This window comes from Stegostoma tigrinum, chromosome 7 (genome assembly GCF_030684315.1).
Source record: "Stegostoma tigrinum isolate sSteTig4 chromosome 7, sSteTig4.hap1, whole genome shotgun sequence".
Taxonomy (NCBI): Eukaryota; Metazoa; Chordata; class Chondrichthyes; order Orectolobiformes; family Stegostomatidae; genus Stegostoma; species Stegostoma tigrinum.
The window spans coordinates 14,381,885-14,512,520 of record NC_081360.1 but is presented as its reverse complement, the minus strand read 5'-3'; the positions used below and the strand labels follow the sequence as shown (position 1 = coordinate 14,512,520).

General features: G+C 41.4%; 1 protein-coding gene and 1 long non-coding RNA gene across 6 annotated transcripts; one reads left to right on the top strand and one right to left on the bottom strand.

Moving 5' to 3' along the window:
- Positions 1-18,123: 18,123 nt before the first annotated feature.
- creb1b (cAMP responsive element binding protein 1b) lies at positions 18,124-99,107 on the bottom strand. 4 transcript variants are annotated; one of them, XM_059647052.1, is made up of 9 exons: positions 98,929-99,107; positions 97,774-97,923; positions 63,309-63,425; positions 56,315-56,458; positions 44,856-44,956; positions 31,962-32,101; positions 22,737-22,919; positions 20,530-20,686; positions 18,124-19,557 (listed from the first exon to the last, which is right to left on the bottom strand). In XM_059647052.1, the coding sequence occupies exons 3-9, from the start codon at positions 63,411-63,413 to the stop codon at positions 19,413-19,415; spliced, it is 975 nt and encodes a 324-aa protein (XP_059503035.1). In that variant the 5' UTR covers positions 63,414-63,425; positions 97,774-97,923; positions 98,929-99,107; the 3' UTR covers positions 18,124-19,412. The 4 variants fall into 4 exon arrangements, with proteins under 4 accessions (XP_059503035.1, XP_048390138.1, XP_048390140.1 ...); XM_048534181.2 differs by lacking the exon at positions 97,774-97,923; XM_048534183.2 differs by lacking the exons at positions 97,774-97,923; positions 98,929-99,107 and adding an exon at positions 98,683-98,754.
- LOC125453979 (uncharacterized) lies at positions 98,837-115,704 on the top strand. Of its 2 annotated transcripts, XR_009445922.1 has the most exons (5): positions 98,837-98,920; positions 100,175-100,255; positions 104,948-105,207; positions 107,804-109,345; positions 112,125-115,704. It is a non-coding gene; the product is annotated as an uncharacterized LOC125453979 (long non-coding RNA). The 2 variants fall into 2 exon arrangements; XR_009445921.1 differs by lacking the exon at positions 112,125-115,704 and having other exon boundaries at positions 107,804-111,638.
- The last annotated feature ends 14,932 nt before the right edge of the window (positions 115,705-130,636 follow it).

Genomic DNA, 130,636 nt, shown 5'->3' with positions numbered 1-130,636 from the left:
GCCTGAAAGGCTGAATGGCCTACCCCTTGCTAATGTGTAGGTCTCTATTAACACGTGCACAATAACATGCACTTAGCTAGAAAACCTTAACTGATTGTCATCAAGATGTCAATGTTCCTATTTGGAAATGAGAAGCTCTCATGTACGGTCTGTAAAGGTAGGCAGATGTCAGCCGTGACTCCACTGGTGGCATTCCCACTTCTCATTCAGAACAATGCAGCTTCTAATCCAAATCAAAAGGCAAACAATTCTAGGCTGACATTCCAGTATGGCTCTGAAGGAATACTGCACTTTCAGATGCGCCATCTTTCTGGTGATGTGTTATATTGAGGTCTGTCAGCAAAACCAGTTTATAGCATTGCTGATTGGGAAGTCTCGGTGCACGAAAATTGGATACACTGTAACAGCAAATACATTCGAAGGGTACTTTATCCTTTCTTCGCTTTTGGGAGATCTGGACATTGTGAAAGGCACCACATTCAACCTATCACCAGGACCCATTTCTCAACGATAATGGGAACTGCAGATGCTGGAGATTCCAAGATAATAAAATGTGAGGCTGATGAAGGGTCTAGGCCCGAAACGTCAGCTTTTGTGCTCCTGAGATGCTGCTTGGCCTGCTGTGTTCATCCAGCCTCACATTTTATTACCCATTTCTCAACTGCCGTGTTGTCACGATTAACTTGCAAAATAGCACCATCTGGTGATATTAAAATGGTACTGCACAGTAAAATTCCTGTCTTTCCTCATCCTTCGCAAAGTGTGGGAGAAAATGTTTGCGTGTAATCAGGCCAAATATGACACCTAGGCACGGAAGGAGATATTCGTTTCGGTGACCAATGGCCATGCTAAAGAACTAGGCTTGACAAGAGTATCTCAGAGGAACCGGAAGTGGAGAGGCAGGGTTTAAGGAGGTTACAGAGCTTGAAGGCCTGTATGTCAGATAAATGTCAGGGTTACACAAAAAGCAATGCAGAGAAACACAGAACTAGGACAGGGTTGCAAGGCTGGAGAAAGTTACAGAGACAAATATGGAAGAGGCGATGGAATTCAGAAGTGAGTATTTTGAAATCGTAACTGAAACAGAAGGCTGGAGAGAACACTGATGGTTTTTCGCAGATGGAAAACCTTCAGTGAATGAAAGTAAATACTCTTTGTTAATGTTGTATCTGTGAATGCCTCAGTTCTCAGCCTTGGCTCAGTGGTAATACTACTGTCTTCAATTCCTGAGAGTCAGGGCTTTAATTCTGACTGCAGAGCTTTCAGCCTGTGATCCAGGCTGACGTTCCAGTCCAGTATTGAGGGAATGTTGAACTGTCAGAGGTGCTACCTTTCAGATAAAATGTTGTAAACCAAGGCTCCACCTGTCCACTTTGCCATTATTTTGAAGAAGTACAGTGGAGTCAAATTTATATCTTATTTAATATCACAATAAACTAATTATTCACCTGTTATTAAATTGCTGTTCATAGGAATTCGCGATGTGCAAATTGCCTGCTGCAGTTCCTAAATTATAACTGTGGCTACACTTTAAGCATACTTATCTGACTGTAAACTGCTTTGATATGTACCAAAAGAACTGCAGATGCTGTAAATCAGGAACAAAAACAAAGTTGCTGGAAAAGCTCAGCAGGTCTGACAGCATCTGTTAAGGTAAAAACAGGGTTAACGTTTCGGGTCTGGTCACCCTTCCTCTGAACTCCTGAGGAGAACACCAGACCTGAAATGTTAACTCTTATTTCCTTCACAGTTGCTGCCAGACCTGCTGAGCTTTTCCAGCAACTTTGTTTTCATTCTTGCTTTGAAATGTACGTTAGTTTAACAAATGCCAGTTTCTCTTTGGCTCGATTTTCATCTTGACGTTAGTTGTCATGGCATGGTGGCTTAGTGGCTAGACAGCATGGATGGCTCAGGGGTTAGCACTGCTGCCTCACAGTGCCAGGGACCTGGGTTCGATTCCACCCTCAGGCAACTGTCTGTGTAGAAGTTTGCACATTCTCCCTGCGTCTGCATGGCTTTCCTCTGGGTGCTGTGGTTTCCTCCTATAGTCCCAAGATGTGCACGTTAGATGGATTAGCCATGCTAAATTATCCACAGTGTTCAGAGATGGGTAGGCTATGTGCATTAGCTGTGGGAAATGCAGGGCTACAGAGATGGGATTGGGAAGGGGGTATGGGTCTGGATGGAATGCCCCTCGGAGAGTTGGTGTGGACTTGTTGGGCTGAATGACCTGTTTGCACACGGTAGGGTTTTATTGAAACATAATGATTATCAGCACCCTTAAGGCACTCCAAGTGCTTTATACCAGAAGCTTCACTCTTACTTCAAATATCAGCCCAGCTTGAGATTGGATGAGGTAGTGAGGGTAATGAAACTTCCCCTCCACTCACACTTGAAAAACCTCAAAAATATGTTAAAGTCCACAACAATAAATTGAAGCTGGTTAATATTAAACAAAAAAGGACCTTTCCTTTGAAGCAGACCATGCTCCACTTACAAAAGTATAGAACACACAAAATAGCTTATATCATTAGCCCTTCAAAACATTTTCTTTCCAAAACATCCGAGCTGAAGATATATTTTACCACACATGGCAATACTCCCTGATGGAATGGGATACAGCTACACCTCTAAGTGAATATGCCATAACAGGGAATGGGGTTTATGGAACAATGCAGTTTCATAGAATGAGGTAAGAGAGGAGCAGACCATTTGGTCCATCATGTCTACGCACGGAGGCTAGGGAAACAATTTGCCTTGTGCTTCCCAAATATTTTCCATTTTAACCAAAGAAATTCTTTGGTCCCTGCAACTTTAGAGGTCTGTGTGTTAACTAGTGGCACTTTCCCACCATTTGGATTTCTCCATTTTCTCAGAAAGCTGTTCAACCTGTAACCACAAACTATTGATTCCAGCCTCGCTCCATCACAGCTGGAGAGCAATGGAAGAAAGAACAGGCAGCCAAATGAATAACCTGATCTTGTGTTCAATTTTCAATTCATATCAGCTCGAATACAGACAGGTCATGCTGGATTTTTTTAATGCAGTATACATTACAACACAATGTGCATATAATCTAAATTCGCTTCATGGGATGCAGGCATCAGTGGCTGGGCCAACATTTATTACCAGTCCCCTGTTGACCTTGAGAAAGTGGCGATGAGCTGCCTTCTTGGACTGTTGCAATCCATGTGCCGTCCAGTCTCATCTCATTTCCTTTTGAGGCTCTGTAGGAATTGTTACAACTGACTAGCTTTCCCATTTCACAAAGCAGTTCAGAGTCAACCAATGCGTCAACCATGGAGTTACATGTAGGCATGACCAGGTAAGGACAACAGTTCACTTCCTTAAAGGACATTTGTGAACTGTTTGCGTGTTTCCTGACAATCAACAATGGTTTCATGGTCACCGATAGATTGTTAATCCCAGATTTTTATAGAATTCAGATTCTACTATCTGCCACATTGGTCTTTAAACCCATGTCACCAGAGCATTACCTGGGTCTCTGAATTACTTTTCTGGTGATAATACTAGGCTTCACCTCCCCAAAATTATATATATATATTTAGCCAGGGTGGCGTGTCATGCCAAAATGGCTTAAGACTGGGTTAAAAGGTTGTTTAAGACTCCCACCCATAATGTCTGCCAATTGGAAAGACACAGCCAAGAAGTGCTAGTGGGCACCACTGCCTCTTTCAAATCATGCACCTTCTTCACCTGGACATATACTATCTATTACTTCACTGGGTCAAAATCCTGGACGTTCCCACTCAACTGTACTGTGAGGCTTCAGAGGTTCAAAAAGACATTTCACGACCACCTTCCCAAGAGCAAAGTATGGGTGGGCAATAAACGATGGGCTTTTCAGAGGCTGCCACATCCCAAGCATAGATTTAAAAATATTGAATATGATGAAGAATTGGATGCACAAATACAGAGGGCTTGAATGGCCTTCTTTCTCCATTGCTATCTAATAACCTCTGTACTGAGGAAAATACACTTTCCCAGAAGAATCAAGCTTACTGGGTGGGTACAAGTTTTTTTTGCTTTCTTCTCTCGCATTTTCTTCCTTCTCTGCTATTTTGTTTTGCTTACTTCTTGTTGAAGAGCTTAGTCACGGTGACGGCATTAGTAGTGAGTAGGCCCGGCAACGCAGACATGTGGCGGAGGTATTGGAGAGAGTTTGGGTTCCTGGTGGCATTCGTGTCCAGCGCAGACTCATGGGAGCACCAGCGGAGAGGAGTTTGGGCCCGTGATGAGGCCCGGCAGTATCAGCAGCAGCTACATGGACGAGGCGTTGCCCGAAGTGGTCTCATGGCAGCGGCAGAGCCAGGCTTGGGCCATTTTGGTACCCGACAGCATCTGCATTGTCGAGGGTCAGTGAAGATGTTGGAGGAGGTGAGATGGCGCCAAAGAGTAGCAACTTTCATTCTAGTGTCAGCAGAGCGGAGAAGGGCCCACCAAGCCCATGACGGAACTCTGAGCAAGAAGAATTGTAAAATGTTTCTGCAAAGATCTGTATCTCGCATTGTAGGTGAGGTTGTTGACTTACTCACCGAGCTGGCTTGTTTTCATTCAGACGTTTCACCACTGTGGTAAGTCCTCCGCCCATAATGCAATCAACAAACATATAGGATTGGACCCCATATACAAACCCATACAGATCAAAACCAGAAATGACAATACTCACCGTAATGGACCGGACAGCGTAAATTCCAAATGGAGTAGAACAACATCGCTTCATCGGAGACCCCACTGATGATGTCACCTAGCATGGTGATGGAACGTCTGAACGAGAACAAGCCAGCTCGGCAAGCAAGTCAACAACCTCAAAAATTGTAAAGCTGCACATTTTCTTTATTTCTTCTTTTTTCCGCCTTTATAATCCGTGTTTTGGTTTATTTTTATATCTTTTAAAATGGCACCAGAGAGTCGCAACACCATACCATGCTTTTCACTGAAACTTGTAACAAGATGCTTGGACAATAAGTAAATCAAATCAAATCCGAAGTTCAGTCATATATTTTGATCTCAAGTGTCTCATGAAAATCCACAGCACTTAAAACTTGTAAAGGTTATTTACTTTCTTGTAATTGGATACAATATTTTCTCTCGGTGATAAACTTGGGCAGGAGATAACAAGGAAAGTATTCAGGCTTCATGCCATCTCCAAGGTTACTTCATGAAGAAGCTGATGAGTGGGGTTCTATTTGACTAATACTTGGCGTGGAATCTACACAGGGCCTGACATGGGGAGCAACAAGCCTTGCTTTCAAACTAAGTACTCTACATTAAAGCATGACTCTCTCAAGTGAGTATTTTTTTATTCCTTCACAGGAATGAGAGCATTGCTGGGTAGGCCAGCATTTCTTGCCCATCCCTAATTGCTCAGAGGGCAGTTCAGAGTCAACCAAATTGCTGTGGGTCTGGAGTCACATGTAGGCCAGACCAGATCAGGATGGTAATTTCCTTCCCTAAAGGGAACACATTATTGGACCAACACAGTATGAAACTGGATGAACACAGCAGGGCAAGCAGCAGAGGAGCAGGAAAGTTTGACGTTTCGGGTCGAGACCCTTCCTCCTTTGGCCTGCTGTGTTCATCCAGCTTCACACTGTGTTATCTCAGATTCTCCAGCATCGGCAGTCCTACTATTTCTGTAACAATATTGGACCAGATGGGTTTTTCCTGACAATCAGCAATGGATTCATGGTCATTATTAGATTCTTAATTCCAGATATTCGTTGAATTCAAATTCCACCATCTGCCGTGGTGGGATTCGAACACAGATCCCAGAACATTATCTGGGTCGCTGGATCAACAGTCCAGTGATAATACCACCGGGCCATTGCCTCCTCCAAAGTGCAGGATGGAGAGTTTTACTCATTATTACCCTCATTGATCTTGCGTCCTTAGTATGCAGTCTCTTGCCCACTGGACGGAAACAAGATGCCAAGAATTCCTGACATGGAAGTCTGAGTGGCTATATGATGGCCCTGACTCACCGCTTACTCCTTGGGATCTCTGTCTTGTTTACCCAGGACCAATCAATCAGGACACGCTGCATGGCTACACGCACCCCATGCCCACAGGCGCTGATGTCTGACAAGTGCCAGCCTCCCTGCACCATCAGGACACATCTCTGATCCACTTACAATAGACCTTGGCAATTTTGTGCTATACTTTGGAGCAGGCACGAGATTTGAAATGTTTGGCACACGGACAAGGTATTCGGCTTACGGATCAGACAAGAGTGCATTTCAGAGATACTGGCCTGCTTTCTCATTACGCTCACAACATCCCTGCTTTTCCTTTTAGTGATTTCCTCTTTCCACAGCCAGAGACAGTACTGTCTCCATGCACAGTTCAGACACAAAGCCAGGTGGCTTGTCCTGGCCATCAACAGTGATCAGCCAAGGAGACCAACATGTTGCTAAGTGGCATTTGGCCACATCTCAAAATCTAAAGAGGACGTGTCCTCAGTCACATCAAAGCAGAACCTGACTTGGAATGGTGTGGTAGCTCAGTGGTTGGTACTGCTGCCTCACAGGTCTAGTGGCCCAGGTACGATTCCAACCTCAGGCGAATGTCTGTGCAGAGTTTGCACATTCTCCCCGTGTCTGTGTGGGTTTCCTCCAGAAGGTGTACAGGTTAGGTGGATTGGCCATGGGGAAATGCAAGGTTGCAAGGATAGGGCAGGATCTGGAGTCTGGGTGGGATGCTGCATTTCAGAGGATGGGTGTTGGTTTGATGGACCAAATGGCCTGCTTCCACACTGCAGGGATTTTGTAACCTTCAGTCAGGGCTCCTGGCACAGCAGCCTCTGCTGACAGTCCAGGGGCTTGGGCTCCATCATTTGCCCCCTTGGTGGGGGGGGGAGTTACAGTTTTCTCCTCGAAGCAGGTACTTCACCAACCTCTCCCTCTTCTCACTTCACCAACCCGTCTTGGCTCTTTCTGTCCTTTCACTGAACGAGGGAAAGGGAGCAATTGAGTGAGGTGGAAGTGAGTGGCACAGCTGTTGATGCCAGTGCAGATGGAAAGGGGTATAACAGAATGTGGGGTGGGGTCCCAGGGTGAGAGTAGGCATGCAGGGTTAGTGGTGCGAGGGGATTGGGTGAGTGAGGGAAGACTATTCAGGCGATAGTGTGAGTCATTAGAGCATGAGCCTTAGCGGGAAGTGTGAGGGATCAGAGAGAAAATGGGGGCATTTTTAGCCACAGCGAGCGGGTTAAGTGGGCGTGCAGTGGGCAAAAAGGGTACTCTTACAGGTATCGCAGACAGTTGATGAGGTGAGCTTGGGATGATAGTGCGGGTGTTGTATACATTACGCCTGGTGGGAAGAAACCCTCCAGTAAACGTGGAGAAAATGACATTTCGCCTGGAGCTGGTAACATTCAGCCCACAGGGCAGATCGAGAAAGATTATTTTTTTCTGGTAGGAGCCAGAGGGTGCTGTTGTGATAGGGTTGTGGAGGGGGAGGGGGGGTTGGGGAAGGAGGAGGAGGAGAAGGTGGAATCCAGAACCTTAGATCTTACTGCTCAGGGCAGAAAGCAGTTTTCAAACATGGAATCTGCAGCTCCTTTATGCCTGAGGGAAGCTGCTCAGTCACAGTTGTGTGTGTGTGTGTGTGTGGGGGAAAGTCAGTTAGAAACTACCCTCATAATTCCACCATTTTAGGCTATTGTTGACTGATGCCTTCCCTTTTTGACTTCTCATTCCGGCTCTTGTCTCATCTCCTGCTACTTGCATCCACAACTCTCCTTCAGGCACCCACCTGTCACTTCTAACATCTTCTTGAACCTAAGTGTCGTTCCAACCCCCCCATATACGTAAATTCCGTTCTGCACTGACAACCACTCCCTAACCCCAAACGAGGAACTGCCTGAGGGCTCTCTGTTTCTTTCCCGAAAAGAAGTCCATCCCATTCCTAGAGATATCAAGACCTGCAGATGCTTGAGTCAGAGATAACAGAGCAAACCAACTTTCCTGCTCCTCTGATGCTGCCTGGCTCACTGTCTTCCTCCACCTCCACGCTGTGTTATCTCCATCACGTCCCCAACCACCACCGAATCCGATTGGCTGAATCCATTCTCGCATTAAACAAACACGTCGTTCGGATCCACCTACCTCCTCTGAAAAGGAAGGTTGTCGCCAAGAGGACTCACGAGGGTCCAAGTCAACGTAAAAGAAACAGAAAATGCAGGAATTATCAGCAGGCTTACAAGGAGAGAGAGAGGAGAAACAGTGATAATGTTTCGGTCAGAAAATCTTTAATCAGAAACATTAAGGGCTCTGATGAACGGACATCTATACTCAAAATGTTAGCTTCCTGCCTCTCCACGGATGCTGGCTGACCCACTGTGATGTCCAACATTTTTTCATTTTCCGTACAGATTCCAGCACCCGCGACAATTTGCTCCTCAATCATAAAGTTTTTTTTAATACGAGTAATGCACGTATCCCCCAGGTCTTTCTGCTCCTGCACCACCTTCAGACTGTACGATTCATTCTATTTTAATTACTTTATTCCTATGAAAAGAAGTCCACTTCACACCTTCGCATTAAATTTAATCTCCTTTTTGTCTTCATTCTGCCAATTCATATCCTTTTGATCTCTTCTACTAATTTTGAAATTGTGTCCTGTTATCCAAGGCTTGGGTCACATAAGCATCAGAAACATCAAGTGCTAAAACTGATCCTTGGGGAACCTGACCATAATCTTTGTCTCCCGGCTGTTGAGGCATCATCGACCATTTCATTGTTTCCTGCCATTCAGGCAGTTACGTCCCTGCTGTCTCTTTTATTTCATGTGCTACAATTTTGGTCAGAAGTTTGTTATGCAACACTTTCATCAAATGCCTGGTAGAAGTACATGTACACCGCATAAACATTACGTTTAGTGATTCTTTTACCACAGTTGAGCACAATTCCCCATTCAGGAAACTATGCTGGCTTTCCCTAAATGACCTGTCAAAGCGACTATTCATCTTGTCTCAAATGACCTATTTGTTGAAACATCCCCACCACTGAGGTTAACGTCTGGCCTCTAGTTTATGAGCTCATTTTTACACCTTTTTTGAACAAGAATGTAACAATTGTAATTTTCCCGTACTCTGGCACTACCGAGTCTAAGCAAGAGTGGAAAATGATCCATTATCTCAATTTACACACTTTCTTTTGTCTCTATCCATGAATGTATCTGATCTGGCTGTGGCTCCTGACCAACTTTAATTGCAAACAGCCCATCTAGGACGTCTTCCTTATCAATTTCAAACCTCTAGAATCTGAACCCTGCTCTTTCACCGTACCTACGCAATATTTACTTCCTGGGTAAAGAGAGAGTGGAAGTATACCTTTAGCCATAATCCCTCTCTCCACTCAATTTCCCTTTTTGTTGTTAAATCTGCCCCACTCCTCCTTTGCAACTCTTCCATTATGCGTATTTAAAATATTTTTGGATTGCCTTTATGCCAGCTGTTTTCTCATATTGTCTCTTTGCCTCTCATTTATTTCCAATTTCCCCCGAACCTTCTATATTCAGCCCAGTTCCCCACTGTGTTTACCCTCGTAACATCTGCCACAAGCACAAGTTTTCTCTTTCTTAAGTCGTAGCTTGATTGTCATCAAGGGATTTTCTGAATTTATTTGCCTTAGTTTTAACATACAAGGGAATAGGCCTAGACTGGACCTAAACCATCTGCTCTTTAAAGATAGCCACTTTTCACCCTTCATGTTGCCTGTCAACCTTTATTACAATTTAGCCATGTCAGATCCATTCTAACCTCATTAACTTGGTATAAGCCAACTAATCTTACTTATATTCTTAATCTTTTCCATAGGCAGCCCTACCTTAAGATGCAATGATCACTATTACCAAAATGATCCTCCATTTCACTTCATTTCCAAGAATCAGCAGTGTCTCCTTTCTCACCGGACTGGAAATATACTGTACAATTGTTTTTTTTTCCCTTGAACATATGCGATTATTTTTACACAACTACAATCCAATTCTATATTTGCAAAACTAAATACTCCCAATTGTAATTACTCCATACATCGTGCACCTCTATTAAAAACCAAAAGAACTGCAGATGCTGGAAATCAGGAACAAAAGCAAAGTTGCTGGAAAAGCTCAGCAGGTCTGGTAGCATTTGTGGAGGAGAAAACAGAGTTAATGTTTCGGTCCGGTTCTGAGGAAGGGTCACCGGACCGGACCGAAACTCTGTTTCCTCCTTCACAGATGCTGCCAGACCTGCTGAGCTTTTCCAGCAACTTTGTTTTTGTTCTTGCACCTCTAATTCCCTTGCTAATTTGCTCACCTACATCTTTCCCATTCGTTAATGGCGCATGGAATAAGCTCAGCAACTGCACCCTTTCTCCTCCTTCGTTTTAGCCAAATCTTGACTGCTGTGGTGCACCCTCTCTCTCCAGCACTGCTGTCTCCTCTTCACCTTATATTTTCCTTTCTTTCTCGAAAACCTTCTATCACAGAATATTTAATGTCCAATGTTCTACTTCTTTGAGCAAGTTCTTCGTTATTGTCACAGCATAATCTCTGGCTGCAGGTCACCAAACTTATTTGCCATACTCTGTGCATTCATATACATGGACAATATTGTCAATTTAGACTGCATTACACTCCCATTTACTTGGAACCCATTTAACCTCCCACTAGAATACTGCCAGTCTAGTGCCACGCATTTCTCCTAGTGGTGTGTGGACCTTGATACTCCTTACTAATCCCATCTCCTGGTTCTCTCACAGTTGCCCAGTTCATGCCAGCCCACACCAATACTACTAGCAAAGTGATCCCAGCATCCGCTTGGGTTCAACTCATTTATCTTGCAGAGCCCAACTTTCCCATAGATTTTTGTATTTATTCATAGAACATGGGTGTTGGCGCTGGCCAGCATTTATTGCCAGTCCCAAGTTGCCGTTGAGAAGATGGGAATGAGCTACCATCTTGAGCTGCTGCTGTCAAGGTGCGTAGGTAGACCTACAATGCTGTTAGAGAGGGAATTCAAGGATTTTGACAGTGACAGGGCAGAAATAGCAATACATTTGAGAGAAGTTCATGAGTTACTTGGAGGGGAACTTGCAGATGGTGTGTTCCCATGTATCTGCTGCCCTTGCCCCTCTAGATGGTAATCTCATAAATTTGGAAGATGCTATCTCAGGATCTTAGAAACCTCAGAATTTCTACAGTAGACCTTGTAGATTGTACACACTGCTGCTGAGTGTCAGTGACAGAGGGAATGGAAGTTTATGAATGAGCTGCCAATCAAGCAGGGTGCCTCGTCCTGACTGGTGTCAAGTTTCTTGAGTGATGTCGGTGCTGCATGCTTCCAAACAAATGAATACCCCACCACTTGCCTGGTTTGTGCATTGTAGATAACAGCCAGGCTTTAAGGAGTCAGGAGGTTAAGTGACTCACTGTGACATTCCCAGCTTCTGACTTTCTCTAGTGGCCATTATGTGATGCAGCAAGTCTCAAGGATATTGGTCATGAAGGGGGCAGGAATTCAGTGATAGTAACACCACTGGATGCCACAGACTGGTGACTAGGGTGTCTCTTATGGTAGATGGTCATGGGCTGGCCTTTTGTGTGGTGCAAATGTTACTTACAACCTGCCAGTGCAAGCCTGGATATTATCCAGATCTTGCTGTATTTGAACACACAGACTGTTTAAGTATCTGAGGAGTCATCGATGAACATCACCATTTTTGACCTTATGATGAAGCAAGTGAAGAACTCCTGGAACTCCAATTGCTATAAGTCTAAGGTGCCAGGTACCCTGATACCATACTCCGTCAAATGCAGCCTTGATGTCAAGGGCAGTCACTCTCACCTTACCTGATAGTAAACAACCAGCCTCATCACTGTATGCTGACACCTCTGGAATCTAAAGTTTTCCTTTCCTTCCAATCACACATTCATCTGGGATAACAAAGTGTGGAGCTGGATGAACACAGCAGGCCAAGCAGCATCTCAGGAGCACAAAAGCTGACGTTTCGGGCCTAGACCCTTCGTCAGAGAGGGGGATGGGGAGAGGATTCTGGAATAAATAGGGAGAGAGGGGGAGGCGGACCGAAGATGGAGAGAAAAGATGATAGGTGGAGAGGAGAGTATAGGTGGGGAGGTAGGGAGACAGACTGGGCTGGTTTTGGGATGCAGTGCGGGGAGGGGATGAGCTACTTGTCTCTGCCTCCCTAACCTGTTCTTCCCCTCACCCATCCCTTCCTCCCACCTCAAGCCGCACCTCCATTTCCTACCTACTAACCTCATCCCACCTCCTTGACCTGTCCGTCTTCCCTGGACTGGCCTATCCCCTCCCTAACTCCCCACCTATACTCTCCTCTCCACCTATCTTCTTTTCTTTCCATCTTCGGTCCACCTCCCCCTCTCTCCCTATTTATTCCAGAACCCTCTCCCCATCCCCCTCTCTGACGAAGGGTCTAGGCCCGAAACGTCAGCTTTTGTGCTCCTGAGATGCTGCTTGGCCTGCTGTGTTCATCCAGCTCCACATTTTGTTATCTTGGATTCTTCAGCATCTGCAGTTCCCATTATCTCTGACACATTCAGCTGGGTTTACATTATTTCAACATTCACTTGCACATGGCAAAGGGTGCACTCCAGAGATAACTACTCTTGGGGCCCTGCCTATCTCCCGAGATTCCAACCTTCCCTCTGCCTGTTTTTGATGGCAATGTAACACCTGTTTAGCACCTCCCTCAGGGTGCATCACAGTGATACTTTTGACCCTGATACCAGGGAAGCAATGCCATTGTAGATTTACCTCAAACCATACTGCCATGGTTCTGGTTGCAACCTCCGGATAATACATCACTTCCATCAGTCTACAAAACTAAAGACTAATTGGAAAATGCCATATACTTATGGAACGTCCTGACTACTGCCTGTTTCCACACTGCCAGGTGATTATTCATTTCCACTCTGCATATTTTTAAATTGGTGAAAACTACATATACAAATGTGCTATCTAGAATTCTCAATTTCAGATGCATTACCATGACACTGATCTCTGAAATCTGGAGCAATTGATTAGGCTACATACATGTGGTTATCAAAGAAACAACAGCATTCTGGAGTTATCACATTGAACATCTTGGATTATTGAGATCACAGAATCCCTACAGTGTGGAAACAGGCCCTTTGACCTAACAAGTCCACACCAATCATCCCACCCAGACCCAAACCCCTATCACCCATCTAATCTACACATCCCTGAACCAATACAGGCAATTTAGCATGGCCAATCCACCTAGCCTACACATCTTTGGACTGTGGGAGGAAACCGGGGCACCTGGAGGAAACCCACGCAGACATGGGAGAACGTGCAAACTTCCACACAGTCGCCCGAGGGTGGAATCGAACCCACGTTTCTGGTGCTGTGAGGCAGCAGTGTTAACCCCTGAGCCACTGTGCCCTGCCAGTCTTCTATCCATTACAAACATGCTGTTGCAAATTTATTTTCTTTTAAAAAAAAATCAGACAGTTCTGATTTTTTTTGACCTCCTCTGTTTTTTGTGTAGTTAAAATTTTAAACTGCCTAGGTGCTTAGCCTAACTTACTTCTGAGGAGAAACAAAGCAGCAATAGTCACCAGTCAAAACACTCACCCTTCCTGTGAAACAAAAACTAAGCAGTGACATCAAACTCGAATCCACCCTGAGGCGCTTGCTGCTGAAAAATTCTCCCCTCTGATCCTGAGTCTAGGTCTCAAATAAGCCTCTTGCCAGTCCACTCCAGCTGCTGATTCTCTTCATGGGTGCAATTTCTAAATTCAAATTGGGCCATTATTTTACATGGGTGGAGACAGTAAAGGCTAGAAAGTGCCAAATACTCAAACATTTTTCTTTTGCAACTAAGAACATTAATTTTAAAATGCATTCAATATACATACTGCAGACTGTGGAGTAGAGAGAGCACCACCTCTTAACATAGCAACTGTGCTGCTTCTTCAATGAACTATTTTCAAGGCCTTTCTAAGGAAAGCTGCCAAACTGTTGGACACTATGGGGACCCAAAACGTGTGAAATTTATTTCAGTCAGGATCAGTATGGTCCCATGAGGGAACTAGTGTCACCTCACCATGAAAACACTTGTTTCTTTCCAAGAACAATGTGAATGAAGAAACAACTTCAGAAAACTTGCATGGTTATAGTACATTTTTTTTATACCATCTTTGATTACTATAGAACCAATGGAAGTACTTCTGAAGTGCAGTCACTACTGTACTGTAGCCAACTAATTTATGTTAGGTACATTCCCACAAACAGCTATGAGATAATGAGCAAATAATTTTTATTCCTCAGCATTAGAGAAACACATTATCCAGAACGCTAGGGATTAATTCCTTGCTCCTTTTCAAAACAGTGTCTTGAGATTTTTTTTGAAATATGTATACGTAAAATATCTCATCCCAAAAACATGTGCAACATTCAATATTCTCTCACACTACACTATTTTTGTATGCATATCCATAAGCGGGATTTGATCCAACAAACATCTAACTTGGAGGAGAATGCTGAAGATTAAACTACGGCAGATACCTGAAAAAACTCAGAGTCCAAATGATTCTCAACACTTTCACTTCAGCTCTTTAAAAGTGAACTAACAAAGACTTTTGAAAAATAACTCTCTAGTGACCAAAGGGCTAATTTTTTTTGGGTGCCAATACAGCAAGATCAGAACTGATACATGAACTTGGGAGTTGGTATCGATTTTAGCATTCTCCAGGGAATTTGATTTACCAAAACAACTTTTAAAATTTTGCTCAGCTCAATGTAGAATCCCTAAACATAACTTTGAAACATTCAAACAAAATTATTACAAGGTACCTTCAGAACTGGATGCACAATTTCAAGTAAATACTTTGAGGAAACAAAGGTGCAGGAGAGGAACTTCATCTTAGTTATTGTGATGGAATCTAAACAGCTGATTGTGTATTTGAGCATAATTCCTGACTTGACATCGTTAAAAACAATCTTCATAGTAGTAAAACTTGAAATAAATTACTTTGTTTTATTTTAACCAATAATATAAAGCACCCTTGGATGTTTTGCAAAGTTTTTAAAAAATGAAAATAGGTTCATAATGTAAGGATCTGTCAGAAAAGGTGCCCAAAAGCTTAAGGAATATATGAGAAAGAACATATTTGGAAGGGAAACAAGTTTACTGAAGGGAACTTCCATTACAGCGTGATTAAAAAGTTCGAAAAATTCTTATCATTTTGAAAACCACTAACTAGTCTCAGAAAACTCCAATGTGTAACTTACGACATTAATGTTATACCTCTACATTACACTTGGTGCTGCTATTAAGTATCGGAATTTATACAGGGCTCTCCACGAAACTAGAGTTTACCACCTTACTAAACACAGCTATTCTGAAAGCTATCCCAAACGGCTAAGATTGTAAATTAAAAGAAAAATTCAGACATGTCATGATGCATGACTGGGCAGGTCAGACTTGATCCCAGGCCCTCTAGACCAGAAGTAGGGACATTAGCAGTGCATCAGGACAGTCCTCCATGGCTCAGATTTTTTGGGCAACAAATTGAAGTTTGATTGGTGCTGCATTAGCTAATATTAGTCAATCTAGTTTGTCGGATCATTATATTTATCTTGGGTTAGGGAAAGGGAATCAGGCAATATTAATATTCAGGATAAAACACAATAACTAACTCCTTTTGCATGCATGCATTCAGGTGCTTTACTGTGGTCAGATAGATTCACTAGAAGTTCTGTGTGGGGAAATAATGGATGGTGTTCAGGAACCCATGAACATTTTTCATTGGATTAATTAAGGTGCCACTGCCAAGCTACATAAAAAAATTCAAGGGAGCTAGCTAAAGAATCACAAGTGAGATGAATTGCACATACACCTGAAAAGGAAAAAAATTGCAGGATGGCAGGAAAAGAGCCGAAGATGCCCTTTAGACTGTATGATTCAATGAATGACTCTCTAATGCATGTGGAAAAATTGTATGTGACTGCTGGAAGAGAACCAGGGAAAACACTGTTACCCAAGTATAAAATGAATCCGGATTGTTTGGAAATTAGGCAAGAGGCGGAGCTATTGTCAAGATTTTCAAAACACCCCCCGCTATTGAGTCGTGAGGGAACATCCTGGAAATAGTTGATTTGTCACTCAACACCCCAAGACACAGACCATGAACCAAAAAACCTTAAGTATTTCCACCAATCACCAGTTATTTTTAAGCACCAGCTCCAAGCATGAATGATAAATAATCACTGAGAAGACAAACTCTCAGACAATAGCATCACACATCAGCGCAGGTGGTGGCTCCTTGGCCCATCGCACCAGTGCTGACGGTTTGAAAGAGCAATTCAATTAGTCTCACACCCCCACACTTTCCGCAAAGCACTGCAAATGCTTTCTTTCTGTATTTATTCAATTTCCTTTTTGCTATTACTGAATTTGCTTCTACCACCCTTCCACATCATAAGAATTTTTCAGTTTTGTTTTTTTTCCAATCTCTACGAAAATGAGTTCTCATGTGCCTGTATTGAATTTATCATGATCTTTCAAATAGTGAGGATTCTGAAAATTCCCCATCAAAAGACTCGTTTTAAACAAACACTTTATTTAAAAGTATGCATTCTTTTTAAAATCGGGAAAGCAAAGGGAATAAAATCATCTTCGGAAGTTTCCTACTGAAAGGTGTGAGGAAATTGTAAAGCTTTCTGGCTGCTGGAACTGAGAATCAGATGATAAGTTGATCTGAAAGGAAGTTGCTATTGAGTTAAATCAACTATAAATTCTACCAGAGACAGGCAGTCTCAAAATCGGGTCTCCAGGGCAGAACAGCTTTTGTGAAATCAGAAGCAATGGAAATTTTTTTAAAAAGGTCAACTTACATTGAACATCAAAGGAGACCTTTTATTTTGGCTTTTCAACTGCATTTTCTTTGCAAATTAGGTTATCAAATCATACAGTATAGAAGGCCATTCAGCCCAATGTACCTGCACTGATTCCTTAAAAAAGCTATTAATTCACAGAAAGCTGCTCTCCCATCACAGTTTTGCAAAATTTTACCTTTCAAGTATATAGGTAGTTCCTTTCTGAAAATTAAAATTGTTTCCAAAGCATGTTCACATTGAATTTCAGATTATAACTTGTCTTTCAAAAAAATAAACCACAACACTCTGCAGCTGCTATACTTCAGAAGGCCGTAACCATCCTTTCAGGGGGACACCAGGCATCCTTGGCATTATCAAAATGATGCCTAAGAAAACACTCTCATGCCTTGGACAATTCAAATTCTCAATCAACATCACAAAATAACCACTTAACATATTGCTGCAGGATCTTGCTATGTGCAAAATACTAATTCCCACATTAAAATATGGCTACGGTTTAAAGGTTTTCCCCAAATCACAGAACTGTTACAATGCTGAAGCTCATTCCATCCATCTTATTAGCACCAGCTCTCCACGTAAGCAATTCACTTTGCTGTATTTTCCTGTCCTTCTACCTGTAACCCTGCACTTAATGCAGCATTTACAGACAGAAAAAGAGTTGACGTTTTTAAGTCCAGTAATACTTCATGTGAACTGACAGTAGCTCGAAAAGGTGGCATTTACGCTGGTGACGGGATGGTGAGGGGCAAAGGAGTTGATAGTTGGAACACAGCCCAGAAAGACAGACAGAGGTTGATAGCAAACCAGGTCAGTAAAGGGATAATGGGGACAATGTGTGGGTGAAAATGGGTTGGCTGTGTTGAAAACAACACATGTCATAACAGGACTTGGCAGTGATGGAAATGCAAAGGGGTGTTCAGGTTCCTTAACTACTGAACTTGATTTTGACTTGAGCGCCAAATTTGCTTCTTGGTCAAGGTTACTCCTCGACAGAAAGTAGAATTGCTTAACTGGTATTTTTCAAACAACACAATGTATGGGGGAATCGTTGAATGATCATCGGGGGTGGGCATTATCTGCCCTCCAAATATTGAACTTTTCTAATTACTGGTGGGCAAAGTTCATTTTGTGATATCCTGTGTAGCACATCTCATTATTTTCTCTGTAGTACAACATCTTCAACATCAAACCAAACCAAAAAAATTAGATTGCACTTTTAAAATTTGCACTGGGCTAGTTTATTTTGCAGGATGGGGGGGGGAAATCAAGGTGCTGAGCCTCAAATTGATGGAACAGCAATGCTCTCTGCTGAGAGCGGTGAAGGGGTTATATCACAAACCCTTAGCCTTTTCTAGTTCTATATTTTCCTTGCAGAGTCACACTTCTTTTAGAAATATATATACAGTATAAAAATGTAAAGTGTTATTAATACAGTGCAAAGGCATCAAACAAGGTGACCAGTTTCACAACAATTCATCTGCCCCACCCAAAAAAAAAATCAGCACTTTACACCCACTTCGTTCAGGGTGCTGTTTTACAGCATTAATTGGTTTTCTGGTTCGATCCCTCACATACTTTTTCTGGTTGAATGATAAATACACAACTTAACATTCCTTCCAGCCTTATGCAGGGGTTCAGTCAGCTCAGTTTGATTGACAGAACAGTCTGGCTGGATCACAACACCGTTTAGAAAGAGAGGAAAATATATATATAATATATATGTATATAATGCAAACCAACACAACTTTTAAAATTCAAGCTCAGACTAAAAAACGTGATTAATTGAATGGCCAGTAAGCAAAGCAGTTTAGGTGCACAAGATCCACAACTTTCAGGATAAAAGGGATCTTCAGCCCCAACACAGGCCTCTGGAGCAACATTATATGGTTGGTTTTGAACTGTCGCTGGGCTGCAATTTGACGCATTCTACGAATGGCTTGGCGAGAAGACGACTGCATAGCCATCCGTGTTGCCTCACGGGTATGTGCCTTTAACCATGAAGGCCTGAATGTGCCACAAAAGCAAGGCTGAGGCGACACAACTCCTACCCCAAGGGGATGACCGCAGCAACATTGCACCCCACAGTAACAAGAAGAAAAAACAATGATGGGGTGGGGAAGGGAGGTGAAAAGACATTCTATAAACAAAAATGTTTGCTTGTAATCTTTCCTGGTCACACTAGACAAGAATTTTTTTGTACCGATAAGTTAGTTTTTATATAAAAACGTTCATGTGAAAAAAAATTGCCCAAACCAGGTTCCAGGCTATCTTGAGTTTGGAACAGAGAGAGATTTGACCAGGCTGGATCCCGCAATCCGATGCATGATCCCCTGGTGCATGAGCATGCAGCTGCCGGAACTGCATCCATGCAGTCTTTTTTTTTTAAATTTTTTTTTCCCATGGAGGAGAGAAATCATTAGAAAAGGTAGCAGAGTCGCCCAGCTCATGCCAATAGTCTTTTGGGGCAAGTCTGTTGATCATTTGCAGGAATGACAGTGGCGTGCTAGTCGGATTTATGGCAATACAGGTCTTTGAGTGCCTTCAGTTCCTCAATGAGAGTCTTGTTTTGATTTTCCAGAACAGCAACCCGATTCTCCAAGCATTTCACATACTCTTTCTTCTTGCGACGGCACTCTCGAGCTGCTTCCCTGAAAAGGAGGGAAAAGCAAGGAATTAGAACAAGCAGACATTACTCTCTGCCCCCTTTCCTTCATATCCCCAACTTAAAGCAGGGACTCAAGCCACAAACTCTACCAGCCTTAAGACTGCTATGCTCATCAAATCCTGACTTCTTGCTTCACTTCACCATTGGCAGCCCTGGCTTCAGGACTCCAGGTCTTAAATTCTGCAATGTCCTTTATAAACTTCTTCCTTTTCTGCTTTAAATAACTTTTTAAAAAAAAGAATGCTCTTGACAATTTAAATACGCATCATTTAAGAAATTTGGCACTACATTCGCCATAGAAGAGAAAGCCAAAAGGAAATTGTTATTATAGAAAATAAATTGATAGAGACAAATGGGAAAATCTTTTCTGGTTGGGATTTCAGCAAAAAGGAGTCAATTTAAAACAAAGAAGGTGTGAAGACACATTAACGTAATTTCTTTTTAAGAATTGTACATTTATTCGTGATTCTTAGTCACAGGGAATAGTTAAGTCAGAAACTATTAAATCTTCTAAGCAGGGACATATCACAGTGAGGGAGTTTCAACCTACTTTCCCTAAAAGCTGGCTAAAAAAATTCCTGCAGTGCCATGAGCTTGTACTGTCCCCTATGAAATAAATGTCAGACATCACAGTGAAATCTTATCTTTTTCTCATCTGATGTTAACCCACTGCCGTTGCCATAGGATTCATGGTTTAGCGATGAAGACCAGGAGCTTTAGCCGATGTCTCTCTATTACAAGGATGCTAAAACCAATTGCAGCAACTGTTGTCCCAGCGAAGATCAGTTCAGCTGGCACAGATCCGAAAGGAGGTTATACGAGGTGGTGCCTTGACCCATCAACAACCCCCATCCGCTTTCCACCTCTATCATGAATTTCTTTTAGCTCACTTGAAAGTTCTTTCAAACAAAGACAGAGCCATCAGTTTACATGGATCATAGGAAAGGAAAACTACCTGTTTTTCATGAGGCGGATTTCACGTTTACGAGTGGTTTCTTCAGCATTCTGGGGCTGGCTTTGCAGGACTGGTGAAGATGCCATCACCATTCCCTGGCCGGCAGTGGAGTTTGGAGTTGTACGAATCTGATAGGTTTGGACATCTCCAGCTGCACCTGGGGGGGGGGGGGGGGGGGGGGGGTGAGGAGGAGGAGAGAAGAGAAAATAGGGTGTACATCAGGAGACAACAGGCATACAGATGTTGACTCTGTCAACGTGCTAACGCTTTATTTGGGGTCAGTTAGCTGAATGGATTGGACAGCTGGTTTGCAATGCAGCAGCATTGGCTGACACTACCATTAAGTCTCACAGTCTCAACCTCACACGAGCTGTGGTGACCCGCAGGTTAAGCTCACCACCAGTCATTTCTATCTCATGACAGATCAGCCCTATGGTCCTACACTACTATGGTGACTTTTCCTTTGCATTGATACTACTGACAACTAGCTAGCACATCTCTGATCACTTTAATTACTTAAGGAACTCCATTTTCCACATCACAATTCTGCAATCACTTACTTCGGAATGTAGTATGTTAAACATAAGATGTTTTGTTCCAAGCCCCTGAGTATGTTGATTACCTAAGTGATATGTGACTTCATGTATGGCACTCAATATTAATCCAATTAATGTTACTACTTTCAGGAAAAGTCCTCAGTCATTCATTTTCATGGTATCAATAATACAAGGTTGAATAAAGTCCCATCCTAAACTCATTTTTTTTTGTGCCGAGTTATTCGATCCCAGCCATGCTGTGATGCCATGGGGCTAGCAAATTTAAGATAACCACCAGTCTTCATAGAATTCCTACTATGTGAAAACAGGCCATTTGGCCCGTCGAGTCTATACTGACCCTCTGAAGAGCATCCCACCCAGACCCGGCTCCTACCCTGTCCCTGTAACCTTCCATTCCCCATGGCTAATTCACCTAGCCTGCACACTCTGAACACTACGGACAACTTAGCAAGGCCAATCCACCTAATCTGTACATCTTTGGATTGCGGGGTAAAACTGAAGCACCTGGAAGAAACCCAGGCAGACACGGGGAGAATGTGCAAATTCCACACAGACAGTCACCCGAGGCTGGAATCAAAACCAGGTCCCTGGCACTGTGAGGCAGCAGTGCTAACCACAGAGCCACTGTGCGGCCCCCCCCCCGGCAGAGACTGCGCTTTACCGTAAATTCCCTCATCCAGTCCCAGCTAATTTCTTTCCTCCCTATTCAACTGCTGACTCTTAGTGGCTCTTCACAGCACCTCGCACTATAAATACCTTACCTGGCTGAGGCACCACTGTTATTTCACAATATTACCTAAACCAAACTATCTTTTTTAAAAAAAAAGTCTACTCTCAATCCTTCAACTTACCACCTTACACCTCTAGTTTCCTTTTTCTTGCAAGTCTTTGCCAACTACATACCCATGTTCCAGAATCCCTTCAGTCAACTTTTAAGGAAACAAAATGTAACAAAGTTTGAGAGCCAGTACAGCCACGCCTTTATGATCCATGGTTACCTCCATTTGTATTCAGCTGATCCATTTCAAAGAAACATTTAAATGAAGGGTTGGGAATATTGAAATGCTGTGATAGCTAATGAGAATATAATTCTTGATATTCATTTATTTGGCTCCCCCAAGCTTTATTCAAAATGCACCAACATTATTTAATCTTCTACTCTATTAACTGGCTTTTGCTTTAACTAATCTCACTGAGAAAAAGTACATTTTCAGCAATCATCTGATCCGTAACGAAAAATGCAGCTGCCTCTTTGCAAGCGCTTTATCACATGACAAAGTCAACACTTGAACCAAATTAGTTAAAATTCTATTGATACGTTGTGCCACAGAATCACACAATATATACATATGACTTGCAATACTTTTCATATCAGGTTCCTGCTCTCATTTGAGCATCATTGTGCTGCCGTACACACTTACTATTAAACATCAGGGCACTTTACTTAGCACCAACTTTTAAAACTAATTAAATGATTCAACAAGGCTCAGACAAATACCCACCACCTCCACAGAATAGCATCTGGCAATGGTGATCTCATAGACTAATTTTGCTATGGAACCAACAGGTTTAAAGAATTAGACTATCACAGGCACACTTTCCACAGTGCAGGAGAAACACTTGTAAATAGTGCCTGACAAAACAACTCACCTTGTACAAGCACTTGGCTGCCTGGTACAAAGATTTGCTGTCCGTCAGGACTCTGGGCATACTGTACGATGGCTGCTCCACCCTGGGCTGTTGCTGCGTTGGTCATTGTTAGCGTCTGGAGTCCTTGTACTCCATCTGTACCGTTGTTGGCCAGCTGAATTGCACCCCCCTGTGTGATAGCAACTGGCAAGAGCAAAGCACAGGGTCAATGTAAGCGTACAATCAAAAACAGGAACTCAAATTTACAAAGACTCAGCCAAGCCTCTATATTGCACTGCTGACTGTTAATTTTGATTTGAGCAGAGTTGGGAGAAAATTTGCTTTGAGCCCTCTTGAATGCGCAACTGAAGCCAGGCAACATTCTTACATGCATACATTTCTGCGGTGTTTCTATTATTTAAAGTTTCAGTAAGCAACAAGAAAACCTTGATTTCATGTAGTACATTTTAACATATTAAAAAATTCCGAGGTACTTCTCAGAAATGTTATTGGACTCTAAACCGTAAAAGGTAATATTAGGAAAAAGTGATTAAAAGCTTGATCAAAGGCAGCAAGGTCTCAAGGAATGCCTTAAAGGAGCAGAAAAAGGTTCAAGGTGGGAAGGTTTAGAAAGGGCATTCCAAAGTGTAGAATCAAGGCAGCTTATAGAACATAGAACAATACAGTGCAGAACAGGCCCTTTGGCCCTCGATGTTGTGCCGACCTGTGAATTAATCTAAGCCCCTTCCCCCTACACTATCCCATCATTATCCATATGCTTATCCAAGGACTGTTTAAATGCCCCTCATGTGGCTGAATTAACTACATTGGCAGGCAGGGCGTTCCACGCCCTTACCACTCTCTGAGTAAAGAATCTGCCTCTGGCATCTGTCTTAAATCTATCACCCTAAGCTTGAGTCACCAATACCAAAACAGTGAAAAATGGGAATGCACACAAAGGCAGAAGTGGGACATGGGTTTGTAATAATATTCTGGATTGTGAATACAAAAATCTATTGATTAGTTTCAATTCCAGGTTCGACATAAAAGCATTAAACGTTACATCAAATATTTAAAGAGGGCAGATTTCATTTAGTTTTTAAGGGCTGCTATGAGGAAGCAATACAAGCAAGGTGAAACCCCATCCTCAACTTTCAATCATGTCCCATTCCTGGTGCTTCCTGACAGTGAAGTGATCAGCCGTAAGTGTTCTGAACAGTGGACTACTCCACGCTCAGCAGGATCCAGAGCTGATTATCAATTATAATGTTTATCTGAACTCCCTCTCAAGCACAACTTGAGAAATCTAAGTCAGCTAGAAGTATGTTGGCAGGAGAGAATCGGATTGATTTAAATATAAGGTTGACAATGGTACCTCCAGACATTTGTGTCACTCCTTTTAAGAACATGATACAATAAGAATTCATATTGACCTTCCATTACAGAGGAACTGGGATTTTCCTCTTTAGAGCAGAAAGAATTAAAGGGACTTAAAAAAAAATGTACTCATGGGATGGGGGTGTCTCTGGCTAGGCCAGCACTTACTGTCCATCCCTAGTTGGCCAAAGGGCAGTTAAGAGTCAACATTTCTGTCAGTATGAAGTTACATGTAGGCCAGACCAGGAAAGGATGACAGATTTCCTACCTTAAGGATGTCAGCAAACCAGATGGGGTTTTACAACATGGTGGTGGGATTTAAACCTGGGTCCCCAGAACATTAGCTGGGTTTATGGATTAATAGTAGACTAGTGTTTATACCACAAGGCCATTTCCTCCCTATTTAATAGAGATGCTAAAAATTGTGAAGATTTGATTTTGGAAATCAGGATAAAAGTTTTTTTGTTGGCAGGAGGGTCTAAGCCACAAGTCACAAACTTAAGATAATTAATAAAAGCAAAAAAGAGGAGGAACTAGGAGACTTTTGTCATGAAGCAACCTGCAATCTGGAATGCACTAAAATCTGAAAAAGGTGCTGGAAGCAGTTTAACAATAACTGTCAATGGGAACACTTGCAGGGCTGATTGGACCTTTTAGAGGCATGACATGGGGATAATGGGCTGAAAGGCCTCTTTCAACGCTTGCAATCTTTTAACATTCATATTGAATTGGCCGCTGATTCCACAATAATAGTGGATTATGACCACGTGCTCAAATAATTATCCACCCTTTCAATACAATTATAGTATTAACAGTGCTTCACTTTCACAGCCCAGAATAATTTATTTATCAGATGAGCTGGCACAACTATCTTAACTTCCAAAGTTACCAGCTGATTCTAGTTTTTGTATCAAGAAACAGTGGCTGTGAAAATCTTGCCAAGTTCCTGTCTATATAGCTACATGCAATAAAATAAACTGAACATGGTGTTATAAATATCTTGTGTTAATTACATCTGAAGCAGAAACCACAACTGGGTGGGACAAATAGATTTTTGTAATTACAAAGACAAAGATTAAGGCCCACAAAAGGTAGAAAATAATGTTCGTTTATAATTAGAATACATGTATATGGTTTGTTATCTGGTTTCTCAGAAACACTCCAGTGTGGCTCACATTTAACAAACTGCTTTTTAGAAAACTGCTTGTTAAATACAGATGTATGAAAAATTAGTTAGGAAAAGACCCAGCAGTGTATTCATTAAAAACAAAGTACCATAGGTGCCAAAACCTGAAATAAAAACAGAAAATGCTGGACGAACTCAATAGGTCTGGTAACAACTGTGGAGAGAGTAACAAAGTTAATGTTTCAAGTCTGAGGACTCTTCTTTGGATCAAAATCTATTAAGCTGTGTCACTTGACAAATCACACAAATATTCCGGACATTTAGGTGGCAAGTGTAGCAACGATTCTGCACATATCAAAGGAGAACAAATAACAGCAAAATGTCTTTTTTCCTGGTGGTCCTTGTGACATCGTGACATCATGACAGGAGCAACAGAAAATGCCGGAATCACTCCAAGGATCTGAAACATCTGCAGAGAGAACAATGGACTTAACTTTTCAGGTTGATGACTTTTGCCACATGAGTTTTGATGTTTAGTAAATGTGCCATGCTATATGCAGGAAAATTGAGGTCAAATAATTAACAGTTCTTTTAATTAGATGTTGTGAATTAGAAATGCAACTAACCATATCTGTAGCCAATTAGTCATATGTGGTTAACAGTAAAACTGTGGACATCATAGATCTAACCCAACTCTCTTTGGTCCCTCTCTGCTCCTTGTCATTTCAAATAAGATACCCAACTGAGTTCATTCCCTTCATCATTGTGGAAACCATAATTCTGTACCTTTAGAATCAGACTGATGTTAACGTCAAATTACATAGAAGCTTCAATGGACAATAGGTAGAGTACTGTGCATTGTTCTTATCTCCATATGACAAAAAGGATTAATGCTGCAGTGTTAGAGATCATAAAGCACGGGAGCAGAAATAGACTATTCAGCCCATCAAGTCTGCCTTCCGTTCAACAATGGTTCATCTGATAACCTTTAACCCCACTTTGCTGACTTTTCTCCATAACCCTCGATTCCCTTCCTAATTACAAATATGCCTCACTCTGTCAAATATACTTATCAACCTAGCCTCCACATTAGAGAGTTCCACAGATTGATCACCTCAAGAAATTTATCCTAATTGTTGTCTTAAATGGACATGACTTATTCTGCGATTATGGCCTCTGGTACTAGACACTGCCATAAAGAGAAACAACTTTTCTGCATCTACCCTGTCAAGCCCAATAATCTTGCATGTTTCAATAAAGAAGAATTTGGGGGGGGGGGGGGCGCAACTAGATTCCAATCAGTACAGGCCCATCCTACTCAGCCATTCTCCATGATTCAGACCATACAGGGCACCACCCTAGCATATCTTCTCTGGACTGCCTCCAATGTCAGTCTATTTTTCCTTAAATAAGGGGCCAAAAACTGTTCACAGCATCCCAGCTGTGGTAGGACTAGAGCCTTGTATAACGTTTGTAAAACCTCTTACTTTTACACTCTCTTCGTTTTGAAAAAAGGGGCTAACAAATCCATTTGCCTTCCCTACTACTGCTGAACTTCATTGCTAATTCTTCTGATTCGTGCACAAGGATTCTCAACTTCTTCTGTGCTATAGCTTTCTATGAACATTTTTCAGTTAAATAGCATTCAATTGATCAGTTCTTCTTGCCAAAGTGTATAACATTACATTTTTCTACACTGTATTCCATCTGTCAACTTTTTATCCACTTTCTTAAGCTGCTCACATTCCCCTACAGACTCTATCATTCTCACCGCTTGCTTTCCCATCTACATTTCAGTAACCTGTAAACTTAGCCATAGTGCATTCTCTTGTCTCAACCATATTATTAATGAACATTGTGGCCCCTGCACTGATCCCTGTGGCACTCCACTATTTGCAGATTGCCATCTTGAAAACACACCTGCCCCATTTCCACCCCCTGCCATCCCAACTCTTTTCTATCAGTTAGGTGATTCTATCCATACTAACATGTTACAGCCAACACCATGGCCTCTTACCTTATCAAGCGCCTTCTGAAAACCCAAATACAAGACATTTACCCAGCTTGTCACCTTGTCAACAGAATTATAGTAAATTTACCAGGTATGATTTCCTCTTCCATCAAGCTATGCTGACTCTGCTTGATCAAGATATGTACTTCTAAAGGTTCCGCTATTACATCCTTTACAATAGGCTAGCATTTCCAAATAACAGATGTTAAGCTAACTGACCTATAGATACCAGAGATAATGGGAACTGCAGATGCTGGAGAATCAAAGACAACAAAGTGTGAAGCCGGATGAACGCAGCAGGCCAAGCAGCATCTCAGAAGCACAAAGGCTGACGTTTCCGACCTAGACCCTTCATTAGAGAGCTGAAGGGTCTAGGCCCGAAACGTCAGCTTTTATGCTCCTGAGATGCTGCTTGGCCTGCTGTGCTCATCCAGCTTCACACTTTGTTGTCTTGACCTATAGATACCCATTATTTTTGCCTCTTTCCCCTTTTAAATAAAGGTGTTACACTGGCAATTTCTAATCTTCTGGAATTTTTCAAGAATTTAAGTATCCTTGCAAGATTACTAACAGTGCATCCATTATCTCTGTTGCTGTTTCCTCTAATATTGTAGAATGTATCCCATCAGATCCAAGGGACTTATTGGTCTTTAGCTCCATTAGTTTCCCTAGCAATTTTTCTCTATGGACAGTTACTGTAGTTATTTCCACTGCTTCCTTTGTCCCTTAATTATATAGTAATTTTTGGAATGTTTTTAGCTTCTACTACTTCTAAAGTGAAAATTGATGCAAAGTGTTTATTCAACTCATCTGCCATTTCCTGGTTACCCATTACTATTTTCCCAGCAACATTCTTGAATGGACCAATGCTCACTTTGGCTTCTCTCTCTCTTTTTCAAAACTTTTTTTATATCTTATGCTTTTGCTGTCCGTCTTGATATTACTTGCAAGTTTATTCTTGAAGTTTACTTTTGCCCTTTCTTAGGCTCTTTTTGTAAAGAAAAGAGAACATTTCCCAATCCTCTGGCTTACCACTAATCTTTGCCACATTGTATGGTTTTTCTAAAAAAAACATTTCTTGGTTAACCATGGTTGGCTTATCCCATAACTGGGATATATCTTTGTTGCGAGTCGTGAACTACTTTCATCAATGTCTACCACTGGTCCTCAAATGTTTTTGCTACTAAAGTCTTCCCAGTCTACTCTAGCTAGCTCTACCCTTACTCCTTTGTAATTACCTTTATTTAAACTCAGCATAGTTCTTTTGACCCAAGTCCTTCCTCTCCAACTTAATGTTAATTTTCACCATGTTATGGTCACTGTTTCCTAGAGGATCTTTTACTCTGACATCATAAATGAAATGTGCCTCATTACAGATCACTAGATCTAAAATAACCTGATACCTTCCTTGTTGATCATCACTGGACTATTAATCCAGAGACACAGCTAATGTTCTAGGTTCAAATCCTGCCATGGCAGATAATGAAATTTCAATTAATTTGAGGGTGCATACATGAGTATCAATGGTCGGCACAACATTGTGGGCTGAAGGGCCTGTTCTGTGCTGTACTGTTCTATGTTCTATGTTCTAAATAAATTCTGGAATTAAGAGTCTAACGATGATCATGAATGCATTGTTGATTGTCAAAAAAACTCATCTGGGTCACTAATGTTCTTTAGGGAAGGAAACTGCCATCCTTTCTTGAACTGGCCTACATGTGATTCCAGACCCACAGCAATGTGTTTGACTCTTATGGGCAATTGAGGATGGACAATAAATACTGGTCTAGCTAGGGACACCCTCATCCTGTGAATGGATAAAGAAAATTAAAAAAAACACACTGAATTCTTACTGATGGCTACCTCTGTTAATCTGACTATCCCAATCTAGATGTTAAAGTCACCAACATTTAATGCACTGTCTTTGTTACTTGCCTTCATTGTCAATACTACTATCAGTGTCATCTTTCCTTTAAGTCTTAACTCTTTCAATGCAAGATCATTTCTTGCTATTATACTTATTCCATCCCATACCAACCCACCACCCTTTCCTTTCTGTCTGTCCTTGTGGAAAAAGTCACATACACCCTGAATATTTACTTTCCCGCATTGATCTCGCTGTAACCACGTCTCTTGTAATGGCTATAAGACGATAGCTATGAACATGTAAGTGTGCAGTTAATTCATTTATTTTGTTCTGAATGCCAATTAATTACACCGCACCATCTTCCCCACACCTACCCATCACCATACAATGCACCCACCTCTTTTGACCCTGGTTACTGCTGTTTTTCCAAGTTCGTACACCTTGTCCGTTCCTGTCCCACTCTCTAAAAGCTGCCACATCCTCCTACTTTGTAGGCCCATGTTTTCTCTTCTCTGAAGTCCTTTAACCCCTTCTAATCAGTACAATGCCTCTCCACAGCCCTAGGTATTTGATTTGCCAGGGTACTATTCCAGCACAGTTTAAGTGAAGCCTATCTTATCAGAACAGCTTCCATCTACCCTGGTACCGGTGACAGTGCCGCTGACATCTATTCCACCTGCACCAAGCTTTGAGCTATGCCAAGAGCTCCTTCAATTCATTCACCCTACGCCAATTTGCCCAGAGCTCAGGTAGTAATCCAGAGATTACTACCTTGGAGGTTCTACCTTTTAACTTAGCTCCCAGCTGTTCAAAATTTTTCCAGCAGTACTTGCTAGTCTGACTAATGTCGTCGATACCAATATGATGGCGGCAACTGGGTCCTTCCCCTCCCACTTCATTTTATTCTCCAGCTCCAAGGAGACATTCTTGACACTCTCACTGGGCATGCAACACAGGTTCAGGGACTCACACTCAAAGTGCAGAGAACAGTACCTTTTGCCCTGATTATATTATCCTCTATCAGAACCACTCTCTTACTGTTCCCCTCTCCCTCACTTGAATGATTCCCCGTACCATGATGCTGTGGTTAGTTTGGTTATCCTCCCTGCAATGCCCACTTCTTTTTTGCATGACTTGTGAGAATCTTGTAACTATTAGAAATATTGCAAGGGCCAAGACTCAATTGTAACCCCAGGTCCTCATACCTGCCTCATGAGCACGCGCCTGTTCTGTTAACAGACAAATTCTGAACAATTTAGCCTAAGTGATGTGACCGCTGTCCAGAGCAAAGTGCCCAAGTAAATCTCCCATTTTCTGATGTGGCACAATGTCTGCAACTCCGATTTCAACTCATCTCATATCCGAAGGTCCTCGAGCTGCAAGCATTAACTGCAGACATGTTCACTCTGGATCACATTGTGTTTAGCACCATTTACGTGTTCCAGCAGCTACACATCATTCATCCTGCAATCACTACTGTATTCAATTTAAATCAAATTATTTGAGATTCCAACTGTTTACTCTATCACGGTAATTTGTTTTTATGAACTAAAAAGAAACAAATCAGCAGTATCAATATAATAATTGAACAGTTCTTATAAGGGAGAAGAGAACACAGAAGGCTGAAGAAATAAATACAAGTCACTAAGATAAGGATTCTCCAAAACAATTTGGAAATGTCAGGGGAGTGGTCAAAAATCTGGCAAACGGAATATATGGGAAAATATGAAATTGTTCATTTTGGCAGGCAGAATTAAACAAAAACAGCATATCATCTAAATCTCTCTACTGAGTTTGCAGAGTTTGGAGATGTAAAGGGATCGGGTGACCTAATGCATGAATCTGAAAAAGGTTGGTATGCTGGTGATGAAACTTTGTATTATACTCGGTTCCAAAGCAAGGTTAAGTGGATTTTTGGTTAAAATCGTGCATAGGTGATTTTTATTAAAATGTGTCAAGGAATGTTTTTTTCAAATGGACAGTTCAAAACGGCTTTCCAATAAAACTTGGGACTTAAGTTAAATGATTAGATAGCTACCTGTGATGATAATTGGAAAAGTAAAAGGTTCACTCAGTAAGCACAAGATATAGAGACAGATGGCTGCAGCAACATGTCTGGCGGTTCAAGAGCTTCATTCCAGCTGAATGGCAATGTTAAAAAAACATCTTGTGTAATTTTTCAGGCCAGAGTTGAAAAGTAGTTTTAAGCTGTCTTGGACTCAGTGAGAAATGTCAGTTAGTTAGCCTGCACTTGTATATCTCAGATAGATACAGAAAAGAATCGCACCTGGTGAATATGCAGAATGTTGACAGTGCTAGCGACCCTCATCAATTGTGTAAGAAATTTTAAAGCGTTTATAACAATGATATTAATTCACTAGGGTGGAGAAGACCTTTAAAATTGCTTACTGTAAATAATTTTTTGGGTATGTTTCCATTAAAAAGGGGTGGGTGGTCCTTCAAAAGAGTGCACATGGAAATGATGCTGCCTTTTGGTGGTACAAGATGAAGAAAAAAGATAACTTCTTCCATAGATGGTTATGAGTCTTTGCAAGTTCACCCACAAAAGGTAATAGAAGCCAAATACTTTTAAGGCAATGATAGATTCTCAATAATCAAGTGGATGAAAAGATTACCAGGATTAGGGAGGAATGTGGAGTAACCAGATCAGCCACAATCTTAATGAATAGCGGAGGAGGCTCAAAGGGCTGACAGGCCTATTCCAGTTTCTCATATGCAAATCAAAAATGCAACCCAGCATTATTCATGTTTCTCTGCTGATATAAAATTCCTCACCACAACAATAATTAAGTGCAATGAACTGGTTATGTTTCTTTCAAGTTAGAATATGAAAAGTGCACATACTGTATTGCCCGCTGCTGGTCTGATAGATGGGTGTTGGCATTGTCATTGTAGTAACTGTTGAGGCAGACTCTTCTTCTGATTTCTCCTCATCGATTCTTGGCACACCAGGGGGATCAGAAGAGAGTTCATTCAGGATTTTCCTTAAAAGTGAATGAAGCAAGGTAATTTGTCAAGGAGAACAGAAGAAAAATCTCAAAGAACAGACTCAAGCTAAAACACAGATGCAGTAAACTATTTGCTGCTCAACTAAGCAAAACATTAAACGATGATTAACTTCTAATAGAAGACATTTCAAGACAAAACAAAACAAAGGCTCTGCATAAAATGGAATTCTGGGAATACTGAGAGCACTAAATAGCCCAAAAGCCATTTAAAAAAAAGTCGAGTAGCACCAAATTTCAGCTCAGTCATCCTCGTGCCCCCGATCTACATTGGGTCCTGTAAAGCTTCAAGTTTAAAATTCTCATCTCCTTTTCCACACTACTTTCCCAACTTTACCACTCCCCATCGCTAGTCCAGTACATAGCCTCATATGTACTCTAGGCCATCTAATTCTGGCCTTTTGGATTCTCCCACCTCTGACAGTCACTAATAGTAGGAGAATAACAGAGTCCTCCACTGGAATTCATTCCCGGCCTTCAAAATGCTCCAAACTCACCAAAGCCGTCAGGTGCATAAACAGAAATTGCCTGAATGACACAGCACCTATGAAGGACAATGCTGACATTTCAGCGAACTTGTGGTCACCTGTCCTAATTATCTCATCTTACAGTTGAGTGTCATATTCTGCCTGATAAGGCACTAATTAAGTGTTATGGGACATACAAAGGACACTGTCTCTGCACTCCACCTAGTGGTTAATTATAAAGCAGGATGGAAAGGCACTTCAGAGTTGATTGCTGGATATTAAGGAAGCAATGTCTGGTATTTGGTGGGGAATGCTTTTGTATAAATTGAATATTTAGACAAACATCTAATATCAAAGCAGCAAAGACAAATTTCGCTGGAGAAAGGTGATTCTACCAATTTACTCGAATTATTTACAAATCAACATTATTTGTGGGGTTTTTCCTTCATATTCTAGGCCTACTATGCGACCCATGAAATACTGGCAAAATCTAACTGACTTCATCTCGTTTGACACTGGTGCATTTTGAGATTGATATAAAGGATTATTACATTTTAATCAGATTTGGGTTCTTAAGTAAATGGGATTTTGGTTCTGTGACGGTGACTATTTTTTCTAAAAAATGGCAAACTCTTTAAAGCATTAAGTAAAAATCAGCCTTTCCAAGAAATAGCATGACTTAAAGACAAATGACTAGATATATTAGCTGATCAGATAACACAAGAGCGAAACAAACTTCTTCATAACTTACATAATAGAATTACACCTTATTTTGCCTCTCGCACAGTTCTGTCACGTTAAGAGCAACCAGCGCTGGCCCTGATTTTGAATCCTTTCCTAATCTGTCATGTTGTGGGACCAAGCTGTGAATAATTATAAATATATTCTCATCTGCACCCCTCATCAGGGACTTGGGTTGCGCGTAATCTGTTTAAAGTTGCCATTTTTGGAAATCCAGTAGTTAATGTCACACTAGCGGAAAGACGTAAAGGGTGCACAATAGATTCAGGGTAGTTGCATGGGATGAAAATTCTCAGTTATGGAGGAGAGACTGAATAGGCTGAGTTTATTTTCCTTGAAACAGAGCGAATGGAGGATCCTTTGCCCCATGGCAGACAGGTCTAAAACCAGAGAGAGGCTTAGTTTAAGATGAGCAGTAAGTGGTTTACAGGAGCTCTAAGAAAAGTTCCTTTTCTACCCAGTGGATGGTAGAAAAAAGGAGCCTGCTTCCTGAAGTGGGTTGTGGAGGCACTCAACAGTTAAAAAGCATCTAGATGAGTACTTAAAATTGCAGGCCATAGTGGGCTACGGACCAAGTGCACGTAAATGGGATTAAATATAGTTTTGTGTTCGACCAATAGACACAGGCATAGTGGGCTGAAGGGCCTGTTTCTATGCTGTATGTCTATGTGACTCTATAGTTGCTGGTGTCATATCAGTTGAGCATTTATGATTACAAATGGGAGGACAGAAGCAGGTTCAGTTCAGAAAAGAGCCATAGCAGAAAGAGCGCCATTTAGCAATCTCAAAATAGTCAGAGAAAAGTTTGTGACTTTGCTTAATTGACTGTCTCAGATGGAGACAAAGGGAATCACATCAGATCAGTGTGCAGAAAGTCACTAAAAGGAAGTGCGTGCAATCTCAGATGATTTAGAAACTGAAGTGTGAAGGTAGGAATGATACTTTGCTAAAATTGTGTGTCTGCGAAGAAAAATACGGGGGGGGGGGCGGGGCAAAAAAAGCGTTGAAATCATTTGAACTGAAGACAAGAAATTTTAGAAATTACAGCAGATGAAGCAGCATCCATGGAACGAGCAAGCTAATGTGAAGTCTAGATGACCCTTCAGAGCTGAGGTGAAGTTTGAAGGGGGCAGTATATATACAATAGTGTGGGGTGCAGTGCAGTGCTGGGGGAGACAGGGTGTTGATAGTGCAGATTAAGTGATCAGAATGTGAAAATGGTAGACAACAGTGTGTCCAACTGCCAAACTGGAAACAACAGATAGTCCTGTAGGATGTGGAGCAGGGAAGAGGGCATGGTGACAGAGCATGCCACATGTAAAGCCAAAAGAAAGGGAAGAAATAGGAGTGAGTTCACAATTCGAAAGCGTTGAACTCTAATACTACGTCCAGAAGGTTATGAAGTGTCGAGTCTGAAAATGAGATGTTGTTCCTCCTGTTTGCGCTGATTCGCCGGAGCACTTATAGCATGCTGAGGTCAGACAAGTTGGCTTGTGAGCAGGATGCTGTGTTAAAATGACTGGCTACAGGAAGGTCGGGGTCATGCTTGTGCATGGACTGAGACTTTCTGCAAAGCGGTCACCCATCTGTACTTGGTTTCTCCAAGATAGAGTAGGGCACACTGGGTGCAGCAACTACAATAAACTAGATTGGAGGTGGTACAGGCGAAATGCTGCTTCATCTGGAAAGACTGTGCTAGCCCTTGGAAGATGATCAGGGAAGAGGTGAAGGAGCAGGTGTTGCATTTTCTACGGTTATATAGGAAAGTACCTTGAGAAAGTTGGGGGGTGTGTCAGTGGTCATCAAGGAATGGACTAGGGTGCCCTGGAGGGAACGGTCAAAGTGAGGGGAAAATGGGTTTAGTGGTGACATTCTGCTCTAATTGTTTGTATGCAGAGGCTGGTGGGATGAAAAGGGAGGACAAGAGGGACCCGATCACGCAGTTGAGTGTGATGGGAAGGGGAAAGGGTGGAAGCTAGAGAATAGGTCAGGTGCAGTCAAGACTGTTTGCTGTTTATAACCTCCTGACTTCAATTTCTCTTTGTGTATTAAACTACTGTTGTTTTGTTGAAAGAACATGAACATCCTTGTGTGAGAATGTTCAGTAATTGATCACCATGATAAATAAATAGCAGAAAATAAAACGTTTGGTTCGGCAAATCAGGTTTCACTCTGGGATCTGCCTTGTCCAATACTGCCATCACTGGGATCATAAGGAACATTGTGTAAAGGCTGCCAACAAATGACCCCAACTCCACTGGGAGTGCTTGGACTCTCCTTGAAGATATGTCAATTTTACATAACTGCATCTTCATTTTTACCCCTCCACAGATGATTAATGATTTAGCTTATTAAGTGGCATTGCACAATACTGCAGCGTACTGAAGCCAGAGAAAATAATTGCAGCTTTCCAACAGTAAATTGTGAGATGGCAAACAATAACATTGAGACCTTGTGCTAAATGCAAGCAAGTAGATTATGTTGAATACAGACAAGTTCCTCTCCAAATATCCTGGCTGGTAATTAAAACTAAACATCATATTTTCAAGTTGAGTCATACAATGCATAGAAGAAATAGATGTTTATGACCGTCTGGGAGCCAGGTCAAACATGAATGATATTTAAAATGTGGCTAACGGAAAATGGGGAAGACAAGTTTCCAATGAGTCCTTTCAACGTCCTTATTTGCATTGAAACAGACAGAATGCTGGAGAAACTCAACAGGTCAGGCAGCATCTGTCCAGAGGGAATCTGAGTTAATGTTTTGAGCGCAGTATGACTCTTCTTCAGGACACTTTATTGGTGTTACCTAGACAGTTCTATAACCCTCCAAGAACTCTATATTCCGCAGATTCCAGTGTCTTCCCTCTCTGATTTCCTGTCCCATCATCTGTGGCTGTGCTTTCAATAGCCATGGCCTTAAGCTCTGAAATTTCCTCTCTTAAACCCCACAGTCTCTATCTTTTTCTTATTCTTTAAAACATTCCTTAAGCCCTCTTGGATTACGTGGCATGACTGCTTCCTTATGTAGTTCAGTGCCAAATTTTGTCTGATTACACTTGTGTGAATCACTCTGGATTTTTTATTACTATAAACACAAGTTGGTCATACATGAAGTCAATTATACTCAATTTCTTCAGGCCATTTTTCACTCCATGTTGAGATGAAGATTCTCTGAAAGGCACTATCGCCATATCTGGACCATTATAGAGACATCAGCTGCAATAGGCAGCTTCAACATAAACAGTAGAAGCAATGACTATAATATAAAAGAAAAACCACACTGAAACCAGACAACTTGTAAGCCACAGACTGATAAGAGCTCTGACGTGGATTTGATGGTATGTTTAGAGCCAAACTTGTCTCTTTTCAGCTCTAAACTCGCTCTAAACTCAGCCAGAAAGGCTTTTTTTTAAAAAAAAAGTCAATATGCCGGCAAGTAATTTAATAAAGCAACATTAGAGCAAAGCCAAGTCTTGATATCAAAGGGGAGACCTAGAAGATTTCCCCCCTCATTAATCTGCAAACAGAAAATGAGTTGGGGAAAACCTAACAGAGAAAATCCTTAATTTTATTTATTATGGATCCAATTGGTCAGGCTTAGTTGCTTTAATGGCTTGCATGTCATTCAGAATAACACCAATATGGGCTCAGTTCCCATCCTCGTTAGATTAGACTTCAGCCTTGCAATCTAGTCCTGTCCTTCAGGGTGGAAAGCAATGTCACATACCATTGAGAAAAAGTGCTAAACATATGACTCAGGCAAGCATTAGCAAAACGAGTCAAAGACCTGCTTTTGGGTACAGCACGCAAATAATGGCATAACTTCCAGACACACGTATACTTTATAGCTGTCTGCTGTTTAATGTGATGCTGACATTAAAAAAAACACTGCTGTAACTATTGTTTCATCACATCAGACAGTTAGTGACTTACTATCAGCAGGGAGTTGCTCAGGGAGCTTTCAGCATGATGTCTCATTGCATCAGGTCACACGTAGGGAAGGAAACCTGTCACATCCCCATCAGCTGATTAATCAGTTCTTTCCCATGATAAATACAGATTGAATGAAGCATTGGATGTAGCAAGTAAACGTAATATATACTAACAGCGACTTAGCAGCATCACGACTGACTGGTTGGCCAAGACCTAAAGGGCAGCATATCTGTTAGAATGGGCGACCAGCATATCTGTTAGAATGGGCGACCAGCATTTCAAAGAGGGATCAAGAGGAAAATATTTATTCGATGTCTGTCCGGATCAGAAGCACAACCATTTTCAACCACAATCAGACACCTCATGACCGGCATATCCCCTGCTTTACCATTACCAAACTGGCGATCACTCCTGGTTCAATGTAGACTGCAGGAGGGCATGCCAGAAGCAGCATCAGACGCATCTAAACATGAGGTGTCAACCTGGTAAAGCTACAAGTCACAATAAATGATTTCAGACAACCAAAACAGGAAGCACTGGCTCCACAAATACATGATCCTTGATTATAGGGAAACCCAGCACATCAGTGCAAAAGATAAGGCTGAAGCATGCGCAATTATCTTCGGCCGGAAGCGCCAAGTGGAATGCCCACCTTGCCCTCTTCATGACGAAAGTAGCACAGATGCATTGGTCTTGTGCCATTTTGATTCACTGTACCAGCGACCAAGAGCATGCTGAAGTACACCCAATATTAAAAAGGCAAAAGGGCCTGACAGCATTTCTGCAACGGTACTGATGTCTTTTGCTTAAAAATTAGCTGCTGTATAATACATTAGCAAGGCTGGTATTTATGTAACAAGAGGTAAATCATCCATGAATATCACATCTACCAAAAGCAGAGCAAAACCAACTGACAATAACTGCCTCACAAGTCTACTCTTGATCATCCTGATCATGAATCAAGTAATAAAAGGGGTTGCTAACAACATTATTTAATGTGGGTTTTACCAGAGCCACTCATCCCCTAACTGCAGTACAGTGTTATTCCAAAAGAGCTGACCTTCAGCGCCAAGCTAAGAATGACAGTCCTTAACATCAAGATAATATTTGACCAAAAATGGCATCAAGGAGCTCTGGCAAAACTGGAATCCATGGTAATCAGAGGAAACTCTCCAATAATTGAAGTCACACCAAGCACAAAGTGACGTGGCTGCAGGTGCAGGAAATCACTCATCTCATTCCAGGACATCACTGCAGGAGTTCCTCAGGAATGCTTCCTAGGCCCAACCATCATCCCTGCTTCATCAATGACCTTCTCTCCAGAATAAGGTCAGAAGTGGAGATGTCTGCTGATGATTGAGAAATGTTCAAACCATTTGCTGTTCCTCAGTTACTGAAGCAGTTTGTCAACACATAGCAAGACTTGGACAACTTCATCAGACTGGGCTAAGTGACAGGCAATGGCCAGCAACATCCACAGAGGATTTAACTATATCCCCGTGAAATTCAATGACATTATCATTGCAGAAATCCCAACTATCAACATCCTGTGATTATGATTACCAGAAACTGAACTGGACCAGCCACCAGCTGCTTGCTGTAGTAATACAGGAAGTGAGCACTTCAACTCCTGATTCCCCACAGCACGTCTATCGTTTTATACAATGCAAGTCAGAATTATGATGGAAAATCTTACACCTGCCTCGATGAGCTCAACCCAAGCAATATTAAAGAACTTTGACACCATTCAGGTCAAACCAGCCCAACTGACTGGCCCATTGACCACCTTCAACATTTACTTGCTTTATTGCTGACACATTGGCAACTAGTTAGATGTTCTACAAGATGTACTGTAGCAGCCCAGCAAGGTTCCTCAGACATTACCTTCTAAAAGTGGAACCCTCACCAACTTGGAGGGTAGCAAACACATGGGAGCAACACTACCTGAAAGCTCCCTTCTAAGCCACATACTATTCTGACTTGGACCTATACCACTGCTCCTGATACTGAATCCAAATCCTAGAACCCTCCCTGATAGCACTGTGGGTGTAGCTTGCCATCATGGACTGAAGACGCAGTTCAATACCAAATTCTCAAGGCAATTAGAGATGGAAAATAAATGCTGGCTTACCCCATAATATTCCCTGTGTTTAGTTGTTTAGTGCAAGCTATGTTTTGTGTCTGGTATATTTAAAGCAGAGCAGATGTCATAGGGCGGAGGATGATGGAATGTGTGTGTGTGGGGGTTTCTCAGCTGATATGTGGCCACACAGCTTCCAGGAAACATTATTAGCCAACAATGTCTACATATTGTGAATTTTTAAAAAAGTGTACAAAGCAAACATTTTTCACTTTTGCGTGGAGACATTGAGAGTTGGGGTTTACTCACAAAGCATAAAAGATCATAACACAAACTAGCCCCACTTCATTGTCTAAAGACGAGCATAATCAGAGACATTTGAGAGAGAAAATCCTGAAATACGTAGTCCCTAGTTCAGGAGCCCCATTTGCTCAGCAACAACTCCTGTCTTAGCTGGAATGTGGCTAGGGATGGAATCAGAATGTTTCTTGTCTAAATTGTTCAGAACACAACTGCCTAAGAAATGACTCTGAATTTGAAACATTGTCTATCGCCACAGATGCTGCCAGCCTGATGTTTCTACAGCACGTCCTGTTCTAATTCTTTTTACCTGCTCAGCCAACAACTTATGTAACCTTTCTATAAGCATGTTCTGACTTTCCTCAAAACAGGAAGTAGAAGCATTAATGACATTCATTTCCACAGCTTAAATAGGATTAAAGTGGTTCTTTGTGTTTCAAAATTCACTCATGGAGTGTGGTTGTTCTTGTAATTTATTGGCTATATCCTGATATTTTATGAGGGGAGTGTCTTCTCGAGCCACTGTAAATTACGTGGTGCAGGTACACCCACAGAGCTGTTACGGGTTTTCAGGATTTTGACCATGCAACAAAGAAGAAATATCTAAGGGCAGGTGCTATCTGACTTGAACATGGACTTGCGGATAGTTTGTTTTCATGTGCCAGCTACCCCGGATTTTCTACGAAGGTAGTTGCCAAAAACGTTTTAGATCAAAGCTCCTGGCAAACTGAACATTCAAGTTGGAATTAATTCAGGAACAGAAAGAGTAAATAAGAAGTTCTCTGTGCTGTGAGCATTTTGCTCATGATTCACATTAATACTTTGGAACTAATTTCTAAGTCTGCAAAGGTTAAAATTGTATGGTAAAGCAATTCAATTGCTAGGTTTCAAGACTACATAAAAGGAGGCCCATGTTTGTTTGCTTAGGCTAGAATATGACAGGTTGAGCTACAAAATAGGTTAAAAAAAAACTTAAAACATAATTGACCTAACTGAGACAGTAACAAATTGAAAGCTCTCAGTTTCTAAGGAAACAAAAACTGAGCTTAAGGTTTGGGATTCAAAACTTCTGGATGGACTGAAATTATTTGAGATTATACAAAAGGGACAAATAACCATGTGTGTACAGTTGCTGAGAACCACACATCAACGAATACCAGTCACGGTCGGACACAGAGCAGTTTTTCCGCCGTCTTCGCCTGCAATGCCTACTTCTTCAACCGGGAACCCAACCCTCCTTCCACTGACCCCTTCACCCGCTTCCAACACAAGTCCTCCTCCTGGACACCACCCCCAGGCCTCCTACCCTCCCTCGACCTCTTCATCTCCAACTGCCGTCGAGACATCAACCGCCTCAACCTCTCCACCCCTCTCACCCACTCCAACCTCTCCCCCGCAGAACGGGCAGCCCTCCGCTCCCTCCGCTCCAACCCCAACCTCACCATCAAACCCGCAGACAAGGGTGGCGCAGTGGTAGTATGGCGTACTGACCTCTACATCGCCGAGGCCAGACGCCAACTCTCCGACACCACCTCCTACCGCCTCCTCGATCATGACCCCACACCCGAGCACCAAACCATCATCTCCAACACCATTCATGACCTCATCACCTCAGGGGACCTCCCACCCACAGCCTCCAACCTCATTGTTCCCCAACCCCGCACGGCCCGTTTCTATCTCCTTCCCAAAATCCACAAACCTGCCTGCCCTGGTCGACCCATCGTCTCAGCCTGCTCCTGCCCCACCGAACTCATCTCCACCTATCTGGACTCCATTTTCTCCCCTTTGGTCCAGGAACTCCCCACCTATGTCCGTGACACCACCCACGCCCTCCACCTCCTCCAGGACTTCCAATTCCCTGGCCCCCAACACCTCATATTCACCATGGACGTCCAGTCCCTGTACACCTGCATTCCGCATGGAGATGGCCTCAAGGCCCTCCGCTTCTTCCTGTCCCGCAGGCCCGACCAGGCCCCCTCCACCGACACTCTCATCCGCCTAGCGGAACTCGTCCTCACACTCAACAACTTCTCTTTTGACTCCTCCCACTTCCTACAGACTAAGGGGGTGGCCATGGGCACCCGCATGGGCCCCAGCTATGCCTGCCTCTTTGTAGGTTACGTGGAACAGTCCATCTTCCGCACCTACACAGGCCCCAAACCCCACCTCTTCCTCCGGTACATTGATGACTGTATCGGCGCCGCCTCTTGCTCCCCAGAGGAGCTCGAACAGTTCATCCACTTCACCAACACCTTCCACCCCAACCTTCAGTTCACCTGGGCCATCTCCAGCACATCCCTCACCTTCCTGGACCTCTCAGTCTCCATCTCGGGCAACCAGCTTGTAACTGATGTCCATTTCAAGCCCACCGACTCCCACAGCTACCTAGAATACACCTCCTCCCACCCACCCTCCTGCAAAAATTCCATCCCCTATTCCCAATTCCTCCGCCTCCGCCGCATCTGCTCCCACGATAAGACATTCCACTCCCGCACATCCCAGATGTCCAAGTTCTTTAAGGACCGCAACTTCCCCCCCACGGTGATTGAGAACGCCCTTGACCGCGTCTCCTGCATTTCCCGCAACACATCCCTCACACCCCGCCCCCGCCACAACCGCCCCAAGAGGATCCCCCTCGTTCTCACACACCACCCCACCAACCTCCGGATACAACGCATTATCCTCCGACACTTCCGCCATTTACAATCCGACCCCACCACCCAAGACATTTTTCCATCCCCACCCCTGTCTGCTTTCCGGAGAGACCACTCTCTCCGTGACTCCCTTGTTCGCTCCACACTGCCCTCCAACCCCACCACACCCGGCACCTTCCCCTGCAACCGCAGGAAATGCTACACTTGTCCCCACACCTCCTCCCTCACCCCCATCCCAGGCCCCAAGATGACATTCCACATTAAGCAGAGGTTCACCTGCACATCTGCCAATGTGGTATACTGCATCCACTGTACCCGGTGCGGCTTTCTCTACATTGGGGAAACCAAGCGGAGGCTTGGGGACCGCTTTGCAGAACACCTCCGCTCAGTTCGCAACAAACAACTGCACTTCCCAGTCGCGAACCATTTCCACTCCCCCTCCCATTCTCTTGATGACATGTCCATCATGGGCCTCCTGCACTGCCACAATGATGCCACCCGAAGGTTGCAGGAACAGCAACTCATATTCCGCCTGGGAACCCTGCAGCCATATGGTATCAATGTGGACTTCACCAGTTTCAAAATCTCCCCTTCCCCCACTGCATCCCTAAACCAGCCCAGTTCATCCCCTCCCCCCACTGCACCACACAACCAGCCCAGCTCTTCCCCCCCACCCACTGCATCCCAAAACCAGTCCAACCTGTCTCTGCCTCCCTAACCGGTTCTTCCTCTCACCCATCCCTTCCTCCCACCCCAAGCCGCACCCCCAGCTACCTACCAACCTCATCCCACCTCCTTGACCTGTCCGTCTTCCCTGGACTGACCTATCCCCTCCCTACCTCCCCACCTACACCCTCTCCACCTATCTTCTTTACTCTCCATCTTCGGTCCGCCTCCCCCTCTCTCCCTATTTATTCCAGTTCCCTCCCCCCATCCCCCTCTCTGATGAAGGGTCTAGGCCCGAAACGTCAGCTTTTGTGCTCCTGAGATGCTGCTTGGCCTGCTGTGTTCATCCAGCCTCACATTTTATTATGTGTGTACAGTTGATAGCTTAGTGACAGAAGGTAGCCAGAATACATTAAACAGACTGCACTGTAAGCAAAAGAAAATAACTATGTCATAATTCATTACATGGAACAAGGGTGAGGCTTATCACAGTTTGAAAGTTGAGAGAACAGAAGCTGGAGGATTGTCTAATCTAAAACTTTGGAAGAATCTAGTGGTCCTCATTGAGTCTTGTAGTAAAGAAAGTTAATCAACAATAGCTCAGAAGTATTAAGTAACAACACCCAACCAGAATTTTAAAAGATAGCTTCTAGAGGTGACAGTCGCACACTTATGAAATTCTCTCGTCATATCCACAATTTTTCCATTGAGCAAGCCAGCATTCCCTGTGAAAGGCCACAATCATAGCAGAGGAAGTTCCAAAAGTTGCTATGCGGCAACATTTAAGGCAAAAGGGAAAAGGACTTATTGCAAATCTTCCAATAAGTCACTCAGTACCAGTTTGGGGGGCATTGAAGAAGAGTTCAAAGGATATATCTTATTGGAGGAGAGAGATATAGACTGTTTTAGGAGTGTGACATCTGTTCAAGCTGACATGGCAACTGAATGACAGTTTCTGTGTAGGTGGGTTTTGCTGAAGAGTCGAGAACAGTTCGCTGGCTCAGTGCTCTGAGAGTTTACTCAGGAAATAGTTCTAGGAATTAGCGGACAGCTAACAGTTGGAGTCATAATTCAGTAATCCCAGGGACCTGAGAAAGTGGGAAGATCACTGGCTCTGTGTCAGGGAAGGCATGAAGTGTTTGGAAGGGGCCTCCAAGCATTAGTACTTTCAGGTGCACCTGAGAGAGAGTGTGGCTGAATAGTGCCCAAGCATAATTTTCTCGATGTAACTGAGCAAGATTGGAACTCGAGAGGGGAGAGTGGTGGTGGGTTGAGAGTGTGGTGTTGATGGAACCAAGTGCAGGGCTGGCTTGGTGAGGTCAACTGAAGATGAGAAGCTGGAGTTCCATCCTTAAATGAGTACCAGAGAGCAGTTCTGACGCCAGAGAAGCATGGACCCAGGAAAGTAGCAGGATAGACTACAAATAGTAGTAGTTAAGGGAGTCCACAAAGGTGCAAATCGAGAGGGAGTTGCAAGGCCAGATCAGCAAACGTGGAGAACTGTCATCAGTCTGTGAAGTTTAATGAAATTTGATGCCCTATTTCATGAATGTCTGGGAAGAGATGCAGATAAATCTGTGGGCTCTCTCTTGATATGTGCTATGAAGCATTCCATCACAATGCACAATCCATTTGTTGGAATGAAGTTGTACATGCTTTGTGCACTGAATTATTGCCCTATTGTTTGTTCAAAGTGGTAGAATCTTGTGGTTTTATTCTTTTAACTCTGATGTTAACTTAAATCACATTTGCATTATTTAATTTGTTTCATATGCAAGTAATGTTTTAAAAAATGTGCAATCTTGCAGCATAGTGCTATTGGTTGGAATGATGTACTCCAATTACTTTTAGTTGTTTGTGCTCCCTAAACCGTTCATATCAGCTGTTACCTGTATGAAGGCCGTCTTGATAGAATTTCTCTACGTTTCTGCGAGTCAGTCATGCTATCCACAGACTCCTGGGAGTCCTCACTTTCAGGTATAGTAGAGATCTGAAACAAAGAAAAATCTCAGTTTCCTTCCTGTCTACTTTGTTTCCTTTCAGTTTATAATTTAGCCCCAAAGAAAATACTCAACAATAATAGTTTATTGGCTAAATTGCAGTTTGCAGAACAAGGCCAGATTAAGTATAAGATGTCTTAAAACCAAGAACTTGGCAACTGATATTTTTCTAAAGAATTGTATGCTCTATAACAGAAAAAACCCCTTGTATTTACATAGCATATTTTATAACTTCTAAGAATCACACCACCTTTTATAGCTAGAGAAGCACCTTTCAAGCAGAGCCACAGTCACCATAGAAATAGAGCAGCAAATTTTTCTTAGCAAGGTCTCTTCAACAGCTGTGTAATGGAAATACATGAAATAGAAGCAGAAGTAGGCCATTCTGCCCCTTAAGCCTGGCCTGATATTCAACAAGGCCATGGTTGATCTGTCCCATGCCTCAATAGGTCTTTCATGCCAACTCATCAAGAGTCCTCAACTTCCTGATATTTCAAACATCTACTCACTCCTCTAAATACTTTCAGTGATATAACCTTCACAACTCTCTGGGGTACAGAATTCCAGATTTCACTAACCTCCGGGAGAAGAAATTCCAATGTATCCCAGTTTCAGTGAGTGTTCCTTTATTCTGTGACTATGTCCACTAGTTCAAGGCACACTGACTAATAGAAACGTCATCTCAACATCTACACTGTCAAGGCCTTTAGAAACTTGTATGTTTCAACAGGATCATCCCTCAGTCTTCTAAACCCAAATGAATAAAGGCCTAATAAAGGCCTAACTTGTTTAACTGTGCTTCATAACTCAACCCCTCCATCCCAGAAATCAGGCTAGTGAATCTCTTGAACTCTCTCCAAAACCAATATACCCTTTCCGGTGTACAAGGAACAAAACTGCACAGTACCCCTAGAGAAGCCTCAACAACCCTCTGTTCCCCAGTTGTAACAGACTTCCCCATTTTCAAACTCCAACCCTCAAGCCATAAAGACCAACATTTCATTCGCCTTCTTACTTCCTTGCTGCACCTGCATGCTAACATTTGTGTTTCATGCACAACACTCAAATCACACTGCACTACACTACAATTTTTGGAGTCTCCTTCCATTTAGTCTGCTTTTGATTCTTCTTGCCAAAGTGCATGATCCCACACATGCTTGTATTAAATTCCATCTTGCAATTTTTTGCTCACTCATGCAACCTTTACCCCTTGCAGATTCCTCATCATGCCCTATTAGCTAGTTTTGTATCATCAGCAAATTTTGAGACACATTACACTTCCTCCAGATCATTTACTACAGATCATAAATAATTGAGGCCCGATGACTAATCCAAGTGCACTCCAGTAATAACGCTGTTCCCATCTGAAAAACGTATTAATCCCTAATAAGGTGCATGTTAACCAATCTTCCACCCATGTGAATACATCACTAACAATACCATGATTCTAACCTGCGCAATAACCTTTTACAGGGTATCTTATCAAATACATCTGGAGATCCAAATACAATGGATCTACTGGGGTCCCTCTATCAACTGTGCTTGATACATCTTCAAAGAAATCTAGCAAATTTGTCAAACATAGTATCTGTTTGACTGCAGTAAGTTTTTCTAACGGCACTTTTTCTTTTAAAAGGCTTGTTTTAAAACCAGAGATCTCAAGAAAATTCTGAATAACTTAAAAGCGGTACACTAACATGACACACATTGCAAACACCGTTTATACAGCTGTGATTACAGCAGCGTTTTCAGGCAGACTGAAGCCAAGGGCTGTGTACAGGTGAAGATTTGTTAGACTATAAACAGCAGACTGGTTTGTGGACAAGTGACCAGTCATCAATGGCAAAGGTCTTCTGTGTGCCAACAACAATGCGATTGATTTTCCGGTAGCTGAACAGTTTGTGGTTGTTAATAAGACAGAGAGGCACCTTCAGGAAACCAGGTGCTCAAGAGCTCTCTGTTCTCCACAGTAAAAGCCACTTTAAGCCTGAAGACAGCCAGTTTATCTTTCCTTCAGCAGTTGCTGCAAGCTGTGATATCTGGTCAGTAAGACAAAGACTTTCTATAGTATACCAATCACCCTGCATCTCTGGCAAACCAGTGGAAGCATCTGAAAAGAAAAAAGACCAAGCAGCAGCATGTTTGATCACCAGATCATTTTGGTTAACAGATTCTGTGAACAAAGATCACCAACGGCTGTTCAGATTGCCTTCCACCCATAACCCACTTTTTTTGTTGTCCTATGTCTATTTACTTATAAGGGGGAACATATAAGGATGTTATATAAGGATGAAGGATGAGTCCTTCAATTGGTAGAGTTCTAGGTGATGGTACACAGCTGTTTATCTGTAGCTAGAGTCTAATTATTTGAAATAAATAGTAATTCTTGTTACATACAAGAACCTAGTAGCGCTGTCTGCCAACCTGGGCCTGAAAATCTAGTAAACTTTAACAACTACAGGAAGTAGGGTTTGATTTCCAATGCACGATGCCAGTGAGTTGTGGCCCTAATAATGGATTCTAGCATTTGCCCAATGACAGAAGTTGGGTTAACTAGCCTCTATTTTTCTGCTTCCTCCCTTCCTTTTAGAACAGGGATATCACGTTAGCAGTTGTCCAATCTTCTGTAACCCCTTAAATTCAACCAATGCCTCCATGGCCTCTGCAGCCACTTCCAAAAATACCCTTGGAAGCTGGCCATCAGGTCCCAGTTACTTGTTTGCCTTTAGTTCCATGAGTTGGTTAAATACTTTATCCCCTCAGATTGAGACTTTTCGAAGATCTTTTTAACCATGAGCACCTGTACAGGTGTTTTCCAGACTTTTACAGTATTTTCCACTGTGGAGCCAAATGCAAAATATCGGTTGAAATAATCTGCAATTTCCATATTCAGTTATTAATTCCCAGTTGCATCCTCCAAGAGGCCCAACGCTTACTTTAGTCACTCTCTTACTTTCTAGATTCCCCAATTAAGTTCTTGCTGCTTCTTTTTCTATTCTTGCCAATTTACATTCTTAATAAATTTTCTCCCTCTTTATTAGCTTTTTAGTCAAATACTGCTGGTTTCTAAAATAAATTCCAATCCTATACACTATCACTTGTTTTTGCTTTGTATGCCTTAGGTTTTGACTAGAAATAACAGAGGGACTGAGTTCAAGAGCCATAAAGTTATGCTCCAGCTGAACAAAAGCCTGGTTCAGCCACATCTGGAGTATTGTGTCTAGTTCTGATCTCTTCATTACAGGAAAGATGTGGAAGCGTTGGAAAAGGTGCAGAGGAGATTTACCAGGATCTTGTGTGGAATGGAGAGAAGGTCTTGTGAGGAAAGTTTGAGAAAGCTAGGGCTTTTCTCTTTAGAATCACAAAGGATGAGAGGTGACTTGATAGAGGTGTATAAAATGATCCGAAGTCTAGATAGAGTAGACAGCCAGAGACATTTTCCTCGGATAGTGGCAGCTATTACAAGAGGGCATAGTTTTAAACTGAGTGGAGGTAGATACAGGGGAGACATCAGAGATAGGTTCTTTACTCAGAGTGGTAGGGGTGTAGAATGCATTGCTGGAGAGGGTGGTGTAGCTGACCTCATTAGGGGCATTTAAGCGGCTATTAGAAAGGCAGATGGATGACAGTATAAAGTATGGGAAGAGGTTAGATAGACCTTAGGTTTCGGGTAAAAGTTCGGCCAAAGGGTCTGTTCTGTGCTGTACTGTTCTATATTCCATTCTATAAACTCTCCTTCTCCACCTTTGTTAACCACAGTGCGACATCCTTCACACTGAGTCTTTTAACTGGAACACTTTTTGCTGAGTGTTATGAAATACAGCCTTCTTCTTAGCATATTTCACTAGCCAGCTTTAGACAACGGTTTTTTCATACTTCTGTAACTGCCCTTATTTAAAGTTGAGGACGCTGGTTTGAAACCTTGGCTGCTCTCCTTCAAACTGAATTTGAAATTCTTTCACGTTGCGATTGCTACCATCCTAGGGGATCTTAACTACAAGACCCCTTATTAATCTTACTGCATTACATGTTGATGGTTCTAAAATAACCTGTTCCAATGCACTGCTCAAAAGAAACAATTCCTGATGCATTCTACAAGCTTCCATGTTACACATGTACATCTGACTTTTCCAGCTAATTCACAATTAAAATTACTTATGACAACTGGAGCACCCTTCCTACACTCTTCCATTGCTTTTCATTTTATACCTTGTTCTTTGATGCAGCTCTTCCGTGACGATAGATGATCCCTACTCATGATTTGCTCTCTTGCTATTTCTTATTCCCACCCAAATTTATTCCACATCACGATTTATTGCACATTTTTGATTAAAATGCTGACCAGTGCACTCACATCTTCCTTTATTAATAAAGTTGCCCTACCTCCTTTTGGTTTTTGCTTATTCTTCTGGAACATTGAATACCCTCACGCACCCAACACCCTACGACCGTACCTCCATAACGTCTATCAAGCCAGAATCATTTATTTCCGCTTTTGCTGTTATTTTAAGTACCTCATTATGTGAATGCGTGCATGCAGCATTGTAGAGGGGCTTGGGCTTGGACTTTAGTTCTAATTTCTGCTGCACTTGGTTCTAATTTATGCTCAGAAGAGTGCAGATGTTCTACTACTTCATGTTACATTAATTATCGATCATCTCTTCAATACCTTGTGCTTCTGTTCTCATTAGTTTTTGATTTTGTAAAATAACACTAACCAATTGAAAACTCCACCCACAAATGAATTAATTTAAATCCCTATTTATAAAACCTAACTACATGATGCACCAGGACACTGATCCCAGCATGATTTGAATGAAGCTTATCCAACATAAATATCTTTCTCTTTTCCCCACTACTGTGCCAACATCCAGCAATTCAAACCCATTTTTCCCAAACCAATCTTGGAGCCATGCATTCATCTCTGTAATCTTACTAACATTGTACCAATTTGTGCATGCTTGAGGTAGTAATCCAGAGATTACTGCCTTTTTGGTTCTGGTTCTTCATTGAGCCCCAAACTGCTCTCAATCCCTCAGAGCCTCTTTCCTTTACCAACATAGGTAGGAACTTACATGGATGACTTTCCATCCCATCCCACTTCAAATTGTAGTCCAGACAAGAAGACACCTCCTGAACATTCACACCAGATAGGCAACAAAGTTTGGGACACTCTTTTTGAGGCAGAGAACTATTTATTCTCCTAACTTTGCTGTTCCCTATTGTAAACACATTAGTCTTTTCTTCATCCACTTGAATGGCACTCTGGACAACAATGCTGCAGCTGGTTCACTCATTCTCAATGCAGTCTGTCCTCACCCGCACTGACCGCAAGAACCTGGTACCTAGAGGAGGAAAAAACAGGCTGAGGCTTGACCAAAGCTAAAACACTGGAATCCTATACCTGCCTCACAGTTACAACACCTTGACTCTGACCATGGATTAAACTGATCAATTAAAACTGAGGTGTGACTATCCCCTGAAATGATAGGTACATTTACCCCATACTGATGGACTGCAGTGTCCACAGGTAAGATTCCAGCTTATCAACTCAGAGCCAAAGTTCCTCAGCCAGCCAACATTTGCTGCAGATGAGGTCAACGTTCCCTCTAGACCCATACAATCAGTTAAGAAAATTGAAACAAACTCTGCCATGGAACATATTGGTGCCCATCAGCTCCTAAATACTACAGATGCAACATATTACCTGCACAACAAAGAGAATCTTATCCTTTGGAGATGTTGGGCAAAGGGTAAATATTGAAGACGACACTGGCAAGAATTCACCAACACTGCCTCAAGATAGTGCCATGGGATATTTCAGGTGCAAATGACCAGGTAGCTCAATACCTTAAATGATGCCACCTCTGGCAATGCTGCATTTCCTCAGTACTGCCTAGGAATGTCAAGTTAGATTGTGTTTAGTATATGAAGTGGAAATTTGGAATGCACAATCATCTGATTCTGATTAATGTGAACCATCAGTGAGGCCCAGTTGAAAAACGTACAGTTAACACCATTAAAAAACGGTTTCGACCATGTTCTTATTTGCATCTTTCTCTGACATCTAGAAACCTGAAGAATACCAAAGGGCACATTACAACTGCCGAAAGGTGAACCTAATGGAGTTTGTCATATTAGATCCTGATCTCAACAGATATGCAGGTGGTATTGAAGACTTCTCAAGAGGCAGTGAAAATATTTCACTCACCTCCAAAAATCTGCATGATGCTATCAGAATTCATTACCCATTAGCCCAGGAAATTCATTTTTGTAAGAGATGTTGAGTGTGGCACTGTAGAATGATATACTGAAGTCATTTACTTTACAATGAGCCTGTAATTTGCAGCTTGAAAGCAGAAAGCAACTCAAGAATGTAAGAAATAGGAGGAGTAGGCCATTCAGCTTCTCAGGTCTGCTCAGCCATGAGTTTGTTCATTGGCAGGGAGGGTTTGAGGGGCTGAACGGCCTACTCCTCTTAAGATAAAGATAATAGCTAACCATTAGATTTCATTACACACCAGAAGCCCTCCTTGAACTGCGATTGCAAACAGCTGGAGATGGTATTTGCGCTGGACCTTACATTGGGAGCCAATCAGGCAACATCTCAACTTTAAAAACTTACCTTGTTTTCCAATTCCAATTCCTCATGCCTCTCTATGAAACCTCTTCCAGTCCTCCAAATACTCAGTTCTCTGCACTCCTCCAGTTCTAGCCTCTGGTACTTCTTTGATAATAACACCGAATCTTCTGCATATATAGTACTAGCTGCTTAGACGCTAAAGTTCTCAAACCATTATCCTAAACCTTTCCAAATCTCTATGTCTTTCTCTCTCTCCTTCTTTAAGATGCCTTTCATCTGTCCTTCTTAAGTGGCTTGTATCAAATTTTGTTTATGAACATTCCTGAGCAGCATCCTGGGATGTTTGAGCAAATCAAAATGGTTTGACTATATCTTAAATGGCTATGGAATTTTAATGAATTGCCGAGCCAACCACTGAACATAGATAGGGTCACTTGAACATTACGTCCTGATAAAAATCTTCAGACTTCAAGTCAACATATAGCAATTCAACACAGGATCAAAATGGCACTTTTACAGCATATTCAGCAGACATTTTGAAGAAACAGCATTTGGATAAATTACCAAATATCTAAAATCCAAAAGCCAGTGGATCATGATGTATGTGGATAAAGACAGAGCAAAAATGAAACTGTCACCCTATTCGCACTACCATCTGATGCTTGGACTCATGAAAGGCAGTTACAAAACAAGAAAGTATATTTCTTTCAATCCTTTCTCACATCCACCTGCCAATCCACATTTTTGAAATTAATGGATCCTCGACCCAACGCCACTCTGGATGGAAGAAGACATTTATGTTGTGTCAAGATAAACTATTTAATGCCTAACACAGCTGTTAAGGGAGTGAAGTCAGCTCCTGGAAATCACCTCAGTAACAGTAAAAGGCTAATATCCTGGATCTTAGATAGAGTGTGCAATTCTAATTTGCTCACCATATATGACAACACCTCATTAGTTTGAGAGGGGATATGCCACAACTCTGCTAAAAACAAGTTAGGTCACAGCTTGCATACAATTCATAGTCTGATCACATGGTAAGATGTGATTACAAGACAGAGCATAGGAATGGATAATTTTAGCTATGAGAAGTGATTAGACAGGTTGGGGCAGTTTTCATTGCAAAAGAAGAGGTGGAGATTTACTGAATGTATAAAATTATGAGGACCCCGAATGTGTCAGTGGAAATAATTGTTTCTGCTAGCAAAGAGATCAACAATCAGGAATCAATGATTTAAAAGTGAAGTGGCAAAAGATTTAGGAGGCAAGTTGAGAACTATTTGACCCAGGCTTTTGCCTACGTGGAGTTCACTGCCTGAGTGGGCGGTTAAGACAGAATTACTCATTGCATTTAACACCAGCATACTGACCAATGTCACAACCTACAAAACTCTGGACTAACAGTTGGAAAATGGGATTAGGTAGGATAGCTTTCTCACCTGACAGACACATATTGGGCCAATATTCACGTCCTGCATGGTGAATATCTGTGATATAAATCCTATACATGAGACAGTGGGTCATAAGATATTCACATGACAATTTTTTCTTTTAATACTTACATCTAAGTTCAATAGCAAATAGTGTGCAACCTTATTGCTCTCCATGAAACTGAGCTAAGCTTCAAAGCTTTTGTGGTCTACCACTAAGGTTACTTATTCCCTTCTTTGAGCCAACACCGTTTCTGCCTGAGGGCTTGACTCCAAAATGCATTTCTTTTTGATCTCAAATTCTAATTCATACACAACTCCATCAACAGCTTCGCATCATAATCACCATCTTGACCCTTTTAATATTTTGCTACTACCCTGTGGATATGCAGCTTTCCTGATGAACCTCACAAGATCCCTTTTCCCATTGCACACTAACCACAACATCTTCACAGAAACATTGAAAATAGCAAGCAGCCATTTAGCCTTTAAGCTTGCTGTGCCATTCAACATGATCATGGCTGATCATCCAATTCAGTACCCTGCTCCCTTTTCTCCCCATACTCTATAATCCCTCTAACCCCAAGAACTATATCAAACTCCTTCCTGAAAACATTTTGGTCTAAACTACTTCCTGTGGGAGAGATTTCTACCAACCACTCTCCAGGAAAAAAAAGTTCTCCACATTTCACCCTAAATGGCCTACCACACAATCATAAAACTGTGACCCCATTCTGGATTCCTGAGGTTAATGGAAATATCCCTCCTGCGTTTAGAATGCTGTAGGTTTCTGAGATCCCCCTATTCTGCTCAATGAAATCATTCACAGTTTTGTTTCCATCTTGCCTGTGCTAATAAAATCTGGTTAGTCAGAAATTATAATTTAACTGGGTTTGTTACATGCATTGTAATATGGAAGCTAAAGGAGTCAAGAAAGTTGAAAATTACATCAGGGTAGAATGGAAAAAAGGAAAAATGTCAAACTGGTGTAATTAAAATTAAATAATCTCAACAGATCACAAATAGATAAAAAAAGTGATTTCAAGGCAGGTAAAATAAGACAACAAAAAAAAAATCACACTAGGGAAAGCATGCCGCACCAGAACCAAGGGAAGCGAGTTACCTGCAGTAATTTAGCTTTACCAATTTTTGGTTCTGTTTTGTTTATGCCAGTAAGTAATTCCAAATGTTTATGTAATGCAAGTTTACTGTGCTAACCATCTCCTCCTCTCCACCCACGCTTACTCATCAACCTGTCATAGCGCACACAGAGGCGAGTGAAATAATGAACATCTGGACCATGGAGTTCTTCCAAATCGACCATAGGATGTATTCACCCAAGGAGTAGTTGGGGAAAATAGCACAGCTGCATTTAAAAGAAAGTTAGATAAACACAAGGGAGAACTACACAAGAATATGTCATTAAGAATAGCTGAAGTCGGGTGGAAGACTTGTACAGAGGATAAATACCAGTATAGCCCAAATAAACAGAGCACTTTGTTTCTGCGCTCTACATTAGAATACATAAACTGCATCTAAGCTGTGCTCAGTCTAGTTCCACTGCCATTGTAAAAATCCCAAAAGTATTAAGCAAACTATTATTACTGTAAACTGTAGACAGCAGTTATGTTCTGTTCAATGAAACAGGATTGCTTCGAGCACTGAACATAACCTTGATTCACCATACAAATGCCTCAAGATGAAGTCCGCCGATACAAATCCTCACCAGCAGCTTGTTAAAGGTATTACACTGACCAACAAATTTAAAACATGCTAAATCTTGGCTGGGAGTCAGCTCGTCATGTGGGATAGTCATTTTTCACAACAAAATGACAAAAAGTTTTATGATGAAGCTATCATTGAAAATGAAATGTCTCACTGTGCGAAAGATCTGAACGTCATCATGAATTACTTTGTTATGGATGCGGAAAATCGCAAATGACCAGAATGCTAATTCGATAATATTGTCTAGCTTAGCCTTCTAAGAGTTCTTAGGCTACCTTTAGGATAATAGTTATAACAATGTTATTTTGTGTTCACCTTTGTACAATGGCCAAGGGATAATCTTTCAAGAAGCCCCAAGAAACACTGAGGCAGGGTGAACCTTCTCCCAATAGCCTCAGAAAAAATCCACTCACTGGGGCAAATACTGAGAAGACACTTGTCTGCTCAACAGAATGGAAAGAAATGACAACAAGCCATTTCCATTTACTCACAAGCCAATTCTCTCTCGAACTTGCTATCGATTGTGAATCATCAGCAAAGTTGGGAAAGAATGTGTGATTGGAGTAGTAGTCTTACTCATCTTATTAGGAGCAGGAAAAACTGAAGCAGAAGATTCCTGGCACATCAATGTGGAGTCCCAGATTAAAGCTGCAGGAGTTTGAGGCTATTTGTCCTGAACATTAAGTAAATTGCATAACTTAACATTGTACAGTTCTTTTTCAAAGATTTGGATTTGCGGTTATCACATCTCAAAGCTATGAATATATCATAAAATACTATCAATTAATGTGATGCAGTAGTTGTACTAAGGCAAAACATACAATGAATTCTCCAGTCGACAGAAAGTATGCTTCGATGAGTGCTTTGTATGTATAAAATTCTGTTTACTTTTAACAAAGATTTTGTTCCTAACTTATGTCTAGCAATTTATATAAGTGTTGCAGCGTCTATGAGATTAGCGCTCTCCTTGTGTTATGACTTTAAGTTTATTGGAGAACTTGAAAATTGAAGATATTGATGAATTCATTCAATCTACTTCTGGGAGAGTTCAAGTTCTCCATACATCAACACAAATAGAGAAGGTTCAGTGACTACATCACCTAATGAAGGGGTAAATGAAACCAAAATAGCAGCCCCTGGGAAATTTCAAGAGGGTTCAAGATCAAATACTTGGATGCAAAATCTATAGTCTCAAGCATTTCTGATAAATGAACGCCACTCAAACAAAAGAAAGTGTATCAGTTGTACAATAATTCGAGAATGCAGTACATCTTATAAATCAAGTAATTTGTTGGACAAGTTCAAAAAGAAGCAGAGGCCTAAAGAAAAAACAAAATCTATTGGACTTATTTATGGTTAAAAAAAATCCAAAATAAATCTTGGATGGACAATAACTAGAAAAATTTAAATAGTGCAAATCAAACAGAAAAAACAAACTGAAACCTTGTTTACTCACCTGTGGACTGCACATTTACCCAGGTTTAAGCAAAAGCCTCCTGTTTAGATGCTAACAGGCTGCACTTCAAACAAACTGATTTGTCATGCTTGATAAACAGGTTTCAAATCTGGATAAAAATGGTACACACTTTGTAGCATAATGTGGGACCCACCTGGACAGTCTGAACTTGAGGAGACTGTATGACTGAGGACTGAGCTGCCTGAATAACTCCTTGGACTTGAACAGTCTGCCCATTTGGCAACTGCACCAAAGTTACCGCTGGACTTGTTGTTGACTGGATTCCAGGCATGGTTACCTGTAAATATCAAATATAAGAACTTGATTACTGCATTTAATTCACATTAGAAAGAATAATTTAAAGCATTCCATCCAAATATTAGACGCTGCATAGGAGAAAAACATGCGAAGTACAAAAGAATCTATTTAATTTTAATGAAATTTTAAGAACATGTATACAAACACTCTTCAAGGAAGTGTTCCTCTGGTTTCTGATCTGTACTGATGCATGTTAATCCATTCAATTGTCCTTCTTGGGTCCAGCATCAATTGTTTTTATTCAACGATACACAATATAAATACAAGCTATTCAAAAATAAACATTGGAAAGGCTGTGGTGAGTTTATGATAAGACGAATAATGAAGACAGGTTGAGAGGCTGTCCAGGAATACATTGGAATGATTAAATGAAGCAATGGCATAGATAAGGGTTCGGTGGTAGATAAGCTGAAGAATGCACAGGGGGAACACAGTAGACAAACAACTTGGGATCAAACTGGAGCTGATGAGATGCATCCTAGGATATTAAAAGAAGCAGCTACAAAGGTACTGTGATGCAGCGGTAGCAGTCTTCCAAAAATCTTTAGATTTTGGAAAAGTCACAGAGGATTGAAAAGTTGCCAATGTAACACATTTACTTTTTAAAAAAAAGAGAGAGAACATGACAAAAAACAGGTAACTACAGGCCAGTTAGCTTAACATCCAACATTTGGAAAATGTTATTCATATGGTTTGACATGTTTTGTAATGTCTGAGCGTTTAGAAATACACAATATGATTGTAATGATTGGGAATTTTACCTTTCCAAACTGACTGGGACCATCATAGTGTTAAGAGCTTGGATGGGGAGGAATGTGTTAAGTACATTCAATAAAACTTTCTCATTTGATTTGTGGATGCATTACTAGAGAAGGAGCAATACTCGTCCCTGTTGGGAAATAGGGCAGGGCAAGCAACTGAGGTGTCAGTGGGGGAGCACTTTGGGGCAAGTGATCGTAATTCTATAGTTTAAAAATATTTACTGTGAAGGATAGACCTGATCTAAAAGTTAAATGTTCTAAATTGGAGTAAAGCCCATGTTGACAATGTTAGACAGGAGCTTTCAAGAATTGAATGGGGGAGGTTATTTGCAGGTAAAGGGATGGTTAGGCAGGAGGAAGCCTTTATGAAGAAGGTAACAAGAGTCCAGAGATAGTATATTTTCGTTAGTGTGGAGGTCAAGGCTGCGAGGTGAAGGGAATTCTGAATGTTGAGAGAAATTGAGGCTGTGGTTAAGAGAAAGGCATGTGTCAGGTATAGACAGCCGGGATCGAATGAATCCCGGGAGGAGAATAAAGATAGTAGGGGTGTACTTGAGGGAAATCAGGAGGGCAAAAAAGGGACATGAGATAGCTTTGGTAAATAGTTAAGAAAAATCCAATCAGATTTTATAAATATATTATGGGCAAAAGCATAATTGGGGAAGAGAATAGGGTCCCTTAAAGATTAATATGGCTGTTTGTGTGTGGAACCACAGGAGATGGTTGAGGTACTAAATGAATATTTTGCACCAGCATTTACTGTGTGGAAGGACATTGATGCTTGACAACACAAGACCAAAACTAAAGGGCATAGGTTTAACATGAGTGGAGAAAGATTTAAAAAGGATCAAAGGGGTAACTTTTTCACAGAGTAGTGCACATATCGAGCAAGCTGCTAGAGGAAGTGGAGGAGGCGGTAGAATTACAGCATTTAAAAGGCATTTAGATGGGTATGTGATTAGGAATTGTTTAGAGGGATATGGGACAAGGTCAGATTGGGATGACAGGTTGGTGCAGATGAGTTGGGCTGATGGGTATGTTTCCATGCAGTATGATGGTGACAAAGCAAGTCAGCATAGGTTTGGGAAGCAAAAATCATGCCTACAAAAATCCAAATGTATTGGAATTCTTTGAGGTGGTAATAGATAAGATATATGAAAGGGAAGCGGTGTAAACAATACAGAAGATATTGTCAGAAGGTATTAGGATAACGCACCACACATTCGGCTACTTAATATGAAAAGAGACCACAGCTTTGGAGGCAGTATATAAGAATGGATAGAGGTTTGGCTAACTGGTACAAAACAAAGTTGGGATAAGGGAGTATTTTCAGGATGGCAAGCTATAAATGGAGGGATGTCACAGGGACCAGAGTTGGGTGCATCTATAATGACTTGGATGGAATGAACTGAAATATACTGCAGCCAACTTCGCTGATGACAAAAAACAGGTGGGAAGACATGTGGTGAGGATGATCAAGTGGGCAAAAACTAGGCAGACGGAATATAATGTGGGGAAATACGAAGTCACTTTGGCATGTAAATGGAGAAAGAGTGCAGAACGTATGAAGTACAGAGGGATCCAACAATCCTCATTTAAATCATAAAATTCCAACGTACAAGCTCAGCGGGTAATAGGGAAGGCAAATGGAATGCTAGCCTTTATTTCAAAGGGAACAGCGTGTGAATCTAGGGAGGTCCAGCTAGAACTATTCAGGACACTAGTTAGACCACAGCTGTGATACTGTAAACAACTGTTTTTGACCCGTTACCAAAGGAAAGATATAATGACATTGGAGGCAGTTTAGAGAAGGTATGCTAGGCTATGCTTATGTATGGGGGGATCTCATGAGGAGGACAGGTTGATTAGTTTGGGTTTATATGCATTATAATTAACAAGAATAAGACGTTATTGAAATATAAAAGATCATTAGAGGACTTGACAGGATAAATGAAGAAAGGTTGTTTTTCCTTGCATGACAGTCTAGGACCAGAGGCATAATCTCAGAATAAGAGGTCGCCCATTTGAAGCAGGAGTGAGGAAGAATTTCTTAGAGGGTGGTGAATATATGGACTTCATTTACACCTAGAGGGCTGTAGAGGCTGGGTTGTTAAAATATATTCTGAAATAGAAAGATTATTAAACCAGTAAGGGAATCAAGCGTTATGGGGGGGGCAGGGGTTGAAGAAAACAGGAAAATTGGAGCTGAGGATTATCAGTATCAACCATGATGTTGTTATGGTCTTAGGGCATCAATTATGCAGATAACATGGCTCTGAGCAAGGAAGCAACCGGAAAGGGAAATGGAATTAATGGTGAAGATAGAGTGCTTATTGCAGAGCCAATGAGCATAGCTTCAATCCTTTAGGTGAGCGGCTGGAAAATGTTGTCTATCTTCCAAGATCGGCTGTTAGAGAGCTCAGGCAACAGAGGTGTCAACAAAAATAGCAGCATAGTATACATGCACATGGGGGTGGCTCAGTGGTTAGCACTGCTACCTAACAGCACCAGGGACTTGGTTTCAATTCCACCCTCAGGCGACTGTGTGGGGAGTTTGCACATTCTCCTTGTTTCTGCGTGGGTTTCCTCAGAGTGCTCCACTTTCTGCCCACAATCCAAAGATGAGCTGGGTGGGTTGGCCAGGAGAAATTTAGTGTTACAGGGAGTGGGTAGGATGCTCGTTGGAAGACTGGCATGGCTGAATGGCCTGATTGCATACTGGAGGGACTCTACGGTTCTGTTGAAATTGTAAATTAAAAATAATCATGTGAATATGGGAAAGGACAAGACTGTGAGTGATTTAATGGGGAACTTGGAGGTGATGCTGTGGGGTGGGAAATAGACGCCTTTGAGAGACACATGCTAGCTGCAACTTAAGAGTTGAAACTAGTTAGGGCAGTAATACAAAGCAGGGCAATAAAGCAGCCAGGTTAGTGGAGGACAGTTGGGTCCTCTATGTCAAAGGTTACAGAAGTAACATGGAGACAACAATTTACTGCAGTCAAAAACATTTCTTCATACCATTTTGGTGCTGTGGGATTAGAAGTAACTTCTTCCAAACGAATTTAGCCAAAATTTATGAGCACAGTAACACATCCAAACAGCAACTGCAGAAGGGACTGGTGCAAACTGTGGAGGCAGTAACCCCATTCAAAGAGAGATTGTAGGAATAGGTGGCACAAATGTGGAAAGTGATAACATGTTCACAGACAAAAAAAGAGAGATAGAAGACAAGGGGGACAAAAAGGCAGAGATGAGTTCCTTTGAGTAGAGTTTGCTTTGAGGATGGAGACGTGGTGGTGATTTCAAAAAATAAAATAACCATTTACAAAAAGCAATTCAACGTCAAATAATTATTTGTAGCTGTATTATAAAAGAGGGACCAGAGATGCACAAAAAGTGGATTGTGAAAATGTGAGGATATGTGGTAATAGAGAACTCTGAGACAGCAACAGCTTTCTTTCTGGTATAGCAAGAGTTCTCACCATTGAGAGACAAAATTAGCTTCAAGATTTTGAGGACATTAGTAAACATTTGGATCAAAAAGGGCTTTTAGATTTGAACTAATGAGGTATTTGTAAACAATGAGACAATTTAACAATAAGATCACAGCAAAACAAATAAGAATTGGAGTGTGTAGTTTTTCACACAATATTGAGTAATCAAAGAAAATGTTGTACTGAGCTTCATAACCTCAGGATATCCTGAAGTGCTTTCACAGCCTATGATCTGCCATTAGGGTATTCACTGGTGTAATGCAATGGGAGGTGATGGCCTAGTGGTATTATCAGTGGACTGTTAATTCAGAGACCCAGACAATGTTCTGGTGATCCAGGTTTGAACCTGGCCTCAGCAGATGGAATTTGAATTCAATAAATATCTAGAATTAAGAATCTAATGATGACCGTGAATCCAGTGTCGATTGTTGGAAAAATCCATCTGATTCACTAACGTCCTTTAGGGAAGGAGCCTGCTATCCCTACCTGGTCTGGCCTACATGTGACTCCAGACCCACAGCAATGTGATAGACTCTTAACTGCCCTCTGGGCAATTAGGGATGGGCAATGAATGCTGCTAGGTCAGTGGTGCCCTCATCCCATGAATGAATAAAAAAAATGCAGGGAAAAGCACCTGTCAATTAATTCAGACAAGAAGAAAATTATTTATAAAACACTGAGGCAGCAAGAACTTTTCACAGGAAAATAAGTATGAAGGTTATGGTGAGAATGAGGAATAAATAAAGAGGAGCTGGATGCCATCGGCCTACATTTAGAAGTTGGCCCTGTGTTCATGGATGATGTTGCCCAGAGATATACAAATGGCATGGCTCAGAGTATAACCTCAGGTTGAGGGCAGTGATCATTTGTCACCAACACCAGGCCGGAGATACACAAGATATGGGTGTACAAACAAGAGTAAAAGCAACCTTTGTGTAACCTGATTGAGATGGGAACAGATGAAAGGTATTGGAGAAGGATGAGGAGTCACAATCTACCTCATATTTTAAACAAACTAAGTCTTGCCCGTTCTTGACTAGACTTGTCTGCACAGTAGAATAAGACTCCATCTTCAAGCATTGTTCCATGATACATAGTTTGGAAATTTCACGACGGCACATGATGGCAATGAAACATTCAAAAATGTAACTATATTTTGGAATCAATGGGGAGCATGCCTAATACCACCACTAAAAACAGCATAGCTCCAGATATGCCTGTATACAAACAGCAGCTTTTGTTTCAAGAGACAGAAAGTCTTAGTTGAATAATTATGGTGTTTGAGGATGCATTTCAACAGTGAGAATCATGGAGTAATTAACACAAAAGATTAAGAGTAGGTAAAGGTTGTCAAAAAGGTTGAGCAAGTACCAATTTGCAGTAGCACTTATATTCTTTCAGTTAATGATGAATTATGGGCAGGTTTGTCCTGTTTCACCCATTAGGAAATGAACAGAGACTGTCCAGTCTGGTGATAATGATTTTTTACCCCAAATGTCTTTTTCCTCATCATCTGAGGTCAATGACTTATGTTTTAGTATGGCTCCATGGACAGCACCCCTGGCAAGTGAGACTAGATTGTAAGTGATAGGGAGATATGTGACAATGGAGACAGTGTCCTTACTTGCAGTGCTTACTGTCCACTCAAGAGTCTTGAATTTATGAGATATCTTTCACAATCTCTGTGTGTGCTAAAGCACTTTATAGCTTACAAAGTACGCCTGTAATGTGCTGGAAATTGCCGATCCTTTAACTTTTCACAATCAAATTACTGCACAAAATGGAGCAACATGAACAGGTTGTCTCTGAGATGTCATGACAAGAATGCATAGTTCATCTTCTGATGGACAGAGAAATACATGACAGTGATGATGTTGGTCACGAGGGATTAAAGCGATTTAGGGGCTAGGGTAATAAAATAAAACGTTTTAGGTCCGGTGACCCTTCCACAGAACAGGACCCAAAACGTTAAATTTTGTTTTCTCTTTCACAGATCCTGCCAGACCTGCTGAGCTTTTCCAGCAACTTTTTGTTCCTGGTTTATAGCATCACAGTTCTTTTGGTTTTTAAAAGAAATAGCCTCTTACTTTTGTGTGAAAAATTGAATTAATAACAAATTACTTTTGAAAGAGCATGGAATTAGTTGCATCAAGACGTTTTACTTAAGAGGGGCCATTTTGGAATACGTCTCACTCAAATAACCACTTTCTGACACCGCAGCACTCCATTAGTATTGGAATCCATAGCATTCTGACTAAACAACGGTACTTCTGTTACTGAATCTGTTACTGGATCTGCAAGAAGCAGGAACTTGTTTTGATTTTCCTCTTCATAGGCATGGTTACTGAAAACATGACCAAATGTGGCACTATCACTCTGGCAGTGATTAACAAACTTTCTCAGAAAGAAGATTTTGCAACTCATCCTGAGGGGAAAGGTGAGTTCCATAGGCAATGTACCAGTTAGTTCATAGTTATTCCATGTTTGGGAAATCTCAAACTACAAAACAAGCAAAAATCATGTTGGTCAGTGCTCTCAACTTATGTCATTTGCTGTGGACACTGAGAAATACCTGTGCAATAGTTGCAAGCTGTGCTTGTGTTGGAACTGCAAGTTGGTGGGTTTCCGTTTCTGAAATTGGAGTGTCACCATGTTGAGCATCTGCACTGGAATCCATTGCTTCCTTTACCTGCAGCACCAAAAAAAAAGGCCCTGAGTAACACACTATTGTTGGCAGTACAACATTGGAAAAGCAGGTGCCCACTTCTCAAGTGTTCTGGCAAGCTTTTGACAACGTCTGCTATTTTCTACTTCTGAAGGCACATTCCAGTACTGTTTTTCTTAAGACAGAAGAAGCAATGGGGGGGACTAAAGAGAGCCGTTGAAATGATGGGCGGGTAGGAGAATTAATCAAGCACCCAAGGAGAAATTGTTACTTTTGGCATGAGAATCAATAACCAGACAACATTTATTTAACGTAACTGATAAAATAAGTAAGCGGAAATGAGATTTCTTTTTAGGTAGTGGGTTATGTGATTTGGAATACTTGCTGGACACAAGTTTAATAGTAATTTTCAAAATAAAACAAAAACTTATTGTATACTTGAAAGAGAGAATTTCTGGGTTAAGAAGAGAGAGGCAGGGAGACAACATATTGAACAGATTTGTTTCTTGGGGCACGACAACTGCAGAGTGGGAGTGTAAAGCAAAGAATTATGCCAACAATGTTGCTGGCATAAAGTTGGTACTTATAGAATTGTTTACAACAGTGTAAGAATCAGATGTTAAGTGGGAGGTTCCCCCCACCCCACTAGAGACTGAATACCTGCATTGCACCATTGCAATGGAATTTATGTTCAGTAGATGCACTAATGTATTTTAACTGGACTTGTGACAGTCGCATAAATATGGTATGTCTAATTCTGAGTTTTTCCTATACAACTGGAAGCTATACAATGAAAGGCTGGTAAATCTATGTAACATACAGGTACAAGATTGATAGATTTCTTCTGCCTCAAATATATTTCAGTTTTTAATTTAAGGCTATTTCTCTGTTTCTCTCTTTTGTGTAAGGTGGTGAACTCTCATGTATTATTGGCTTTTAAATTTCAGGTTCAAGTGACCATCCTGCATGTTTGAATTACAGAGCCATCTCCTGAATCACTGGATATTTTCTAAAACAAGCTCTCATGCCCACATAACTCCCCAACCTCCCACTTTAAACTCAGAAACAGATGTGGACACAGGCTCCCACCAATTCTGAGCAGGCTAAATTTGAACCTAAATTTTCCCGACTCAGTATCAAGGCGACAAAAAAAAATCTCGAAAAATAACACAAGTCAAAACTCATAGGAAACATTCAATGCTGAAATCTGCTCCTTAAATTTAATTTGTTCTTTCTGAAATGGTGTACTCAAGACATGGTAAACCAAGTGGAACATATCTCCATTGTAATTAAAAGAGAAACCTAAAATGAGAAACTCAAGATCTAATTAGTAGGTTTGAGAGATAGAGAGAGGAATGCAACAGAATATTAATTCGAGATACAAGTGTAACAGGAAGGAAGTTATTTGTGAAAGTCAAATAAAAAAAAACTGTACCACGTTTAAAAACCTGCAACCATGCCACAATCACAGGCAGAATTACTTCAACAGATCAGAGTTATACTCTGAAAAAGCTGCAATGGACTATAAACAGATCCACGCATAGTGTTTCCTGTGCAGTATGCTGAAGATTCTTTGGCTTCATCACCTGTCTATAAAGTGCACAAGTTTAAAATAATATCGCTATTTGTTTTAAAACGTGTAAACATGACTGTTCAAGTAATAATTCAGTCAAGCATACCACTTTGAGTTTTCCGGTAGTGAATTCAACATGCAAAGCAATACTGCAACACCATGAACACATTTACTAAGATCCTATGGTCTCACAGTGCTCAGTACGAAAGTAATGAAATCAGGAGTTTAAGCTGGAGTTGAAAGTGGCATCCTGAATAGGGCCAGGAAAAGGGGGAAGAGAGGTGGGGGGGAAGCTGAGCCAAGTCCTGCATACATCAAACATGTATTTTTCAGAACCAATTGCAGTGGTACTATCATACTCTGCTTGAGACCAACTGGTTCATTATATACATGGAACCACAACCTTTCTGATAGCAAGATAATTAACAAACACTTGCAGATCTTCTGCTATCAGAACCCTGATCTTTGACATATCAAAAACAACTGCATTTAGCAGATCTAGGCTCTTCAGTCTACATTTTTGGGTTGGACTATTTCCTTGGGCTCCAATGGATTTTCAAACAGCTTTCAGTATTTCTCAACTTTAAACTTTTTATGGCCTAAGTGCATATATACTTTAATTAATGTTTTCATCTCCAGACAGGTTCTTTTAACATTAGGTTTGTCCAATAAAAGTTTTTTTTAAAAATCTCCATACACTGAATTAAACAGAGCCAGACAAAACCAAAACTGGGCCTGCAATTCCACCTGGATTTGAGATTCACATTTACTGATTCTGATAAAAATCAACAGCAGCAAGGAGGTTGGCTGTGACATTGTTGCTCAGGATAGCAAAATAAAATTCCAATTAGACACCAAACATGCTGCTCGAAAGAGAAAAATTTTTGAACTAGTTCCTTCGGTTGAAAGTACGGATCAGAAATAATGGAATATGTTCAGTGATGCGTTTTTGACAAGATTTTGCAAACTCTGTTGCAAGCTTTGATTAAGTGAGTCACCACTTCACTACCAATCTTGCAACCAGGGTTTACTGGCCCATTTGGTCAAATGCTTGACAGGGCTAATGAGCTCAACTCTTTTTCAAGACAAGGATGATAACATGTAAAGCTCTATGTGTATTTGTGTACAAATAGCTTGCTGAAGTGTAGCTATGCATTGCAAGACATCCTGCTAATGTCTTCTGTAATTCTGGTCTGTAAATTGTCAGCTTTTAAAGCAGTAGATAGATACAATTCTGGAGCTTTTATCTCATGATTTTAAGAAAGTTGAACAGTTTTGTTGAAGAGAGAGGGGAAAAGAAAGCGCAAGATTTTGCTTGTAATCTCTTGATTCCACACATTCTGATGGGATGGGAACTTGATGCAACAAACCAAATGCAGTTGCTATGTGAAGTGAGCAGCTACAATTGATACATCAAAATATACACTGACTTGCTTTCAACAAACTGAAGCATCTAATGTGAAAACAGACAGCTGGGGAATTTTGAAGTGCAGTCAGTCCTATCACCTAGGAAACATATCAACTAATGTGCAAACAGCAAGGTCCCCCTCAAAAAAAATTGATGCAATAACAACCAAAGAATCTGATTTTTGACAGATAATATGCATTGGTTAAGACATGAGGGGGAAGTCCCTGCACTTTGAGTACTCCAACAGGATACTTAAGATCCTAAGCGGGAAAGCAGCTATCTAGTTTAATGTCTCATCTGAAATCAGAATCTCCTATGCCATACTCTCTCTGCACTGAACTGGAGCACCAACCCAGAATATGCGCTATAATCTCTGGAATGGGACCCACAACAGTCTGACTCAATTGCAAGCATTACTACGGAGCCAAGGCAGATACCTTGCAAGCACGAAATTTACCAAGTCATAGACAGTCCAAGATGCAATCTAGCAATAAGACACACACGTACTAAAATTAACCTTAACTTCCAATCCTGTTTAAATTTTTACTCTGAAAATTCACACTGTACACTCCTAAGAAGTTTCAGCCTATTTGGCTAATTATGGAAAAATGTGCTAAGTAAGTTAACAAAAATATCATGGGGAGAAAAATGTCCCAGATGGGGATACAAAACAGGTGGTATTGGATCAGCAGCTCCTCGGTCTTGGATTTAAATTATAATGCAGCCAGTGGAATTAATCAGGCACTGCCCAACAACTGCTGGCCAATCTGATTTTGCTCCACACTTTGGAGACAAGTTTCCAGCCAGCAATGTTTAGAAGTTCTGCTCCAGCAATCCTGGCAAAAGTAATTTTCCACAGATCCTGTTTTGAGTAGCTTAGAGTTGTTATCACATATTCACTGGTGCAACATTACTGTCCACACAGCCTGCAGAGGCAAATAGCTTTAAGTAATGTTAGGAATGCACACAGGAAGGGATGGATAAAGTAGCTGCTGCTGTTTTCATTATAAATTTCACTACTTTGATAGTCTATTGGAAAGGAATAGACAACACTGATGCACATGCAATGTACCATCAGTGCACAGTACTCAAACACAAGTGCACCTAAGTTAAAACTGGGAAGTCAGAAGAGATTGTGTTCATTAAAAAGGCAATAAAGACATCAAATAAAGTGTAATGCATATAACAATGCAACTGAATCAGGTGGTATTGATGGCCTCTTACTGCCCCTAAATGTTTACCTTTACATGAAAGATTAACTGCTATTAAATATTCCATTTACTTTGAAGTTTATATTTTAATACAAAATTTCAAAAAAATTCATTATGCTCTCATAATTTAGGTGAATAGCATACTTTCATATTTCAATGAATATGTACACTCTTCATTTGTACACTTTATTGTTTAAACAAAATCATGCTCAAAGTTGTAAAGGAAACCCTATGCTCGAAGGGTTGATCAATATTAATTAAGTGAAATTTAAAAACAAACATGCAGCGATACTGCCCCTTTAGGATTAATTAAAGTTTCTCAATCCCTTTGACATTTTAAATGAAAGGAGATCCCAGTCACACAACAACGATGAAGTCCTTGAGTATGTGGGCAATGCCGTTCGGATGGCTACAATTTTCTTTAAATCACAAGAAGTGTAAGTTGTTCAACGATTTATATTTGCATAAATGGTTCAGGTATGTTTGGACTTTGCAAAAATAGGAATTAATTTAATACTGTATTAATCATTTCTACTCTACACAGTACATCGAGAAGTTATTTATGACATAAAAGGAAGCATGCTCAAGCACTTGTTAACTACAGCCCACTGTGTGTAAAAGAGAAGTATTTTGTAGTAATTTGTTGTATGTCTGCTACTTAGTTTTGCTTCCAAACTTCCTTGCAGAAGTCACCAACTGAGAATATAAATAGACATTCAAATGCCAGAGCTTACAAGCCAGGTTCAATTCCACCACCCTCAGGCGATTGTGTGCGCTTCTCACATCTGCATGGGTTTCCTGTAGGTGCTCTGGTTCCCTCCTACTATCCAAAGATGTGGGATTTAGGTGGACTGGCCGTGCAAAATTGCTCATCATGTCCAGGGACGTGTAGGCGAGGTGGATAGGCCATGGGAAATGCAGCGGTTACAGGGATGGGGAAGAACATAGAACATTATAGCACAGTACAGGCCCTTCGGCCCTCGATGTTGTGCCGACCCATCATACCGATCTCAAGCCCATCTAACCTACACTATTCCATGTACGTCCATATGGTTATCCAATGACGACTTAAATGTACCTAAAGTTGGCGAATCTACTACCGTTGCAGGCAAAGCGTTCCATTCCCTTACTACTCTCTGAATAAAGAAACTACCTCTGACATCTGTCCTGTAATCTTTCACCCCTCAATTTAAAGCTATGCCCCCTCGTGCTCACCGTCACCATCCTAGGAAAAAGGCTCTCCCTATCCACCCTATCTAACCCTCTGATATTTTATATGTTTCAAACAAGTCACCTCTCAACCTTCTTCTCTCTAATGAAGACAGCCTCAAGTCCCTCAGCCTTTCCTCGTAAGACCTTCCCTCCATACCAGGCAACATCCTAGTAAATCTCCTCTGCACCCTTTCCAAAGCTTCCACATCCTTTTTATAATGCGGTGGTCTGCATGTAACATTCTTTGCAGGGTCTGTGTGAACTTGACATGCCAAATGGCCTGCTTCCACACTGTAGGGATTCTATGATTCTAAAAAAGTATTCCCATTATCAGAATTCTGAGCAAGTGAATTGTGACTGTTCAAATATTTTATCTCCATTCACCAACTTCTTCAGATGATAGCTAAGATTACTTCCAAAAAGTGAGTTTGCTCATTGTTGTACTGCAATATCTCGATTTCTCACCCTTACTTCCACATGCTTTCCTGCATATATTTATCTCTCGTTCTAACTTTCTCCCACCCAAAATCCTTTGCAAACTCCATACTCCTTTAACACTGGCTTCTTGACTCTTTCCTCATTCCACCGGTGGTGACCCTATTTTATCCCCTTCTTTTGATACTCACTCCTCCTTCAAAATACTTCTCAAAACCTCTAACCAAGCTTTTGTTCACATGTACTAATATCTCCAAACATGGCTTGATATCAAGCGCTGTTCAGCAGGTTTTACAGCAAAGATTAACAGAAGTTGTTATTGAATGCAAAAGCCATAAACTTGGTGGTACACAGTTTAACACTGTGCCCAAAAGAAGGCACCTCCAACAGTGCAACACTCAGTTAGTACTGTTCTAGAATGTTGGTGTGAATTATATACTCAAATTTCTGTGAGCAAAACTTGAACTCACACTTAGAATCTCAGGGATCTACAGCATAGAAAAAGGCCATTAAGTCTATGCTGGTCAAAAATAAGCACCAAACTATTCTACTCCCAAAATCTTTGAAATCTCACCTTTACAGTATTATGGATTATGGATGTATCTACGCCACATGGACTGCAATGATTAAGGAAGGCAGCTTACAATCTAAGTATAAGCAATAAATACTAGCCTAACCAACAAAAACCACGTACCATAGATTTTTTTCAAGGGTCTTCTTGATTCCCACATGCACCTGGACACTGACACTGTTCTCATGTGTACTTGGACACTGACATTGCTCTTGTGTACTTGGGCACACAAATCCCTTTGCTCCTCTGCAACTCCCAATCTCAAAAAAAAGACTTGATTTTGTGAATTGAAAGTGGATGACTTCACACATTCTCACACATAGCTGTAACAACTATCCAGAATCAACATCCGAGAGAAAATCTACTGGTCCAACAACATAAATGATGTGACACTGTAAATCATGGGTTAGGTATTCTGCTGGTGACTCAGCACTTAATTCTCAGAAGCTTCTCCATTGCAAGGTACAAGGAAGGAATGAGGTGGAATCCTTTCCACTTTTAAGTTTGACTGCAGTTGCAACATCGAGGTGGATGGTCAGCCATAATCAAACAGAATGGAGGAGCAGGCTCCACAACCTGAGGAAGTACTCCTGTTCCTATATTCCTAAGATGCTTGACACACTGACAGTGTGTTGAATTTTACTGCCACAGAAAAAGCATACTACTACTTGGAAGAACTAGCTCAGGTTCTTTGCTGAAGTTCATTAATACACTTCATTGAAGTGAATTATATTCCAGCTTTGTGAAAAAGTGAGCTACTTCAAATTCAGACATAGTAGGAACTGCAGATCTTGGAGAATCTTGAGATAACAAAGTGTACGGCTGGATGAACACAGCAGGCCAAGCAACATCAGAGGAGCAGGAAGGCTGACGTTTCAGGCCTAGACCCTTCTTCAATGTTACTTCAAATTCAACCTTCTGTGTCGTTATGGTAGAGTAAGAGATCCATCTGAACTTGGGCAGTGGTCATGGTCTTCAATGGATGTTATAAATACAGTGAATAACAAGCAACCATTTCATTCACAACTTTGCATTCTGTACAGTTTGCTCACATGTATGTCATAATGGACTGCCTCACTATTCAAGGACTTAAGAGTCATACCCTCAGCTCAAAGACTCTACTCTTACCTCAAAGAACAGGACCATATCCGCTTTTAATAAATAGTCTAAGTGTGAATGTATTACAATAATAGCTCCTTCCACTCATCAAATGAGCAAAGTGTGAAATAATTCTCTTTAGACTAAATGCCCGATTACTGAAACGTGTCATGTAATTTTTGATTGCAAATAATTAAACCCACCTCCCAGAAGAATCTAGTATATCCCAGCCATGATAACGCTTTGCCATTTACGTAGAGTTTCATTTGAATATGTGTTTTTCCCGAACAGTTTTTAATCGGACAAAATGTTTAAAAATATCATCTCACTTCAGTATCCTTCATTATTTCTAACCTACTTTCATTAGGGAGTAAAAATATTCTTTGAGGAAGTGACAAAGCCGATAGATGAGGGAAGAGCCGTGGACGTCACATACACTGACTTCGGTAAGGCATTTGATAAGGATTCCCATGGTAGGCTGATGGAGAAAGTGAAGTCGCATACGGTCCAGGGTGTATGAGCTAGATGGATAGAGAAGTGGCTGGGCAACAGGAGACAAAGAGTTATAGTGGAGGGGAGTTTCTCAAAATGGAGAACAGAGACCAGTGGTGTTCCACAGGGATTTGTGTTGGGACCACTAATTGTTTGTGATATACATAAATGATCTACATGAAAGTATAAATGGGCTGATTAGCAAGTTTGCAGATAATACTAAGATTGATGGGGTAGCAGATAGTGAAGGGGACTGTCAGAGAATGCAATATACATAGATTGGAGAGTTGGGCAGAGAAATGGCAGATGGAGTTCAATCCAGGCAAATGCAGCATGATGCATTTTGGAAGAACCAATTCAAGAACGAACTATATGGCAAATGGAAAAGCCATGGGGAAAATTGATGCACAGAGAGATCTGGGTGCTCAGGTCCATTGTACCCTGAAGGTGGCAACGCAGGTCGATAGAGTGGTCAAGGCAGCATATGGTATGCTTTCATTCATCGGATGGGGTTATTGAGTACAAGAGTTGGCAGGTCATGGACTTTGGTTCAACCACATTTGGAATACTGTGTACAGGTCTGGTCACCTCGTTACCAAAAGGATGTGGATGCTTTGGAGAGGGTGCAGAGGTGGTTCACCAGGATGTTGCCTGGTATGGAAGGCACTAGCAATGAGTAGATTAGGATTACTTACGTTAGAAAGATGTAAGTTGAGGGGGGCCCCGATTGAGATATACAATATCACAAGAGGTATAGACAGGGTGGATAGCAAGAAGATTTCACCCCAGAGTGGGGTCTCAATTACTAGGGGGTCACGATCTCAAGGTGAGGGGGACAAGTTTAAGGGAGATATGCATGGAAAGTTCTTTACGCAGAGTGTGGTGGGTGCCTGGAACACGTTACCAGCGGAGGTAGTAGAGGCAGGCACGATAGCGTCATTTAAGATGTATCTAGACAGGTACATGAATGGGCAGGAAGCAGAGGGTTACAGATCCTTGGAAAATAGGTGACAGGTTTAGATAGAAGATCTGGATTGGCACAGGCTTGGAGGGCTGAAGGGCCTGTTTCTGTGCTGTAATTTTCTCTGTTCTTGTTCTGATTCCAATATGCATTTCATGACACAATGGACGATAAATTAGAGAGCAGTTAGTCATCCAAACATTTTTAACGTTGCAGACTTGAACAGATCTTAATCAATATTACAAACTCCATATACTAGACAGGCCTTCACATCACACCCAGTTATCTTGCGTAATCTAAGAAATCATTCATTACTTTCTCAATCCATGCAGACCTAGTTTTGTGTTCTGAAACGTCAGGAATAGCTGTCTTGACTCTTCAAAATTACCACTTTTCTTCCAATACACAGAATATTGCAAAGCTGCACATGCTAAGTTCCAATGAGAAAGGAAACATTTTGTGCAATTCTCCTGTCATCCATGCATGAAAGTTGTATGAAAGATGTAATGCTCCACCACTCACTACATTTTGATGGAGAAAAGGATCTGTTTCTGTCAGAAAGTTTTGCTGTGATTAGAAAATTTGTTTGGTGTAGCTCATTATCTAAATTGACTATCTTTGCTTTAAGTCTAGCTTTGCCTAAAATTCACTCTCTGACACAGTAGATGTCAACACTTGGATCCTATAACCTATAAATTATTTGGTGTATATGTACAACAACATAATTTTACTCCAGCTCACCTCCCACGATTCTTCTGTTTTTCCATGTGATCTAATGGGGTCCTGTTGCCTCCTTACTCCTTTCCAAAACTTAAGGAGCGCAAATATTCCTGGTTGTGATTTTGACCATTACTTCCTACCCCACTCAGTCACACTAACTGCACTCCTTCACATGCAGAAACATGACTATACACACGCAAGTCCAGTTCTCTTCCATATTCTTCCCAGAAAGACAGATTATATGTAAAATGGTCAAAAATGCAGAACGCAAAGCTTTCCTACAGGACTGGGAAGCGTGAAGGAAGAAAATTAAAGAATGAAAGACCAGTAGTTTAAAAAAAAAGGACGTAAAAAAAAGAGAAAGTACGTGAGGTCACAGATCTAACCCTTCATGAGAAAAGAAGTAATGTGTGGAAGACAATGCTACTGCCAGAATCAAAGGGCATGTGAGAGATAGCCACAAAACAGGAATAAAATCAAAATACATAGAAGCAGTTGAAGAAAGAGAATCTGAAATATAGAATTTAAAATTGAGGGAGAAGGAATCAAGTAGGACATACAGACTTTTGAGGAACTGTTCTTTTGCCCAAGAGTAATGGCGATCTTCCCCACAGATCTGTAGATACAGAATCAAGGTCAAGCGGATAATGAGTTGAGAAAAGGACAATCACACCAATACAAAGATATAATTCAGCATGCAGTTATATATTCTGCGGTTATTTTCATGTATTTGCATTATAACTCCCAACATCTGCATTTGTAAAAGGGGACTGTCACGCCACAATTACATCTTCCTGCTAGAATTTTCAACAGGAGGAGGACGTACCTCCAAGAGTGACAACCTTACACCGGCAGTTTAAATATGGACACAACAAAATGGTTCTTTGGAAAAATTGACTGTAACTGCATAAATTAGTAGCTCACTTTTTCACCACTAACAGAACCTCCTTGAAAATCAGTGATCAAAAACACTGAATCCTCAATCTACTACTTAAAATGTTGTCAAACCTATACTGTTTCCACTAATTTCACCTCTCCTATTCCAATTCAACAGGCCGCGGCAGAATTGATGAAATAAACCTTTTAGCAATGTATATAAAGAATAGGGAGCAAGGTGGCTTAAGGGTTAGCACCACTGCTTCTCAGTGCCAGGGATTCAAATTCGATTCCAACTTTGGACGTTTGTCTGTGTGGAGTTCACACGTTCTCCCCATGGCTGCGTGGGTTTCCTTCCGGTGCTCCGGTTTCCTCTTGTTGTCCAAAAATGTGTAGGTTTGGTGGGTTAGCCATGGGAAATGCAGGATTACAGGGATAGGTTAGAGGGGTGATTCTGGGTGGGATGCTCATTGGTGGGCTAGTGTGGACTTGATGTGCTGAATGGCTTTCTTCCACACTTAGGGATTCTATGCCTTATAAATAGTGGAGCAGCAATTACTTTTGTGTAGATTTTATGTTAAAATGTAAAACAGTCTTCATTATGCATTGGCATTGAATATTTGCAGTGAAAATTGTTGCTAGGGCCGTCTAGTGCATGTGGAGCAATATCAGATTCTTTGAAAGTGAATTGTTTAACTAGGTTTAGATTGCAATAACTGTACTATTTAGCAAATAGTACAGTTGCAGATTTTTACATTTTTGATCATTATCAGTGTGTGCAGTTTTAAGGGATCAGGATCAAGTGAAACTACAGTTCAACATGGGTGAAGCAAGAGTTCGAAGGCTTCAGACCAATATCACTGGATAAAATATATCCTAAATGTTCCAAAATGTTGCTCAGATGGATACCATTAAATGTTATTTCATTCAGCTGTTAAGGTTGCCTTCTGTGTTCTACTGTTTTCCTCAATTTCGTAATGCAGTTCCAATAAAGTAAAAACCTCAGAAGAATGCCTGGGGCAGTGACTTTAAATGTTGGCTTTTTTATTTCCAAATCATATTCACTAGACAAAATAACCAATTCTTTTTAGCTGTAAAGGACTTGCATGAATTTTTTTTGGAAAACCTCAAAAAAGATGGGTCATAAGTAACCATAGCACATGCTTACTATCTGGTAGAAATCAACAGGATTATGCCAGAACCCCTTTGCTAAATAGTACAGTTATTTCACTTTCAAAGAATCTGATATTGCTCCACATGCACTAGACGGCCCTAGCAACAATTTTCACTGCAAATATTCAATGCCAATGCATAATGAAGACTGTTTTACATTTTAACATAAAAGCACCCTGGAGAGTTGCAAAATGACTGCTGTGGAAAATTCACAACAGAAACCGCAACTATCCTGAGGGTGCTAAATACCGACAGTGTTAAAAATAGGCAAGGCACTCTGTTCTTCGACGCTGACAATTCTCTTGTTAATGATAAAAAACTGAATTGATGATGTATACTCAAGAGCCACCCACGTATTCTGCCACGTCCTACAAATAAATGAATGATTACTGCTGCATGAGGAATTCTTCAGGTATAATTTCAAAACAATGCTGTGCTCAGTAAAGCAACGAACTACTTGTGCTAATCTTACAAAAGTTATTTTGACAATTCACTCTGTAGAATTTATATGACAGACAACATGTACCTGTGAAGCCAAGTTCTGCACAAAGGAATGTGTAGCCTACCTACCTCTTGCTTAAAAAAGTACTGCTGCACAGCACCTAAAATTTCACTTGTCAACTAACCTTGGAAATCATCACCTTTAAGTTGTGAACAAAGCAAAAGAAAAAAATGTTTCTATTCAGGGACTTGCTCATTATTGCCACCTCCTTTTCCTGACTTCCTGTTACATTGCTTTGAGAACAGTTGCAACACTTCTACTCTTCTCAGCCATACTATGACCCACCTTAGTCCATTTGAAGATGAATTTCCTCTGATCAAGTTTTTAAAATTAACTGTTTATTCACTTTTGAAGGCCAAAAACTGAGAATGCTGAAAAAATTGAGACATCTAGAATTGGTGGAAATACTCAGCAATCAAGCCGCATATGTAGAAAGAGAAACAAAATTTTAAGTATGTAACTATCAAAACTGGTAAGGTTTATTGATGAATAGATGATAACTCCAACATTTTCCGATTCTTTAAATGTCTTCAGTCTGAAGTCTCAACTCTTCTGCATGATGCCACCTGACATGCTCTGTATTTCCAGCAATCTTTGTTTGGATGAATAGTTAATCTAGGTTCAAGCAAAAATTAGTTGCAATTTTAGATTCCCAACTGCTTAAAGCTCGATCAAGACAAATCATTTATCAGAATTGCATATCACCAAGAAGAAACTGAGATACTGTGTTGTCAAAAATCCAAGGATATTCAGAAAAGCAGCAAATATAAAGCCAGGTGAGAACGTATGGTGACAGTATACAAAGAGGTTACAAAGGACAGATGATTGAGTGGGTAGGCAACAAGATGGCAGATGAGATATATGGGTAAGTATGAGGCTATTCACTTTAACAGTGAGAATAAGGAAGCAATTTTTTTTGTTTGGAAAAGGTGAGAAATTTGTAAATGTTGATATTCAGCAGCACTTGAAATTTAAAAAAGGGGGAAAAAAATTAAAATGCAAACTCAGAAAGCAACTAGGAAGGTAAATGGCACAATGTGGTCCTGTGCTTAGAATGAAGGTCCAAGAATTTTTGATTTCCATATATACTTGCCTTACAGACAGTGCAGCACAAATGTAGATTAGTTTGAGATGCAAGGCTGAGTAAATTTGACTTATTCCTCAGATGAATAAGTAACAATTTAAACATGCAAGTTTCTTAAAGGACTTGACAAGATCGATGCACGTTCCTTCCCCAGGCTGAGGTAGCTAAAATGCAAAAGTACAATTCCGTGATAAGTGATTGACTATTTTGAACTAAGGTGAGCAGAAATCTCTCGTCAGAGATTTGCGAATCTCTGGAATTATTTAGCTAGAGGGCTCTGAACTTTCTATCAAAGAGCATATCCTGGCTGGGATAAACTTTGGATCTCGCAGGAAATCGAGGATTTCAATGAGTGAGTGGTAAAGTGTAGATGAAGCAGATGATCAGCCATTATCATGCTGAATGATTCAGCAAGCTCAAGGGACCACATGGTCTACCTGTGCTTTTTCTTGAAAAATGTTCTGCACGTCCAAGTGCTACTGAACTCACATGCAACAGCACTACATGTTCAATAAAGCACAAAGCGTAAGAAAATAATATAGTCCATGATTAAGGAGGCCATTTGTTTCATCGCTACGAATAATTAATAAGTGACATAAGGTGCAATATCAGCACTCAAAGCTTCTCACATGTAACTAACTGACCTTTAAGATTACAGAAGATTCCTTCTAGAAAGGAAAACACTTCATATGTAAAAATGAGATATAACTGCTGTGTAATATTTGTTACCAAATTAAGCTACGAAAGTTGGAATGGAAGCCTTAATTTTTCAGTTGCTCACAAGAGGTCCAATATTCTAAATATATAAAGATTGGGATTGGTTCGAGCTATGTGAAGACCTTGGGGAGTAGCAGTATAGGAATTCCTCCTTTGAAGATACAGCACGGACACAATTGGTTGAATGGTCTTCTTTACTGTAACAATTCTATACCAATATAAAATGGTTGTCAAAGCTCATTCATTATTTTAGCACCACTAAAAGGATGGAGGCTGTACAAGCCCAAAATGTCTCTTGAAATATTAATGACTTGAAGGCTATGTCAATAGTTGAAAACCAGATCAATAGCTTGTGTCATCAATACTAATGGCAAACAATGGAAAATATCAGACAGGTGATAGTCAATATTATTCCTGTAAAACTTCAGTTTACAGAACTTGAGTTCACAACTTCACCGAAATTGTGAAGTCAGTGCCCCCAAGAGGAGGACAGGAAAAAAGTCACCAATTCATATGCATGAACTTCAGATTTTCCCACTGGAATTACAGATGGATATATCAGTCAGAGATCTACACTGGTGGCTAAATTTGTCACGACAAGAAGTATCAGCTTTGCTGTTTTGATGCAATAATTGCAATCAGCTTTCTTTCACTATATTGCCGAGCAGCACATGCACAACAGTTCTGATTTTTCAGTTTAATATTCAGAGAGCTACTTCTTTTTCATCCAATCCAATGCAAAAATCAATGTCCTAACTTAAAGGATGCCAAAACAGCCTTTCCACTTTTAGCAAAGGACAAAGTAACAAATAGCAATATGACAATATTGTTTACAATAAACAATATTATAGATCGCCACTGAATGAAATGAACAAAACTGGATACAATACAACTAGCTTTCAACTATAGTCAATGCTTACTCCAGGCTGTAATGCCACACCACTAAGGCAATTACAAAGGTTGTGTACACAAAGGATAACTGAACATTAACAAGACAACAGTTAACTGATTTCCAGCATTGTTTGGCTTTAGTAATATTGAAACGTTCTTGCATTCAGTGTACTGCCGTAGGATGTACACTAGGAAGCATAGCTCTATCTAAAAATAATTTGGACATTTAAAACACTACAGCTGTCAATTCTGAAATTCATATGCAAATTATCGCTTTTCGGCTGTTAAAAAAAATCAACTGTTCATTTTAAACACGGACATTTTAAATAGTGGTAAGGAAAATACTTGTTTACAATTAATAAATGGATTGTGGATGTTGTCACTAATTCCAGTATTTATTACCCTTTCTAACTTCCATGGTGCTAAACCCCCTCCTTGATACAACTGGATGGCTTGCTCGGCTATTTCTAACAGGCGTTGAGAGTCAACCATACAGTTCCAGCTCGAAGTGACATGTAAACCAGCTTGTGTAAGGATTATAGAATGTTTCCTAAAAGACATTTAAAAAACCAGTAATGGAGTTTTATGACAATCACCCTTATTGATACTAGCTTTTAATCCTTGATTTATTTATTAATTGAATGATAAATTCCTCCAGATGCCACAATGGATTTGAACTCATTTCTCCAAATTATTAGTTTGGGACCAGTAGCATAATCATGATGCAATGGACCAAGGCAGCTTATACCTCATTGAATTTATTTCTGCAGTAGCACCTTCAATACTGACAATCTCTTTGACTGATGAGTACAAAGACAGAAGCACATGCAAACAATATTATGTTCTTAAGGTCACTTGAAGATAAGAAATAAAAGAAATTGGTCATTTGACTTCTCAATCCTGGTCTGTTTAGACTTCATCTCCTCTTTACCAGCTCAGCATAGCCTTCAAGTCATTAATATTTCAAAAAATCTACCTCCACCTTAATTACTTGTTGTGATCTAGCCTCCACAACTCTACATTAGAGAATTCAGACATTCAATACCGTCAGAAGAAATTCCTTCACATCCCGACTTGAAATGGGTGTCCACTGATTCTCGAACTACGTCCCGTAGTTTAAGATTCCCCCACTAAGGGAAGCATCTTCTCATCTATCTTCTACAATCCACTCAGATTCACGTATGCTTCAAGGTCATCCCTCTGGGTTACAGGGGGGTGGGTCTGTGTGGGATGCTTCAAGGGGCAGTGTGGACTTGTTGGGCCGAAGGGAATCTAATCTCATTCTTCTAAACTCTATTAAAGGCCTAACCAGTTTAACTGTCCTTGATAAGGCAACCTCTTCATCTCAGGAATCAGCCTGGTGAATCACTTTAGAGTTGCATCCAATATCTATACATTCTTTCTTAAATAGGAGTGATGAAAACTGTACACGGTTCTTCAGGTACAGCCTCACTAACATCCTCTACAGTTTTAACAAGACTAACATTCTCTCTAAGCTGCACAGCTGCTCAGAGGGTCAGTGTACAGTGACAGGCATGTGAATCCATTACCTTTCACTTCCAGATGTCACTGCTCCACATGGACCTCGGTGGTCTGTGCAGTGGCAGCAAATATTACAGGGGGTGTAGAACTAAACTTGCCTGTTCTTAATTTGAAATCCCTACCAAGAGGCCGAAATTCCATGTGCTTTACAAACAACATGCTGCACGTGCACAAGAACACACAGATCCCTCAACCCTGCACTATTTGGGAGTATCTTTCCATTTAAATAACTGTCAGCCTTCTGATTCATTCTTCCAAAGTAAATGATGTAACACTTTCCTGCTTTAAAGGTCTACAAAGTTTTTGCCTCATCACAACCTAACAATTTTCCCTGATGAATTCCTTGTGTCTTCATCAGAACATCTCCTCCCACCTATTTCTGCTTCATCATATATGGATACATTACACTCTGCCCTCTCCTTTAAGTCTTCCATAGGAATAGTAAATATTTGGGGTTCCACGTCTGATCTTTGTGACACACCAATAGTTAAATCTTGCCAACCTGAAAAAGTCATATTATCCTTGACCCTCTTGAAAATAAGAAATAAAAGAAACTGGTCATTTGGCTCCTCAATCCTGGTCTGTTTAGACTTCATCTCCTCTTTACCAGCTCAGCATAGCCTTTGTCATTAATATTTCAAAAAAAAATCTACCTCCACCTTAATTACTTGCTGTGATCTAGCCTCCACAACTCTACATTAGAGAGTTCAGACTTTCAATACCCTCAGAAGAATGCTAACACATTACTCTCCCCAAGGCCCAATACTGTGAGCTCCTACCTTACACTGCTTACACTGCATCTGATCAAATGCCTCCTGGAGATCTGAAAAAAACTACATCTATGGCTCTCCATTAATAACTCCACCTGTTATATGAAAAAGCTCTCAAGCATTCATCCAACAGGATTTCCCTTTCTCAAATCAATGTTCAGTCTCCTTGTGTTAAGCTTCTGTAAATGTCCTATTTCTTCTGTAAAGATGGACTCCAGCATTTTCCCACGATTGATGTTAAACTATCAGCCTATAGTTTTTCAAAACACTGTTTCCAAATGCTGGAGATAGTAAGAGCTGCTGATGTGGGAGTCAGAGATAACGCTATGTTGAGTTGGAGGAACACAGCAGGCCAGGCAGCAACAGAGGAGCAGGGAAGTTGACGTTTCGGGTCAGGACCCTTCTTCAGAAATGGGCAGCTTCCAAATGCTGGAACCCTCTTTCAAACTAGTGTGTTCTGGAATATTTTGACTAATATTTCCATTATCTCTTCAGCCACTTCTGTTAAAATACTTGGATGCAGACCATCAAGTCCTTATGACTTGTCTGCCTTCAGTTCCAATAATTTGTCAAATACTTTGCCCTTGTGATTGAGCTCATTAAAAAGACGTTCCTCCTATTAACACCTTGCTTATCTGATATATTTGCATATTTATAGTGTCTCCACTGCAAAAAACAACACAAAACATTGGTTTGAATTATCTGCCACTTCACTGTAACTTTATGCATATCAACAATTTACTTAAATAACTGCCAGTACTCATCCACTGACTTTCCTCCAGTCTATTTTTCCAGACTACTTTAGACAACACTTTGATCACACCTTGTAATTGTCCTTATTTAAGTTGAGGACACTGAATTGAGACCAGAGTTGCTCTCCCATAAAGTGATTGTGAAATTCTACTATGTTGGGAATGGTACACCCAACAGGATCCTTAACCATGAGATCTCTTATTGATCCTGGCTCACTGCACATAACGACAGTTAAAATAGCCTGGTAGGCCCTGTAACATACCGCTCAAAGAAAAAAATCCCTGACACACCATGATACCCTTGCTTGTTTGATTTTGGCAGTCAACATGCAGACTAAAAATGCTCATAACACCTTTCATTGTTTTCCAATTTATACTTTGTCTTATATGATATAATCCTTTCGGAACCCAACACTTCGCTCCCTCTAATTCCTAATTTCCACCCAAGCTATAATTACTACTCACCTCTGCACTGATAACGCTCTTTATTAAGAAAGCTACCCCATGTCCTTTCTCAATTTGTCTATTCCAAATATCCTCGAATACTGAAGTTCTAGTCCTGGACAACTTGCAACCATGTCTCCATCATGTCTACTCAGTCACACTCATTTCTATTTGGATTGTCAACTCATCTATCATGTTATAAATGCTAAGCGCATTCAAGTAAAAAGCCTTAGGTTTTGGCTTATCATCATTTATTTATTTCAGTCTCCAATCCACTGCACTTTTCTGTGCATATTTTATATCCTCGACTGTAACACATATTGCTTGCCTCCTCATTCCCCTGCATCTCTGCTCTCAATTTTTAAAAAAAATTCCTTATTCCCACTGATCATATTTAATTCTATCTACAATCTTAGTTTTATAATTTTCCAGGGTACTGGTCCCCTTTTGGTTCCAATGAAGCCTGCCTCAACAGAACAATCGTCTCTTTACTCAACACTGGTGTCAGTGCCAGAACAAATCAAAACCATCATCACCCACATCAATCTGAGCCCAGACTTTGCCTAAATCATGTTTACTCTGAACCAATTTGCACATGGCTCACGCAGTAACCTTGTGACAATTATTCTAGAAGATCTGCCTCTAAATTAGTCTACAAAATCATGAGGGGTGTAGACAAGGTGGATAGCAAGAAGCTTCCCCGTTCACCCCCCCCCCCCCCCACACACACACACACACACACACACAGAGTGGGGGACTCAATTACTAGGGGTCATGAGTTCAAAGTGAGAGGAGGAAAGTTTATGGGAGATATGCGTGGAAAGTTCTTTACACAGAGGGTGGTGGGTTCCTGGAACGCTTTGCCAGTGGAGGTGGTAGATGCAGACACGATGGTGTCTTTTAAGACGTATTTGGACAGGTACATGGATGGGCAGGGATCAAAGGGATACAGACCTTTAGAAAATAGTTGATGGGTTTAGACAGACGATCTTGATCAGTGCAGGCTTGGAAGGCTGAAGGGCCTGTTCCTGTGCTGTAATTTGTTCTTTGTTAAATTTAGCACCCAAGCAGCTCGCAATCTCTCAAAAGAACCACTTTCTTAATCGTACATCATTGATGACTACGTGGATCACAACTAGTTTTTAGATTAGATTAGATTCCCTACAGTGTGGAACCAGGCCCTTCGGCCCAACAAGTCCACACCGCCCCTATGCAGCAACTCACCCAGATCCAACCTCCTATTATCCACACATCCCTGAACACTACTGGCAGATTAGCACAGCCAATCCACCTAGCCTGCACAAATTTGCACTGTGGGAGGAAACCGGAGCACCCGGAGGAAACCCATGCAGACACAGGGAGAATGTGCAAATTCCGCACAAATAGGTGCCAGAGGCTGGAATTGAACCCGGGTGCCAGGTGCTGTGAGGCTGCATTGCTAACCACTGAACCACCATGTTGCCCCTCAGTGGTCCTTATCACTCTAGTCCAGGCTTCTCTCCAGTCAAGAGATACCCTGAACCCTGGCACCAGGTACGCAACACAGCACTTGGGGGTCAGTCTTTGCTATTCAAGGAGGCCCCAGTTTACAAACGTTCGACTTACCAATGTTTGTCCTTCTGAAAGTAATCCAATACAAGAGTGCAATGTTAAAGATCTGACATACAAAGATTTCTTGAACTTACAAACAGCTACTTTATATTGTCCTCAATTGAGATCCAATTGGCATACAAATAGACTTGTGAATCTTAGGCTTCTCTAAAGCTGAATTTTGGATCCCCATACCTGCTGCACTCTCAATTACATTCTGTCTGTGAACATAGACTAAATGTAACTGCCTCCTAAAAACAGTGACCAGGTACCTCATTTCCATCCACCCCCTTCGCCATAACTTCCACACCAACTCTAACTCTAACCCTATATTCCTTGGGCATCCAACGCTTGTTCCACATATGGTCACTGCAGCTGGATTAAAGACCTGGAACCTCCTATCAAACATCAGTGTGCAGTATGTGCAACATGTAGGCTGCACTGTTTGAAGGAAAATCTCCATTATCTCAGAACCACCTTATCAAGTAGAAGCAGGGATGGACAGTAAGTGCGGCTCTCATTTCAAGAATGCATTTAAAAGAACTTATTGGAAAAGAGAGAGGCCATAAAGGTGCATACATACATTGAAATATTAGGATGATGAAGCTAATATAACAACTGCAAAGCTCAAGCATTCTTTGTTCAGCCTCTCCCACTAATTAAACTCTATCCAAGTTGCCATTTGTCTAGACCCAATCTTCAGTATCTAACTGTAACCACAGTATGAACTACAATTGCTCCTCTTCCCATATCTGCACTATCATCCTGGTATCTCACAAAGATCTATTCTTGGCCGAGTTCCATTTCTAAGCTACATGCCGCCCCTTCAGCAACTTAATCTAAAAATATGGGTATTAGTTTTTGCATGATAACATCTAGATCTACTTCAAAACCACTTCTTTTGACTCCTCCATTTTCTGAATCACCAGACTGTGAAGACATCCAGTACTAGATGGAGAAAAATTTCCCTCAATTAAACACTGGCTAGATTGAAGCCACTGTCTTCAGTCCCCACTACAAATTCCAACTCTCTAGTTACCAACTCCATCACTTTCCCAGCTCTGACCTGAACCAGCATTTGCTACTTTCGTGTCATATCTGGTTCCAAGATAGGCTTTGAGCACATGGTTATGTCATCACTAAGAGCATCCGTTTCCACCCACATAACAGCACCCAACTTGACATTCTCTCAGTTCATCTTAGAGGTTTATAAAATCATGAGGGGCATAGATAAGGTGAATAGTCAAGTTCTTTTTTAACGGGTAGGTGGCTTCAGAACTAGAGGGCATAAGTTTAAAGTGAGAGGGGAAAGATTTAAAAGGGACCCGAGAGGCAACTTTTTCACCCAGAGGGTGGTGCATATGTAGGAAGAGTTGCTAGGAGAAGTGATAGAGGTGGGTACATTTACAGCATTTAAAAAAACTGGACAGGCACATGAATAGGTAATAAACGTTTCTATGCTGTATGACTCCATCTACTGATATAACATTCATGTGCGATTATTAATTTAGACTTGTCAATTCTGACACATCAGGCTGGCCTTTCAGATCCTACTTTCTGTAAAACTCCTCCAAAACTCCAATGCCAAAGTCTTCACTCACACTACATTCTGTACATCTGTCTTCTGCTCGCTGACTCAAACTTGCTGAACAGCATTTTGTTTATTTAAAAATTCTCATCCTTGCTTTCAATTCCTCCACAGTAAAATTCTCCAGGTCTCTAATGTCCTCCAACCAACACCCTATGAAATATCTGCACTCATCTAGTTCTGGTTATGGATCCCTGACTTTGTCCTAGCTGCCTCAGACTGAGAACAGTGCAAAAAGATCAAGGAATACTGCAACCTGTCACCCCATGAGAGCTGGCAGTCTACTTAAGTAAATGACATCGGAACCCAAGACCATTTTATTTTCTGACAGATGGCCACATATGTTCATTCTAGCGGGAGTCCAGTTCACAATGTGTCATTTTGGCTGAACCGCTCATGGTTTCACACAGTAGACTGCAGGGAAGAACCAGGCACACATCAGTTAGTGGCAATGATCTAACAACCTCCGTTTGCGATGTTGGTTGAGGGATAAAGAATATCTAGGATAAAGAACTTTTCTACTCCTAGAAACAGCATAATGTAACAATTTAGCATGATCTAAGAGGACTGGCTTATTTAATTATTTCATATAAAAATGGTACAGTACAATGCAGAATTCCATCAGCACTATCTTAGTAATGTATTTTGTGCAGTGGGAGTTAATCCCACAAACATTTTACTCCAGACTAACTGTGCTCCCAATTGAGCTATGTTTGTCACCTGCAAAAAAAGCATTTCAGGACTTTAAAAGAACATGACCAGACTTGGGGGAGTGAGAGAGACATTTACAGAAACAGTTAAGAGTTAATGTCACAGTGTTGTTGTAGCAATTGCACAAGTAACTTTATTTTTATATATGGACTCAATACATAAGGGTGAAATAAGCAGTGTAAATTGCTTTAAATACCCTGAGAATTTTATCCAGTATTTCTATACAAGTGTCAACAGCACCATATAAAAACCCGAAAGTACTGTATCTACATGCTGCTACTGATTTCTTACAAAAAAAAACTCAGTTTTAAATTAACAAGCATGACACACAAGGAAATAAGTTAGAAAGAAAACGGCTTTATGAAGAAAGGAATAACTGATTCAGTGAGATTAGGGTTTGAGGGACTCAGCAAATATGAGTTAACACTAACCCTAATTAGACTGGAGGAAATATTAAAGGTTTACAATGCACCAGACCACATTGCACAACCTCCTACATTCACAGTAGAGAACATATTTTAATCAGTGAGGAGCACTTAGTGAACCTTTACAATATATATCAAAAATTACATTTGTAAGGTTCTAATTAGTTAACTTGTAAAGTATTGGGAGAGGGTAAGTTTTTTGGGAAACTGGCAGCGCTATTCACTCTGTACCTGCAATGTAGAATATATCTGCTTAAATGATGGGTGCCACATGCCTGAGCCCTCTGAGCAAGCCTGAGAGAACTTCATACCTTGGAGTTGAAATTCAGATGCTGAACAGTGAATAATATTCCATTTTGCTGCTGCATTTCCTACATTATCATAATTACATTCCATACAGCAGTACTTGGATGTAAAACATTCTGGGATGATCTGATTATTTTTCCCATTCAAGGGTGTAGGCATTGTTGGCTGGACAAACACTGATTGTCCATCTGCCATCACCTTTTAGAAAGTGCTAATGAGCTGCCTTCTCGAACCGCTGAGTCTGTCTGGCATAGATACTGTCACAATGCTATTAGGAAAGAAGCCCCAAGACTCTGACTCTCAACGCTAAAGGAACAGCAATTTATTTCCAAATGAGGATAATAAATGGGTTGGAGAAGTATTTGCAGGTAATGGTCCTGCCATTGCCCCTCTGGATGACAGGTGTCATTTCTTTTAAAGGTGCTGCCTAAGGAATTTTAGTGATCTCTGTAGTGTTTCTTGAAGATGGTGCTGCTGTACATTGCTGGTGGAGGAACCGAATGTGTGGGTATGAGGCCAGTCATGTGGACGGCTGTGTTTTGGAGGGTGTCAAGCTTCTTCAGTGTTGCTGGAACCACTCTCATCAGATAAATGGGGAGTACTCCATCACAGAGAACCAGGAAGCAAGTTACTGTCTGACCTGCTCTTGTCATTGTGGTATTTATATGAAAAGTTCAGTTTCAGGTCAATGGTTCATCTGTTTATCCCCCTCCTTTCTTGAAAAAAAAGCAGGGCTGTAGCCTTTGAAATCCTCCAGTATGTAGTATCTGCTATGTCTAGAGGATAAAAAGATCGCCAGGAGGCTCAGCAATTTATGCTCCTCCACTTTACAGGAACCTGGGATGGTCCAATCCCAAACAGGCGACTTTTCTACTTTGTGTGCCACAAATCTTTTATGTAGCTCTTCATCTATTTTTATCTGTACCAATTTCTCAAATATCTCCTCCTATACTGGCTCATTTTTTCCACTAACAAACAGATTAGGGCCAGGGTACTCATTTAGCAGACATACAGGAGGCTGGAAGAACATAGCAAGCTAGACCGCATCTGGAGGAAAGGAGAAGTCAACGTTTCAGGTATTATCCTTCTTTAGTACTGTGGGTTTTTTTGTATCTAAAATATGATTTCCTTTTATTCAAGGGTATTTTCCTTGAAGACCCTTTTATTATTCCTATTTATAAGAACTTGAGATCTCTTTTATGGGACCAAATGAACTATTCATATGGTTCTCTCTGCTCCTTAATTTTCTTTTTCATGTTCCTCAGTACTTCCTCTTAAGTTGCTTGATTCTCTTCTGAATTACTAACTGGACAACCTCATAAGCCGCTTTCTGTTTCATTGTAAATTTTAGTCAATCATAAAGCTCTTGTGCATGCCCAAACTAGGCCCTTCCTGAAGGGGTTCCATTGTACAGTTACTGCTTTACCTACCAATCTTTGATTTTAATCCACCTGAGGCACATCCTTTGTCAGCTGACTTTGGCGAACAGATGCATCACCCATAGTATTAATACAAAGATGCATTAAACATAAACAGTGCTCCAAATTATTTCAATATGTATTAAAAACATATACAGCACAGTTTAAAAAAACATGTCTACAGCATGGCACCAGAACTGAATTTTTAAATTTAAAAATATCAGATCTTATTTCAACCCCCATAGCACCCACACCCTGTTCAAACCTACAGCTACTATAAATAGATTTTAAGTGCTGCCTAGTAATATGATAACAATTGGTAGTCAAAGAACTTATAGATTAATTTTATCAAGTTCATTTGGAGATATTTATCACATCATGGCTTATCCTAACACATTCACTGTTGAATACAAATCCCAAATATACTCAGAAAGCGAGGGTTCCAAATATATTTGAGATCAGAAGTCAGTATGAGCCCAATCATATCTGGAAAAGTTACTGAGAAATTTGGCAAGCTAAGACAGGAGAATATTAGCATCACTGAACTTTACTAATTCTCTCTGTTCCTCAAACTCCTAGCGATGTAAGTGAGTAATACTATGATAGATTTTTCATCAGTCATAAACTTAATGCACGGAACACCATGTATATGCAGGTAATTAATTATAGTTTTGAAGACATTTGGCACTTTGTGAAAATCAAAGCAACAAAATGCATTATAGATTCAGAGTGGTGATGGTGTGTGTTGCTTTTCGGCCTAGAGGCCTGTGACCAGCTGAGTGCCATGAGGATCGGTGCTTGATCCACTGCATTTTGTCATTTATATAAATGATTTGGATGGGAACACAGATGGTTAGAAAGTTTGCAGATGACAAAAATTGGAGGTGTAGTGGACAGCAAAGAAAGTTACCTCAGGGTACAACAGGATCTTGATCAGATGGGCCAACAGATGGAGTTTCGTTTAGATAAATGAGAGGTGCTGCATTTCAGAAAGGCAAATCAGGGCAGGGCTTATTCACTTAACTGTATGGTCCTGGGGAGTGCTGCTGAACAAAAGGAACTTGAAGTGCAGGTCACAGTTCCTTGAAAGTGGAGTTGCTGGAAGATAGGATAGTGAAGGCAGCATTTGGTATTCTTGTTTTTAGTCATCACTGCATTGAGTTGGGAGGCCTTCTTGCAGCTGTACAGGAGATTAGTTCAGCCACTTTTGGAGTAGTGCGGGCAATTCTGGTCTCCGTCCTATTGCAAGGATGTTGTGAAACTAGAGAGGGTTCAGAAAAGATTTACAAGGATGTTGGCAGGATTGGAAGGTTTAAGCTGTAGGGAGAGGCTGAACAGGCTGGGGATATTTTCTCGAGTGGAGGTTGACGGGTGACCTTCTAGAGATTTATAAAATCATGAGAGGCACGCGTAGGTCTTTTTCCCAGCGTGGGGGAGTCCAAAAGTTGAGGGCTGGGTTTAAGGGGAGAGGGAAAAGTTATAAAAGGGACCTAAGGGGCAACTTTTTCATGCAGAGGGTGGTGCATATACGGAATGAGCTGCCAGAGGAAATAGAGGAGGCTGGTATAATTACAACATTTAATAAGTATCTGGATGGGTACATGAATAGGAAGGACTTGGGGGGGGGGGCAGCAATATGGGCAAACTGCTGGCAAATGGGACTCGGTGAACTTAGGATATCTGGTCAACAAGGACGAGTTGGACTGAAGAGTCTGTTTCCATGCTGTGTCTCTGTAACTGTGGGATTGATGTATTAAAAATACACCTTTACGCAAAATTTTTAAAAATAACTGATGAACCAAACTGTGAAGATGGACAATCATCTAATAAAGGAGGCAATGTTTGGGATAGAAATGCAACACTGTACCATTGTGCATCTTGGCTTGCCATAGTCATATGACCTGTATTATGAGATACTGACTAAAAGCCAAGAAATCTAGGCTCCAAACATAAGGACAGGTGTAGGCCATTCAGCCTTCAAACTGGCCTACCATTTAGTATGATCAAGGCTCAATTAAAAGCACTGAAGTGTTCACTCAGCCTACTTATGCAGGAATAGTTGAAAAAAAGTTCAGAAAAGCTCAGCAGATTTGGCACCATGTGTGAAGGAAAAAAAAAATCAGAGCTGCCATTTCATGCCCAGGGTCCCTTCCTCAGAACAGGATCATCAGACCCAAAACATTAACTCTAATTCTTTTCTTCACAGATACTGCCAGATCTGCTGAGCTTTTCCAGCAACTTGTTTTTGTTCCTGATTTATAGCATCCACAGTACTTTTGGTTTTTATTGAACAAGTTCAGAGTTTTCTCTTTCCACCCACAAAGGCAGACCACTTTTATGAAAGGTAACTAGATTTATAGGACCCAAGATCATTACCAGCTCACTTGTACTTTAGTGCCAGATCTGTTATATAAGACAGCACAAGATACCACTGAATACAGTCAGACAAATAAATTCATAGGGCAAAGGACATCCACATTCATGTATGTTAACACCCCTGTCCCTAGGCACGTAGCATTGGGAAAGCTGTTCTCTCTCTAAGAAACTGATTTTTTTTTGCCAACAAAGCACAAGCAGGTACTGGTGATTACTGGATAGATATCAGCTGAAGATACTGATAAAGGACTGTTTGCCATATAACAGGTTGGTTCAAGCAAAACTGCTTTCAGAACGAGAACATCAGGTGTCAGACACACACTGGTGTGTCATGTAGCATCATGATCTTCACAGACCTATGCACGCTGATTCAACGTGACAGCTGAAGGTGTACAATGGCACCATACTTGTGCCAACGGGACAGATTACTGTGAGCCCAATGCAAAGGCAGGAATAAAGACCTGGATTTCCAGATCACAGATGACAAGCAAAAACCACTCATCTCAGCCAGAACAAGTTTAAAACTTGTAGAAGTAACCCTCAACGTGCCAAAAGTAATTTGCAATATAACACAGCACATTAAACCAACAGCACAGCAGATCCGAAGAGAGTAAAAGGATGTGTTTAGGTGCCTTCCTGGCAAATACCATCTATTGGGTTAGTCTTGACGGCAGCTGGAATGCAAAAGAGCTGGGAAAGGGAGGCATCAAGAAATTGACAACCCTTATGGAACATTTCAGTCGCTTGGTAGCAGTGAAACAACCTGGAAAGGTGAGCAGACACATAGACCCAGATGACATAAGCTAACATCTGAGTAGATCTCAATATCTCATGCCAACCTTCAGATGCAAATTAAATGGCAAAGATACTGAGCATGATTACAGGCAAGTGAAGCTGGATGTAAACAGTAACTTTTGGGCCACATTGTGGGTACCCTTCAGAGGTTACAGGTGGTTAAATATATCAATGTAGACCACTAGATAGTTTGTGAACCGGTTCTCCCTTTATATGTTGATGGAATTGAAGCTATAATTCAATATTTGCTAGCTTAGGGTGCAAAGACACAATGGAAGAAGCCATTGCTGACCACTATCACGATCTGGTACAATTACTAGACAGAGTTCATCAGACGAATCTGAAGCTAAACAAGAAAAAAATTGCAATTAAACATGTTCAAAGTACAAACATCATTAAATGAGAGCTAAAGATACTTGCCTGGATTCTGAAATGCTGAGAGCTGTAACAGCAATGCAGCAGCTAACAGATGTGCAACAATTTATTGGATTTATCAAAATTCTTGCCCAACTTGTAGTCGGAGCATGAATCATTATGTCAAGTCACTACCAAAGGCCTGCAGTAGTTTTGGAACCCAGACAAGCAGAATTCTCAAAAATCAAGCAACAGATGATGGCAATGCCAGTGCTGAAATACTACGATGTAAATGATAAGATCACCTTGCAGTGAGACACCAAAACAAAACAGAATACGTAGCAATCCTAATGCAGCAAGGACAACAATGCACATGTGCATCCTAGGTATCAACACAAATGGAATGATGCCACTCACAATGAAAAAGACAGCCTGGCCATTGACTTTTCTGGTGAATATGTTCATCAACGCTGACTTATAAAGGACAAACTGACAGTTTAGTCTGACCACAAGCTATTTCAAAGCATTTTCCTCGGGTTGCTACTATCTGCTCCAAAGCATCTGCAAAGAAGATTACTCCAGTTACAAAGATATTAACTGGATAGGACAGATGAGCAAAGGAAGCGGACAAATCACTGAAATATAGTTGAGAGTAGCACTGCCTATGAAGAAAGCAGAAGATGCTTAGTATTTCATTCATCATTGTTATTAGTGATTATCACAAAAATTGGACATGATCCAATCCACAAACTGAAAGATCTAACTACACTCATCTTCTAGGCTTATACAGGAGTGAAAGGGTAGCAGTTTTGCCACTTGGTCTGTGTCAAAACATTCAAGATAGAGGGGAAATTAAACATAAACACTGCAGATATTGGAAGTATGGAATTGAAATGAAAATTATACACTTGGTTCAAAGCTGCAAACTCAAACATCCTGAGGGAGGGGCTAGGCCTGAAACGTCGACTCTCCTGCTCTGTTGATGCTGCCTGATCTGCTGTGCTCCTCCAGGTCCACACTGTATTGACTCAGACTCCAGCATCTGCAGTTCTTGTCATTTCCTCACTCAAATATCTTGCAGTTTTGACGAAAGGTGACTCATTGGAAAAGTTTTGTTTTTCTATCTACAAATGGTGCCGGTCCTGATTGTTTCAGCCTTTTCTGCTTTTTAAAATCAAAGAGAGGTTTAAAAATTAATTGTTTTTGAATAATCATCATTGAAACAAATTAATGATCCATTGACCTGATTGCTGCTTGAAGGACTATTTTGTGCATAAAATGGCTGCCACATGCTAACTGAGGAGCCTTGGTTATACTTCAAAAACAATTAATTTATTGCAATTTGGTATATCCTTAAGATGGAAAAGAAGTGTAAAAATGCATATTTATTTTAGCTTCAAACAAAAACTGGAAATAAACAGCAGGTCCAGCAATATCTGTGGAGGCAAGGTCAAGAGGACCTTTCACCGAAGTTTTAGAGAAAGGTCACAATGAACTGAAACATTATATCTTTCTCTGTACAGTTATTGCCTGACCTGCTAACCACTTCCAGCTTTTTGTTAGTTCAGATTTCCAGCATGCACAGTATTTAGATTTTTACTTAGAAAAGTTTGAACGGTGCAAACATATCCGTCACCATATAAAACAAAACTGTGCTCAGCAACGTGAAAAATGTGAAGGTTGGTCAACAGAGATCTTTCCTGAGCTGATGTAAGAGATTTATTTTAGAAACTAATATTCTGGGATAAACTGTTTGTCTATATAAGATATAGTAAGTGAACCATGCTTGGAAGGAACAGGTGACCTTGATGCCAGATTCCCAAACATCTCCACCTCAAAAGGTTTTCCTTACATCCTATCTGGCTCTGATGCAAACTAGCAGACTAACTGATTGCTATGATTCATCAGCAACTCCATTATCTACCATAACTACCTGCACAGTACAAACAGCTTTGATATATTTTCTTCACAATTCCTATGTTTGGATCAAGCAATCCAAGGACTGACACTGTATAACAAGACTTTAAGCCTGTATCAGTGTGAAAAGATGCAAATATAAGATTATATCCCATTTTATTAATGCTCACATTCTGTTCCATCTGACTATTGTTATGAATGGTGTGAGGCAGCCAATTTTTGTCAAATAACTAACAGCTGCATGCTGTGGGCATCCAATTCAAAGCAGCTGTATATTTAGTGACTGAAAAATAATGTCATTTAGGTCCTTATAACCAGAGGTTTCTTTCTTCTCATCTGTTTATGGCATAGTCTATAAAGGATAAATATACGCTGTGCTACCAATCTAACCCTGCACTGCAATCTCACATCTCTAAACATCCAGTTCAAAGTGTATTCAGACCTATTTTATCAATGCATCCTCTAAACTGTAGTTTGTACGTAGTGTTTGAAAACAAGGGCTCAGAATTTTACAGGCTTCACTCCTGAATATATTTAAGATTGCGCAGTCACTTCCCTTCCTTGAGGAACGCACGTAAGAGGCAACCTTATTTCCTTCAGAACTGCAAATCTAAGTCGATAATATGGTGTGCATGCTTTCACAATCCTAGAGAGCTATGCTGAGAAGAGGATAAACCATCTAAGGCAGAAAGAACGAATGGTCAGAGCCAGATTGAAAGATAGCCCAATTGTTAAGAATATTGAAGAACAGACTTGTATTTCTTAAGTGCTTTTGAAAACCTCAGGATATCCCAAAGTAATTACCAAAGCACTTTCTGAAGTATAGCACAATTTTAAATGGAAGGACATGTTCCTGCCTATTTGTGAAAAGCAAAGCCCAGAATCAACAATGTGATTACAACCAAATAAATCAGCTTTAATGACGTTGGGTCAAGGACATATACTCATAGAATCCCTACACTGTGGAAAGAGGCCATTCGGCAGGCGCATTCCCAAATGAATGTTTATCACACTCTAAATTTTAACAGTACTAACAAAAACTGCACTTACTGCTTTATGTGGAAACCTGTTCCATAACTACGCAATTTTATGAAGGGTAGAAGTAAACATCAGACCTCCTAGTCTCATGTCAGAGATGTCATAGTCTTACGCTCTCAACCTCTGATTCAGCATTCTGCACAAGCTAAGTGACCTATTTACACAGGCATTATGTTACACCCAGTGTTTTAAAAGTATGCATCATGCCTCAATCTTTTTTCTCGTGAACGCAGCCCAGTTCAGACAGTCTCCTTTCATAGCCTAGATTCTCAAATCGTAGATTCACTGTCACTCTTCACCATACCTCCTCCTGCACAATTACACTTTTGAAGATAAACTGCACATAGTATTTCAAGGTGGCTTTATCAATGATGTATAAAGGTTAGAATAACTTGTTTCAACTTGCAATCAAATGCCCTTGAGCTACACCACAGCAAACGGTGATGGTAGTATGTTTATGTGAAACTCTTATCAGTAAACGATTAATAATCACCAAACCCTTTTCCTCATCCACATTTAAAGACCAACATATCTTTACCCTTGTGCACCTCATGTCTCAAATTTACAGTAAAAATCAAACCATTCTTTAGCTGATTAACTTATTAAAATGTTTTTATGCAGCTCAAAATCCTGACAAAATTTTGTTTTAATTTTTGACATGCCCATAAACTTAGAAACCAATGTGATTCCTAGGATAGTCAATTTCTATGGAAGGAACTTTTCTTTTGCTTTTCAACAATTTATTAATTTAGCTTTCATAAATGAGGTGTTCCTCAATCAGTGGATTCAACAGACTTCCAACAATTGTCTCATTGCACACATCTACAGTTACAAAGACAAAAATTGAAGCCGATTATCACAATTCATTGGCTGCCTGAACGCTATTATATGGTCCAACTCTGTCTCATTTGTACACGTAACTAAAATCTTTGAATCCAGTTGTCACTCAACTGCACCACATATTAAAAAGATTGCAGGTTCCAATGATGTTGGACAGCGCAAAATCCAGGCTGACATTCCAGTGCAGCAGACATCTGCACATTGCAAAACAAGCCATCTTTTGAACAATGTATTAACTAAAGCCCTCCTCAGGAAAATTTTCAACAAGAGCAGAGGAAAACTTGCAATATGCCCTCAAATAAATCCTTCTAGAAACATGAGTGAAACAGGTTATTTGTTCATCACTAAATGCTGATTATGGGATCTTCCGGAATGAAAACTGTGTAAATACTGGAAAAGGTTGTAACCAATGAGCACACTACTATACAAGTATTTCACTGGCTGCAAAGCACTTTACATATAGTAACTCCATACCATATACATGTACTTTTCATCTCTCTGACTGACAGTATGCACATTTTAATCCTTCAAGTCTGATTGCTCTTTGCAAAACACAAAACGAAAAAGAACACAATAATTCAACAACCACCTGGCTATGATCCTCATAGTAAACTGTATAGCACAATTGTTTTAAAATATCATTAATTTTCAACAACACCAAGTACAGGATTTGGACAAACCACTGAAGCCTGCAAAAGGAAGGAAATAAATGTGGTACTGAGCACATAATAAACTTGGATCCATACAAATAGAGCTTTGTTGATACTGACACATACTTGTGTAAAATACAGTAGAGATTACATCTCACACACAACAGTATCATCAGCCACATCATATCTCCAAGCCCAACCTCCTGAATTTACAATACTTAGTCATACACTTGTCATTAAAAATGCATTTACTTAGCCCCGAACTGAGAAAATTACTAAGGGTCTTCAAGGGAGTAAGAAATATCAAAGGGCCAGTGAAACAAAGGAGATATCGGGGACAGGAATAATAGCTCTAGTTTTTGGATGAACGCAAGTTAAGTATGGTGGAGAATGGGATACAGAATTGACAACAGCATATATGAAGATTTTACCTAACGATGGGCTGAGGCGGAGACAGGCATTTTTAATGATTATGTAGGTGACCTTCTTTTGGACCCAAAAATGCAGAAACTGGAAACAGTCTGGTTCAGATAAATGTAACAATTGGAGGAGATGGGAAGGTTACAGTTTTAGATGAACCAAAGAAGTTTAAACTCATCCAAAAGTGGATCAAGCTAGCAAACAGATGACACTAGATTCTCTGTTCAACAGGGAAGGTTGATAATTCCTGGGAGAGGAGAGAGAACAATTTATAAAATCATCTACAGTGACATTTGAGTGGAAGGGCCAGGACCAAGGATGTGATGAGTAAAGAATGGGGGGGGGGGCCAATATCCCGACTAATCAGATATGGGTAAGCAGTTCTTGCAGAAATTGAGGCTCAATGAAGGTTATGATCTGAGCAGATCTGGCAACAGGGTAGTGATGCTACGTGTAGCGCATGTTCGAGCCACTCTGTGGCTCCAAGCAGCAAATTCTGGAAATCTCACCAATTTACTGACCATTGCCTCTGGCATTTCCAATTTACAGTTTACAAACTAGACAAAGTATCTTATGTAAACCTCCATCTGATACATTACAATAAAATAACTGCTGGATTAAAATATTCTGAAAAATAGACACTGTACTTTAACTTGAAACCTATTTGTATTTTAAAACCCTCGATAAATGACTCCCATGATCAAGTCTTGATCTGATAATCAAGTAAATGTGTCCCTTTTAAAAGGCCACATTAATGTAAAGTTTCTAATTCATTACTATATGTAGGCCATATAAATTTACAAACCAACAAAAATACACAGCATCACCTAGCTGTATAAAGTCAAGACCTCAGGGAGAGAAATCATGTAAAATTCAGCCAAAAAAAATCTGACTATTCTGTCTTGAGAACAGCAATTGCTTCATTTAACAAAAAGGCCTGATGGCAAAACTAACTGAAGCAATATTATGTGAATTCAGTCCTTTGTTTATTCTTGAATTAAGCAGCAAAGTGAAAACTAGGCCAATGCAGCATTTAAAACAAAGGTCCCACAGGAAATATGCAAAGAAGATTTGCATACCTGCACATGGTTAATTGTTTCAGAATTCATGCTACATGGATACACAGGATTACTATAAAACAAAATAAATATTTCAACTACCTTCAAATTATTACATTAAACATTTTAATTCTGAACTGGTAGAACAAATCCATGGAGGATCACATGGGTTGAAACATACTCGTTAACTTTTAATCTGCATCATTATTTCAGTTTCACTGTTTAAACAAAACTATAGCTGTTTGTGGCACCGTTCATCATGGCGAAAATGTATTATGGGCGCAAGCAATTTTGCGGATATGTTGTAGGAAATATACGAGATCACTAACAGTAGTTGAACTACATTCTTTCACTTTTTAGAAGACTATTAATCCAAGAAGCGTGGATTTCTGTACTGCTGAAAGAATTTATATTATGAAACATGTTTTGTGGAGTTTCAAATGCATTTCCGCACCTCAGGATTCGGGGGAGATGGGGCTCTTGCACAGCGAGATTCCAACACGGGCAGGGCACTGCGCGATTTTTTGGGGGGCGATTTAAAAGCAAACGTGTGTAGAAATTACAGTCATGGCACAGGAAACAACGACCCGTGATCTTCTCACTTCTTGCTCACAGTAGCGGTCCGACGCCCATTTTATTTTAAACACCAAATTGAGAGAGAGAAAAAAAAAGTGATGTTGCAATAGGAACAAGCCAGTTTCCCTGGTGGCTACATTTCTTAAAACGTGTTTAGAAACCGAAAACTGGGAGGTGTTTGTTGGGGGGGGGGTGGTGGTGGTAGTTGGTTAAGAAATGTTAATGCATAAGATTTTTGGCGGGGACTTTTCTGTAAAACGAGGGGTGGGGGGCGGGGGAAGGATTGGTTTGTGGGAAAGGGGGGGGTGTGTTTTCTTTTCGATATAAACATTGCTGGGGGGTGTTCCTGGAGTAGAAACGGGGAAGAGTGAGAAACCCTTCTCGCTCACTCTTTCTTTCCAATCCAGGAGCCCTGTTCACTAACAAGTCAGCCGCCATTGTTCAGATGCAAGCTGCTGTTCACTCACCAACACCACCACCTCCTCCTCCTCCTCAACACCGCCCCTCCACACCCACACCAACCCATCTATCTCTCTCTCGATTTATCTCGCTTACCGGTTTTATTTCCCTCAAGTCCCCGGCTCTCTCTGCTGCCACTGGACACTCACACCGAGACGTAAACACCGCGTCAGTCCCTTACACCTCCACCGCGTCACTCACTCACACAGTCAGTCAGCCTCTCTCTCTCTCTGACTGAGACGCTCCCGGCGCAGACAGAGGAACGGCAGGGATGTGTGCTGGTGGAGCGGGGGGGGGGGGGGGGGGTGAAAGGGAAGGAGCAACCTACTTGTGCGCAGTCGCTAAACTCCCCATCTCCCCCCAACAACACGCTCCAGCTTCCGGAAACTGCGCGTGCACGCACCCGCCGTGGACAGTGGGGAATCCCCGCCGCTACCGCCAGGCGTCTTTTGCATCAAACTGCGCAAGCGCACAACTAGAGACCCGCGCGCGGCCGCCGCCGACCCTATTTCAAACTCCAACCGCCCCAGCGCGTTCCCAGTCCGGGCTGAGCCGAGTCGCGCCAGGTACGCACTGTTGAATCGGTTCCGAATGTAACGTCTCATCCTATTGTCAGTTTCGTTTATGTTTTAAAAATCAGACACGCTTTCTGTCCCCCACCGAACGATCAGGGTGTGTAACTCAGGATGAACAAAAACAAAACAAACAAACGTGAACTCCGGAAAAGGAAAGAGAGCACGCGCAAATAGTTCCTTAATGGAACGTTTGATTACTACGCGTGCGCGCCGCGGCCCCCTTCGCTTGGATCCAACGCCGGGCGGGGGTATATGTACGCATGCGCAACTTTCCCAGCCCTGAATTTGTTTTTATTGGGGGTGTTTGGATATTTGCTGACCAGTAGAGACCCGCATAATAATCGCGGTTAAAAACTGCACCCTTATTTGCAATGTTACTTCCTCTTAAGTATTGAAGAGCCGCCCCACGCGGTCTCAATCACGACTCTCTTGCAGTGCAGTTTACCTCGCCTCTTCCCATGCCATACTCTCTTGCACACCATGAGTTCTTTCCCCGCCCCCTCCCACTACAGCCATGCTGTTCCTCCTTCAAAATATTCCCTTCTTCCACCTCCGTGATAGAAACTTGCGAAATTCTAACATGATGGAACAGATTAGATGCCTGAAGGTGGCGGAGTCCTGAATCAGGAGTCAAAGCTCAAGAATAAGGGGTAAAACTTGCAGTGTGCGATAGGGAGAAGCTTCTTCACGCAGAGAGTGGGTGATTCTGTGGAATTCCCTACCACAGAAAATGGTTGAGGACCAAAGTTGCGTTTTTCAAGAAGAGAGTAGATAGAGCTTTTGTGGCACACGCGGAGAGGGTGGGTTTAGGGCATTGAACTCAGTGGTTTGTCCTGATTATATTGAATGGTGAAGCAAGCTCCAAGGTGTTGAATGGGCTGCTCATGATTTTATCTATTTCCTTGATGGCTCCTCCCTCCGATGCTGTCTCCCCTCGTGATATTCCCTTCTGCCCAGTTGACTGGCATCTCCATTATGCATGCACAGTTGCAGCAATGTGTACCATGGAGACACTGCAACAACTCTGCCAAGACACCTTGGAGAACATCTCAAAAAGTGACCTGTAGTATCTAGTAGGACTAAGACAGCAGAAGCACAGGAATAGCACCACCTGTAAGTTTCCATCTAATCCATACACTCATCCTGACTTAGAACTATATCACTGATCTGCAAGTGTGGCTGGGCTAAAATCCTGGAACTCACTTAACAATGCTTTGGTTATGTGTCTTCCCCCATCAATTGCAGTGATTCAGAAATGAAGATTAGCAATACCCTCCCCATGCAGCCGATACCTGCATCTAGACAACAATGTGGAAAACTACCAAGGTAGGTTCTGTATGTAGTAAGCGAGACAATTCTAACCGAGCTAATTACTTTCCCTTCAGTCCACTGTCCAATCATTAGTGAAGTCATGGAAGGTATTGTCAACAGTGCTGTTGAGCAGCACTTACCAAGATGTGCTTACTGATGATCAGAGATAGTAAGAACTGCTAGTGCTGGAGTTAGGGATAACACTGAAGGTAGAGAAGCGCAGCAGGCGTGGCAGCATCAGTGGAGCAGGGAAGTTGAAGCTTCGGTTCAGGACCCTTCAGAAAAGAAAGGTACCGACCTGAAACATCAACTTTCCTGCCCCTCTGATGCTGCCTGGCCTGCTGTGCTCCTCCAGCTCCAAACTGTTATCTCTTACTGATGATCAGTTTTGGTTCCACAAGGACCACTCAGCTGCTGACCTCATTTCAGCCTTGGATCAAAATGTACAAAGCTGAATTCCACAGATAAGGTGATAGTGACTGTTCTTAATATCAAGGCTGCATTTTACGTGAGTGTTATGTAAAGGATCCTGAGCAAAACTGGAGTCAGTGGCGATCAAAAGGAAACCTGGTGGTTGCAGTCATATGTCCACAAAGAAGGATGATTGTAGTTGTTGGAGTTTGGTCATCTCAGATTCAGAACATCTCTGCAGAGTTCCTCAGGGCAGCGTCCTGGGCTCAACCATCTACAGTTGCATTATCATTGGCCTCCCGTCATTCATTTATGTCTGTGCAATATTCAACACCATTCGCAACTACTCAGATACTAACATAATCCATGTCCAACTGCAGCAAGATATATTTAAAAAGAGAGTGAGGCAAAAGACAGAAAATTACAGGCCAATTAGTGGGTAAGAATTTGGAGTCTATTGTAGTGGATGAGATTTCTCAATATCTGGAAATGTATGGTAAAATAGGGCAAAGTCAGCATGGTTTCATCAAGGGGAGGACATTGCTGACAAATCTGCTAGAATTCTTAGAGGAAATAACGAGCAGGGTAGTTCAAGGTGAGTCAATGGATATTATCTACCTGGACTTCAAGAAGGCCTTTGACAAGGTGCTGCGAAGGAGGCTGCTGAGTAAGATAAGGGTCCATGGTTTAGAGGCAAGGTGCTAGCATGGATAGAAGATTGTCTGTCTGGCAGAAAACATAGAGCGTGGATAAAAGGGTTTTTCTCAGGATGGCAGCCAGTGACAAGTGGTGTTCCACAAGAGTCAGTGTTGGGACCACAACATTTCACTTTATACTTAATAATCTAGATGAAGGAACTGTGGGCATTCTGGCTAAGTTTGTAGACGATACAAAGATAGGTGGAGGGGAATGTAGTATTGAGGAGCTGGGGAGGCTGCAGTAGGCTTTGGACAGGTTAGGAGAGTGGACAAAGGAGTGGCAGATGGGGTACAACGTGGGAAAGTGAGGTCATGCAGTTTGGCAAGAAGAATAAAAGCATGGACTATTTTCTGAATGGGGAGAAAATTCAGAAGTCTGAAGTGCAAGGAGACTTGGGAGTTCTAGCCCAGGATTCTGTCCACTTGCAGGTTGAGTCAGTAGTTACGAAGGCAAGTGCAATGTTGGCATTTATTTTGAGAGGACTTGAATATAAAAGCAGGGATGTACTACTGAGGTTTTATAAGCTCTGGTCAGGCCATTTTTGGAGTATTGTGTGCAGTTTTGGGCCCCATATCTCAGGAAGGATGTACTGGCTCTGGACCGGGTTCAGAGGAGGTTCATGAGAATGGTCCCAGGAATGGAAAGCTTAACATATGAGGGACATTTGAGGACTCTGAGACTATATTCATTGGAGTTTAGAAGGGTGAGGGGATCTAATGAAAACTTACCGAATACTGAATGGCCTGAACAGAGTGGATGTTGGAAGATGCTTCCATTGGTAGGAGAGACTAGGACCCAAGGGCTTAGCCTTAGAGTAAAGGGAAGACATTTTAGAATGGAGATAAGGAGAAACTTCTGCAGCCAGAGAGTGGTGAATCTATGGAATTCAGTGCCACAAAAGGCTGTGGAGGCCAGGTCATTGAGTACATTTAAGACTGAGATAGATAGGTTCTTGATTATCAAGGGGATCAAGGAGGGACAGCATGTTGAGGAACTTATCGGCCTTGATTGAATGGTGGAAAAGACTCGATGAGCCGAATGGCCTAATTTCTGCTCCCATTTCATATGGTCTTATGGACAGTATTCACATTTGTCTGACAAGTGGCAACAAACATTTCCACCAAACAAATACTCGGAACTAACTATATTCAACATCAAAGAATCTAACTGTTATTCCTTGACATTCAAAGGCATTACCATCATTGAGTTACCATTTAAACAAAAACTGAACTGGTCTAGCTATGTAAATACCTTGCCTACCAGAGTAGGTCTATGGTTCGGAATACTGTAGTGAGTTACTCACCATCTGATTCCGCAAAACCTATCCATGATCCACAAGACGCAAGTCAGGAGTGTGATGAACTACTCCCCACTTACCTGGATGAGTGTGGTTCCAACAACAGTCAAGAAGCTTGACACTATACAGGACAAAGCAGCCCGCTTGATTGCCATCACATACTGAAATATCCACTCCACCACTGACACTCAACAGCAGTTTGTGTGTGGAATGAACTTCCTGGCGAAGCGGTGGATGTGGGTACAATTACAACATTTTAAAACCATTTGGTTAAGTACGTGAATAGGAAAGGTTTGGAGGGATATGGGCTAGGAGTAGACAGGTGGGACTAGTTTGGGATTAATTTCGGCATGGACTGGTTGGACCAAGGGGTTTGTTTCCATGCTGTATGACTCTTTGTATCACAGAAACTTACCAAGGCTCCTCACTGGGCACTTATAAATGCACAAGTATTGCCATCTAAAGGACGTGGACAGCAGATACATGGGAACAACACCACCTGCCAGTTCCACTCCAAGCCACTCACCATCATAAAATAGTTGGTGATTCCTTCATTATTGTTGAGTCAAAATTTTGGATTTCCCTCTCTAACAAGAAGGCAGCTCATCACCATTTTATCAAAAACAAATAGGGATGGGTAATAAATGCTCGTCCAGCCAATTACAGCCATATCCCATGAATTAACAATAAAAACAGATTTCTGCATCCACCTGCAGTTGGGTTAAGTAGTATAAAGTACTTGTGTGAAAGGAATGATTCCAGTATTGTCCCCTTAAACCAGAATGATTAGTATGTGTCGGAGTGATACTTTAGCTAACATTGTTGGGTGGTATTAGGGCATCTTTAGTACTTACTAGCCAATCTGTGGCTAAGAGGTAGCAATCTTGTTTCAGATTCGGGTAGTTATGAGTTCAGTTTCACTGCAGCCTGAGCACAAAAGCAAAGATTATCTCCACAAAGGCAGTAGTGAGGTAGTACTACACTGTCAAGCATCAGTACTGAGGGAACATTGCACTGGAGGATGAGATGTTATGCCATTTACCACTCTTCTATCTCCTATGAAGACCTCAAAAAAGAGTAGGAACTTTTTCTTTGATAACAAAGTGTGGAGCTGGATGAACACAGCAGCTAAGCAGCATCTTAGCAGCACAAAAGCTGACGTTTCTTTGATCTCCTGACAAATGCTTAACCTCCAATCAACATTGCAAGAATAGATTTTCTGGTCATTGTCACATTACTGTTTGTGGGAGGTTGCTTTCAGAAAAAAAATGGCTGCCACATTTCTGACATTACAACAGCAACTATAATTCAAAAATATGTCACAGGGTGCAAAGCTTTTGCGATGTCCTATGATCATGAAAGATCCTATTTGAATACGAGATTAGGTTTGGACTGTGGAACAATATTGAATAATTGTTTGATAGTTGTTGTTAATTCAGAGGAAAGCATAACTTATAGAATCCGGACAGTGTGGAAGCAGACTATTTGGACCATCAAAGCCACACCAACCCTCTGAAGAGCATCCCACCCCACCCTATCCCATCTGTGTAACTCTGCATTTCCCATCTAATCCAGCTAGGCCGCGCATCCATGGACACAATGGACAATTTGGCATGGCCAATCCACCTAACGTGCACACCTTCTGACTGTGAGAGGAAACCCACACAGGTACAGGGAGATTGTACAAACTGCACACAGACAGTCCCTGGTGCAGTGAGGCAGCAATGCTAACCACTGAGCCACTGTGCTCTCTTGAATCTGTTAAAATGCAGAAGTACCACATTAAAAAGATAGAAACCTCTGGACGTCATTTCAACATAACAGTAGTCTAATCTCTAAAATAGTGTGTACCAAGTCAGGGGCTGTGTAGTTTTTTCTTGTCTTTCGTAAGGATCTAATTGAAAGCATGCTAGCAGAATAACTGTTACTTGCATGAACTTGCCATTTAATTGCTCCCTTTATTGTGGTGTCATGTTTGGCTAATTTCAATTAATATAATGATTGTTTTAAGCCTGCAGTGATTGCCATGTATTCTTCTCACCCAAGTCCAATATTCAAGCAGCAATGCACTCAGGTGTCGACTTTGATGAGATGTTGAATTTAGGAACCCATTTTTCCTCTTCGGTCTTGTAAGTGTTCCCATTGTATTATTATGATTAAGAAGAGGGTAGTTAAATCAAGCCTACAACTGGAAAAGGCTGTTTGACCTCACAAGCTTTCTCTGACCCGTCATTTAACCCTATTAACACACCACATGTCGAATATCTTCACCGATTAATGATTTTTCGTCACTTCTTCAGGCACAGGTCTCACGGTGGAATCTACATATTAAAAGGGACCACAGCCTGACACCCTCTACATCAGTACCACCTCTGAGAAGGAAGATGAGGAATGTTTCAGCGGGTATTTTTCTACACCAGAATAAAGGCAGTCACTTCAGTGTTTTGCTGAAGTAAACCCACGGGATGTTTGCTGCTGAGCGCGTTATTGACATGTGTCCAAAGCCATTCGAGGAAGAAATGTCAGAGTCTGTAACAGTTCGAGAACTCCTGTATATCAGGTATCTGCCCAACCTGATGCAGAAAATGTACCTGCATTCTTGACGATAACCTTCAGAGAGCATCAGGCAGTTGTGCTAGAGGCCCTCAGAAGGCTAGAACAAAAGACGGCGGAATCTATGCGCATTTTCAGGACTGTAATAAGCCCAGCATATGAGCATTTGATAGCCTCCATGAAAAGTATGTAGCTGCCTTGGGGACCTAGGTCCAGCAAAACCTTTCAGTCATTGCTGGATATGTGCCAAGTCCTGCACTCCTGTACTTGAGCCATGGGTGCTTGGTATCTGTGGCAAGCCAACAGGTGTACAAGACACATCAACCTTAGCCCAGAGGCCGCAAATCTTCAGGGAGACAGCACGGAGACAGCTCACAGGGAGGAGATACAACAGACAGGCACCCTGAAAACTCCATTTCAGTACAATTCAGACATGTTCTGCCTCTCTTCTCCCTTCTCTCAGTGACCCATTGCCTCCAGAAGCTCAGGCCAAACAGGGTGGTCTTCCCACACCACTGTAAGCAGCCTGTGACTTCTAAGCCCAAAGTGCCAGTGCACAAGTTTCCTTCTCCCAAGCTGTAGAAGGAGGCCTGCACATAGAGGTAATGGGAGGGAGAAGGAACAAGTAAACTTTCTATAGGCTCATTCATGTTTTTGGTGTTCAATCAATGCACAAGTTAAGCTCTTTTATAAATACATCCTCATTTGTGCTGTCTTAACATTTACCTCAATATTAGTGTCTCAATGGAGCAGGGAACGTTGTCCAAAATGAAAGATGTGGACTGTCTTCAACTCGCAAAACAATGCTCTACATTTGAATTGGCGCATCCTGCTTCCTCTCTCATAAGCAGCAGAACGGCTGACTGGAGATCGCCTTATCCATCAGGGAAAGACATACATAAATTGGGGATCACAGTCAAGGAGGTACAGATGGATTTTTGGGACACTGAGGGTAACAGTAATAGGAAAGGAGCCAATGTCTGAAATGCCCAATTAATAGAGCCCCACCCATACATATTTTATGGGAGTGATGGCTGAATCTATTATCTGTCGAAAGGTGGTGTTCTCAAAGCCAACTAAAACATCTCAGTAGGAAATTGATAACTCAAATGTCAATGTGCCATCACTTTGGAACTGAAAGGAATGACAGTATCCACATTACACAACCATCGAATTGAAAGCTTCAGTGAGGATGTTCAGGCGTTGCAAAGCTACTGTGAAGGCCCTTTTTGCAAGTTGAAGACACTCCACAGCTTTCAGCTTGGAGAACCTTCTCTACTCTACTGAGACACAAAGATTACAATAAACATTAAGACAATGCAAATGAGGATGTATTTAAAAATGCTTAACATGTACATTGATTGAACACATTGGATTCCGAAATACTTAAGGGATAGTGAGTGCGTATGGTATGTAAGTGAACTCCTTGATAGGACTTGTCTTTTGTCCAAGAATAATTTTAGTGAAAACATCCTTGATAGCGAGTTTTGAGAAGGTTTGTAGCTCAGGTTGAGGTTCTGGATGTGAGTTTGCTCGCTGAGCTGGAAGGTTAGTTTTCAGACGTTTCGTCACCATTCTAGGTAACATCATCAGTGAGCCTCTGACGAAGCACTGGTGTTATGTCCCGCTTTCTATTTATCTGGTTAGGTTTCCTTGGGTTGTTGATGTCATTTCCTTTTTTTTAAGGGGATGGTAGATTGGCTCCAAATCAATGTGTTTGTTGATGGAGTTCCGGTTGGAATGCCATGCTTCTAGGAATTCACGTGCATGTCTCTGTTTGGCTTGTCCTAGGATGGATGTGTTGTCCCAATCAAAGTGGTGTCCTTCCTTATCTGTATGTAAGGATATGACCCACTATCACTCGTATCCTTACATGCAGATAAGGAAAGACACCACTTTGATTGGGACAACACATCCATCCTAGGACAAGCCAAACAGAGACATGCACGAGAATTCCTAGAAGCATGGCATTCCAACCGGAACTCCATCAACAAACACATTGATTTGGAGCCAATCTACCATCCCCTGAGAAAAAGAACAGGAAATGACATCACCAACCCAAGGAAACCTAACCAGATAAATAGAAAGCGGGACATAACACCAGCGCTTCGTCGGAGGCTCACTGATGATGTTACCTAGAATGGTGACGAAACGTCTGAAAACTAACCTTCCAGCTCAGCGAGCAAACTCACATCCAGAACATCCTTGATGATGAGGTGGTGGAAAAGCTCACATTTTCACAGTTGCTCTAGCACTAATGGTATAGGAAGGCTTGTGCACTCATGTTATCTCGCACAGAGGTTAAAATATCAGAACTGCAATTAAAAGGAAAAGTGAATATGTTATTGCATAGATAAACATTGAGAAATGTGTCATTCTGTGATCTGAAGTTTGCATCCAACTGCACAAATGAAATCATCACAGGAATAGAATGAAGTCTCAACATAGCTCAGTCATATTGGAAGTTGGTGGCTATAATGTTCTCTGTGGCCTTTTGGGCTTGGCAGACTATTGAATTATCTCCCATTCTTTGACAGCCCTCTCTAAATGCTGACCTTCATCTTCCTCCTCAGAGGTTTCCTCTCATTTTTGTATCTTTGCAGGTCAAACATCCTGCCTTTGACAACTGAGATTACGCAAGGCGCAGATCACCATAATAATGTGGGACAACAGATACTACATGTCACTGATTCAACACATCCAACCCTCACATTCAGGAGACCTGTGTTATATTCTACACTGGCGTCAGGTGCAGCGTGGGCAGCATTGTATCTCTCTTCCAAGGCAGTTTGACAATATTTTGTGGAGGCGGTATCCCTTTTTGTCCAGCATTCCTCCTTGAACGTCTGAGGGCCTTTGAAGTGGCTGACACCTGTGAGAGGTCTGGGATGTAAAATGTTTGGCAGTTCTCTTAATATCTAGAACATAACTTTTATCTAGCTGCTACTGGGTGGAGCAATTGTCCAGAGATCCATCATGCCTTACTCAAATTGGAGGCAACTACTATAGTTATTGTAGTTCCAGTGAAAGTAAACAGAAGGTGCGTTGCGGAGGTATTAGTCGAGGCAGCAATGGTCAACAGATGAATAGCAAAGGTACTTTCCCCAAGGTGGGTGAATTCAAAACTAGGGGGCATATGTTAACATGACAGTAAAAACTGCTGCTGCTGGAGAATCTGAGATAACAAGGTGTTGAGCTGGGTGAGCACAGCAGGCCAAGCACTATCAGAGGAGCAGCAAGGCTGACATTTTGGGCTGAGACCCTTCTTCAGAAAAAAGGTCTGAAGAAGGGTCTAGGCCTGAAACAAAAGCCTTTCTGCTCCTCTGATGCCGCTTGGCCTGCTGTGTTCATCTAGGGGGCATTTTTTTAAGGTGCGAGGAGGAAGTTTTAAAAGGGCCCTGAGTGTAGTTCGTATGTGGAATAAACTGCTAGAGAAAGTGGTGGATACAGTACAGTTACAACATTTAAAAGACATTTGGACAGTTCCATGAATAGGAAATCTTCAGAGGGATATGACCCAAATGCAGACAAGGGTGAGTAGTTGAGTTTGAGAAATCTGGTTCAGCATGGACAAATTGGATCAAAGCGTCTGTTTCCATGCTATATGACTCTATGTCATCATACTATCCAGTATAAATAGCACCCTTATATTATGCCCCTTTTTCTTTGTATTAATTGCCACACTCAATTTGATGTCATTTGGAAATTTTTAAGTTTTATTTTGATTCTTAAATCTAAATCATTGCAAACGAGGGGTCTAACTATAATATAACCAAACTTGTTACTGATACAAGTTAGCTATGAGAAGGATCAAAGGAATATTGATTGGTGAAGTGATTAGATGAGAAGATAGCAAATGGAGTATAATGTGGTTAAGTTTGAAATTATACAATTTGGTAGGATGAGAATGGAAAAAGCAGATTTTTTGTTCAGCGGTGACAAACTAGTACACGTTGGTATTGATGAATTTGGAGAGCCTAGGACACAAGTCTAGGAAGGTGAACACAGTATGCAATTACAAGTTATATTTTTATTGTGCCTTTAAAGTACTGAAACATTCCAATGTTCTTCACAGAAGCATTATAAAACAAAGAACTATGCCAAGCCACATAACGAGATGGAAACCAAAAAACGTTGTCAAAGAGGTAGGTTTTAAAAGAAGTGTCTCAAAAGAAGAGATAACAGGATAGAGATTATATTTTTCTGATGAAGGGTCTAGGCCCAAAACGTCAGCCTTCCGGCTCCTATGGTGCTGCTTGGCCTGCTGTGTTCATCCAGCTCTGCACCTTGTTGTCTCAAAAGAAGAACGAGGTTGATGTGAAGAGGTGTAGGGAGGGAATTTAGGAGCTTGGGGCTTAGGAAACTCAAGGCATAACCACCAATGCTGGAGCAATTATGATTAGGAATGCACAAAATAACATATTTTGGAGGCTTGAAACAGGCTAGGCCTTGGAGGATCTTGAAAATGAGGATAAAAAAACATTTAAATTAGATAACATAGTGTGGAGCAGGAGGAACTCAGCAGTCTAGGCAGCATCAGAGGAGCAAGAAAGTTGACATTTCAGGTCAGGACCCTTCTGGGGATCATCATATATAACAGGTAACCAGTTACAAGTGGTGTACTGCAAGGGTCAGTGTTGGGTCCACTGCTGTTTGTCATTTTTATAAATGAGCTGGTTGAGGGCGTAGAAGGATGGGTTAGTAAATTTGCAGACGACACTAAGGTCGGTGGAGTTGTGGATAGTGACGAAGGATGCTGTAGGTTGCAGAGAGACGTGGATAAGCTGCAGAGCTGGGCTGAGAGGTGATAAATGGAATTTAATGCAGACAAGTGTGAGGTGATGCACTTTGGTAGGAGTAACCGGAAGTCAAAGTACTCGGCTAATGGTAAGATTCTTAGTAGTGTAGATGAGCAGAGAGATCTCGGTGTCCATGTACACAGATCCTTGAAAGTTGCCACCCAGGTTGACAGGGCTGTTAAGAAGGCATACAGTGTTTTAGCTTTTATTAATAGAGGGATCGAGTTCCGGAACCAAGAGGTTATGCTACAGCTGTACAAAACTCTGGTGCGGCCGCACTTGGAGTGTTGCGTACAGTTCTGGTCACCGCATTATAAGAAGGATGTGGAAGCTTTGGAAAGGGTGCAGAGGAGATTTACCAGGGTGTTGCCTGGTATGGAGGGAAGGTCTTACGAGGAAAGGCTGAGGGACTTGAGGCTGTTTTCGTTAGAGAGAAGAAGGTTGAGAGGTGACTTAATTGAAACGTATAAAATAATCAGAGAGTTAGATAGGGTGGAGAGGGAGAGCTTTCTTCCTAGGATGGTGATGGTGAGCACGAGGGGGCATAGCTTTAAATTGAGGGGTGAAAGATTATAGGACAGATGACAGAGGTAGTTTCTTTATTCAGAGAGTAGTAAGGGAATGGAACGCTTTGCCTGCAACGGTAGTAGATTCGCCAACTTTAGGTACATTTAAGTCGTCATTGGATAAGCATATGGACGTACGTGGAATAGTGTAGGCTGGATGGGCTTCAGATCAGTATGACAGGTCGGCACAACATCGAGGGCCGAAGGGCCTGTACTGTGCTGTAATGTTCTATGTTCTGTGTAATCAGCTATTTAGCACTAAGGTGAAGAGAAATTTCTCCACCAAGGCTGTGAATCTTTGGAAGTCATTATGTTCAGGACCGAGATGGATAGGCTGTTGGATGTGGCAGGAAAGTGAAAGCTAATGCAGTAGTTCAGCCATGATTGTATTGAATGTGGAGCAAGCTGAATGGACCATTTAGCTTCCATCCACTCCTAATCCTAATAGGTTCCACACTGGGGAGATTCTATGAATAATAGTAGCACCAGCACTAATATCTTTGGAACACTAGTTCCTCATTTTTGTCTTCTCTCCCTGGTATTCGAGCTTTTATTTATCCTTCAGTTCATATTTTATAAGATATATTATGGAAGTTAAAAATAAACAGATTATTTTGGACATTATCACATTGTTGTTTGTGGGACCTTGCCATAAATACATTTGTTACTGTACGTCCTGTATTACGACAGCATTTCATTTGGCTGTAAACCACTTCAAAAAAATCCAAGGTTGCCATTCTATAAAAATGCAAGCCTTTCTATATTTTATAATACCATAAGAAACATACCTGCATGATGGAAGGGATGTCAGCCACAGTATATTACTTAGTGCCTTATCTAGCTAACATCATTAATATTTCAAACCAAATTATCTTAAATCAGTCTGACACTGAAGAAAGCTTTTACTTTTCCCTACCTCTTAGTGAACTAACCTGACTAAACTGGGAACACAGATCAGAATACTTTTTAAGTTTGGCCATGCCAAAATTTAGCTATAAACATGAACTCCGGATGCATGCATGTATGATCATGTCGGAGTGTTGGGATTGTGGCCTCTTTAACAAACTGTACTGAATCCAGGTGAGGTTGACTCCTTACAATATGAAATGTTTCAACATAGCACAGAAAAAAAATGGATAAAGGTTAAAATCAGATTCCAGACGAAAGAGTACCACTGACTCAAAGCGGTGTAAAAATAAATTGGGAAATAGTGAAAGTAAATTTGGGTTTGAAGCCTGAAACAGAAGGACAGATTCAAGTAGTTGCAAATTGCAATTTGTTTTTGTCCAACAAAATACTGGGTGGAGCAGACAATTTCAATATAACTTGGTGAATCGGAAGTTTATGGGACCACATGGATCATCAGTCTAACCCCAGCCCCCTTCACGTTATTACTCTTAAGTGATATCAGTTGAGATTAAAATCAGATCATTGTGTAAAACCAGCATTCCAGACATGAATTACATTTAGCCTTCATATATGCCAATCACTTTGGAGTTGTAGATATTCAAATTCAACCCAATGTGTAATGTTTGTTTGTTGCTAACTTCTTAATCCAGGCCATCATGTGAAGGACGTAGGAGCAGAAGCTGGCCATTTGGCTCTTTGAGCTTGATGCTGATTAGATGAGGATGGGCAGGCAGAGGATTGTTGACCATAAACATCATCTTGGACCAGCTGATTTAAACAGCATGTTTCTTTGTTTATAATTGCCAGTAAACTCTTCATATTTTCTTCCCAAGCTGCAATTAATTTGAAATCTTGCAAAAGAACTGTCTTAACACAATGGAATCCACCCAGAACTTGAATTCCAAATAGCTCCTTAGAATGTACAAATAACTCCAATCTTTGCCAATGTTGCAGTTCCATAGAATGATCACCATTTCAAAACAGCATGGAATGTCTTTTAAAAAAATGCTTGAAATTTCTACTTGAAGCTTGAGCCAGTTGGCAGGTTGGCATGGCTACAAGGACCACACTGATTCAAAAACATTCGATTTGAGCACCTCTCAGTTCTGTGGCAGATGACTCTAACACAACTTCTATTGGAGAAATAACTTTTCCAGCCAACAGAAATGTTTGGTTAATCCCATTGCCACCTAATACATTGAGAATCGGTTTTCTACAAGCACCAGTTGCCCTGAATTACAGAAAATGGAACTAGATGAAGTCCCACCTTCACCTTCATCTCACTCCTGACAACAAGCTTCGATAACACAAGGGTATGGTTGATTTCATAATTTAACTACCATAGGAAAAAGAATAACCAGTAAATATAGGGAGCTCCAGCCAGATGAACCATTTAGTGCAACTAACAGCTTGGTAGCCTGCAGTTTGGTCCACTTCTATGGGGTATCTCCCATGTGGCTGAAGAGGAGGTACTAGTCATCTTCTGTGTATCTGAAACCAGCTGAGATGCCTGTGACCTCCAGCCTTGTCTTCCATTGGCTGCTGCATCTGCACCATTCAGGCAGCACAGTGGCTAAGTGGTTAGTACTACTGCCTCACAGCACCAGGGACCAAGGTTCAGTGCTACCCTTGGGTGACTGTGGAGTTTGAACATTGTTCCCATATCTGTGTGGATTTTTGGGTCCTCCAGTTTCCTCCCCCAGTCCAGAGATGTGCAGGCTAGGTGATTTAGCTGTGGAAAATGTAGCGATAGGTGTATGTGGGTAGGATGCTCTTCAGAGGGTTGATGCATACATGATGGGCCAAATGGCCTCCTTCCACATTGAGGAACAGCCTAAAAGAGTCTTGCAACATGGATGTTTACTGAGTTAGAGGGCCAAAGAGGCAAGAGGAATCTGTGTCAGGGACTGTTTGGAAATTGCTGTAAATTAGAAAAGTTTGTTTGAAAGAATTAGTTTAACTGAGAAATCCCAGGAATAAGTGAAAGTCAGGGCCGATGTAATAAAGTCTAAAAGTAAGCCAAAGTTGAATAAGGGAAGTAAAGTTAACATAAGAGAAATCATTTGAAGACATTGTAACACAGGTCAATTACATGGAATGTGCGGCCTGCAAAATGTGGTAAGTCAAGCATCCCACCAGAGTCTGGTGACTGCAAGTGCAAGAAATTCTTTCAGCTGCAGAACTCTGCTTTGGTCTAGGAGCTGAAATGACTGCTGGAGACACTATGACACAGCAGCAAGGCTGAGAGTTACATGGATACTATGTGCAGTGAGGTGGTCTCATTGCAGCTTAAGGGCCTGAAGGCTGGAAGGGAGTGGGTGACCACCAAGCACTTCAAGAAAAAAAAACATGCACAAAGTGCAGGGGTATACTGGGGTCCTGCTCGCAAATCAATTTCTGTTTTGGAAGCTGATGAGGATGTTGGTTCCTCAATGGAATAAGGTCAGAATCGCATACATGGCACCACAGGCAGCTCAGTTCACCGGAGTGGTGTAGGAGGGAACAATTCTGGTAGGGTATTCCTGATTTGGGGCAGACATGGCATTTCTGTATCTGTCGACATGATTCCAGGCTGATAGGTTGTCTCCCTGATGCAAGGGTCTAGGATGTCACAGAGCAGCTGCAGGACATTCTTTTGGGAGACGGTGAACAGCCAGAGATCACGGGCCATATTGGTACGAATGACTCAGTGACCCTTTCTCAGTTACTTATATGCTGCCAGACCAGCTGAGCTTTTCCAACAACTTCTGTAGTTGATTAGGAAGAGTCAGCATGAATTTCTAAAGGAGAAATAAAATTTGACTAATGTACCAAAGTTTTTTTGAGGAGGTAACGGAAAGGCTCAATAAGGATAATGCTGTTAATGTGGTGTACATGGAAGTCCAAGGGGCATTTGACACAGTGCCACCCAACAGACTTGCGAGGAAAGTTATGGTCATGGAACAAAAGGGGCAGAAATGATGTGGAGTGGAGCTCCCTGGATGTCAGAATTAGGATCCTTGCTTTTCCTGATACACATTAATGATCTAGATCTTGGTGGACAGGGACTGTTTCAAATTTTTCACATGACACGAAAATCAAAATATAGTAAACTGTGTGAGAAGGGCAGTGTAGAACTCCGAAGGACAAGTTGATGGAGTGGATGGATAGGTGGCAAATGGGGTTCCAAGCAGATGGGCGTGAGGTGATGCATTTTGGTAGGAAGAACACTGAAAGACAATAGGAACTTGGGGGCCAAAGGAAAATACTCCAAATACCAGAAATCTGAAACAAAAACAATGAATGCTGCATGAGTTGGATTGTCTGCCAACCTCCCTGTGGTAGCTGAAGGATCTCCAATATTCAAGAATTCACCTGGCTCTGATTCTGTCAAAAGACCCAAGGACCAGCATCTTTTCTCAGCAAAGCATGGCTGTGCCTGTCCTTTGTCAACCTGTGGAACTTAAGACACAAATGAATCAGCCATGATGAATGATGGAACAGACTCAAGGGACCCAATGGCCCTTTTCTGCTCTTGTTTCAGATGGTCATATGTTGCTGTGAAGGAGACTTCCTATAGCTGACTCTGCTTCAGTTTCTTCCTTTAGCTCACTTGTGATGTGCTCCTCAGGGATGCCTGCTTCTCGGTTTTACCTTATATTGGAGGATGGTTAACTTTGTAGTAATTTAACTGGAATTTGCTTTGACAATGTAAGGGAGAGCAATGGGCCCTCACTCTGCTCACTTCATACGCAGCTGGCTGAGAGCGGGAGGCTGGTCATTGGGTGTTGCTACCATTCACCTTTCCAGATCTTACCAAGTCATTAAATTACTTTGCAATATTGGAGCGATGTCCTCCTGATCACTGTTCTACTTCTGACTTCTGTAGCACCTCAGTTCAGGACATTTTGATGTCTTGAAGGTGATGTGGTGGGTGGATGGAGGCTTGGGGGTGCAGAATTTATTTACAGGGCTCCAAGAAAATACCTCTTGTCTTAGTGACTGCCTTGGGGATGCTTGTCTGTATTAAGGCTGGCCTTCTAAAAACCTTCCTACGTGGCGGCTCAGTGGTTTGCACTGCAGCCTCACAGCATCAGGGACCCGGGTTCGATTCCAGCCTTGGGCACTGTCTGTGTGGAGTTTGCACATTCTCCCCGTGTCTGCGTGGGTTTCCTCCGGGTGCTCCGGTTTCCTCCCACAGTCCAAAGATGTGCAGGCTAGGTGGATCTGCCATGCTAAATTACCCATAGTGTTCAGGGGTGTTTGGGTTATAGGGGGATGGGTCTGGGTGGGATGCTTCAAGGGGTGTGGACTTGTTGGGCTGAAGGGCCTGTTTCCACACTGTAGGGAATCTAACCTAACCTAATCTAATCTAATCTAATCTATCTCCTCAGCAACTGTCAAGCCCAGTCATGTTTGCTACTCACCTTTTCACAGTTTCTGTGTCCTTACATTCAGACAATGAAGCAATCTGTGTTTGAAAATCACTGATGATAACAACTTGTGGACAACACCCAGAAATGTTCTATATAGGGTTCCCAGCCTCATATTAAAAATGTAATACCTGTGTCCTGAATCGAAATGATATGACATCAACAGAGATAATAACTTCAGTCTTCTAATCCTGCATTTAAATGCAGCATTTTAACCTCCATAACTGTTTTCTGGAGAACACTTTATTGACATTTGTCATGTGAAAACTATGAAATGTATATATATATATATATATATATATCCCATCCCACTGATGTTACCTCTTAAATCAGATGACTGCAAGAAGTTGTTGAATGTAAATATTCAAATATGTACAACATGTGGGTGTTAACAAATTAAAAATCAATCAATAATTTCATTCAGAACTGAACGTATTGTGTACAACTACTTAATATCTAGATGCATTTTTGAAAAGAGAAAACACAACTTTAAGCCAAAGCTTGATAAATTAGGGGAGGACTTTAGTGAGACCATTGTAAAGTCCTCTGGTTCACTAATATCATTTGGGGAGGGAAATCTGATATCCTTACCTAGTCTGGCCTGTTCATGACCCCAGCCCACAGCAGTGTGGTTGACACTTTACTGCCCTCTGGGCAATTAGGGATGGGCAATAGATGCTGACCTACTTAATGATGCCTATATCCCATGAATGAATTTTTTAAAAGTACAAAAAAAAGCATGCTGATAGGATGAGATTAAAGTAAGTTTAAAATAAACATGGACATTGACCAGATGACCTAAAAGACCTGTCTCTATACAATAAATTATGTTTAAACTGCATATAGTCTTTTATGACTTCAGGTTATCCTAAAACACTGTTCAGACAAGGAAGTATCTTTTGGTCAAATCTCTGTTATTATGTTGCAGACAAAAAGAATTCTTCTTCCCAGCCCTGATTGATATGATTAATGAGGAGAAATTTAGGAGAATTGATGTATTGAGCAAGGCATTTCTCTACATCAGGAGCAACAAGCCATATTTTTCAACCAAAATCTGGATGTTGAGTCCTGAGATTCATGCTAGTGAGCAGTGAAGAGGCCTATTAACACTGATTATCATACATTATCACCCTCGTTATGACCTAATCTGCTCATTAATATGCAGATTCCCATGTGGATGGAAACTAGGTGCCAAGAATTCCCAATGTGAAAGTCAAAGTGAGCACCTGGTGGGCCCAGCTAACTTTTAGCTCCACCAGACCTCCACCTTGGACACCTGGATGGGCAGTAACTACTAATCCTATCTCTAACCCACTGAGTCATAGAGTTGTACAGCTTGGAAACAGACCCTTCCTTCCAACTTGTTCATGCCAACCTGGATACCTAAATCAATCTAGTTCCATTTACCAGAGTTTGTCCCATATCCATCTAAACCCTGCCAATTCATGTCCCCATCCTGATATGTTTTAAATGTTGTAGTTGTACCAGCCTCCACCACTTCCTCTAGCAGCTCATGCCACACATACACCACCCGCTGCATGAAAAAGTTGCCCCTTAGGTCCCTTTTAAATCTTTCCCCTCTCACTTTAAACTTATGACCCTCTAGTTTTGGACTCCCCTATCCTGAGAAAAAACCTTGGCTATTCGCCCCTCATGATTTTATGAACCTGCATAAGGTCACCCCTCAGTCTCCGACATTGCAAGGAAAAAAGCCCCAGTGTATTTAGCCTCTCCTTGTAGCTCAAACACTCCAATCCTGGCAACGGCCTTGTAAATCTTTTCTGCACTCTTTCAAGTTTAACAACATCTTTCCTTTAGCAGGGAAACCAGAATTGAAGGCAGTATTCCAAAAATGCTCCAACCAATGTCTTGTACAACCTCAACATTACATCCCAACTCCTCTACTCAATGCGTTGACCAAGAAAGGCAAGTGTACCAAATGTCTTCTTCACCACCCTATCTACCTGTGACTCTGCTTTCAAGGAACTATGAACCTGCACCCCAAGGTTGCATTGTTCAACAACACTCCCTCAAACACTCCCATTAAATGTATAAGTCCTGCCTCGAATTGCCTTACAATATGCAACACCTCACATTTATCTAAATTAAACTCCATCTGCGACTCCTCGACTCATCGGCCCATCTGGTTAAGGTCCTGTTGTACTCTGAGATAACCTTTTACGCTGTCCATTACACCACTACTGGACATTAGCATTCGGTATGTGCAGGCCTCTCCACACTTTCATGGCACATCTCCGATCCATGTACCGTACACTTGTGCAAGATAATGAATAAATATCACGAATGCCTGACAATGTTTGGCTCACTTGATAAATGAGCATAGTTGCCAAAGTAGCAGTCAGATACAGAGCCACATACATTTACATTCACACTCACACAGAGACAATGATGTAAAGGGAATATATATTCACAAATGTGAAAATGTATGTTTAGCAAAATGTTATCTGTGCCACCTATGTGCCAGAAGGTCTTTTATTTTCCCTCTCACTACATCTCAGGGAGATGTTTATGGTTATTCATTCACAAGATGGAGGCATCACTAGCTAGGCCAACATTTATTGCTTATCCCTATTTGCCCATAAGGCAGTTCAGAGTCAACCACATTGCTGTTGGTCCGGAGTCACATGTAGGCCAGACGAAGTAAGGATAGCAGTTTCCTTCCTAAATGGTCATTAGTGAACCATTTGGGTTTTTCTAACAATTGGCAAATGGTTATGATTAGATTATTAATTCCAGATTTTTATTGAATTCAAATTCTATCGTCTGCCATGAAGGGATTCTAACCCAGGTCCACAAAACATTACCTGGGTCTCTGGACTGACAGTCCAGCGATAGTACTACTAGTCCATTGCCTCCCCTACTCTTTGTCTATTTCAGTGTAAAAGAATCTGAGAACAACTCTGTGATTGCAGTTTTGCTGAGCTGTGCTGCATTAATATTGGTTTGAGAGCAATGAGAGGAATAGGAACCACAATTTTTTTGTCCAGAATTGGATTATTTGTTCTATCAAGTCTGCTCTGTCATTTGATGATGATGGCTGATCTGGTGATGCTCTGCTCCACTTTCTTGCCTTTTCATCATAACCCTTGATTCCCGTACTGATTAAAAATCTGTCTATCTCAGCCTTGAACTCAATGATCTAGCCTCAACATTCTTCTTTTTTCAGGAATTCCATAGATTCACTCTTCTCAGAGTATAAAATTCCTCCTTGTTGCCATATTAAATAGGTGACCCCATTCTCTGAGATTATGTCCTCTGATCCTGGACTCTCCCAAAAAGGGAAACAATCTCTCTGCATCTATCCAGTCAAGTACTCTAAATATCTTGTAGTTTGCAATAAGGTCAAAGAACAGTACAACACAGGAACAGGCCTTTTGGCCCACCAAGCCTGCCCATGACCCATTTCGCCCTTCCATACTAAAACTGTCTAAACCAAACATCAACTCTTATTTTTCTAAACTCCAATGACTACAAGCCTGTTCAACCTCTCCTGATAAGAAAATCCCTCCATCCCCAGAATCAACCTTTTGAACCTTCTCTAGACAGCTGCAAATGCCAGTGTATCTTTCCTGAGACAAGGAGACCAAACCTGTACATAGTATTGCAGCTGTGGTCAGTCTGGTGGCTTGTACAGTTTTAGCGTGACCTCCTTACGACACTAACATACTGAGCATGTATTGGAAATACAAATCAATGCTTGCTTATAGCTCAACCAATACCACAGATTTTTCTGAAGAAGGGTCCTGACCCGAAACGTTAGCTTTCCTGCTCCTCTGATGCTGCCTGGCCTGCTGTGTTCTCCAGCTCCACACCTTGTTATCTCAGGCTCCAGCATTGGCAGTTCCTACTATCTTGTTGCAGGTAGGGAGCTGTCCTGAATGGGTTAATAGGCAGCACAGAAGGCATATAAGATAACAAAGTGTGGAGCTGGATGAACACAGCAGGCCAAGCAGCATCTTAGGAGCACAAAAGCTGACGTTTCAAGCCTAGACCTTTCATCAGAAAAGGGCTGATGATGAAGGGTCTAGGCCTGAAGCGTCAGCTTTTGTGCTCCTAAGATGCTGCTTGGCCTGCTGTGTTCATCCAGTTCCACACTTTGTTATCTCGGATTCTCCAGCATCTGCAGTTCCCATTATGTCTAGCACAGAAGGCATGCAGTGTTAGTGGTGCAACAGCTTGGGATGTGGGAGGGTGAGTGAGGATGATTTTGCAGGCATTAGCAAAAGTGGTAGAGGGGAGAGGACCCTTGGTGGGAGGTGTGTGCAGTAGCAATGATAGAGTGAGAGTGAGATTTTGGAAAGAAGATGGTGGCAGTTACGCTGGTGGAGTGATGAACATCATAGTCAGGTTCTTCCAGATGGCGGGGACTATTTGAACCCAGGTGGTAACCTCTAACCAGCCTGTTTGGTCTGGTGTTGTGACCTTTGCTGTCGGTTTTGGGGAAAAGTAAGTCCTGCCTGCAAATTGAAGTGCCTATGTACCCATGTTTGCCACATCTGAGGTAAATGTTTGTCACCATGCGTGTCAGCACTGGACCAATAGCATTTGTCCTGGTCACAGTAGCCTTTTAAAGATGGTGCCTGTGCAATGTACCACCAGCTAATTTGGGGATATCTGGCAAGTGACGAGTTGTTCTGGGAACAGCAATTTATGTTGTGGGTTTGATAGGACTAAGCCATAATATTCACTGCGTTTACCCCTGCCCCAGGGTGAGAATCCCGACACCAAACTCGAAACAAATTGCACTTTGCCATAAAAATCCCTAAGATTCAGTGCAAAGATGGAAATTGTGGAAAATGAATAACTGAGGCAGAGGTAACAAAGGCTATAAAATATGCACCATAAGTTCTGATTAGTAATTAATGGCATATACTCAAAGCAAGGAGTCTAGTCAATAAAGCATATATAGAATCTGACAGTGTAGAAACAGACCATTCAGCTCAACAAGTTCACACTGACCCTCCAAATAGCATTCCACGCAGACCCATCCCCTTACCCTTTACCTGCAACCTTACTGTTCCCATGGCTAATGCGCCTAGCCTGAACATCCCTGAGCACTCTGGGCAATTTTTACCCATGACCAATCCATCTACCTTGCATCTCTTTGGACTATGGGACAAAACTGGAACACCCAGCAGAAACCCACGCAGACATGCGGAGAACATGCAAACTCAACACAAACAGTTGCCTGAGGGTGGAACTGAACCTGGATCCAAAATGCTGTGAGGTAGCAGTGCTAACCATTGAGCCACTGTGCCACCATTATATACTCATATACAATTAAGTAATAGTCTATCTCACGTATGAGCTGATCCTCTGATGTTTAGCCAAAAAAATCCCAACTCTTCTTACATATTATCCACTTCCAGCTGAGGTCAAATACACCCTCGTGCAAACTTACTGAGTTGAATGTGGTTGTCCAGTTGCTCATGATGCATATGTCAAGACGTGCTGTCAGGTTTACCATCTCGCACATAATCCCAGCTTGAGTAGGCAAATTGGTATCAAGCACAACTGCAGATATCCACGCTAATTCAAACTGAAAGCCATTGAGAATGCACAGCAAAGAAAAAAGAACAAAGAAAATTACAGCACAGGAACAGGCCCTTCGGCCCTCTAAGCCTGCGCTGATCCAGATCCTCTATCTAAACCTGTTGCCTATGTTCCAAGATCTGTATCACTCTGCTCTCTGCCCATTCATGTATCTGTCTAGATACATCTTAAATGATGCTATCATGTCCGCCTCTGCCACTTCCACTGGCAATGCATTCCAGGTACCCAACACCCTCTGCGTGAAGAACTTTCCAAGTACATCTCCCTTAAACCTTTCTCCTCTCACCTTGAAATCATGACCCCTAGTAATTATGTCCCCCACTCTGGGAAAAAGCTTCTTGCTATCTACCCTGTCTATACCTTTCATGATTTTGTAGACCTCAATCGGGTCCCCCCTCAACCTCCATCTTTCTAATGTAAATAAGCCTAATCTACTCAACCTCCCTTCATAGCTAGCACCCTCCATACCAGGCAACATCCTGGTGAATCTCCTCTGCATCCTGTCCAGAGCATCCACATCCTTTCGTTAAAGTGGTGACCAGGACTGTACGAAGTATTCCAAATGTGGTCAAACCAAATTCCTAGACACCTGTAACATGACCTGCCAACTCTTATACTCAAGAGCCTGTCCAATGAATGAAAGCATGCAGTATACCTTCTTGACCACTCGATCGACTTGCGTTGCCACCTTCAGGGTACAATGGACCTGAACACCCAGATCGCTGTGCATCAATTTTCCCCAGGGCTTTTCCATTTACCATATAGTTAGCTCTTGAATTGGAGCTTGGGGAACCTTATCAAACGCCTTACTGAAGTCCATATATATGACATCCTTTCCTTGTCTATCAACTTTGTCACTTCCTTAAAGAATTCTATCAAGTTGGTAAGACATGACCTTCCCTGCACAAAACCATGCTGCCTATCACCAATAAGCCCATTTTCTTCCAAATGTAAATAGATCCTATTCCTCAGCATCTTCTCCAGCAGTTTCGCCACCACTGATGCCAGCCTCACCAGTCTATAATTACCTGTATTATCCTTGCTACCCTTAAACAAGGGGACAACAGTAGCAATTCTCCAGTCCTCCGGGACCTCACCTGTTCTCAAGGATGCTGCAAAGATATCTGTTAAGGTTACAGCTATTTCCTCTGTCACTTCCCTCAGTAACCTGGGATAGATCTCATCCGGACCTGGTGACTTGTCCACCCTAATGCCTTTTAGAATATCCAACACTTCACCCCCATCTTTATGGTGACTTGACCTAGAGTAACCAAACATCTATCATGTCCCTCTCCTCGGTGAATACCGACGCAAAGTACAATTAAGAATCTCATTCATTTTCTCTGCCTCCTCGCATAACTTCCCTCCTTTGTCCTCGAGTGGGCCAACCCTTTCTCTAGTTACTCTCTTGCTCCTTATGTATGAATAAAAGGCTTTGAGATTTTCCTTAACCCCGTGTGCTAAAGATGTTTCATGATATATCTTTATATCTCTTAGCCCTCTTAATTCCACGTTTCAGATTAGTCCTACTTTCCTGATATTCTTCCAAAGCTTCAGCTGTTTTCAGTCACCTAGACATCATGTATGCTTCCTTTTTCCTCTTTGCTAGTCTCACAACTTCACCTGTCATCCATGGTTCCCTAATCTTGCCCTTTCAATCCCTCATTTTTACAGGGACATGTCTGCCCTGCACTCTAGTCAACCTCTCTTTAAAAGCCTCCCACATATCAAATGTGGATTCACCCTCAAGCAGCTGCTCCCAATCCACATTCCCTAGCTCCTGCCAAATTTTGCTATAGTTGACCTTCCCCCGATTCAGCACTGTTCTTTTAGAACCACTTTCATCTTTGTCCATCAGTATTCTAAAACTTACGGAATTGTGATCACTATTCCCAAAGTACACCCTACTGAAACTTCAACTACCTGGCCAGGCTCATTCCCCAACATCAGGTCCAGTATGGCCTCTTCCCAAGTTGGGCTATTTACATACTGCTCTATAAAGCCCTCCTGGATGCTCCTTACAAATTCTGCTCCATCTAAATCGCTAACACTAAGTGAATCCCAATCAATGTTGGGAAAATTAAAATCTCCCATTACCACCACCCTGTTGCTCCTACGTCTTTCCATAATCCAAGCCCTAAGTTCATCTGCCTTACCAACTGCACTTCTTGCATTAAAACAAATGCACCTCAGACCACCTGTCCCTTTGCGTTTATCATCTGCTCTCTGCCTCCTCTTCCCCTTAGTCACACTGACTTCATTAACTAGTTCCTACAGGCTTTAATTACTACCTCCTTACTGACAACTAAATTCCTCATTTGATTCCCATCCCCCTGCCACATTAGTTTAAACCCTCCCTAACAACGTTAGCAAATGTACCCCGAGGACATTGGTTCCAGTCCTGCTCAGGTGTAGACCATTCAATTTGTAATAGTCCCACCTCCCCCAGAACTGGACCCAATGTCCCAAGAATCTGAACCCCTGCCTCCTGCACCATTTCTCAAGCCACTCATTTATCCTGCCTATTCTTTCATTTCTACTCTGTCTAGCACAGATAGCAATCCTGAGATTACTACCTCTGAGGTCCTACTTTTTAACTTGGCTCTGACCCGTGCATCTAGGAGGCAACATACCATTTGGGAGTCTCATTTTCAACCACAGAACCGCCTATCTACTCCGCTTACAATCAAATCCCCGATGACTATAGCCCTTCCATTCTTTTACCCATCATTCTGTACAGCAGAGCCAGCCACTGTGCCATGAACCTGGCTAATGCTGCCTTCCCCTCGTAAGCCATCTCCCCCAACAGTATCCAAAACGGAATACCTGTTTTGGAGGGGGTTGACTGCAGGGGACACCTGCACTGCCTTCCTGCTTTTTTTTATGTCTTTTGGTCACCCATTCCCTTTTCCCTCAGGAATCCTAACCTGTGGTGTGACCAATTTGCTAAACATGTTATCCACGACTTACACAGCATCGCGGGTGGTCCAAAGTGAGTCCATCCGCAGGCCCAGAGCCATCATGCGGTCTAATGAGCTGCAACTGGACACACTTCTTGCACATGTAGGAGTCAGGGACATCAGCCACGTTCCTGAGCTCCCACATTGAGCAAGAGGAGCATAACATGGGTTCCGGGATCTGCTGCCATTTTTACTGTTAAGCTTAACTTAGACCTACTATAATATCAAATACTAGACAAAAGAAATGAAACAAATTTGTACCAAATCACTCTACTTGCCAGCACACAATTAAAATAAAACAAAAAGAAAATCACTTACATTATCAACACACCAGAGACTTTTTTTGGTCAGAGGAGGAAGGCAGGTGGGACTGCCCAAATATATCAGTTTACTCAACTTTCCAGAGCGCAATTCGATTGCTCCCACTCAACTCTGCTGCTGAAATGAAGAACTGACATCCCGGCAGGCCCCTGGTCCTCACTCTCACTGCTGCCACCACTGCTGCAACAAATGGAGACAGCTGAATGCGCGATGTACGTTTTTAACTGGGAAACCTACCTCCTGGCAGGCCCCTAGTCCTCACTCTCACTGCTCCCACTGCTGCTGCAAAAAATGGAGGCGGCTGATTGCACAAGGTAAGTGCAGATAAATAATTATGTAGCTGCTGGAAAGTTCAAGTTATCGGAGATTGGAGGAAGCTTTGGACGCAGCTTAGACAGATGTCTAAAAAGAAGTTGTTAAACAAAGAGACCTTGGGATGCAGGCTTACAGTTCCTTGAAAGTGGAGTCGTAGATAGACAGGGTGGTGTAAAAGGTAAGAAAACCAAAATTGCTGGAAAGGCTCCGAGGTCTGGCAGCATTTGTGAATAAAAAAGCAGAGGTAACGTTTCGGGTCTGGTGACCTTTCCTCAGAACTGAATGTAGAATATATGAGTTCTGCTGAAGGGTCACTGGACCTGAAATGTTAAGTCTGTTTTTTTCCTTACCAGATGCTGCCAGACCTGCTGAGCTTTTCCAGCAATTTCTGTTTCCTGATTTACAGCATCCGCAGTTCTTTCATTTTTTTAATGTGGCGTAGATAATATGCTTTTCTTTATTGGTCAGTGCATTGAGTAATGGAGTTGGAATGTCCTGTTGCAGCTGTACAGGATATTGACTGGGGCACTTTTGGAATACTGCGTTCAATTCTGGTCTCCCTGCTATAGGAGAGATATTGTTAAACTTGAAATGGTTCAGAAAAGATGGACAACAATGTAGCTGTGGCTGGAGGGTTTGAGCCGTAGGGAGAGACTGAACAAGCTGGGGCTATTTTCCCTGGAGCAACAGAGGCTGAGGGGTGACCTTGTAAGTTTTATAAAATCATGAAGGGCATGGACAGTGTGAATGGCCAAGGTCTCTTTCCCAGGGGAGGGGAGCCCAAAACTGTAGGGAATATGTTTATTGGGAGAAGAGAAAGATTTAAAAGGGACATAAGGGGTGACTTTTTCCCCACAGAGGGTGGTATGTGTATGGAACGAGCTGCCAGAGGAAGTGGTAGAGGCAAGTACAGTTACAACATTTAAAAGGCATCTGGATGGGTACATGAACTGGAAGGGTTTAGAGGGCTCTGGGCCAACTGCTGGCAAATGGGTCTAGATTAATTTAGGATATCTGATTGGCATGTAGGAGTTGGACCCACTGGTTTGTTTCCATGCTGTACAACTGAGACTCTAAGTATACAGATAGAGGAAAGCACAGCATGTGGTCACAGATGAAATTGCAAAATATGTCAAAGAAAGTTGCCAGGATAGAATTTCAGTTTGTACCTGAACATACAAAACTAGGAGCAGAAGTAGGCCATTCAGCCCCTCAAGCCTGCTCTACTAATCAATCATGGATGATCTGTCTGACAAGTCACCATGTCATGAAGGGCTTTATCTGTCTTAAAGAAGTGGCTGGTGAGATGATGTGTTGGTTTTTACTTTCCAAAACTTTCTAAATGGTTGTATTTGGTTGGAAGATCGTCAATGCTACTTCTTTATCCATAAAGATAGGGAGATAGAAGACAAGAACAACCATATTAAAGCAGGGCATTTATGTATGTTTAAGGCTTTCAGGTGGAGTCAGTATAGTTTCATGAAAAGGAAATCATGTTTGATCAATCTGTTGGAGTAACAGGTGCAGTAGAAAAAGGGAATAAGTGAATTTTGCATTTTGATGAATTTTCCAAACGTTGTGAATTTAATGTGCACAAATTAATTGTGTCATTATGGAGAATAAGTAATCAGGCACAGATGAAATTTGTGTTGGACTACTAAAGGAACCAACAGAGGAAACAACTGAGCTTCGGTTACAGGATAATCTTACACTGAATCTGAAAAATGGAGGAAGGGATAGACTCAGCAATTACAAACCAGTTAGTATAACATTGGTAGTGTGCAAGTTATTGGTAAAACATCTGAGATACAATGTAAATCGTCTAAATTAATCTAAAACAATCAGCATTGATTTGTAAAGGGAAGGTAGAGTCTGATGAGCTGCATCAAGTTTTTGGAGGAACTAACAGGTAGGGTCAATAAGAGTGTCTCTCTTGTAGTGGTCTAAATTGATTTTGACAAGGCTTTTGAAAATGTTCTGTATTAAAAACTGGTCAGGAAAGTAAACACCTATGGAATCTAGAGGAAATTGACAAGTTGAGTCCAAAGTTAGATCAGTGACTAGAAACAAAAAGTAATGGTCAACCGGATTTACTTTTGTGACTATAAAGCTGTTTCCATTGACATACTACAGGACTCAACAGTATCTCCCTTAATTTTTATATTATATGTTGCTGGTATCGACTTAATTGTAGAAGAAATGATTAAGAAATTGGCATTTGATACAAGATTTGACACTAATGTTGATTGTCGGGAATAAAGCTGTTGGCTGCAGAAAGATATCCATAGACTGATCAGGTGGACAGAAAAGTGTCAAATGGACTTCACCCCAGAGGAGAATGAACCAATGCAGTTGAGGACAGCAAACAAGACAACAGAACACATAATAAATTGTAGGATAATGGCAGCTATAAAGGAATGAAAAATCTTGCAGAGTCCTCCTCCAACCCTATAACTCTTTGTGAATTCCAGTCCATTCTAATTTTTAATTTTTCACTATTGACATCTGTCTTCATCTATCCAAGCCCCAAGATGACTCCAAATCTGATGAAAAAAAAACCCAAAGAACTTCAGATGCCAGAAGTCTGAAACAAAAACAGAAATTGCTGGAGAAACCCAGCAGGTCTTGCAACATCTGTGGAGAGAGAAGAGAGTTAATATTTCAGGTCCAGTGACCCATCTTCAGAATTCAGAGCTGACTCTGTTTTCTGCCTACAGATGCTGCCAGACTTGCTGAGTTTCACCCCTCAATTTGTGTTTATATTTCTGATCTCTAGCATTAACAGTTCTTTGCTTTATTACAGTGCTTGTACGTGTGCATGAACACAGTTTGGCAGCGCCACTTCACTACAACGTGACAAAACGGTAGCTGTCAGGACCCTCATCAATGCTTTTCCACATAAAGTTATTTCCTGAAGTTTGTGGCCTGCACAACATATTTCCAGAGCTGCAATGTCCAGCCACTGCCTGTGCACCCACAGACGCCACCTATTATGGATGCGACAAACAAGGCAATACCCATTGCAACTACTTGCACTGCTCATACTCAAAACACTTTTGGATGCTACACTGTCCTCCACATCAGCAAATGACAGCTGGGCAGTGAAGTGACGAAAAGCTATTGTGCTAGGAAGGTGGAACACTGCCCTGCATCTAGCCCACATGGCCCAAAATCCCAGTGTCCCTAGTTCCCATGCACCCATTCTATCCAGCTCTCTTTCCCCCTGTCATGCCATTATTTGGGAAGCTTGACTCATTCAATCCTACTGTCAAAGACTGGGCCCAATATGTGGAAAGAATGTGCTATTTTTTCCAGGCAAATATCACTGAGGCAGATGAAAATCAATGAGTAATTCTCCTGACAGCTTGTGGACCGGCAACTTTTTTGTTTATGAGGAACTTAATTTTCTCCAAGGCACCAGATACAAAAACCCTTAAAGACGTGATGGATTTAGTCAAGGAATACTTTGGATCAACGACTCATCTAATTTTAAGATGCCATCAGTTTTACTCAAAAATTCAAAAACTGGAGAATCTATATTGGGATTTTCAACGAGGTTAAGATGACAGGCAGAGGCATGTGTCTTTGGTTTAACCCTTAATGAGATGCTGATAGGCTGTTTGGTATGTGGAATTAATGATGTAACCATGCAAAAGCGCTTACTGGCTGAAACCCAATATGACTTCAAACAGCCACTAAAATTGTCTGACCTGCTATGATTTCCAGCACTTCTTTTCAGTTCAGATTCCAGCATCTGCAGTAATTTGCTCCTGCAGTATTTAAACAAAATTTGCTCTGGACTACAAGTCCTCAGTTAGATTGAGAACCTATACTGGTGAACCTTTACAGATTAAGGGTACAACTTCAGTTCTTGACTCTTATGAGAAACAGCTAATTCTGTTGCCACTGATCATATTAAAAGGCTCAGACCCAAGCCTGATGGGGCAAAATTGGTTGAGAAGGATTTACCTTGATTAGCTCAACATTTTTCAATTAGAAACTGATTGCCTGAGTGAAGTCTTAATTAAGTACCCGGAAATTTTTCAGGAAGGTCTAGGGGCTATTAAAGGAGCCAAGATGACTTTGCATGTTGACCAGGAAGCAATTCCACAATTCTGCAAGGCCTGCCAGGCGTCATTTATCATATTGACGTAAGTAGAGGCAGAAATCAGAAGGCTGGAAAGCAAAGGAATTATTAAACTAATCCAGTTTATGGAATGGGCAGCATCGGTCCTACCAATTATGAAGCCTGATGGGTTGGTCAATCTTTGTGAGTAATTTAAATCAATAGTAAATTGCTTTTCACAGCTGAATAAGTACCAATTCCCTCACATTGAGGTTTTACATGCAAAGCTGGCGGGGGTGGGCAGGGGCTGTCCTTCATGAAACTGTACATGAGCAATTGTGGCTAGATGAGGATTCCCAGAAGTATGCCACAATTAATAGCCCGTAAGAGTTTGTACTAATATACAAGGCCGCCATTTGTGGTATTGTCAGCTTGTGCAATTTTTCACTCGATGATGGAGAACATTTCACAAGGTCTACCCCAGGCCATTCAGCCCATTGAGCCCACACTGACTCCCGAAGAGCAACCCACACAGACCCACTCCCACCCTATCCCTACATTTCCTATCTCTAACCCATTTAGCCTGCATATCCCTGGACACTATAGGCAATTTAACAGAGCCAATCTACCTACCTAACCCAATCTTTGGACTGTGGGAGGAAACCCACGCAAATATGGTAAGAACACGCAAACTTGACATAATCATTCACACAAGCATGGAATCAAAACCAGGTCCCTGGAGCTGTGAGGCAGCAGTGCTAGCCACTGAGCCACCATGCCAATCAATGGAAACAATTAAGTCCTGTAATAACATGCTCATTAATTGAACTTGCCCTTACACATACCACACCCAAAGAGCATAGTGCATACGTGTAATAGTGGAACAAAGTGTAGAGCTGGATGAACACAGCAGGCCAAGCAGCATCTTAGGAGCACAAAAGCTGACGTTTCCGATTGAAGGGTTTAGGCCTGAAATGTCAGCTTTTGTGCTCCTAAGATGCTGCTCGGCCTGCTGTGTTATCTTTGTTATCTCGGATTCTCCAGCATCTGCAGTTCCCCTTATCCCTGTAATAGTGCATCTGAATTTTATGAAGTATTCCCATGCCTCTTTTACTTCCATTTATAAGTCTTCGTTTCCAGAACTATATGTGAGCACACATGCAAACATATCAATTGGGAGCAGAAGAAAGCCAAACCTTCCCTAGAGCCTGTTCTGACATACAACAAGATCATGGATGATCTATTGCTCTACATTTCTGGTGACATTGCTTAACTTTTCACCCGTTTGCCTATCATGGATGCATTTATCTCTGCCTTAATATTCAAAGATTCCAGTTCCACCACCTTTGAGGAAAAGAATTCCAAACACTCCTCATCTCTGTCATATTTTTAAACAGTGACCCATAGTTCTAGATTCTCCCATAAATCATAGGATGTCTACAGTATATGCCATTCAGTCCATCGAATCTGCACTGACACTGAACATCATTGCACCCAGACCTCTATCCTATCCC

Bases quoted from the DNA above. Each gene is read 5' to 3' on its own strand.
- creb1b (XM_059647052.1), bottom strand. From the start codon at position 63,413: ATGGATTCCAGTGCAGATGCTCAACATGGTGACACTCCAATTTCAGAA. The intron at 32,102-44,855 runs GTAACAGCTGAT...TTCACTTTTAAG, and splicing joins TCAAGACGGCCTTCATACAG to GAAAATCCTGAATGAACTCT. The intron at 22,920-31,961 runs GTATGTGCACTT...TGCTCTTGCCAG, and splicing joins GACCAGCAGCGGGCAATACA to TTGCTATCACACAGGGGGGT.